Source organism: Sarcophilus harrisii, chromosome 1 (genome assembly GCF_902635505.1).
Source record: "Sarcophilus harrisii chromosome 1, mSarHar1.11, whole genome shotgun sequence".
NCBI classification, from domain to species: domain Eukaryota; kingdom Metazoa; phylum Chordata; class Mammalia; order Dasyuromorphia; family Dasyuridae; genus Sarcophilus; species Sarcophilus harrisii.
In genome coordinates this window covers 228,313,611-228,457,789 of record NC_045426.1, presented here as the reverse complement: position 1 = coordinate 228,457,789, position 144,179 = coordinate 228,313,611, and the positions used below count along the sequence as shown (strand labels likewise).

General features: G+C 35.5%; 3 protein-coding genes and 2 long non-coding RNA genes across 5 annotated transcripts; 2 read left to right on the top strand and 3 right to left on the bottom strand.

The window, feature by feature from the left end:
- Positions 1-21,390: 21,390 nt before the first annotated feature.
- Positions 21,391-28,465, top strand: LOC100933548 (cathepsin L1). Its single transcript, XM_031937780.1, has 8 exons — positions 21,391-21,496; positions 24,948-25,082; positions 25,396-25,518; positions 25,615-25,770; positions 25,960-26,184; positions 26,995-27,160; positions 27,263-27,374; positions 28,107-28,465. The coding sequence occupies exons 2-8, from the start codon at positions 24,957-24,959 to the stop codon at positions 28,204-28,206; spliced, it is 1,008 nt and encodes a 335-aa protein (XP_031793640.1). The 5' UTR covers positions 21,391-21,496; positions 24,948-24,956; the 3' UTR covers positions 28,207-28,465.
- A 16,482-nt stretch (positions 28,466-44,947) lies between these two features.
- On the bottom strand, positions 44,948-50,113 carry LOC105749472. The gene is made up of 3 exons (XR_004229443.1): positions 49,976-50,113; positions 47,566-47,648; positions 44,948-45,038 (listed from the first exon to the last, which is right to left on the bottom strand). It is a non-coding gene; the product is annotated as an uncharacterized LOC105749472 (long non-coding RNA).
- Positions 50,114-54,875: 4,762 nt separating this feature from the next.
- LOC116419196 lies at positions 54,876-82,629 on the bottom strand. Its single transcript, XR_004229442.1, has 3 exons — positions 82,225-82,629; positions 65,086-65,158; positions 54,876-55,059 (listed from the first exon to the last, which is right to left on the bottom strand). It is a non-coding gene; the product is annotated as an uncharacterized LOC116419196 (long non-coding RNA).
- LOC100933802 (cathepsin L1) lies at positions 60,865-66,092 on the top strand. Its single transcript, XM_031937749.1, has 8 exons — positions 60,865-61,101; positions 62,941-63,075; positions 63,390-63,509; positions 63,613-63,768; positions 63,969-64,193; positions 64,688-64,853; positions 64,960-65,068; positions 65,798-66,092. The coding sequence occupies exons 2-8, from the start codon at positions 62,950-62,952 to the stop codon at positions 65,895-65,897; spliced, it is 1,002 nt and encodes a 333-aa protein (XP_031793609.1). The 5' UTR covers positions 60,865-61,101; positions 62,941-62,949; the 3' UTR covers positions 65,898-66,092.
- Positions 82,630-87,887: 5,258 nt separating the features above from the next.
- Positions 87,888-143,026, bottom strand: LOC100932503 (fructose-1,6-bisphosphatase isozyme 2). The gene is made up of 7 exons (XM_003761303.4): positions 142,737-143,026; positions 132,643-132,805; positions 128,681-128,773; positions 113,218-113,358; positions 110,178-110,315; positions 91,754-91,873; positions 87,888-88,339 (listed from the first exon to the last, which is right to left on the bottom strand). The coding sequence occupies exons 1-7, from the start codon at positions 142,904-142,906 to the stop codon at positions 88,133-88,135; spliced, it is 1,032 nt and encodes a 343-aa protein (XP_003761351.1). The 5' UTR covers positions 142,907-143,026; the 3' UTR covers positions 87,888-88,132.
- Between the last annotated feature and the right edge of the window lie 1,153 nt (positions 143,027-144,179).

Sequence of the window (144,179 nt, the reverse complement as noted above, 5' to 3'; positions counted from 1 at the left end):
AACCATTAAAAGTTATATGAATTTTAAGCTTTTATTGTTGTTATTTCATTCATTACCTTTCCAGGCTTATCATATTTTATGGAGAACTCACATAAGGCAAGAGCTCACAAGGTGGTCAGAAAAAGTGATACAAGGACATTCCCAAAGTCAATAGAATTGATTGTATGACATAGGATACACTGGTACAGGACCACTCACCGTGGTGTGCCCTCATCAAAGAAGGTGCTGTGCTCTATTAGCAAAGCAGAATTGAATTAGCTCAGAAAAAACTCGAGATACACAAAGTTCACAGGGACTATTTATGTCTAACCTGTGGCAGAGCATTCCACACTCAGGTTGGTGTGATCAGCCACAGTTGGACACACCGTAACTCCATTCTAACATAGTGATATCATTTTGGTCCTTTTTGAGAAGGAAGGACAACCCAACTCCTCTTTTCATACTCTACTACGTAGGCAAATTGACCTGCATTCCTTGTACACAATGTTACAATTGTCTCCTCAGTCCTTTATGCTGGCACTCCTCCATTTCTAGAATTAATCAATCAACAAGTACTTATTAAGTGTTAATTGACTTTGGCAAATTGCAGATCTTCTTTGGTGACATGAAGCTTCCCATAGAAATGAAAGCTATTTTTTAAAAATATATATGTCAAGATATTCCTAGTGCTATTATATGCAAGTAGCAGAATGTAGAATAAGAGGGTCCAAAGAATTAAAAAGCAGTATCATGTAGAGGACAATGGAGAAGCATAGAGTGGGTTTGAGTAGTCTACTACATATAACTAAGGAGAAACTCTAAAGTAACAGGACTGAAAGAGATCAACAAAGAAATGTATGCTAGGAAGAGAGGAAGGGGTGATCAAAATGGTGAGGGAAAGAATGACAGGTAATCAGAAAGTGAGGAGTTTGATGGATTTTCTATATTAAATCAGTAGGAAGAATCCACAAGATGGGGAGAGATAGGTAGATTGCAATATTCATTGAAGGGAACTCCCAAATGAACAACATTATAGATCCATTTAATTAACTTTTGTTGACCTTCTCCCAGCATCTGACACCATGGAATTTCCTTGGTGTCATGTCCCTTGGCTTCCTTGACACAGTTGGTTGGTTAGTTATTTAGCATTTATTAAGTACATACTACATGCTAGATGCTGTGCCAAGTATTGGAGATATAAAGAGAAAAAAAATCCTTCTTCTCAAGGACCTTACAGTTGAATGACGGAGTATGAATTCCCAAGAGACAGAGAAAGGACACAACAAGCAAACAACTATGTATAAACAATATATGTGCAGAATAAATTTGAGATAGTCTAAAAGGAAAGCACTAAAATTAAGGAGAAATGGGAAAGGCTCTTACAAAAAGTAGGACTGTAGTTGAGACTTGAAGGAATCCAGGGATGTCAGGAGGCAGAGATGAGGAAAGAGAATGTTCCAGGGGTAGGGGATAGCACAATAGTCTTCATGGTTTACTCATACATTTCTGATGGCTCCTTTCTGTCTCTCAGTGATTCATGCTCTTCCCATTCCTTAAATCTGAATGCTTCTCAAAGTTTTATCTGAGGTCTCATTTCCTCTTATTCTTCTCTCCTCTCCTCTCTTCTCTCTCTGTGTGTTTCTTTCTATGTTGTCCTTTCTGTCTCTATGTCTCTTTTGCTTAATGAACAATTATTTCCCATGATTTCAATTTTTATCTCTCTCCCTGTTAGTCCTCTCCTCTCCATTTATATGTATCCCTTTCTATATCTTTCTGTCTTTATGTCTCTTTTGCTTGTTGAACTATTTCCCATGATTTCAATTTTTACCTCTCTATAAGTGTCCCACAGATTTTTATAAAAACACAGAAATATAGAATCTCGAAGTTTGTCTAATCTAATCCATATCTAAATCCTTGGGACATGATGAGAAATTGTATTCCAGGAACAGCAGAATAGACGTTGCAAAGGCATGGAGACATATGAGAGAAATAGAGGAAAGATCATATTGACTGAATCAATACAGGATGGAGAATAATATTCAGTGAGGCTGGAAAGAAGTTTGGGGCCAAGTTTTGAAAAGCTTTAAAAGCTAAACAGAGTAGTTTGTATTTTATTCTACAGGAAATATGGAACCACTGAAGTTATTTATTGTTATTTTTTAATGGGGATGGAGATGGGCTTCATGATTGAACATATATAATCTATATCAAATTGCTTACTGTCTCAGGGAGGGAGAAAGTGAGGGAGGGAGAGAGAAAATTTGGAACTAAAAAGATATTTAAATAATTAAAATTGTCTTTGCATGTAACTGAGGGAAAATAAAATATTACTCAAAATTTAAAAAAAATAAATAGGGAACTGGATTTGAACTCAGGCACATAAGTATACACACACACACACACACACACACACACACACACGAAAAGGATTAAGAAATTTCTCCTTGTTCAATTATGAGATCTTCCTAATACTAAACTCAGCACTAGATCTATTATACTGTATCTTACTATTTTACTAAAGCAATTAATCATCTTGACTACAATTTTTCCTAAAATACTCTCTATAAGCAATCACATTGTGTTTACTTTTTTTTGCTTGATTATGAATATTTGTTACAAGAGAATTTTTTCTTTCCTCTTGGTTAATTAAAGAGGGCACTCAGAAGAGAGGCAGCTCTCTAGGCTACCCCTCTTCTTTCAGTCAATCAGCAATATTCCTGTGGTTCCTCTTGACTCCTCACTCTCATCCACCTATCCAATTGTTACCAAATCTTGTGACTTCTCTCTCCATGACATCTCTCATTTAATCCCCTTCTCTTTATTCACATTTAGGACTCAAACTCACTTGGATTATTGAAATGGTCTTCTCTTTGGTCATTTTCTCTCCAGGAGATAATTTCCCTCCAGGGAAGGGGAAGCTTCCACCTCCTGAGACAAGTCATTTTACTTCTGGTTACTTCTAATCATTAGTAGATTTTTCCTGACATCAAATTGAAAAGTGCTTCTTTGCAACTTTTACTCTGAGCTCTTAAGGCTACTTTCTGGGACCTAAACAGAACAAATAAATTCTTCTTTCACCTTTCAAATACTCAAAGACAGTTGTCACATCTCCTACAGATTTTCTCTTCTCTGAGCTAAGAACTAAAGCATCATCTTAGAACTTTTCTGACATAGCCCACACAGGTACTAATAAGTATGATTTTTATTATATGGGGTGCTCAAATTTTCCTATCTGAAAACAGCATCATAACATTTATATAGAACTTAACTCATTTGATCCTCACAATAATCCTCAGAGGTAGGTACTAGTATTGTTCCCATTTTACAGATGAGGAAATTGAAACAGAGATTGTAACTTGCCCCAGGTCACACATCTAATAGGTATCTGAGACTAGAAACATCTTTGAAACTGTAATTGATGTCAACAGAAAAATGAATTAACATATAACTATCTATTTTACATATAGTTATGCCCATGTAAATCACCAGAAGTGGGCAGCAGGCTTCTGGTTTGACAAGTCTCAGAAAAGTCTCTGTCATATCTTGGATACATGCCCTAAGAAGATAGATGTCCTATTGTTGGTATCAATTTGACCAATATCTGACTCAATGTTCTTTAGAAAGGAATCATTAACTCATTAGACCACTGCTTGCTCATCTGAGAGCACCAAAATTTAATCTCAATTATTAATTTGTTCTCTACCATTTTGTTGAGTATGCAAATCCATAAAATAATAATTCAAGTTCTTATTTGGAGTATTTGTCACTTTTCAAAACAGAAATGTTCATGTTGAAAATTTGACAATCTCTCTCCCAACCCAGTACAAGTTATCACCAGTATATGGCTGCTCTGAGGTAAGTAGCTAAGGTAAGGTAACTCAGAGGCCATCATACTCTTCCATATAGCCTGTATAGGTTTCATTTCATAAATTAAAAAGAAACAATATAATATATATATATATATATATATATATATATATATATATATATATATAATCCCTCCCTGGGAAGGAATTTATCACAGATCCTTGAATACTAGATTGGCAATAATGTCAAAGTGGCTTATCAGTTCCATGTTAAAGTAAGTAATGGTCTAGCATGGACTTGCCTGTATCACAGCCCATACTGGTGGTCCTTCATGCTGTCCATTCTGCCATCTACCTCCATTTGCTATAGTGGGACTTTAGTGCCAGAACCTAATGAAGCCCCCTCAGCCAAAGAAAACTAATATTCTTCTCTAAAATGTAATCTTCTCTGGGAGCAGGTTTCTTGGGGGGCTTCTGGAGGCAGGCTTAGTTTTCAGTTCAGTAATCACCCCAAATGCAGCCACGGATTTAAGTCCAAATCTTTTCCAAGTCTTGTCTCCTTTCCTGCGGCCCAGTTAGCTTTCTTAGAGGCCTTCTGTAGTCTTGGTTCCAAGAGCTTGAGCTCTGGCTTCTGAATTTCCCCAACTGCCTTCTCTGGCTTCTGAATCTCCCAGACTGAATGCTGGTTGAGTCTCCTAGCTTATACATGCTCTCTTAAAGGTGTGAATCTTGTGGAATTGTAGTAAGTACTAAGTACACGGACTGAACTAGAGAACTGTTAAATACGAGGCTAAATAATCATTGTTTCTATCAATTCCACTGACTCAGCACCTTGTTTTAAGTTCTGGCCCATAACAGAAAACCACTGATTCTTGTGGTAGAGCCAATTATTTCCTATGCAAGGGTGTATCAATACCATACTACACTAAGTTTTGGACTTCACAGTTATGTTTATTTCAGGATTATTGTTTATTTACCTATGCTTCCTCTCTCCCTCTCCCCACTCCACAAAAGAAAGGGAGGAAATAAGTATTTATATAGTATATACTATGTGTTAAGCACTGAATAAAATTAGCATTTTATCTTATCACAACAACTTAAGGCAAGTAAATGATATGTTTATCCCCATTTATTATTTATTTACAAACAGAAGTTAAATGACTTGACAAGAGTCACACAGATAGTAAGTGTCTGGTGCCAAATTTGAATTCAGTTCCTCCTGTCTCCAGGCCTAGAATTCACTGTACTAGTGAGCTTTTTCACAGAAGCATAAAGAATTAAGAGATGGCTACCATTCTGAATAAAGAAATAGAAAAGCAATTTTAAAGTCTGAATATCATCAACTAAAATAACTTAATCTAAAAGCTGTTCTACATAAATTTTAAAATAAATTGTTCAGTGTTATACTTTGAATTTCAACAAAGTGGCATATTTGTTTAGTTATTCTGAGTTTCCATCATGAATCTTTTTTTCTATTTATTCTCATTGACTTTTCCTCTTCTTTGATCATATTTAGCATACTTAGTTTTCTGTCTCTCTGTTTCTGCTATTTTTTACTTTGCATTATTCCATGAAAGTTTTTCCATATTCCTCCCCCAAAAATATTTCTTTGTATTCTTTCATATTTGTCATCTTAATTACATTTAGTATTCAATTACATTAACCTACTACAATTTATTTAATTTATTATTGAAGAATTAAACTGCTTCCATTTTTTTGTTATTATAAATAATTACTTAGTATATTTCCAAAGATAATTAGAAAAAAGGAAAAGAACCTCTATGTTCTAAAATGTTTATAGCAGCTCTCTTTGTGACAACAAAGAACTTGAAATTGCAGAGATGCCCATCATTTGGGCAATTAGCTGAACACATTGTGGCAAATGATTGTGATGGAATACTATTCTTATTAAAAAATTATGAGTTCAGTGATGTTAGAAAAACATGTATGTTGTTCTTGCATGAATAATGAAAAATAATGAAAATGAGCAGGACGAAGAGAACACTGTATATAGTAACAACAATATTGTTTTAAGAACTTTGAACAAATAAGGTATTCTAACTGATTTAAACACCCAAATTAACTATAAAGAACATATGAAGAAAGATGCTATCTGTATCCAGAGAAAGAACTGAAAAATACAAGTATGTCTGCAATAATTTTACATACATACATATTCCTATGCATGTATGTAAAGTTATATATATATTATATCTCTGGATGCAGATAGTGTCTTTCTTCATATGTCCTTCACAAATGTCTATGTGTGTTTGTGTGTATATACACTTATGTTTATTTTTGCCTAATCTCTAGAGAGGGCAGCAGAGGGGAAGAGAGGAAAGGAAAGAAAAAGAAAATTACATGATAGTTTTTTGTCTGTTTGAAGGATTCTCCATTGAAATAAAAACTTATCACCATATTCTTGGAAATTACATGTCTACATTAGTGAAGTTTGAAAAATATTCTTTAATGTTAGCTCTGTATTAAATTACAAAAAACACACACACACACACACACACACACACACACACACACAAAAACTTTCTTTAATGGTGTCTGAACTGAAGTTTGTAGGACACATAGGATCATTGTGACCTCACAGAATTCACCAAAAAGAAAAGGAAAGCACAGTTTGTGATACTGAGGTAAAGATTAGAGAAGAAAGAGATGACACATAATATAGCTGAAATAGCAACTTACATCTATGTATTTGCTCTAAAGTTTGCTAAATATCATCTAAACTTTACATAAAATGTAGAATTTTTTAGGTCAAATATTATCCTTAATTTATATATTTGAGACTAAGGTTCAGAGGTATAAAATGAGATTTGTTCAGTCATAGGATTAGAAAGTAATAGAGATACCCAGATTTTTCTTTATTGCATATGTAAGAAAAAATGTTTTATGGAGGAAAGTATTTCTCCATATAAGAAATATATTTCTCTTATTGGACCAAAGGAAAACTATGACAATTTTCCTCTTTTATCAGCCAGATGGTGAATATTAGGAGTCTGGTGTGATGAATGGAAAATAAACTGAGAGTTGAGGATAGAAGGTACAAAGAATGAGGCATGAGGAACCAGAGGGGCAAAATCTGCTGACACTAACAAATCTGACAGATACTTCTGGGTTCTGAGATGACTCCAAAGTCATTGTTTCTCTTCTTTTGTAAACCTTGGAGATTAATCTACTTATTTACGTTTCTTTTTTTTTAAGGTAATTAAGTGACTTATCCAAGACCAAATAGCTAGTAACTGAATAACTAGTAACTGAGTCTTCAAATTGAGTTTGAACTCAGGTCCTCCTGATCCCAGGGCTGATGCTCTATCCACCATGCCTCGTAGCTGTCCCCAATTCTACTTTGGACTAGAGTTTTTAAATGTTCCTACTGTTCTTTTTCACTCTAGAACCACTTTTCTGTTCACATAAATCCCATAAAAAGTATTTCCATGTAGGTAATGCTAGATTACTAAAGAATAGAAATGATTCACTTACATTTCAGCAAAAAAGTAAATTCTGGGAATCTTGAGCATTTTCCACAGGAGATAGGTGGAAGCCGGTGGGGGTAGGGTGGGGACTCTGAGAAAAGAGCATTTTCACTGGAGACTAGGATAAGCCCAGAATTAATCTGAAAATAACAGTAGGGGAGAAAAAAGAAGAGCAGACTTTGAGATATTAGTATCTGGTTTGTTTACTCCTCTTCCACCTCAGCAGCATCAGCACTATGGTCTGAAAACTGACTGGATCAAAGTGAAGATGAGACTTAGGTAACTGTTGGTTAAAGGGGGAGAATGAAAAAATTTCCCAATACAGATGGGGCTTCTTATTGTCCCTAGATCAGTTTTTCTGAGGTAACCACAGGGAGCAAAGGGCACTTCTAAGTCAGTAAAATAAAGGATTTTTACTTTATCTTATATTCCAGCTGATGTTTCTCTGAACCAAAAAGTGACCTGGATGATCAATTTGTTTTGCTTTTAAAAATGCTTAGCACAGAAAGAATCCAGCACATAGAAGACATAGAATAGATACTTTGGATGTTCTCACAGAAAGCACGAATTAATAATGCACACTGAACTCATGGCAAGGTTTCAGCCGTCTAATGCCACTTAATTGTACAACCTATTAGTACAGTTATCCCTTCCACATCACAGAGTTTAGGAGTGTAGCACCCAGGCATCCAGAAAATCCATGTAAAAGTTTTTGGCCTTCCCTTCATATCAGAGAAGAAATCTAAAATAATTATGGTATTAAAAGATAATGTTGATATTATAGAACACTATCCATATATTTCATGCATTTCTGAGCTTCTAAACTTTTTCTGTTATCTGTTGGTCTTTGTGTATTGTCTGCAACTTCTACAAAACTCACTCCAAAATTTCTATTCAATTTCTTATTCCAATTTAAAAGCAATGGGAAAAGTTATATGGAACACTATGTTATTGTTTTAAGTTTTTTTGTAGTTCAGTTAGTATTTCCTTTATGAATTTGGATCCTAAAGTATTTGGAGCATATAAAGTTATTACTGTTAATTGGTTAGTAAGCCAAACAACAGCCTATGGTTTCTTTTGCTTTAATGTAGATTCCCTATTATCCCTTTTATTTTCTGATTCAGCTTTGTCAGAAAGCATGATTGCAAATTCTACTCTTTTGGATTCACTTTATACATAATTATTTTCCCATCCCCATAGTTTTATTTTGTATAAATCTTTGTTGTATAAATGTTTTTTAAAGCAATAGATAATAGGATTGGTTTTTATTTAATAGTTATATTCATATTTAAAATTATTAGCATTATATTTATACTTTCCTCCATTTGTTTTGAAGGTTGAAGATTTTTTTTCAAGGTGTAATTTTTTTACCTTCTGCTGTAAATACAATATTGTGTTCCTTCAGTTATTTTTTGAAGGTGTCCTATTCCCAATGGCTTTTTTCACAGGTGATTCCCCTCTTCCAATTTGTTAACCCTCTCCTTTTGAAGTTTTACTAAATTAGTTCCAATTCCTTTTCTGCTTTTATTTTGATTATTTAACTATTCTCTTTTTTCTCTGGCAGTCAAATAGATTTCCCCTTCCTCTTCTGCTCTTCAATTGGTCCTGTTCATTATTTTTTTATATGTTATTTTTCCAGAAAGGGTTTCTCTCTGCATTATTTATCTTTTCTTTCTTTCTGATGTAAGCCCTTATTTTCTGATTTAGCCTCTATAACTATGTAACTTTTCTCTATTTTCTGTATTCCTTATGAAATCATAAATTCTTAAGGAATCCAGTTCTGGATTTTTCTTGATTGTTTTTCTTGGCAGTTTCTTGGCATTGCCTTACAAAAATTCCCCTTTTCCATTGTGCCTTACTCCAAGAACACAGACAATTTCTACATAGGGCAGATGAAACACTTCGATGTATAGGGAACCTTCCCCCTATAACCACTATTTCTCTGATTTTGCAACCCACCACTGATATATACCTTCTCCTTAGTTACTTTTTTTCTCCATTTGTCTCAAAATCTCCTCCCTGGGTCCATCTCCTCCCTGGAGCCAGTTGCTTCCAAAATATTGAAATTCTTCTGTCCCAAGGAAGAACAAGTGGTCTTTCTAAGTACCAAATCCCCATCTCCCTTCAAAGAAAATCTTTTTTCACTCATAGAAATCTTCATCAGTGAAACCACTTCCCATTACTAAAGTAAGACCTTCTCCTTTCCTTCTCCCTTTTCAATCTTTTTCCTCAACTCCTCTCCCACTCCCCTGCATGTTCCTCCTAAGATAGCCAGTTACCTTCCCCTGGTTGCTAACTCTGGATTTGCACACCACACTTTCCCCTCTTCCCTTTTCATTCATCCTCCCATTTTTTGTTTTTCAGTTGTGTGACTTCATTGGGATTTTCTTGGCAAAGATACTGGAACAGTTTGCCATTTCCTTCTGCAGCTCATGAAGTAACAGGTAAACAGAAGTAACTCACTTATTCAGGGTCATTACCTACTAAGTATCTGAGGCTAAATTTGTCAGTTCACTGTGCCATCTAGCTTTCCATTTTGTAATGTAGTCCCATAAAAAAAAAAAAAAAAAAAGCATTGATTCACCTGTAGTGAAGGTATCACTAAGTTGTGTCTATAATGTCTCTTAGCTGTTACTTCTAGCTGTCTTCTATCTTCACTCCTGTCCCTGTGTATATATAGAAAGAAATCTCTTTTTTTTTTTTAATTTAATAACCTTTTATTTACAGGATATATACATGGGTAACTTTACAGCATTAACAATTGCCAAACCTCTTGTTCCAATTTTTCACCTCTTACCCCCCCACACCCTCCCCTAGATGGCAGGATGACCAGTAGATGTTAAATATATTAAAATATAAATTAGATACACAATAAGTATACCTGACCAAAACGTTATTTTGCTGTACAAAAAGAATCAGACTCTGAAATATTGTACAATTAGCTTGTGAAGGAAAGCAAAAATGCAGGTGGGCATAAATATAGGGATTGGGAATTCAATGTAATGGTTTTTAGTCATCTCCAGAGTTCTTTTCTGGGCATAGCTAGTTCAGTTCATTACTGCTCCATTAAAATGATTTGGTTGATCTCGTTGCTGAGGATGGCCTGATCCATCAGAACTGGTCATCATATAGTATTGTTGTTGAAGTATATAATGATCTCCTGGTCCTGCTCATTTCACTCAGCATCAGTTCATGTAAGTCTCTCCAGGCCTTTCTGAAATTATCCTGTTGGTCATTTCTTACAGAACAGTAATATTCCATAATTTTCATATACCACAATTTATTCAACCATTCTCCAACTGATGGACATCCATTCAGTTTCAGTTTTAGCCACTACAAAAGGGCTGCCACAAACATTCGTGCACATACAGGTCCCTTTCCTTCTTTAAATCTCTTTGGGATATAATCCAGTAGTAATACTGCTGGATCAAAGGGTATGCACAGTTTGATAACTTTTTGAGCATAGTTCCAAACTACTCTCCAAAATGGTTGGATTCGTTCACAACTCCACCAACAATGCATCAATGTCCCAGTTTTCCCGCATCCCCTCAACAATCATCATTATTTTTTCCTGTCATCTTAGCCAATCTGACAGGTGTGTGTAGTATCTTAGAGTTGTCTTAATTTGCATTTCTCTGATTAATAATGACTTGGAGCATCTTTTCATATGACTAGAAATAGTTTCAATTTCTTCATCTGAGAATTGTCTGTTCATATCCTTTGACATTTTTCAATTGGAGAATGGCTTGATTTTTTATAAATTAGAGTTAATTCTCTATATATTTTGGAAATGAGGCCAAAAAGAAATCTCTTATTGATCTCTGCTCGTGCTGTCCTTAACTGATGCACTTATTTGTTCTTCCTGAATTATTATTTGGGATATTTGAGCAGCAAATAATACTTCAGGTCTAATTTCTTTTTTTTTTTAATGTTCCAAATTTTTTTTATTATTGAATGTCTTATCATTTTAAACTCATGGTTGACATTTTGGAGAGCAGTTTGGAACTATGCTCAAAAAGTTATCAAACTGTGCATACCCTTTGATCCAGCAGTGTTACTACTGGGATTATATCCCAAAGAGATTATAAAGAAGGGAAAGGGACCTGTATGTGCACGAATGTTTGTGGCAGCCCTTTTTGTAGTGGCTAGAAACTGGAAACTGAATGGATGTCCATCAGTTGGAGAATGGCTGAATAAATTGTGGTATATGAAAATTATGGAATATTACTGTTCTGTAAGAAATGACCAACAGGATGATTTCAGAAAGGCTTGGAGAGACTTACACGAACTGATGCTGAGTGAAATGAGCAGGACCAGAGATCATTATACTTCAACATCAATATAGATGATGACCAGTTCTGATGGATCAGGCCATCCTCAGCAACAAGATCAATCAAATCATTTCTAATGGAGCAGTAATGAACTGAACTAGCTATACCCAGAAAAGAACTCTGGGAGATGACTAAAACCATTACATTGAATTCCCAATCCCTATATTTATGCACACTCATTTTGATTTCCTTCACAAGCTAATTGTACAATAATTCAGAGTCTGATTCTTTTTGTACAGCAAAATAACGTTTTGGTCATGTATACTTATTGTGTATCTAAGTTATATTTTAATATATTTAACATCTACTGGTCATCCTGCCATTTAGGGGAGGGGGTGGGGGGGTAAGAGGTGAAAAATTGGAACAAGAGGTTTGGCAATTGTTAATGCTGTAAAGTTACCCATGTATATATCCTGTAAATAAAAGGCTATTAAATAAAAAAAATAAAAAATAAAAAATAAACTCATGGTTGAGCTCAGATTTCTAGGTTAAGACACCATGAGCTGTATCCTTAGCTCTCTTGCTTTTGGGGATTCATTATTCCATTTCCTCTTGCAATTTCTAATGGGTGCAAAATAGTTTTGTATCATTTGGGTTTCTTTTCTTTTATATCTGAAGAACCTTTATCTTTTGGCTTTGTTTCTGAATTGAATTACTAAATCTAACCATTATATATCTTGGAGTTTGGAGCCTTAAGGTTTTGTTGTTTTGTTTGTTTGTTTTTCTGGAGGTTTCTTCTTTTTCACTTTTTTCAATTGGCATTTCATTCTCTATGGACAGAAATTTTGACGGCTCTCATATTATTTCCTTCATCATACTGTTAATTTTTCTTTTCTCTTGTCATGTTCTTCTTTGAAATCTGTGATCCTTAGGTTGTCTCTATGTAACCTTTCTTCGAGATTAGTTAGTATGTTTTGCTTACATGGTGAAAATATTTTCTTTCATTGTTATTGCCTTATCTTTTCTTCTTCTGTATTGTCAGTGTTTTTGCATTCCAAGATAATGTTCTCTTTTTTGTTACTTTTGTGAAATTTGCCATTGGAGATTGCAATTTCTCTAGTCTCATCATTTTTGCTACATAGGTCATAAATTCTGCTCTCATAATTCTCATTTCTCTTTTGTTTTGTTTTTGTTTTTTGAGGGGTTTTTTTGTTTTGTTTTGTTTTGTTTTGTTTTGTTTTGTTTTGTTTTTGCTGAGGCAATTGGGATTAAGTGATTTACTCAGGGTCACACAGCTAGGAAGTATTAAGTTTCTGAAATCAAGTTTGAACTCAGGTCGTCCTGACTTCAGGGCCAGTGCTCTGTCCACTGTGCCACCTAACTGTCCCCTCATTTCTCTTTTAAACCATTCAAGAATAATATATTATGTTTCCTTGTTCTCAAATTCCACAGGGTTTTCTGCCTTCTCAAATGTGATCATTTTTCCTTTATTTTGCAGTTTTTATTCATAGATGTTTCAATCACTTTCCTAGGTTTGAAGGCCATATTTCTTTCTACTGTAGTTGTCTTTTTTGTTTTTTTATCTGCTTATATTCAAAGTCTTCAAGTTTTTCTTTTCCTGCTAGATTTGGTAATTTAGTCTTTCCCAATAAACTGGGAAAACATTTTTACAGTTAAAGATTCTGATAAAGGCTTCATTTCCAAAATATATAATGAACTGACTAAAATTTATAAGAAATCAAGCCATTTTCCAATTGATAAATGGTCAAAGAATATATACAATTTTCAGATGAAGCAATTAAAACTATTTCTCCTCATATGAAAAGGTGCTCTAAATCACTATTGATCAGAGAAATGCAAATTAAGACAACTCTGAGATACCACTACACACCTGTCAGATTGGCTAAGATGACAGGAAAAGATAATGATGAATGTTGGAGGAGATATGGGAAAACTGGCACACTGATGCATTGTTGGTGGAATTGTGAACAGATCCAACTTTTCTGGAGAGCAATCAGGAATTATGCCCAAAAGTTATCAAACCATGCATACCCTTTAATCCAGAAGTGTTTCCACTAGGCTTATACCACAAAGAGATATTAAAAAAGGGAAAGGGACCTGTATGTGCCAAAATGTTTGTGGCAGCCCTTTTTGTAGTGGCTAGAAACTGGAAAATGAATGGAAATTGGAGAATGGTTGAATAAGTTGTGGTATATGAATGTTGTGGAATATTATTGTTCTTTAAGAAATGACCATCAGGATGAATAGAAAGAGGCTTGGAGACACTGACATGAACTGATGCTGAGTAATATGAGCAGAACCAAGAAATCATTACACACAACAATAATACTGTATGAGGATCAACTCTGATGGAAGTGGCTCTCTTCAGCAATGAGAAGATCCAAATCAGTTCCAATTGATCAGTGATGAACAGAACCAGCTACACTCAGTAAAAGAACACTGGGAAATGAGTATGGGCCACAACATAGCATTTGCACTCTTTATGTTGTTCTTTGCTGACATTGTTTTCCTTCCTAGGTTATTTTTATCTTCTTTCTCAATCCGATTTTTCTTGTGCAACAAGATAACTGTATAAATATGTACACATTTCTTGCATTTAACTTATACCTTAACATGTTTAACATATATGGGACTGTCTGGAGGGAGTGGAGGAAAGGAGGGGAAAAATTGGAACAGAAGTGTTTGCAAGGGTCAATGTTGAAAAATTACTCATGCATGTTTTGTCAATAAAAAGCAATAATAATTTTAAAAAATAAACCTATGAGAAAGGGGAAAAAAATTCAGTCCTCTCGCCCATTCCCCACTCCCATTCCTCCTGTCCTTATTTTGACTCTCTTTTTCTTATCTGATGATAGGTTCCTTGTGGGATATATCTCAGCCTTTTCCTATACTAGGCAATTCATAATACAGCAACCTAAGTCTGTGCCCCAAATGACTTTTCAATGAACCTAATTGGGCTCAGCTACATATTGAATTCCCTTAGGGTTAATGGAATGGGACTGCAGGGTGGCAGTGGCCACCCACCCACCCACAACCCCACGCACATACAACCTCACGCACATATCCCTCTCCCTCCCACCATACACACACATACTGTGCCCTGTGCAAGTATATTCTCCTGCTCCCTCTGTTCCTCAGTTCTCTGGCCAGGCACTGGCAATTCAGAAGGCTGCCATGCTGATGCTATGGGGTTGATTTTTATCATATTTGTCTCTGGAACTCTAAGAGAAGATAGCATCAGGTAGGGGAAGGGATGTGGTGTTGAGTTCTATTTCAAGCCCAGATATCTGTCCTTTTCTCTATGTTTCTGGTTTTCCTGAAGAATGCTACCTGCTCCAGCACTAGCTGTGTGGCCCCACTGACCTTCCTTTATACAGAGCACTGCAAAAGTTCATTGGCTATCTGTCCAGGCCAGAGTAGGCTTCTCTAACCTAGAACCCAGATCACCATGGTCCTGGAAAGAGAGAGAGAAGATGAGTGGATGGCTGGATTTTGTTAGGAATCCCCGTGGATCAGAAGCACAAGTTGGGTAGGAATGATGAATAAGCTTGGGGTAGACATCAGTTCATAAATTTCTCTGTTACTTTGTTTTTTAATCTTCTTTTGGATTCTAGGTATCCTAAATTATGGAGAAAACTGAAGTTTCTTTATCATTGGCACATAATTTCTGTCCTGGAGAAGTTTGAGAAGTCTAGGGAATCAAAGAAAATATCAAGCCTTCCTTTTATTTATCAATGGAATTCTCTAGTACACAGTTCTCAAAGACTCAGAGTCCATTTATATCTCTCTCTAGTGAATAAATGCCCACAGAAAGACTATTTTTTAATTCCTTTGATTCTCTATATGGTCCTTCTGGTATTCAGTCATATAAGCATGACAGTAGTTCCATGGCTTGAAGCAGTGAAAGGCATTAGGGCATCCATTCACTCAGGGGATCCACATCCTCCATATTGCTTTTCTCCCAATTCAATTTTGATGAGATCAGTCCAATACAATCCATTAAACTAGAGTCAAATGTTCTGGGGCATGCCTGACTCAGGCCAATCTAGTGGCTCAGGAAATGAATCACTCAGACCAACTAACATGTAACAAAAGGTTTACTTAACGATAGTATGTAAAGAATATTCATCAAGGCAGAACATTGATTTATTTGGGTGTGACCTCTTAGCTTCTGATTTTTCCAAGGTGTCATGCAGGTGAGAACTTGTGTCAAGCTTGTCCATCACTGGACTTGTATATTTAAATGATCAGGGGAGAGAGAGAACAAGTTCTTATTAAGCACTTACTGTAAGCCGGGCACTAACAAATAGTAATCTCATTTGCTCCTGACAACAACCCAGGGAGGTAGATTTGATTATAAGCTTTTTACATTTGAGAAAACTTAAGCAGATAAAGATTAAGTGATTTGCCCAAAGTCACACAACTCAGTAACCATCTGAGAGAGGATTTAAACTCAGGTTTTCCTGATACTAAGTCCAAGACTTTATCCACTATGCCACCTAGCTACTTATAGAACAGGATTCTATATCCTCACCCTTTAGACATCAAGGATATTTTGCTATATTTTAAGGAATAACTAGCCTACCTGGTTGGAGTGCCTGTGGATGTTATTCCTGTAACATTTATAGGATAGCAGTAATCAGATCACTATCTTGAGCACAGAAGTTTGCTTGTTTGTTTATTTTGATCCTGAGGTGTGATTTCTTGCGTGTAGGGAGCTTCCTCCCATGCAAAGTTCCTCTACTGATTTAGCTCTTGTGAAGTTGAGTAAATAAGTCCCCAGTGAGCATTCTTAAGCATTTACACATGTCAAACTGTGATAAGCACTGGGGAAAAAAAAACGCAAAAATAAGTCTACTCTCAAGGAGCTCGTAGTCTAATGGGAGACAGAGCATGCCAGATATAAACAAGAGACCTTGTATTGCTGAGTCAGTTATGTCCAATTCATTGTGACTCCACAATTAAGGGGTTTTTTGGCAAAGATACTGGAATTATTTGCCATTTCCTTCTCCAGCTCATGTTTTAGATGAGGAAACGGAGGTAAACAGGGTTAAATGATTTGCTACAGGATCACACAGCTTGTAAGTATCTGAGGTTAGATTTGAACTCATGAAGATGAGTCTTTCTAACCCTAGACCCAATGCTTCTTCATCTATCTGTCCAACAACATATAGTCAAGATCGACTAGAGATATAAGCAGAAGGAAGGCACCAAAATTAAAGGGGATTCATAAAGACTTCTTAGAGAGAGAGCCTTTTAGTTGAGACTTGTAGTCTCCAAAGTCAGGACACTGGGAAAAGGGGGATGAGAGTGCTGAGAGTAGGGCAGCCAGTAAAAACACAAAAGAGATGATATGTGATGCTTGACAAACAAGGGTCCCCATGACACTAGATCACAAGCATACAGAGGGAGTCTGGAATAAAAGGCCTGGAAAGGGAGGAGGAGGCCAAGTTTTGAAGGGTTTTCAAAGCCAAACAGAAGATTTTTTTTTTTTTTTTTTTTTTTTTTTTGATCCTTGGAGTAATAGGGAACCACAGGAGTTGATTGAATAGTGAGGTGATAGTGATATGGTCAGACCCACATTTTAAGAAAATCAGTATGAGTGGAGGATGAATTAGAGCGGGGAGTGCCTTGATGTAGGGAAAACAACCAAAAAGCCATTGAAAAAATGTAAATGAGAGATGGTAAGGGCCTGTATCAGGGTAGTAGCAGTGTCAGACAAGACAATTTAATAGATAAGGAAACTTATCTTTTTCCCCAAAGGGCACAAAAGTTCTGCTTTCAAAGTGATACTATTACACATATGAGCTGAGTCATCAGAGTTCTCAATTTATTGTTTTTTCAATTGGATTCCACTTCATCTAACATTCAAGGCCCTCCACAATCTAAAGGGTACACCAATTTTATCTCTGGTGGGGTAAAGATGAAATGATTGAGGAAACACTGAGGTTTGAGCTTCAACATATGAATGTATTAACCAATGCATGCCAGTTGCTTAACAAATCAGTTCCAGTAATTGCACGTGTTTAATCTATATTGGATTGCTTACTGTCTTGGAAAGAAGGGGAGAGAAGGGAAGAAAAATTTGAAACACAAGATTTTGCAAAGGTGAATATCGAAAACTATCTTTGCATGTATTTGTAAAAATAAAATAATAATTTTTTTATAAATCAGTTCCCAGTCTTTCAGCTTTAGCAATGGATCCCCGAATAAGGGGAGATAGACTTTTAAGAATTAAAAATGATTCATCCAATAAGACCAAATAATTAAAAGAAAATTAGCCAGGATACAAAAATATATGATTTCTAATTGGAGAAAAGATTAGGGACTTTACAAATTAAGAGGGGGAGATCAAACAAACCCAATTCCCTGAAATCAGAACAATAGTTGTCCCACTCGCCCCAAGTGTCTATGATCAATCAAAGGAACATGAAAACATTAACTTATTGACTGGTACAGGGCCAGTATTCAGATAAAACATATGGGGGCTTAAAATATAATTCCAAGAAAACTTTTTTTTCTGTCAGTCTTTGGATCTGCTTTTTCTGGTCAGCAAAACCTTAGATCTTTAGTTAAGGATCTCTAAACAGTAGGTAGAGGTGGTCCAGCTTTCCAGTCACATACACTGAGATTCAAATAATGCAATAAAGTTTTCTCACACTTCTCACAACTGAATAAAATTTTCTCACAAAACAGAAACTGACCTAGTCCCATAATTGAATAGAAAGGGAACTGAGCTAGCTCTTCAATTGGAGCCAGTGTGGTTCACTCAATTGCCATTACCACTTGCTCTTCTAATCCCCTCAATTTCATTTCAAACTACTACTCATATATTCTAAATTCCAGTGAAATTAGTACAATCTCAGTCAGTTAAACATTTAGCCTTTATTAAGCACCTACTATATGCCAAGTGCTATGCTATTCATGGGAAATACAAAGAAAATTAAAATTTAAAAAAATAGTATATGCTGAAAAGGAGCTGGCAGTCTAGTAGAGGGTGGGGTAGTTGTACTAGCATGCCAACAACTATATACAAATTAGATGTTGTTATTCAGTCATGTCCAACTCTTCATGACCTCACCTCCTTGGGGGGTTTTGCCAAAGATGATAGAGTGCTTTGCCATTTCCTTCTTGAGCTCATTTGACAGTTGAGGAAACTGAGGCAAATAGAGTTAAATAACTTGCCTAGGATCACACTGCTAGTAAATATCTGAGTTCAGATTTGAATCCTGGGAGACAAATCTTCTTGACTCCTGATACTCTATCCACTGTAACACCTACCTGCCCCACAAATGAGATATAATTAAGATAAATTGAAGATAATCACATAGAGAAGGAACCATATTTAAAGAAGATAGATTTAGGTTTTAGATTTAGGTTTCTTTCAGAAAGTGGACTTTAAATGAAATTTGAAAGAAGTCAAGAATCAGAGATGAGGAAGAAGAGAATTTCAGGCATGGAAGACAGACAATAAAAGCGCAATAGGATGGGAAATGGGGTGTTGAACTCAAGAAACACTAAGGAGTCCCTGAGCAACAAGAAAACTGTTTGGTTCTGCACACATATATTGTATCCAAGATCTACTATAATCTATTTAACATGTATAGGACTGCTTGCCATCTTTGGGGAGAGGGTGGAGGGAGGGAGGAGAAAAATCGGAACAGAAGTGAGTGCAAGGGATAATGTTGTAAAAAATTACCCTGGCATGGGTTCTGTCAATAAAAAGTTATTTAATTAAAAAATAAAAATTTAAAAAAATTTAAAAAAAGAAACACTAAGGAGGCTACCATTACTGGTTCACAGAATATGTGGAGAGAATTAGATTTAAGAAACCTGGAAAAGGGGGAAGGGCCAGGTTATTAAAACTTTTATAAGACAGGCTTTTATATTTGATCTATGTATAGTGGGAAGTCAGTAGAGTTTATCAAATAATGTGATAATATGGTCAGACCAACATTTTAAGAAAATCAGTCTGGCAGCTTGAATTGAGGATGGATTGAAGTGGGGAAAGACTAAGTAGAGAGACCAACCATTAACCTATTTCAATAGTCTTAGGTTAAGGTGATGGGTACCTAAAGCAATATGGTGGCAGTGTCAGAAGAGAGAAGGGGGCATTTATAAGAAATGTTGTGAAGGCAGAATTGACAGGACTTGATGACTGACTGACTATAAGAGATGAGAGAGAGAAGTTGAGGGTGACACATGGGTTTTAAGCATGGGTGAATGGGAGAATGGTACCCTTGATAGTAGTAAGGAATTTAGGAAGAGGGGAAGGTTTAGGGAGAAAGAAAATGGGTTCAGTTTGGGACACATTAGATTTAACATGTCTAAGGGATCCAGTTTAAAATGTCTACAAGGCAGTTGGAGATGAAAGACTGAAAGTGAAGAGAGAAGTTGGAGCTGGACAAATTGATTTGAGAGATCTACATAGAGAAGAACATTAAAATCATGGGAGGTGATGAGATTATTAAATGAAATGGCAAAGAGAAAAAAAAAGACCAGTTAGGACAAAGTCTCGGGGAATCATCACATAGCAACAAGAGCAAGCCTTGTGTCATGAAAAACTAGAAAGTATCAAGAAGAGAGTAACTGACAGTGTCAAAGGCTACATACACATTGAGGTATCCAGAAGGATAATGACTATGAAAAGGCCGTTCAATTTGATAAGTTTACATCACTGGCAACTCTGGAGAGAACAATTTCAGTTCAATGATGAGGTCTGGTGCAGGCTGTAAAGAGTAAGAATTAATTAAGAGGAAAGAAAATAGAGGCAACCAATTATAGATGGCTTTTTCAAGCTTAACCACAAAAGGGAACCGAAGAGATATTGACGAATAGCTGGCTTTTTCAAGCTTAACCACAAAAGGGAACAGAAGAGATATTGACGAATAGCTGATAGGAATCAGGTAGAGATTTTTGAGGATAAGGGAGACGCCAGCACTTTTGCTGTCAGTAGCCAATAGATAAGGGGCAGCTGAAGATGAGTGAAGGAAGATGGATCTGGAACACTACCACTTAGGCTTCGAATGCCGTCCCAACTATATTGTCGGTTGAAACCCTCTATCCCCCATTAACTCCAATGCCACCTTGTACAAGGAAGTCTGCCTCTGACCCAACGCTATGCCCAACCCCTCACTTCACCACGGGGTCAGTTTGACTATACTTCTCTGGTGCATGTCATTAAGTACAGCGCGTTATATTTTTTCTGCCCACAGCTATCATTTTCCTTCACAGCTAAGTTCCTTAAGGACTCAGATGTGTATCTTGTAAATCTTCTGGCTCACTCTTCATAAAGGGCTTGGATTTGAATCACAGCGCTGCCATTTGCTGCTTGACCTTGGCCATGAGCCCCGGTTTCTTCATAGATAAAACACAGAAGTAGAAGATCACGTCCAGCTTTGGCTCCGTGATTCTCTAAATGTTGAAATGAATAAGCGAACGTACAAGTGGTTTATCCGGGTCACTTTTGCCAAACCATTAAGAGATGACTAGGCTATTTTTCTTTTTTTTTTTAGTTACTCCCACCCATTTCTCCTCTCTGGGTCCAAGCCTAGCAGAGACCATTTCGGAGAAGTCCTGAGTCTCTTTACCTTTCCAAAAGCAAAATAAAACAAACCAGCCTCCCGGGATCGCCCAACCCCTTCCTTCCCCTCCCCCCAAGCCACTGCGTCTCCACCCCTTAGGCAACAGCAAAACGCGACAGGTTGAGACACAGACGCATCACGCGCCACGGAGACTCTGACCCAGAAGTGGCCCCGCCCCTTCATCGCGGCAGAGCCAATGGCTGCGATGGGAGGTGGGACCAGGCAGGCTCGGTCCGGGACACTAGTATAAAGGACAAGGTCCGCGCGATAAGCATTTAGCCTTCGGGACCGACAAGTTTAGGCGGAGGTCCCGATATTCCCGCTCCTGCCGCTGCTGAGACGCTCGGGTGAGGACTCAGGTTTGGGGAGAGGAGAAGCGCCCCCGGGGCTCCGAGAGAGGCAAACTCCTTGGGCTCCGGGGCATCTCCTGGACGGGAAGGAGAACCGAGCCAGGGCTTGGGAAAATGAGTGGCTGGGAAGAGTTGGTTGTTGCTGTTGCAGCTTGCATATGCGATGGGTGGCCAGAGTTGTGGGGGGGAGGAGGAGAGAAGGGGGGGGGAAGGATTCTGCTGAACTGAGGGTGAGTCTTAAGGCGATGTGACCTTACCTAAGCCTCTCCGAAATCGGGACAAATTATAGCATTTTGAAGCTTCAGTGGGAGGAACAACTATAAAAATTCTCTGCAAACCTTAAAAAGCGTTAAAGGAATGTTTGCCTTTATTTTTAATCACTATTATCACGGAAGAGAAGGGAGCTGGGTCCTCAGTTTATGGAGTCTGGGGTGTGTTTTTTGGCCCGCACTTAACGGGGGAGGAGATAGTGAGAAGGAGGGGATGTTGTGGAGGGTCATCTGTTTGGATGGAATTGAGTATGGGGAGTGGCCAGTCCTGGGATGAACTGTGACTCTCTTCCCGGATCTAATCAGGGACTGTTCTTTCTTTCCCGGTTGCAAACTCAGTCCTCGTCCCTTGGGTAGGGATGGAGGGGCTAGGGAAGCGTACCCTTCCCAACCTCTTCCCAGAACTTCTTCCAAGGCCCCCCCTTTGGAATGTTCTGCAAACCCCCCGGAACTGGGGGAGGGGATGCTGCTGGGGAGGGGCGGCTTGTGGCATCCGGCCGAGTCCCCTCCGCCTGGTAGTGTTGGGGGTCCTGGCTCGCATGGATGCCTGCACGTGACCTCCTTTCCCGACTCGGAGAGGTGGGACTTGTTAGGAGAGAGGCGGGCCATAAGTTGTTTTTGGTTGCGGGAGATTTGGATGACCAGTTGTAACCCGCTTCCTTATCCTTCCGAATGTGGGTCTTTAGATCCAAGGCTGGTAGCATCTGAGAGTCTGTAGGTGGCTATTCCTGTTGTAGAAAAGGCTTTCCTCCTCTCCCACTCCATCAGCTTCTGGCTAGCATTTGGAGCTTAGGTTTAGGGAAAGGTTTAAAAAGGTTGTAGTGGCTTTAAGAAAAACATTTATTTAGTACACATTACATACCAGGCATTGTGCCAAGCATCTAGCATTCCCTGCCCTCAGTAAAGCAGTGTCGGTCTGACAGCTGGGGATGGCTGAAGTGGCACAGAACTGGCTTAGAGATCAATATTCAAACAAGTTTAATTTCCAAGTGAGGGAAATGGCTTAGACGGCCGGGGCCTTGCTTTCACGTGACTGGACAATGAGTCAAACCATGTAGTGTAACAGTGAGACAACAGCAGCAGTGTGCCAAAATTGTCTAGTGACAAAAGTCCATTCGTAGAAGGGCTTCGAGGCCGAACCTGTTGATGGTTGCCTGAGCTCCAGGACCATCTGTTCCAAAGTTTATTGCAAAGGATTGTTATTTGCTTGCTGGGCCTCAGCCCGGGAACACAGTCAGGCTCTTAATATCTTGACAGCAGTAATCCACAGACTTTTGCTAGAACACACCTCTATCAGGAAAAACAATTGTGAGCACTCTTGTCCAATATATGTACACATTTCTATAATTTCTCTATGTACTACTGTGCTAATAAACACAAATAAAAGGTTTTTTTTTTAAATATCCAATAAAAACGAAATACAGCCCTAGGGACACTGGAATCACTAGAATATACAGTAAATAAGAGCATTATGGTCACTTTAGAATGAAATTGGCTGCTGTGTGAAGATATGATTTGAATACAGAAAGACTTGGGGCAAGGAGATAAGTTGGAAGACTATATTGCAAAAAAAAAAAAAAGTCCATGGAGAAATGATTAAAGCCTGATTTAGGCTGTTGTGGAGACGAATGCTTTGGCTACTTATTGACTGTGGAGTGAGGGAAAGTTAAAGGTGGTAACTGAGGTCAAGAACTTTGGAAGGACAGTGATGGTATCCTTGACAATAATACCTATCATACTATTGTATGTTTTACTAGCACATGGAAAAGGGATGGATGTGTTGAAGAAGGATAATGTAATAAAATCTGCTTATCTCCTAACACATACCTCATACTATGGAACTCAGAAATGAAAATCTTTTACTGGTCACTGCTCCCCAATAGGGGAAGGTCTCCCTTCCCCTATTTCCCAATGACTGCTGCTTGGCAGTAGTTTCATAGCTTCCTTTACTTAGGAAACATTTATTAGTGCACTAGAAACAAGCCCTCTGGGTTGACAGTCACAGGGAGTGATCTAACCTCAGCCTCTGAGTAGTTTACAATAATGGTAATAATTTTTTTTAAATAGGTAGCATATTAAGATTAGCAAAGCACCTTATTCATTTTATCCTTCCCACAACGTTGTGAGGTAGGTACTATTATCCCCATTTTCCAGATAAAGAAACTGAGACTAAGAGTGTTAACCACTTTTAGGATATGACTATGGCCCCACAATCAGAGAGTCCCATCAGGATTGTAATTCAGTTCTTCCTGACCTTAGGCCAAGCATTATTCATTGTGCCTAACTGACTCTAACCCACTGTGGTCATTCCTTGGCTTTCATTTGGGATTCACTGTCCTAAAATTTTAGTTGTTAAGAACAGTTAGTTCTTTTGAACTAAATGTCAACTTTTTTTATTTTATTTAATAGCCTTTTATTTACAGGTTATATGTATGGGTAACTTTACAGCATTAACAATTGCCAAACCTCTTGTTCCAATTTTTCACCTCTTATCCTCCACCCCCTCCCCCAGATGGCAGGATGACCAGTAGATGTTAAATATATTAAAATATAAATTAGATACACAATAAGTATACATGACCAAACTGTTATTTTACTGTACAAAAAGAATCAGACTCTGAAATATTATACAATTAGCTTGTGAAGGAAATTAAAAATGCAGGTGGGCATAAATATAGGGATTGGGAATTCAATGTAATGGTTTTTAGTCATCTCCCAGAGTTATTTCTCTGGGCATAGCTGGTTCAGTTCATTACTGCTCCATTGGAAATGATTTGGTTGATCTCCTTGCTGAGGATGGCCAGGTCCATCAGAATTGGTCATCATATATAGTATTGTTGTTGAAGTATATAATGATCTCCTGGTCCTGCTCGTTTCACTCAGCATCAGTTCGTGTAAGTCCCTCCAGCCCTTTCTGAAATCATCCTTCAACTTTTATTTTTTTGTACATATGTCTAAACTTCCTGAAACATTCTAGCTCAGCACTATCTTTTGTATTTGCCCTCACTCCACTCCTATCCCACACAAAGTACTTAACACATAAATAAATGTATGAATTTTATTTTTCCTCTGGGAAAATTGTGTTTATTTTTCAAAGAAACAAAGAGCTTGGATTTTTGGTTTGTCTTGGTTATTTTTTAAATCATAATTTGTATCTTTCTTCCTTTTTTCCCTTCAAGGTTTAAAGCATGAATTTCTACCTGTGTTTAGTTTCCCTATGTTTGGGAATAGTAGCTGCTGTTCCAAAACTTGACCGGACTTTAGATGCTCAGTGGTACCAGTGGAAGGCAAAACATAGAAGAACTTATGAAGCGGTAACCTTTAAACTACTCCTCCCCCCTCCACTTTATTGAACAAAACATGTCCAAGGTGCACGAATGAAATGACCTTTTCCCAGAAGCCAACTATTGCCCAGACAAGAGCTTAATTTGCCCAAAATAGCCACTTTTCCCCAGGGGTAAGAATGCCCATAGCATCAGAACTTGGAAACCCTTCTGAGATGGCAATATTTGGATGCGATCACCATCCCAACTGTGTGCTAACTTCTTTACTGACAATGAGGATAGTTGAATTTGTAATAATATGAGCAGAATCTTATTGAACCTTAATTTTTGTATTTGCTTCCAGAATGAAGATGATTGGAGGAGAGCAACATGGGAGAAGAATTTGAGAAGTATTGAAATGCACAATCTGGAGTACAGTGCTGGCAAACACAGTTTCCAGATGGAAATGAACAAGTTTGGTGATATGGTGGGTGTATTGTAACACTCTGATGTTGATACTGAGCAGGTTATTCTCTTTTGCTACCAATATACTTATTTTAGATCGCCTTTCTTTTCATTTTAGACCAATGAAGAATTCAGACAAGTGATGAATGGCTTTTCAACACACAGAGTTCAAAGGAGGACTAAAGGAAGACTGTTTCGTGAACCTCTCTTAGTACAGATCCCTAAATCTGTAGACTGGAGAGACAAAGGCTATGTAACTCCTGTTAAGAATCAGGTATTACCTTTGATCTATAGATAAGTCAGATACAATTCACTGAAGCTTGTGAGTGATAAACAGTCTCTTAAATAGACTTCAGATCACATCTGATTTCCCTTCCATATTCAAAACTGTTTAGATCTGTCTTTAAAAGATAATTAATATTTATCTTGTAAACTAACCAGGATTTCCTTTTGACTTTTTCAGGGTCAATGTGGTTCTTGTTGGGCATTTAGTGCAACTGGTTCCCTTGAAGGCCAATGGTTCCATAAAACGGGAAAACTTGTTTCACTTAGTGAACAGAATTTGGTTGACTGCTCTACAGCACAAGGCAACTCAGGTTGTCAGGGTGGCTTGATGGATAATGCCTTTGAATATGTGAAGAAAAATGGAGGAATTGATACGGAAGAATCCTATCCCTATGTTGGAAAGGTAAACAGTTATTGAATTTCCCCATCATTTTGGTTTAGCTATATTTAAAAGGAGAATTTCAGTTTGGGGAATGGGAGTTGAGGAGGCCTGAAGAGACTGCAAACTTAAACACCAACTTTCCTAATTAAACAAAATTTACCACTGAATCTGAAACATTAACAATTAAAATTATTTGCCTTGACTATATGTACAGTCATTGAGAAGAAATCTTTTTGAATAAGATTCTTAGGAAGTATGTCTACGGTGTTGCCTCCAACATACATGTAGTCAGATATCTTAAATTTACAATGACTTCTTCAATATCACAACTACAGTAATCAGTGGCAATGGCAAAATCTGGATTTGAACCCAGATACCCTGAACCTAAATCCATTCTTTTCTTTGCACCCTACACTCATATGCATTCCTGACATCTAGTTCCCTCAACTGCTTGCTTAGGAATAATTCAGTCCAATATTGCACAATAGCTAGCTGCTGCTGACAAGTGGAAAAGTAGATTCACACCTAGGTCTAATTGAATTAGGCTACAACTAAGCTCTTAATGGTAGAAATGGGGGTCACTGAACCCTGCATTAGCATCTATACAGGATACAGGAAGCATATTGACTTAGGAGTGATGTGTAGGAATGTTACCAGCCCTTGGTTTACTCTCTGCTGCTTTTTAATATGTCTTTTAAATAGTTCTTTACCTACCCACATCTAGCTGATCTTCTTGAGCTGTCTATCTAATAAATGGACTGAGAAAGAGCATTGCCCATGTTCACCACTGATAAAATTAAACTGAAACTTTTGTATGTTTCATTTTAACAGGATGGTACCTGTCACTATAACTCACAGTGTTCTGGTGCTAATGTCACTGGATATGTGGACATCCCAGCTGGGGTGGAACGGGCTCTCGCAAAGGCCGTGGCAACTGTGGGTCCTATCTCTGTTGCTATTGATGCAGGACATTCATCCTTCCAATTCTATCGATCTGGTAATCATTTGTTCTTCATTATTTCTCTAATGATACATTTAAAACCATATTATTGTCATTTCTTTGTTAATCTCAAATTAACATTTCACTTTTTTATCTTAGGTGTCTATTATGAACCAGAATGCAGTAGTGAAGAACTAGATCATGGCGTTCTGGTTGTGGGCTTTGGTGTTGAGGGAAAAAATGGCAAGAAATACTGGATTGTCAAGAACAGGTAAACCTATTTCTTGCCTGCTATGTCATTGACATGCTTGTTGCCAATTTTGGGTTACTTCATTTGAAGGATCATGTGAAATGAGAATGGGATAATTATGGGTGGAAGGGCCTTATTTTTAGGATCCAAGATAGATGGAGAGTTCCCCAGTGGTTCCTCATAGTTTCCATGATCAGTGATGTCTAGACATTCCTGTTGGCTAGTTTGTTTGTTGGACTGTTCTAATACTATTATCAGACTGATCCACAAGATCCTATGAGGAAAATACTTGGAAAACCTTAAAAGCACTTATTATAGGTCTTCCAAGTATAGAGTAAGTACTTGTCATAAATAGGGCATCTGGGTGTCACAATGGATTCACTGCTGGCCCTGGAATCAGAAGGACCTAAGTTCAAATTTGACCTTAGATACTTAATAGCTTTGTGATCCTAGGCAAATCACTTATCGCCATTTGACTCGGTTTCCTTATCTGTAAAATGATCTGAAGAAGAAAATAGCACACCACTCCAGTATTGTTACCAAGAAAACCTCAAATGGGGTCATGAAGAGTCTGACACAGCTATTCAACTAAATGATAACAAAATAATCACCAGCAATTTTCATTGCATTCTAAGAAGTCCATTTCATTTTCTAAATTCAATCATAATAGGTGTCAGAATGCTGTACATCCTTAAAAGAAAAATGTACTTTTAGATGGTGTCCTGAAACTTAATACTTTAACTTCCTTTTCAGCTGGGGTGAGGAGTGGGGAGACCGTGGATACGTTTTAATGACCAGGGACCACAACAACCACTGTGGAATAGCAACAGCAGCCAGCTATCCTGAAGTATAAAGTGATTGAAGAAGGATTGCTTCACAGAGGGATGTGATCTGACCTGTATTGTTGAGTATAAAATACTTGAACCACCCAGGATCCAAGATGTAATTTGAATTTTTTTGGGGTGATATTTTTACATTTGTGAAATGTAAACACTACTTTGTTATAAATAGCTTGTAATATTGCTTAATTCAAAGACTTATAAATTTTCATTTTAAAATTGTATGTATAAAGCTTTACCTTTTTAAATAAACCTTAATTCGTTATATATGAACTTTGAGAGAGCTGATTTCCTTCATCATGTTCAATTTTGGTACAAAAGACAAGAGTTAGATTTCTAGTTTTTTGTTCTAGGTTGGGGAGTTAGTGGCTTCTATGTTTCTCAAGTTGAATCTAATATTTTGTACCTTGCTTATTACAACATACTGTTTTAAGTACAAATCAGTAAGTTTGGATGTGGTTTTGGCATTACTTTAGTCTCTTGAAGAGCAAAATGTGGGAAAAGTTATCCAATTTTCAGGAGCCAATAGTAATCAATGTACAGACTCATTCTCTCAATTCCATCTGTTTCTGATGTAAATAGACATATACAGGACAAGTTCAAAGAATTTTTTCAAGACATAACTTAAAAGTTTTTGTGCAAAATAATTATTTTTATGTTGGAATGAATCTTGGATGGCCACATAATTAATATTTATGTAGTACTTTACAAGGTTGGCAAAGCTCTTTATAGAATATACTCAGTTAATCAATAAACATTAAGAATCGGCTAAGTGCTACAGATACAAAAGTAAAACAAGACAGATACTGCCTTCAGAGAGCTTACAACCTTAATTAGGGAAGACAAGACAAAAATAAAATGAAAATGGTTCCAAGGAAGGTATTCAAGCAGGGTAGAAAAGTCAGAAGCCCCAGTGTATTGCATGTAGATGAAGAATAAAGGAACAGTGTTACCTTATCTGATCCTTACCATCCTGTGAGCAGGCAGTAGGTGATATACCTCGTAAGAGTGGACCTACTGTTGTCAAAAGAACCTGAATTTTAACCCAACCTCAGATAGTAGCTGGATGACCCTCAGCAAGTCACTTAATCCTGTTTGCCTCAGTTTGCCCATGTAAAAATATGAGTTGGAGAAGAAAATGGCAAACCATTCCAGATCTTTGCCAAGAAAACCCCAAATGGGTCACAGAATAGGAGAGGACTAAAATGATTCAACACCCTCAGAGGGAAGTGCTTTTTATTATTCCCATTTTACAAAGGGTTGGTTGTGTGTCCTTGAAGAGGATCAAAATAATATCACTGTTAGTATCAAGTTAGCATGGAGACCTAGAAGGGATAAGTAAATAACAATAAAATTTTTAAAAATTTTATTGTAATGAAAATTATCCATTTTGCATTTCATAATATTCTCTAGTTCTTTGGCTATAAATTCCTCCCTTCTGCACAATTCTGAGAAGTAAAATTATCCCTTGTTCTGATTTACTTATAGTATCACCCTTTATGATATCTAAAATCATGAACCCATTTCCACCTTATCTTTGTAGGTGTTAAGATATTAGTCAATGCTTTGTTTCTGCCATTAGACAAATGATTCTTGCAGGTCTTGGAACTCTGATCTTAATTTCACTCTACCAAACTAGTCATAGTAGTTTGCATAATCAAAAGAGTGATCTGCCAGAAGAAGGGGAAGAGCAAGCAAAGCATCAATTTTAGAGCTCAACTAGACCTTAGAAATGATCATTTCCAACTGGTTCGTTTTTACAGATCTTCAGATTTATTAAAGCCACTACACAAAGTGACTTGTTTGAGATGACAGGGCTTTGTTGAGAAAATCCTACATGTGGAGTCAAAAGTATTGGGCTCTTCTATACAGCCTCTGCTATGCACTAATATGATTTAGACAAGTGATTAAATCTCTGGGATTAGATAGATCTCTAGTTCTAAACTGATTTACGAATAAATGTATCCTTGGTTCTGTCATGGAATGGGCAGAAGTACAGTGGGAGAACTGGAGTCTCAATGACCTGGTTTTCATGTTGGCTCTGGTATGTATGAGACAGCTAAGTGGAAGACCTGAATTCAAATATGGTCTCAGACCCTTAATATCAGTTTACCTAGGCAGCACTTAGCCGCTAAATGTTTAAGCTTTAATTCCTCTGGAGAAGGAAATGGTAAACCAAGGGCACTATTAAATGATAAACCGAGGGCATTATTATATGGGATAACCCAGACCTTTTGATAATGATGTCATATCCAATAACCATATTCTTAGGACTCCAGAGATTCACCTGGAAACATTTATACTGGGTATTCCTTTAAAATATTCACACTCATACAAAACAGTCACATAGAGGATGCCAAATTTCTTACTTTAAAATGGAAAACATTTTATAAAAAATGTAACATTTATATATACATATATATAATGTTATTTATATTGTTAAATCTTTTGATGTTTGTTAATGATGTGAAATTTTATTTTATTCCCCAAGTCTATTAAGTAATTAAACTTTCTACTCCTGAGGGCTTTCATGATGATTGACTTCTTAGAATTTCTTTAATTGACACAATAGACACCTTGACTCCACAAACACACCCAACAACTTCCCCAACTCTCTCCTGCAGCTAAAAACCACCTCACAGAGTGAATGCAACTCGTAAGAGGTCACTTTGCACTATTGCGGTTTTATAAGTTTTTGTTTTTGTTTTTTAATTTCATTGTTCATTTTACAGGGAATCCCAAATGTCTTAGTGCAGTTTTAAGCCATTAGAGCAGTGAATTGCACTAAGATTTTTGGGACACTGTATTTTACCCAAGGTGTATTGGCTTTTAATTTTAGTTTTTTACTCTGTAATTAGTGTACATAATTGTCCTTTTGGCTCTTTCTTCTGTCTGCATCAAGTCTTGACATGATTTGCTGAATTCTTTATACTTTCAAATCTTATGGGACAATAATTCATTACATTTATGTACTGTAATTTGTTCAGAAATTCTCTAATCATTGGACACATACGAGGCCAGTATTTTTGCCAAGAAAGCTCTAAATGAGGTCATAAAGAGTCATATAGGACTGAAAAATGACTGACAATAAAGATTGAGGAGCATTTCAGGCATGCGAAAACCCCATATTAAGACACTGAGGTAGGGATGAAGGTGGTGTGTTTGAGGAACAATTAATTTAGTATATAATTGGGCCATAGAGTATGTGAAAAGGATATGAGAAAATTGGAATGGTAGGAAAGGGCAAGGTTGGAAAGAGCCTTATTTTTTACTTTATTGTTTTTAAAAAATGTTGAGTTTCAAATTCTTTCCCTCCCTTCTGCCCCTTTCTCATCCATTGTGAAGGCCAGAAATGTGTTATCGCTTTTAACATATGCTATTGATGAGGTCCTAGGCAGCTAGTTTGGGAGTTGGCAGAAAATGTCTGAATCACTGAATAAAATCTGGAAACCTAGTTACTCCCTGTGGCAAGCTGGGAGGAGCACCGATTGGTCATCTCAGTCTTAAGTAGGCCTTTTGTTCTACTGGACTTTCCATTACATCTCACTCCTGGTAGAGGTCTTTAGAAACCGCACCTGTACTATATTCAGTCAGAAAGCCAAATTATGTCAAACCTCTGAGGCTATATTTCCCCTATAAAGGATCTGCTCATACTACAGATACTCATTAACTCCTTTTTCGGGTTAGCCTCCTACCTCACGATGCCTTTCTCCTTGTTATAGCTAACTTCTCTATGAATTCAGTCCACCTCCTAGCATCTTCCCTTTAATGGCATCTTCCTGGTTAATTGTGAGTTCCACTAGGGAACTAGTATTTCCCATTGTTAATTGCTAAAACTTTCCTTGCTTACTCCTCTTGGAGTTTAGCCAGCTCTTAGCAGCACAATAAAATCTTTGTCCCTTGATTTGGAAGTCTATGGCTACAAATTCTTTTAGGATGACTTGTGACACCGGCCTGTAACCCCAATATATTTTGGGGGTATCACCTCATACCTCATCATTTACTGACTAACCCCATTATTCTGATAGCCTGGTACAAGAATAATCTGACTGTACTTCATTACCTCAATATTAATGCAAATATTTTTCCATATTAAACATGTTGCAAAAAAAAAAAAGAAGAAGAAGCGGCAAGAAAAACTTAAAGTGAAAATAATTTGCTTTATTTTCTCCTCTTCGACTTCATCAGTTTTCCCTCTGGAGGTGGGTAGTAAGAACTTTAAATAAAGGACTTTATATTTGATCTTGGAATTAATTAAGGAGTCAGTGGAGTTTATAGAGTGAGTTATATTTTTGCATTATAGGTCTTTGCTTTTTGTCATTAACTTCCTTGGAATATAATTCCAATAGAGGAATTTCAGGATCAAAAGAATATGAATAGTAATTTCTTACATAATTCCAAACTGTTTTGATCAATTTTCCATAGAGAAACAAAGTTCCTGTCTTCCCATATCCTTTTTGATATTGAATATTTCAGCCATACCATCTATGCTTTTCATTAGATAGATGTGACTAGGTACTTGAATTGTTTTAATTGATATTTTTCTGATTATTAGGCATTTTGAACAATTTTTCATAGCATCATTCATTTAAATATCCTTTAAAAAACTGTTTTATGTAAATAATTTAACTACTTGTATATTGAGAATGTTTCTTAGCCTTATAAATTTATGGTAAATCTTAAGAGATTTTTCATGATATCAGAAATTAATAACATTCAATGTTGTAATTTTTAATTTGTTATTCTCACCATAAAACATGTTATCACTTCTTTTATTAAAAATTGGGACAGATATGCATCAACTAATAATTGCTTCAGATATCACATTTCACTTTCTTCCTCCCCTTCTAGTTCATATACAAATTGTTAGAACTTGCCTTAAAAAAAAAGTTGTCCTTTTACATTGTTTTAATATTTCTTATTGAATCTATTTTCTTATGTTCTATCTCTGCCAGATTCTTTTTCAAAGTGTCTAACATTTTTATTAAATTTTTTACCCTAAACTTTAGATTTTCATTGTCTTTTAAAAATTCAATCTAAGTGCTCTAATTTCTCTCCTTTTATCTTCCTTTAATTCTTTTGATTAACCTCTCATTCACATCCAGGATTTTGTTTCTCACACATGATCTCTCATCTTCATTTTATTCACTGACTCTTTGACATGCCTGGAATGCATGTCCTCCTTAGCTCCACCTAATAAAGTCCCTTTCCAGGAGACTATTTAAGGTATAGCTCAAGCACTATCTTCTTAGTGATCCTTTCCTGATTGATTCCTTCAAATGCTACTGCCCTTTCATTCAAATTATATTTAACTAGTGTGTGTGTGTGTGTGTGTGTGTGTGCAAAACATAAAACATATATGTGTGTGTGCATACATATTTGGTCATTTTATACTTATGATTCATATATTTTTTATGGTAACCCCCATTTAAATGTTATCTTTTTGTGAACAAAGATTAGTTGATTATTTATACTTACATCCCAGTGCCTAGGACCGTGCCTGACTCAGAGAAAGCACTTAATAAAAATTTGCTAACTAAATAGGTTGATTCTCATTTCTCAGGATCTAATTGTTTTTATTGCAAAATTATTCTAGCCTAGAGATTTTGCCTTGAAACCTAACTCCATATGTGTAGTATTGCTACAATAAATTAAGAACTCTTTTATAGTTATTCTTTTCTTGGATTCGAGATCAGGAAGACCTGAATTCAAAGAGGCCTCAGACACTAGCTTTGGGGCAAGCCATTTAATCTATGTCTACCTTAGTTTCCTCATTTATAAAATTAGAATAACAGCAACTTTATCCCCATGTTATTGTGAGGACTGAATGAGATAATATTTGTAAAGCTTTTTGCTAACCTCAAAATGCTATGTAATTATTATGCTGCTAGTTTTTCTACTGCAAATAACTTAAGAAGATTTTCCTCCTCCTTTTGTTGTTGTTCTTTTATTTTTTTTTAATATATTTCTTGCTATTTTGAGATGATGATGGGGAGCTAGGCTTAGCTATCTTGCCAGAAATCTCTGGGTCTTCTTGATAAGAGAGTTCCTACACAAATGGCTTCTGTTTTGCTCAAAGAGGCATTGTTGGGGAAGCTACATGGCACAATATATAGAACACCAGCCCTGGAGTCAGAAGAACCTGAATTCAAATACAGTCTCAACCACTTACTACCTTGTACAGATCACTTAACCCCAACTGCTTGGGAGGGGGAAAAAAAAACAAGCATCACAGAATCGCACTTACTACATTAAGTTTCCAAGGTAGTTTCTAGGAACTACTAAGAGTAAAAATACTAAATTGAGCTGAAACAAAGGTTCCATGTGCTTATATATTCATATATGTATATGCATATATATATGTACATGCACACACATATATATGTAAATATATGCACATTATAAGCTTTTCTTCCTCTAATTATATAATCTACTCATCCCTTTTCCCTCATTTCTTGGATGACTAGTAAAGGTTAATGTAATTTCATGTAAATCTGGTTATGAAACATCCTTTCTTTCAGTTATGATAAGGATCTCTCATTTTAAGATATTTTTATCATTAGTCACTATTTTAATTTTGTGGGTAGTCAATATGATAGGCAATTAGGTTTTACATTGGATAAAGCACTGGTCCCAGATTCAGGTGAGGAAGACTTGAGTTCAAATGCAACCTCAGACACTTAGTAGCTGTATGATCCTGGGCAAGTCATTTGCCTCAGTTTCCTCATTTGGAAAATGAGGTGGAGAAGGAAATGGCAAACCAGTATCTTTTCCAAGAAAACCCTAAATGGGGTTCCAAAGAGTCAGACATGACTGAACAATAACACATTTAAAACATTTAAATCATCATTGACTATCGTAGTTTGGTGGGTGGGCAGCATGAAACAATGAAAAGAATAGTGTATTTAGTTTCAGTTCAAACCTGGCATATGATTTTGGGGAAATCATTTAGTCTTTCTAGTCTTCAGTTTCCTCATCTGTAAAATGAGAGGGTTGGACCAGATGTTCATTGAGGGTCCTTCCATCTTCTAAAGCTATGATCATATGAATATTATTTCCTTTCAATTTCCCTCTCATTTATATTTGGTAAATGACTCAACAAGTAATTAGGAGGGAGATGATTGGAATATATTATCATGTTTGGCATATTAATGAGGGAGGGAAAAACCACTGACAGTAATTAGGAAAGCAACTACTCATATTTACTTTTTTTTATAAAGGTACAGTTTTATTCTTTTGAAGAAATAAGTAACTCATGCCTGTTTATTAAAATGTTTCAATTCACATAAATAAATATTAATTTACATATCTAAAAATAATAGAAAATAAATTAATTACTTCTATAATTTACTAGAAGAAAGGAAAAAGGAAAGGGACTAAAGCTAGTGCTTTACTATTCAAAAAATATCTTAACATTATGAAATGACTAGCTTACCACTATTCCAGAGAACCCCAAACAAAACCAAAGCAAAACAAGAGAAAAAATCAATATAAATAAAAAAAACAAAGGTCAAATAGTGAAAATAACTGTTCACAAGTCACTAGTTACCAATTATATATAGATACCATTAATATATTATTTTGTTTCCTATCAAGCACATTCCTCTTCCCCACTCTTGTCTTAGAAAGAATGATTTCAGCGTCTGAGAAAAAGGAAAGTAAGTCAGCTTTTCAACCAAATTTCAAGTACATCTGATGTGCTTTTAGATTTTGCAGTCCTTCTGTACAGTTATGGAAACAGAAGATATGGGGATCATAAGCCCTAAGGGCAAGTACTATAGCAGATATGTCAGTTTCTTTAAAATATAAACAAAGCAAAACAAATCATACTCTTGGTATTTGTGTGTGGGAATGACGCTTTTCAGAGTTTTGACTGCAGTAAGAAAAAGGGCATTATACTCTCCCTTTCCCCCAAAGTTTCTGCGTAGTTTTCTTAAATGCCATTATTCCACATTCTTATCTCCTTAAATTTGCCAGAAAGGCAAATCTAAATATTTGTATATCTAAATATACATTTATCTAAATATCTATATATAGATATATCTATTAAATCTAATTATCTAATAAAGTGCTGATTCTCTCTTCTCTGTCAACAGTGTTGGAGGAAGGCCATATTTACTTTATAAATACCACTGTTATCTCCTGTGTTTTGTACTAACTTTTTGACAAAAAGTCAGTTTTGACTCTTCACAATCCCATTTGAGGTTTTCTTGATAAAGATACTGGAGGATGTGATGTTTCCTTTTCCTACTCATTTTCCAGGTGAGGAAACTCAGGTAAACAGGGTTAAATGACTTGCACAGGTACCCATAGCTAGTGTCTGATTTTCTGAACTCAAGAAGATGAGCCTTCCTAACTTTAGATGTGGGCACTTTATCCCCTGTACCACCTAGATGTCCCAATATTTATCTCCCTCCAACACTTAACTTCAGTTTACAAATAAAATCATTTTTCATTCCTAAACACTCAATTTTTCCCCCCTCTCCCAGAGCATGTGATTGGGAAAACCCGGGCTTATATCTTATGATATCCTGCTTAATTTCATGAACCAAATTACAATGTTTTAACATGTTTCCTGATACTAACCACATAATCTTATCAGTTCTATGCTGTCTTGAGGGAATCATCAGGTTTTGGGTTTGAAATCTGGAGGTCGTCTAGTCCTGGGATTCTTAACCTGGGGTCCATGAACTTATGTTTGTATGTATACACATGTATGTATGCATATATAGTGTATGTATATGTTATAATTATTTTATTTTAGGCCTGTTAAAAAATTTTATTCAGAGAAGAGGTTCATAGATTTCACTAGATTGCCAAAGAGGTCTGTCTATGACACACAGAAGGTTAAAACCCCTGATTTTGTCCAATGCTGCCATTTTATAAAGGTGGACACAGATCCATTAAAATAAAATGACTTTTCCAAAGTCATAGAAAGGTAGATGTGGGATTTGAACTCAGGTCTTTTGTTTAAAGAGTCAGTGTTTTTTCTATTGTACTATATTGCATAGTCTCATGAATACATGCTTGGCCTGGGATGGTCAGTGACCACAAGGATAGAATGGTAAGTATTTAGGAATTTGATCACTGAGGAAATCACAAAGAATTTTATGAATCTCTTTTTCTTCCTTTTCTCAAATCTCTTCCCTCCTTCCCAAGAAGAATCCTAGTATGGGATAGTCTATTTCAGAAGACTGGACTAAATGCCATAAAATAGATTTAGAGTTTACATTCCCAAAAAATATTTAGTGCCTACTACATACAGATTCCATTTCAATACAATTCAATAGATATTTGTGAGTGTCTGTGAGTTTCTGTTATATGCAAAACATTATCAATAGTACTATTGGAAAGACCTAATCCCTCCTCTAATGGAGCTCACAATCAGATAGATGAAAATAGAGATATTAGATAATAATAGCTAATGTTAACTATCAATAGAGATATTAGATAGTTGTTAAGAGTCACAGTGTGTAAGTAATTGAACCAAATACTGAGGATACAAAGACAAAAATAAAACAGTCCTTGCCCTCAAGGGGGCTTGCAATCTGCTGAGAGATGCAGCATGTGCACAAGTTAAATAAATAATTAAATGTGAAGATGAGATGACTGGAGGGATCAAGAAAGGCCCTGTAAAGAAGGTAGCATTTGAATGAAAGAAGAATTTCTAAAAAGAGAGGAAAAGAGGGAATTCACTATCAACATGACAGTTAAAATAGGAATTGCCACCATCTTGGTACAAACAAAGTGGGAATTTGCTGCCATCTTGGAACAGGCCCTACTGGTCAATGACTTTCCTTTGAATTATGGTATATATTACCTTGTAAGGAAAAGGAAAAATTATTGTTCCTTTCAAATAAACACAGCTCTGAATTCCTAATCGGGTTATAAAACCTCAATAATTTAGATTTTCTTCTCTTCCAGGTTCATACTCCCTCCTTTCAATTGCTCTGTTCATGTTCAAGCAAATAGAATTAGAACAGATTCAAGAGCTACCTTGTTTTAGTAGTTTTAAACACAATAAGAAAACTCAGTTTGGGGGTAATTCATTCATTTTTTTAGTCATGTCCAACTCTTTGTGACTCTGGAGTTTTCTTGACAAGAATACTGGAGTGGTTTGCCATTTCCTTCTCTAGTTCATTTTATTGATGAAGAAATTGAGGCAAACAGTGACTTTGCCCAGGGTCATACAATTAGTGTCTGAGGCCAGATTTGAATTCTGGTGGCTGACTCCAGGTGTTACATAACCTAACTGCCCTACTACTCAACCTTATGCTGAAAAGGTCCAATATAAGAATTCCAAATAGAATTCTTTCTGTCCTGATCCCCAAATTTTTATTACTAGCATCTCCTTTATCTCCAAGGTCAAATACCCTCTTCTTCCTGTGGAAATCCATCATTTTTTCCCAAACCAAGAGTGACTAGAGGATATACCTGACAAAAGTTCCCTACTTTGCCTTCTTAATAGACAGTGTTCAATGCAGTAATTCTCATTGATCGTGAAAGGAAGGGTATGCTGCAATATTGCAATGCTGCAATATTAACAATATTTCAATAATTAAATAATTAACAATAAGTTATATTATCATATAGTATTTTATTATATTATATTATCAAATAATACTTTATAAAATAAAATTATATAAATTGCATGTAACCCTACCTCAAATCCCATTGATATGTATGGCAACTCCTTATTGTTGGAAATTAATGTCCTGAATTAGTGTGACAGGATAATACTTTAGTTTCTTTGGATTTTCTTCACACTCGGAGTTGCTTGAGATCCCACAATTACTTTGGGCTCTTCTGGCTTCCACTATGTAGAGGAAAGTTTCATCAGGTCAACCTCACTTCAAGCTGCTGAAGAAAAAAAAGAAGACAAGACAGTAGTCAACAGTCTCTATCATGTCTCTTTGCCCACTTTGCTTCACTAGAGATTTCAGGAAACCTCCTTTTCAGCGAAATCCAAAATTTCCTCTCTTGGGTGAACTGAGTTACCTCACTCCCAGTGAGAATTCCTTTATGCTGAATTATCTGGTATATCATTTCATATATATAATTTCTCTGATTTTTGTTTTGCTACCAATTTGGACAAATTAATTTCTATGGCTAAATGTTATATATATTCATTGTGGAACTGGTATCTGAAAACCTGGAAAGACTTACGCGGCTGATGCTGAGTAAAGTGAACAGAACCAGGAGAACATTATACATAGTAACAGCAATATTGTGTGATGATCAACTATGATAGAATTAGATCTTCTCAGCAATACAATGATCCAAGACAATTCCAAAAAGCTTGTGATGGAAAATGCTGTCCCCATCCGGAGAAAGAACACTGGAGACTGAATCCAGATTGAAGCATAATATTTTCACTTTTTTTTCCCTTTTTGTACTTCTTCTTACCTTTGTCCTAATTATTCTTTCACAATGTGACTAATATGGAAATATTTTTAAAAGGGTAAAACCTCTTATCAAGTTGCTTCCTGTTTTGAAGAGTGGGAAGGGAAGGAAGGAAGGAAAGAAGAAAAAAAAAGAAATTCAAATGAATGTTGAAAACACTATCTTTACATGTAATTGGAAAAAATAAAATATTATTAAGTGGAAAAAAAGTTGGGGTCCTCAATAGTGAAAAATTAGATTGATCTTCAAAACCCCATCTCTTAGACTATTAATACTTAAGGGAGCAAATAGACATAATTCTAGCTTGGTATCCTCTTTTTCTGAGCAAAGTGACAATTTCTGGTTCCAACTTCCTAGCAGGAATTAATATCTCTCTTCAAGAAGGGTGGGAGAAGAAAAGGATAGAGATGTCTATTGGAGTCACACAAAGACTACATGCTATATGTGAAGAAACAGTGTTTGTCACATGTCTAAAATATAGTTTCTTGAGCTTTTCAAAGTACTGACACAGATTATCTCATCTGAACCTTATAATAACCCTGGAAGATAAGTGCTCTTATTATCTTTTGCTAATGATGCTCAGAATGGTTATGATTTCCCAAGTCACTTGACAACACAGTTAACAAATGTCAGAGGCAGGATTTTGACCCAGGTTTTTTCTGACTAAGATCACACGATTCACTATAAGCAAACAATTATAATAGACAACATTACCATTCAGAACCTAAATTGCCAAATAGTCATGTTTCTAATTCCTAAGTCAAAATTTTAATTACTTTCCTCTCCCTCCCTTAATGAATTTAATGATTCACTTTGAAAATATGGGGCAAGTCACATAACTACTCTTCAAAACAAGAATGCATGACTATATCCCAGAGATGTAATTAAATATGGCCAAGGGTTTACAGATCATTGAATAAAAAGTATATGAGTATGGAATTTTAGTTTTTTGGTCAAAGAATGATAAACTTTTATCAAGAACCTATGCTTGGTCTTGGTGAGACAAAGGCATAAATGAGAAGCAATCTCTGCCTTCCATGAGCTTACATTTTCTAACAGTGATTTTGTTTTGTTTTCTGAAGCAAAGTCTCCATTAGCTAAATAATATTGATCTTAATCTACAGACTGTGGAAATGAGTTAATCCTATAGCGATAATTCTCTCAAATTTATTTGAGTATATTTTGACATAAGTATAGTTCTTAAGGATATCTTTAAAGTGTTCAGTTTAATTGATTTCTAGTTATTGCTTAGCAAGATATATTCTTTTCCATAGGCAGGCAGCATAAAAATGAACTTATCTTATGCAGGCTGTTACAGGGTGTGCTCTGCAATCTTCCCTCTAGATAGGTAGCACAATGATAATGCAGGAGATGGAAGGGTCAGAAGATTTGAATTCAAATCCCACCTCAAGAGATCAGGTCTGTGAGCCTGAACAAGTCATATATGCTCAACCTCAGGTTCTTCCTCTGTAAAAAGGTCTGATAATATCTACCTCAGAATGTTGTGAAGATTTAGAGTTTTGCAAACCTTAAAGAATTAAGTTCTCTCTAGGTCCTCAATTTCTTTTTTTTATTAAAGTTTTTTGTTTTCAAAACATGCATGGCTAATTTTTCACCAATGACCCTTGCAAAACCTTATGTTCCAATTTTCCTGCTCTTTCCCCCATCCCCTCCCTTAGATGGCAAGTAGTCCAATATATGTTAAACAAGGTAAAAAATATGTTAAATCCAAGATATGCATACATATGTATACAATTATCTTGCTGCATAAGAAAAATCAAATCAAAAAGGAAAAAATGAGAAAGAAAATAAAATGCAAGCAAAAAACAGAGAGAGTGAGAATGCTATACTGTGGTCCACACTCAGTTCCCACAGCCCTCTCTCTGGGAGCAGATGGCTCTCTACGTCACAAGACTATTGGAACTGGTTTGAATCATCTCCTTGTTGGAAAAAACTACGTCCACCAGAATTGATCATCGTATTATAATCTTGTTGTTGTGTACAATATTCTTCTGATTCTACTCACTTCATTTAGCATCAGTTTATATAAGTCTCTCCAGGCCTTTCTGAAATTATCCTGCTGGTCATTTCTTACAGAACAATAATATTCCATAACATTCATATACCATATTTTATTCAGCCATTCTTCAATTGATGAGCATCCACTCAGTTTCCAGTTTCTTGTCACTACAAAGAGGGCTGCCACAAACATTCTTGCACGTACAGGTCCCTTTCCCTTCTTTATAATCTCTTTGGGATATAATCCCAGTAGTAACACTGCTGGGTCAAAGGGGATGCACAGTTTGACAGTCCTTTGTAGCCCTCAGTTTCAAAGAACAGCTTCTTTTTAGCAAGGTTTCTCTGTTCAGGCAATAGTAAAGCACTCCCTCTGGGGGAGGGGATTAGGAGAGGGTCCTAGAGCTCCTAGCCAGAGCTTCTTTGCAGTCACAGGGCAGTTAGATAATGCAGAGAGAATGCTGAACCTTAAATCAAGATGACTCATCCTTTTGAGTTCAAATCTGCCCTCACATACTTTAGCTATGTGACTCTGAATGAGCCACTTAACCCCGTTTGCCTCAGTTTCCTAATCTTTACTGAAGGAGAAAATGATAAATCACTCCAGTATCTTTGCCAAGAAAATCCTAAATGGGATCATAAAGGGTTGGACATAGCTGAAAAGACTGAACAACATTGACAGTAGCAGAAAGGGAAAGGAGGTGCAATTAAGAAACTCAAATAAAAAGAAAAAGAGGGCATTAAGAAAAAGGAATTGAATAGAAAATTTTTCTAGGACTAAATTAATAAAACTGATGATTTTGTATGACTGATAAATTAACCCTAGAATTAATTCCAAAAATGTTTTGAGCATAGTAACAATGGTATTTTTCTATATTGTACATGTATTCTATATTGTGATGTATTATGCATAAATAAAATATGTGCGTATACATGTACACATATTTGTCTACACAAATATGTGTACATGTATACCCACATGTATTCTTTTATTGTGAAGGTAAGAATATTCCTATTTTATAATCATAACTCATGTTTATCTATTTCTCCTTGAAAAATCTCTTCCTTCTAGGTTTTTGTGACTCACTCTCTCATAGCAAATCAAAATTGAATTGATTCTCATTGATTGAAGGCCAATAAATTAAACAGCAATTGAAATATCTTTTTCACACTTTCAAATCAGTCTCTCTTAAGATATGTGAGATAAGCTTTTAATTTGTTCACTAGAAACATTTCTTCATGATCTGCTCTGACATTCTATTTAGAGCATTTCTTTTGATTGGTTTAGTGCATGCATGAACCCTCAGATTCTTTAGAGAAAGAATGTGAAATAGGGAAACATGCGAGGTATGTGTATATATATATATACACATTTTGAATTTGAGATTAGAATCCTAACAATTCTTTTCCACCAGTGTGACCTTAGGCAAATCAATTAACTTCTCTGTGTCTCAGTTTTGTTATCTATAAACTGAAGGGTCTGATTTAGAAGCAGATAATCTCTAATCTCCCCTCAAGCTCTAAATCTGCTTACATTACTTTTCATCTTATTATTTATGAGCATTCAGAACTCAATAATGTGCTTAATTTCTGTGGAGACTATGATATTACATTTGTATATAGCCACTGAGTGTGCCTACTCCACATTTGACTGAGTTAATTCCCAGGAATAAAACAGGCATTGATACAGAGCAGAGATCTATAAAATATAATAAATCAGTAAAGAGGATTTATGTCTCCTCTTATATTTCCTGACAATCCAAGAAAATTATTTTCTGTTAAAATTCTTAGTTTCTGGTGATAGGAAATCTCATTTAAACTATTATAGTAGTGATGTAACTTTTTCCACATGGTTGACATAAATGAACATAAATTTGTTCTGGATAAAGGAAATAATAATAGATCATTGTGAAAAGAAATGTGACCCCATTGTTTTCCTTTGCTTTAAAGTTAACACAAAATGAACATTAATTTTCTGTTTGGAAAATGCTTTGTTTATTAAAGGTTTTTTTTTTAATTTTCAAAACATATGTATAGTTTTCAATGCTTACTCTTTTGTCTGTATCTCCAATGCTTAGTGTAGTGCCTGTAGACACTACTACATAGTATGTATTTAAATAAATGTTTATTGATTATCAGCTGTCAAGTTTTATCAATTCTACCTCAACAAAATTTCTTATCTCCCTCCCCTTTTCTTGACTCATAGGGCCATCACCCTGGTTCAGACCTCCCATATTTCTTACCCAGGCTATTACAATAATTTCCTAACTAATTTCCTCGCCTCCATTCCCTACCCTCTCCAATAAATTCTCCATACAGCTACCAAAGTAATATTCCTTAAATGAAGTCTGACCATAGCTTCCTATTGCCTTCATGTCCATTGTAGTCTAATTAAAATGGTCTACTTCCTGTCTTTCACATTCAATATTCCATCTCCTTCCATGCCTTTGAGTAGGTCTTCCAGTAAACCTGAATGCACTTTCTCCTGAATTTTCCCTATTAGAATTCTTAGTTTTCTTCAAAGCACAGGTCAAATATCATACCTACATAAGTCTTCCCTGATTCCCCCTTCTCCAGGTGTCAGTGCCCCAACTAATTAACTAATTACATATACACTAATTATATCAATCAACTCTAAACATGTGCATGTGTTTATAATTACACACTATAACCATATAACCTATTGTACTAATTAACTAATTATGCATATGTGCACTAATTTAGTGATTATACATTTATGTGTGTGTATATACATACATACATATATATATATATATATATATATATAGTATCTACTTATATTTGCATATAATAATAAATAATTGGTGCTAGGCCCACTTGGGCTGTGTCATAAGCCTTCTCCCTGTCCATTAAGGGTCTTTTGTCAGCTTTGCATTCATGTATATGGACTGAGTTTAAAACTAAGGGATCTTGATTTTCAAAGAAAAGACCCTTTTTTCTTATTATCTCTGGCTCTATATACATTTCCACCCCAGTTCATGTTTAGGAAATCTCCAAAAGGGAAGAGTAGAAAGGTACTCAATTTCTAATGTAGATCAAGTATAGGACAAAAGCAATATTAAACACACACAAGATATACAAGCATACATTTGAAAAAGTTAAAAATAAACAGTAGCAATGATATAATTACTATAACACTCTTCTAGAATGTTGAGACTCAGGAGAATTTGAGATCAGAATACTAATGGTTCTTTTCCACCTGTGTAGAATTGGTCTTTGACATTTTACCTCAGATCTGCTCCATATAAAAAAACTCCTAGGTCACTGTTTTTTGGCAAGGATTGGGCTAATTGTCCTGGTGCTACTCACCTTTTTTGTTTTAGAAACTCACCCTGATGCAAGTCAGCTCACACAAGTTTACCTCTAAGACTGGAAATTGACCATTTCAGGGTCAATGTTTTCTTATCTATGTTCAAAAAAAGAACACACAAAATATAAAAGTCGGGGACTCAAAATCCAAGTTCAACTCATCCATATGACCCCTCTCCTTTAGCTGCTATTTTCTTTTTTTTTTTTAATTTTTTATTAAACTAAATACAAAGTAAGAAAAAACAACAAAAGGAAAAAGACAGAAAAGGAAAATAATAAAACAAAATAGAATATTGTCATGTGCCCAACAGAACATCAAGGAGGATCCAAAATATATATAACAATAAATTTCCTTTTCAAGAAAGCGTGTATAATAATGGAAGAAATTACATTCATGAGAGTCTATCTTTTCTTTGCTTCCTTATAGGTTATACTTTTGTTCTGTGCTGCCTGTTTTTACTTTATTCTTTTCATTCCTCCGATTTCCCCTAAGCAGGCTACAATTGAGCACAGATATATTTATGTATGCATATATTATATATATATATATATGTGTGTGTGTATATGCACATACATATATATATTCACATTCGCCCATAGACCCAAATATACATGTTCACATATACATAGATCTACATGTATATATACCCATACATACTCAGACACATATATCTACATATATATTTACTCATATGTAAACATGCATATAAAGTAATATTAATATGGCTGACAAATAATGTAGATTTCTCTCTTGATCGAATCTTTCAGCATGATTTTGTCTAAGAGCAATGATTACTAGCCCTATTTTTTTTCTAATTAATTCTACTGCTGAGCCTTATTTTAATGTTTGTGTATATCTCTCATTTCGTATCCCTGTTAACTCTTCTATTGTAATTCTGCTTCTTAACTTGCCTTGCTGTTACTTAACTTCCTCCACCCATGGCTCTTTCCCTTATTTTTTCCTTCTCTTTTTATCCCACTCTTATTAATTTACACATCTTATCCCACTCCTGTTAATCTAAATACCCTCTGTACCCCACCTTATCTTACACCACCCTTTTGCTGCTTTTTATCCCTTTCCCATTACTCTAGAAGTGTTGTCCACAACTATTACTCTACATACCCTTCTATTATCCTATTCCCTCCCTCCTTATTTCTTTATAGATTTTGGAGGAAGTTTTATCCTTCATGGTATATGTATTTAATGTTCTCTATTTAACTCATTCTTGATGTGAGTAGGTTTTCAGAACTACTAGCCCTTTTCCCCCCTCTAAAGCCTCTGTATCATTCTTCCTCTGTACATTTGTTTAAAACTATTATTTTTACCTTTTCCTAAACAGATGTCAATCTTAAACATATGGCATACATTTCCATATAAAAAACAAATGATTTGTCTATGGTGAGCAAATTGAAATTAATCTTTGATATTGACTTATATGTTAAATATTCTTTCAACTACAGGTTTGATTGAGAAAAGTCCTGACTACAAGTTTGTTGAATGTCCTTTTTTTTTTCATTTAATGTTATGGATAATTTTGCTGAATATGATATTTTTGGCCGCAGGGTTAGTTCTTTTGATTGCCAGTATATATTATTCTAGGACCTGCCATCTTTTATTGTGGCTGCTGTTGAGTCCTGTACAATTCTAATTGTAGCTCCATCATATTCAAATTGTTATTTTTTGTTTGTTTGGTGTTTCTTGCAAAATATTCTCTTTGTTCTGGGAGTTTCAAAATTTGACAATACTTTTTTCTATTTCTACTTTCTCCTGATATTCTATCACTTCAGGACAATTTTCTTGGATAATTTCTCAAATTATTATGACAAGGTTCTTTTTTTATTACAACTTTGAGGTAGTTATATTTTCTCTCCTTGATCTGTTCTTCAGATATGTTGTTTTTCTTATGTTTCACATTCAATTCTATTTTTTCATTCTTTATATTTTGGTTTGCTGTTTCGTGTTCATTTACTTCACTGGCTTCTTACTTACTACAAGCCTTCTGAGGGCAGGAACTTTTGTTTTTGTCTTTGTACCCACAGTTCTAGGAGCATATTAAGTTCTACTTCTGAAATTACTTTGTATTCATTTAATGATTCCCTCAGTTATATCCCTAAAATTACTTTGCATTTATTTTGCATATATTTTCTATTTTACTTATCTATGAACATATTACTTCTCCCTCTTCCTCACTCCACCTCCCCACCAAATGTGAATTCATTAAGGTAAGGATTGGCTTTTTGTCTTTGTATCTCCAAGACCCAGCACAATTTTTGGTACTTGGCAGGTACTTAATAAATACTTATCCAATTGAATTAAATCATTAGTCCAAATGAGGTCATAGAGAATTAGAAACTACAGAAATGACTAAATAACAGCAACTTTTTTGCAATATTTCCAGACTCTCAGACCAATGCCTTTTTAACAATTATCAGAGCTATCAGAAGAAATCAGTATTGTGGGAGGAAGTGCTAGTAGAAGAGCCCTATATCAATTTGATCAGTTCCCTAATCAGTCCAGTGAGATTATAGGGCATAAATCTTTGTTGGAAGTGCATCTCCCATGAAGACAGACATATGCCCTGGCACCAGGATAGCAGTGTTCAGGGAACCCTCTGGTTAATTACCTGAAATTAAGGATGCCTCCAAAATACCTGGCCACTGATGTTTGGGAATGGAAGGAGATAGCAGGGAACAGAATATTATTGATCTATTTAAAAAAAAAAAAAAAAAAAGAGCTGTGAAATGATTTTGGCCTCCTTTCTATATACTTTTTCTTCTAGATTAGAGTGCAGAAAAAGCACTGGGAGGTAAGGTGGAGAGGGAGAATCTCTTTTCTCCTTCTCTGGAGAAATAATAATGATTTGTAACAGAAACATATGACTAGCCCAAGGGGAAAGTTCATAGCTATTGAGTTTTTTGTTTGGTTGGTTGCTTTTGTTGTTGTTGTTTTGGGGGTTTGGGTTTGGGTTTTGTTTGGTTTGGTTTTTGGCTTTTGTGTTTTCCTTTATGCTCACTCACAAATCAAAGATATTGGTTTTTTCATTTTTTAATTAATTTTTTTCTTTTCTGTTTTTAAAGATTTCTTACTCCATGTTACCACTGAGCAAATAAAAGAACTAATACAACACAAATTAAGCCTTCAATACATAGATACATAGTAGTCTCACAAAACAAATTCCAATATTGGCCATGTTTGAAAATGTATGTTTTTTTTTTTTAACCTTTGTTAGGAGTTAAGTGGCATATTTTAACTTCATTCTTTTGGAATTGTACTTTATCATCACATTTATCACAGCTCTTGAAGTCTTTCAAAATTATTTTTATCTATAACATTATTATAATTATATTATACATTGTTCTGATTTTGCTCAATTTATTCTGTATCAATTCATAGTGGTCTTCCCGATTTCCTCTGAAAACTGTCCATTTTACCATTTCTTATGGATCAATAATATTACATTCATATATTATACTGTATAGTCATTCACCAAAGGGAGGATTTGCACTTAATTTCCAATTTTTGGTTACCATGAAAAGAGTTGTTATATATGTTTTTGTGTATGTATGTATGCATATACACATAGATAAATATTTTTTCCCTCTTTCTTTGATTTTTTTTTAGGATATAGGCTTAGGAATAGTATAATTGGGTCAAAAGACATGCCTATTTTGGTAACTTTCTGAGCATAGTCACAAATTGCTTTCCCGAATTTCTCTATTAATTCTTATTTCCATCAACAGTACATTAGTATATACTACCTAAAAGAGCCCCTCAATATTCATCATTTCCCTCTTTCATCATGCTTGTCAGTCTGGGAGATATGAGGAGGAACCTCAAAGTTGCTTTAATTTGTATTTCTTAATAAGATTTAATGATTATTTCTTAATAATATAGCACAATATATTAAGTTATTAATTACTTAGTGATTTGGAACTTTTTTATGATTATTCATAACTTGGATCACTTTCTTTGAAAACTGCCTAGTCATATTCTTTGACTGAATATCTATTGGTGAATGTCTTAGGAACTTGGCTATCAGATCTTTGAGTTTTGTTGTTGTTTATTAAAAAAGAAATGGAATTGTGAGGAGTATAAGAAGTTGAGTATCCACAGATATTGTCTAAACAGGATGAAGAGGAGGGTGAAATACTATATTAAGATATCTCCAACCAATTATTTTGTGAGTCAACAAACTGGCTAAAAGACAAAGTTCCTGGCAGAGTCCCAGGACTAACCTGGTCCAAACCAGCTAAGGTCAATGACAGGGGACAAACTTTTTGACATGGAATGGGTGAATAGAGGAATGTGACTCCAACCATTTGTAAATCAGATTGTAAATCCAACCAATTGTAAACTCAGATTTAAATCCAACCAACTGTAACTCAGATTATAAATTTGACCAATTATAATTGAAATTATAAATCAGACCAATTGTAACTCCAGATTGTAACTTGGACTAATCAGAACCCTGAAGGGAGGGGAAAAGAAGCAAACTAACAGTATAAAGCTTGCTCTTGCTTCGCGTGTCCCACTCCGGAGCACACCTGCTTCTCGTGAGAATTGCTGAATATAGACTTCTTCTTTTACTCTAAAAGAATAGGGAAGCAGTGGGAGCTACAGCTCATCCTAGGTTTATACCCTGCTGAGTTTCATGGAATCTTTTTGATACCAGACTCCAAAATCATTCTGCTTCTTTTCTTTTTGTGGCATTGGAGAGTAACCTGTTTATTTACATTTCTACTTTTTTTTTTTTTTTTTTTGAGGCAATGAGAATTAAATGATTTGTCCAAGGTCATACAGCTAGTAATTGAATCTAAATTTGAACTCAGGTCCTCCAGATTCCAGTGCTGGTATTCTATTCACCGTGCCACCTAGTTGCCCCCATTTCTACTTTGGACTAGAGTTTTAAAATGTTCCTCCTGTTCTTTTTCTTGAACCCACTTTTATGTTCATATAGATCCCATAAGAAATATTTCCATGTCGGTAATACTAGATTACTTGACTACAGGAAAGAATAGAAGTGATTCACTTACATTTCATTGAAAAAGTAAATTCAGGAAATCTTGAGCATTTTCTGCAGGAGATAGGTGGAAGCCAGTGGGGGTGGGGAGGACTCTGAGGTAAAATGAGAAAAGAGCATTTTCACTGGAGACTAGGATAAGCCCAGAATTAACCCTGGAAACAACAGCAGGGGAGAAAAAGGAAAAACAGACCTTGAGATGTGAGTTTCTGGTTTGTTTACCCCTCTTCCACCTCAGCAGCATCAGCACTATGGTCTGAAAACTGATTTTGGATCAAAGTGAAGATGGGTCTTAGGTTACAGTTGGTTAAAGGGGGAGAATGAAAAAATTTCCCAGTAGAGATAGGCTTCTTAGTGTCCCTAGATCAGTTCTTCTGAGGTAACCACAGGGAACAAAGGGCACTTCTAAGTCAGTGAGATGGCCAAAGAGTTTTACTTTATCTTTATCTTTATCAGTCCAGCTGATGTTTCTCTGAACCAGAGTGCAATTTGCTTTAAAAAATGTTTAACACATGGAAAAAAGAATAGATACTTTGGATATTCTCACAGAAAGCATGAAATAATCATGTACAGTGAACCCGTGGCAAGGATTCAAATTTCTAATGCTACTTAACTGAACAACCTATTTGTAAAAGTTATCTCTTCCACATCACAAGGGTTAGGCGTGTGCCAACCAGGTGATCTGGAAAATCCATGTAAAATTTTTTGACCTTTCTTTTGTAGCAGAGAAAAAGTCTAAATTATTATGGTATTATAAGATAACATGTTAAAGACCACACCTAAGTGTGAAGGGGCAGGTCAATTCTCTGAAAGCTCCCATAGCTGTGAATCATAACACACTTGAAGGAATTACAAATCAGCTTTTACTGACTCAGTTGTTGCTTGTGAATTGGGAATGAAATAAATCAGAGGCAAGAGAAAATAGGAGAGAGGTCAGAGAATGCACCTGCCTCTCAGTCTCCTTGTAGCATTATCATCCTCTCATGAAGGGATCTATTCTGGTGGTCAGAATTAAATCCCCAACTGACAGTAGCAGGTGGCTCCCATAACAAATATATGTTGATATTATGCAATACTATCCATATATTCCATGCATTTGTAAGCTAAACTTTTTTCTATGTCCCCGTTGATCTTTGTTCATTGTCTGCAACTTCTACAAAACTACCCCCAAATTCCCATTTAATGTCTTATGCCAACCTGTAATATATCAAAAAGTGATGGGGGGGAAAGTGATGGAACATTATTATTGTCTAAGTTTTCTTATAGCTCAGTTAATGTTTCCTTTATAAATTTCAATCCTAAGGCATTTGGAGTATATAAATTTATTATTATTATTGGTTAGTGTAGTGTCTGGACTAGCTCTCTGGAGGATCTCTGGAAGAGCCTTGGTCTTAGGTGGAGGAGTGATGAAGACAGGAGAGCCACCAGGAGGATCTCTGTTTCTGTCTTCATCTTTTGTGTCTCCTCTCTGTCTGTGTCTGTATCTGTGTATGAGTCTGAGTCTGAATCTGAGATTAAGCTCAAGCCCTTCTCTCCAGTCCTCTCAGCCCTTAGATACCTCAGTCTGCTTGTATCATTACATCACACTAACTATATGCCAACTAGAGTGATGATATCATTATATCATACTAGAGTGATTACATCATTATATAACACTTAAGTATATGTAAACTAAAGAACCATTATCTCATCAATCACAGTGAGTAAACACCCTCCAGAGTTCCCCCACTATCTGCAGTTCTCTACAGGTTAGTAAACCAAACAACAGTATATAATTCCTTTCACCTTAATGCAGATTGCTGTTTATTATCCTTTTTATTTTCCAAACATTTGATTAAGCTTTGTCAGAGAAAATGATTGCAACTTCTGCTTTTTTTGGATTCACTTGATACATAGTAAATTTTTCCCATCCCCTTAATTTTATTATATATATCTTTGTTATATAAATGTGTTTCTTTTAAGCAACAGATAATAGGAATTTATTTTTATATAATATTTAAATTCATATTTAAATTGCCAGCATTATGTTTATATTTTCCTCCATTTAATTCCAATTCTGAAGTTGTTTTTTTCTTTTTTACTTTCTTCTGTAAACACGGTATTATGTTCCTTCAATTATCTTGGTTTATTCTTTTTTAAGAAGTTCTATTCCCAATGGCTCTTTACCCTTATCCCTCTTCCTATTTGTTATCCCTTTCCCTTTCAGATTTTACAAATTAATTCCCATTTCTTTCCTACTTTATATTTAATTCTTCTCTTTTTTCTCACTCAAGTAGATTCACACTTCCTTTCTTGCTCTTCAATTTGTTCTGTTAATTCTTTTTTACATGTCATTTTTTGGCATCCTTTTCCAGTGAGGATTTCTCTCACTCTCTGTATTATTCATTTTTTCTTTCTATCTGATCTAGGTCCTCATGCTCTGGTTTAGCTTCTACAACTATTTATTTTCTCTCTATTCTCTGTATTTCTTATGAAACTATAAATTCTAAGCAATCCAATTCTGTGCTTTTCCTTTCTTGGCAGTTACTGCCTCTGCTTCATAGAGAGCACCCAGAAGATTCCCCTTTTCCATTGTTCCTTACTCCAAAACCACGTTCAATTTCTATATGAGGCAGGTGAGACACTTCAATGTATAAGGAACCTTCTCCCATACTCACTACTTCTCTGATTATGCAGCCCACCATTGATATATACGTTCTCCATAGTTATTTCCTTTTCTCCATTTATCTCAAAATCTCCTCCCTTGGTCCATCTTCCCCCTGGAGCTGATTACTCCCAAAATATTGAAATCCCTCTGTCCCAAGGCAGAACAAGTGGTCTTTCCAAGCACCAAATGCCATAGTATTTGGTCCCCATCTCTCTTCGTGGAAAATCTCTCTTCACCCATAGAAACCTATCCCACTACTAACCTAAGACCTTTCTCCTTTTCTTCTCCCTTTTCAATCCTGTTCTTCAATTTCTCACTCACTCCCCTGCAGGTTCCTCCTCAGATAGCCAGAGTAATTTTCCCCTGATTGTTGACCCTGGATTTGTCTTATTCACATCACATATTCCCCTCTTCTCTTTTCATTCATTCTCCCTTTTTTTTGTTCTTCAGTTGTGTCCAGTTCTTTGTGAGTCCATTGGGGTTTTCTTGGCAGAGATATTGGAACAATTTGCCATTTCCTTCTGCAGCTCATGAAGAAACTGAGACAAACAGAGGTAACTCAGTTATTCAGGGTCCCACCTAAGTGTCTGAGCCTGGATTTGAATTTGGATCTTCTTGTCGAAGTCCAGCAGTCAGTTCACTGTGTCATCTAGCTTTCTATTTTGTAATATAGTCCCACAAAAAAAAGCATTTTCACTTACAGGGAGGGTATCACCAAGTTGTGTCTATAATGCCTCTTAACTGTAACCTGTCTTCTATATTCACTCCAATCTCTTTGTGTACATTTAGGAAGAAATCTCTTATTGGTCTCTGCTTGGGCTGTCCTTGGCTGCTGCACTTATTCATTCCTCCTGAATTGCTATTATTTGGGATATTTAAGCAGCAAATAATACTTCAGGTCTAGTTTTCTTTTTTTTTTTTTTTTAATGTTACAATTTTTTTTATTATTATTGAATGTCTATCATTTTAAATTCATGGTTGAGCCCAGATTTGTAGGTTAAATCACTCTGGGCTGCATCCTGAGCCCCATTGCTTTTTGGAATGTATTATTCCATTCCCTCTTGTAGCTTCTAATGTGTGCAAAATAATCTTATGTCATTTGGGTTTATTTTCTTTCATATTGGAAGGACTTTCCCTTTTTTGCTTGTGGAACTTGTTTCTGAAATGAATTCTAAATCTAACCATTATATATCTTGGAATTTGGAATTTTAAGGTTTTATTTGTTTTTCTGGAAGTTTCTTCTGTTTCAAATTCTTTTTTTAATTCGTTCAATTGGCATTACATTCTCTATGTACTGAAGTTCTGACTGCTCCCTTATATTATTTCCTGCATTATACTGTTAATTTTTTTGTCCTGTCATGTTCTTCTTAGGAATCTGTGATCCTTAGATGGTCTCTATGTAACCTTTCTTCAAGATTAGTATGTTTTGCTGGCATAGTGAAAATATTTTCTTTAATGTTATTGTTTTATCTTTTCTTCTGTATTGTCCTTCACTTCAGTGTATTTACATTCCTAGTTAAAGTTCTCTTTTTTGTTTCTTTTGTGAGATTTGCCATTGCAAATTCTATTTTCTTTAGTCTCATTATTTTTGTTACACAAATCATAAATTCTGCTCTCATAATTCTCATTTCTCTTTTAAACCACTCAAGATTAGCATATTGTGTTTCCTTGTTCTCAAATTCTATAGGGTTTTCTGCCTTCTCAAATGGGATCATTTTCCCTTTATTTTGCAGCATTTATTCATAGATGACTTAGTCAGTTTTCTAGTTTTAAAAGCCATGTTTTTTTGTACTATATTGTCTTCTCTAATTACTTATCTGCTTATGTTCAAGGTCTTTGGGTTTTCCTCTTCCTAATAGCTTTGGTAATTTGAGTCTCTTTCCCCCTTCCCCCTTTATTGTTAATTTTGTGACTGTCTAACTCACTTTTCTCTATTGGGATGTACCTCTTCCTACGCTATGCAGTTCATAGTGCACTAGCCTAAGTCTCTATCCCAAATGACTTTTCTATGAACCGAACTGGGCCCACCTGTAGGTTAAATACTTTCTTCAAGGTTAATGGAGTGGGACTTGGGGATGGAAGGTAGCCATAACTTCCCCCTCCCTCCCCACCTGACCAGTTGTACTGTCCTGCTCCCTCTGTTCCTCAGTTCTCTGGCCAGACACTGGCAATTCAGAGGGCTGCAGTGCTGCTGCTATGGGATTGATTTTTAGCATATGTGTCTCTGGGTCTCTAGGAGAAGGTAGAATCAGGTAGGGGAAAAGATGCAGTGTTGAGGTCTATTTCAAGCCCAGACATCTGTCCCTTTCTCCTGAAGAATGCTACCTGCTCCCAGCACTAGCTGTGTGGCCCCACTTACCTTCCTTTATATAGAGCACTACCAAGGTTCAGTGGTTATATGTCCAGGCCAGAGCAGGCTTCTCAAACCCAGAACCCAGATCTCCATGGCCCTGGAAAGAGAGAAAGAAGATAGGTGAATGGCTGGGTTTTGTTAAGAGTCCCTGTGGATCAATAGCACAAGTGGAGGAGGTATATTGTGGGAGGTATATTGTGTGAGCTTGGGGTAGAGATATCAGTTCATGGATTTATTTGTTGGTTTGTTTTTTAATCTTCTTTTGCATTCTAGGTATCCTAAATTATGGAGAAAACTGAAGTTTCTTTATCATTGGCACATAATTTCTGTTCTGGAGAAGTTTGAAAAATATAGGGAATCAAAGAAAATATCAAGCTCTTTATCCTGTTTATCAATGGAATTCTTTAGTTCATGGTTCTCAAAGACTCAGAGCCCATTTACCTTTCCTTCTAGTGAATATATGGCTACAGATAGAGTATTATCTAATCCCTTTTTCTGGGGTTCTTCTGGTATTCAGCCATAAAAAGCTTGGCTTGAGGCAGTAAAAGGCATTGGCCCAAGCAAGTGGGGATTCACTTCATGTTATCTTTCCCCAAATTCAGTCATGATGGGATCAATCCATTCCAATCCCATAAACTATCTGGCAGGCTAGTACAACCACCCCACCCTCTACTAGACTGCCAGCCCCTTTTCAACAGGTACTATTTATTATTTTAATTTTCTTTTTATCCTCAATGAATAGCATAGCACTTGGCGTCTAGTAGGTGCTTAATAAAGGCTAGTTGGTTAACTGATTTAAACTATACTAATTTCACTGGAATTTAGAACATATGAGTAGTAGTTTGAGATGAGGAAATTGAAGGCATTAGAAAAGCAAGTGGTAATAACAATTGAATGAACCACACTGATTCCATTTGTGGAACTAGCTCAGTTCCCTTTCTATTCAATTATGGAACCAATTCAGTTTCTGTTTTGTGAGAAAACTTTATTCAGTTGTGAGAATTTGGGGGAAACTTCATTGCATTATTTGAACCTCAGCCTGTATGACTGGGAAGCTGGACTACCTTTAATTACTGCTTAGAGATCCTTAAATAAGAACTAGATTTTGCTAACTAGAAAACACAGCAGATTCAAAGATTGACAGAAAAAAGTTTTCTCAGAATTATACTTTTTTCTATTCTTTTTTTTTTTTTTTTTTTTTTTTTTTTTGCTGAGACAATTGAGGTTAAGTGACTTGCCCAGGGTCTCATAGCTAGGAAGTGTCTGAGATCAAATTTGAACTCAGGTCCTCCTAACTTCAGGGCTGGTACTCTATCCACTGCGCCACTTAGCTGCCCTCAGAATTATACATCTTAAACTCTCCATATGTTTTATTTGAAAATCAGTCAGTCACAAATTAATGTTTTCATGTTCCTTTAATTGAATATAGACACTTAGGAGAAGTAAGACAATTCTTTTTCTGATTTCAGGGAACTTCATCTGTTTGATTTCTCCCTCTTAATTTGCAAAGCCCCCAATCTTCTCCAATTAGAAATCAAATTATCTAATTTTGTATCTTAGTTAATTTTCTTTTAGTTATTTGGTATTATTGGATGAACCATTTTTAATGCATAAAAGTCTGTCTCCCCCTATATTCAAGAGTCCAAGGCTACAGCTGGGGGACTGACAACTGATTTGTTAAGCAATTGGGATGCATTGGTTAATAAATTCATATGGTTGAAGTTCAAACCTCATATTTCCTCAGTCATTTCATCCTTCACCTACCACAGAGATAAGACCTCCCATTAAATTGTAGGGACCTTAAATGCCAGATAAAATGGAATCGAATTGAAAAAAATAATAAATTGAGAGACTGATGAATCAGCTCATATACAGAATAGTATCAACTTGAGCATGTCAATTGTGCTCTCTGGGGAAGAAAATGTTTCCTTATCAAATAAAGAGGTTGGAATTGATCATCTTTAAAGTTTCTTTTAGACTAAAAAAATTTTATAAGAAATAGTATTTCTTAAGTAATTGGGAATGAACAAAATTTGAGCAGAGAAATCTATGACTAGAGCAGAGGGGAAATTATTGAATAATGACAATGGGACCAGTAAAGAAAGAATAATGGGGAAATATTGCAGATACCATTAATAGGATTAAATTGACAAGATGTTGAAGATGAGAGGAAAAAAATAAAAGATTATATTTTATACTCAGATTTTGGATATAAAATGATGAGTTAATGACAATGACAGAAATAATGAAGTCAGAAGGGACAGAGTTTTGAAGAAGTGTTTTGAACAAGAATTTGAAGTGGTTTTAGATACAATGAGAGATACACAGACAGAGATAATGTAATTGCCTCCTAACTGGTACAATTGTTTCCAATTTCTTTTTTCTATCTTTATTATTCTTGAAAGTTTTTTCTATTTTTTTTTATTTTTTTTTTTTATCTATCTGCCACATAGCTGCCAATCTGATATTTCTAAAGTACATATTTACCCGTGTCAAAGAAGTTAATATTATGGCATTATTTTAATAACTAATAATTAATGTATGAATACCCTTTCCTTTCTTTTTCTGTTGAGAACCAATTCCTGGAAAGATCAGTTACAGTGTCTGAAGGGCTGAGATTACTACTAGACCCCAAGACACATGCTTGTTAACTAGTTGGGTTGAACTCACCTCTCCTTCTTAGAATCCCATATTCCCTTCAATGTTGATCTCAAGTGCCATCTACTACCTGATCCTGATCTCCCTATTGTTAGTGTTTTCTATGCTAATATACCCCGACATTCTTTCAAAATTGCTTTGCATGCATTAACTTTGTATATATTTTGAACTTATCTTCCCACATGTCCACACCTCCCCCCCTAAATCCCATCCCATTAAATGTCAATTCTTTCAAGTCAAAGAAAACCTAATTTTTGTCTATGAATCCCCAGCACATGATAGGGGGTTATTGGTCATAGGTTTCCCAATCCCTCTTAATGCTAGTGCCTGTGCTTTGTTGATTATTTTCAATTTATCCTACATATAGCTTGAAGAACATAACTGCATGTTGTTTCTATCATCATAAGAAAAACTCCCTAAAAGCAGGAACTGTCTCTTATCTTTGTATCCTCAGCTTTTATGATGACTTATATAGTATACTTAATGAATGTTAGATGACTTGATTTGCTCAAGAGTCCTTTGATCTCCAAAAAATCTTTATTTGACCTGTCCATTCCTGCTAGCTATTGTCCTATTATAATCTTATTATTTATCCAAGATTATCCAATATTATCCAAGATTATAATCTTGACCCTTTCAGGGCTAAACTTGAAAAGTCCACCTGTAATTGCTGCCTCTACTTCCTTTCCTTTTACTCTCTTCATTCTTTGCAATTTAGAATCTGACATGATCATTCAACTGAAATTGTTCTCTCTAAAACTGATGGGCTGAACAGCCTTTAGCAAAAGGTTCATGATTTGTTCGATCTTATCAAAATTACTAATGAATTGTTAATTACTAAATTTTTAAAGCTATTTTTCTTAGTTCTTTTCTTCCTTATCCTATCTGCAGCCTTTGCCATTCTTGATTACTATCATCATTCATACTCTTTTCTCTTAGGTTTTAGTGTCATATCCTTCTCCTCATTTTTTGCTTACTTGTTTGACCATTTTTTGCCAGTCTTCTTTGTTGGTCACTTATTAAGAGTATCCCCCCAAATTCTGTCATGGACCCTTTACTCTTCTCTCAATATATATAATTTCACTTGGGGATTTCATCACCTCCCATGATTTCAATTATCATCTCTCTGCTGATTCTCATATCTACTTATTTCGGCAATAGCATATGCTTGGGGAAAAGACATAAGGCTGCAAGTGCTAGGAAAATCAGACCACCACCACCACAAATTTTTCTCCCTCTATGTCCCCCCTCTCTCCTCCCCAAAGCAAGAAGCAATCCAATATAGGTTAAACATGTGCAATTCCTAGAACTGATTTGTTAAGCAATTGGCATGTATTGGCTAATAGTTCATATGGTTGAAGCACAAACCTGTTCTTCAGTCATTTCGTCTTCCACCCACCATAGAGATAAAATTGATGAACTTGTTAAATTGGCCTTGAATGCCAGAGGAAGTGGAATCCAATTGAAAAATCAATACATAGAAAGACTTAGAAGACTTAGCTCTTATGTAGAATAGTATAACCTTGAGAGAGTAAGTTATTTGTGCCCTCTGGGGAAGAAGATACGTTTCCTTATCTATTAAAATTTTCTTCTCTGACTGCCACCACCCTGATACAGATCCTTAACATTTCACATTTAGATTTTTTCAATGGCTTTTTGGTTGCTTTTCCTGCCTCAAGGCTCTCCCCACTCTAATCCATTCTCCACTCAAATAGATTTTCTTAAAATGTGGGTCTGACCATTTAATTCGTTGATTCCCTATTATTCCAAAAAGTAAAAATAAAACACTTCAAAATTTGGCCTCTTTCTCCCTTTTCGGATCAAACTCCCTCCATATGCTTGAGATACACTGGGACCCTTGTTATTTCTCAAATATCACATTCCATCTCCTTTGCATTTTTACTGGCTGTCTGATGAGTCTGATGATAAGTCTGGTGCCAGGCTGCAAAAAGATAAGAAATAATTGAGAAGAAAGAAAATAGATGGCCTTCTTAAGGAGTTTAGCTGCAAAGGGGAAAAAAGATATTGAAGAATAGCTAGCAGGAATTATATGGAAATTTTTTGAAGATAAAGGAGACACGGGCACTTAAGGTAGTCAGTAGAAGAAGCAGCCAATAGATAGGGAGCACCTGAAGATTAGTGAGAGAAGAGAGATCTGTGTGGTCTATGTATAGCTCCCAGTACAAAAATGTGGTTTTCTCACCTCCAAGTTTTTGCATTCTTTTTCTTATGCTTAGAATACTGTTCCATTTATATCTTCAGTTGGAACGTGGTCTACTCCATTGACCCAATGTCATCTCTACAAGGAAGCCTGCCTCTGACTCAACCCTAAACCCAAACCCCACATCACCAAGTGGCCAATTTTGCTATACCTATAGCACATATTTTTTCTGTCCCTATTTAATCATGTCCCTTCACAGTTAAGTTCCTTGGTAATCAGATCTGTACCTTGTGAATCTCCTGGCTCAGCCTTCATACTCAAAAGCTCAGAATTTAGAATGAAAGCGCCTGGATTTGAATCATAGTGCTGCCATTTGCTGCTTGACCTTGGACATAAGTCCCGATTTTTTTGTATCTAAAATTCAAAGCTGGAAGATCACATCCAGCTTTAACTCTAAGATTCTCTAAATGTTGAAATGAATTAGCAAAGATATAAAAATGTTTTATCCAGGTCACTTCTGCCAAGCCATTTATCTAAGTCGTGTATAGTAACTAGGCTGTTTTTCCCTTACTCCCACCCATTCCTCAACTCAAAATCCAAGCCCAATAAAGGCCATTCCAGAAAAGTTCTGATCCTTTTCACCTTTGCACGAGGAAAATAAACCAGCCTCCTTAACGCCAAATTCCTTCCTCATCTTTTCCCCCGGCGCCCCCCCCTCTCCTCCCCCGGTCCCATTTCGTCTCCATTTTTAAGGCAACATCAAAGTCCGACAGGTTGGGCCTGTTGGGAGGAATCACTACACCTTTGTTTTTATCGATCTATCTATAGAACGAAAATCTATTTTTGGTGAGGTCTTTGGATTCCCTCATAAATTCCCTTGAAGTGAGGCAGAGTTGCCCTAATTTAACCTACTCTCTCTTCCAGTCACCACAGTCCAGAAGACTGGTGATGGCAGGAGACACAGAGGATGACTTTGGTGTCTAGGTTGTCTAAGCGTTCCACACTCCAGCTTTACATGCCTTCAGGGCCTTTGAACAAATTATTCTCATCCGCGCATTCCGGGGGATAAGTCTTTTCACAAGCTTGCGGTAGACACTCCCCTAATCCACTAAGACGGAGAAGTCGCAGCTCTAGCCACCGAGGCTCCGACCTACTAGTGGTCCCTTCATCCCGACAGAGCCAATGGCTGAGATGGGAGGTGGGACGGGGCAGGCTTAGCCCGGGACCCTGTTATAAAGGAATTGGAGACCTGGGACGATCCTGCAGCCCACGGGGACCTTCAAGCTTCCTTTGAGGTCGCGGTCTTCCTGAGACGCCTAGGTGAGGAGTCTTTTAGCCGCAGTTCCCTGGAAGGGAGAACTACGTGCAGGGACTGAAAGCGGCAAACTTCTTTGGCTCGGGATACGTCCTGATCGGGAAGGAGATTGGAAGGAAGGAAGCAGCGAGGCTGGGCTTGGGAAGAGGGGTGGCTGGAAAGGGTTTATTATTGCGGTTTCTGCTGGCATTTATGGTTGGGTGGGCAGAGCTTAGTCCAGGGTGTATGTGTGTGTGGTGGGTTCTGCCTGAACAAGGGGATGCGGGGGTGCGGTTGAGTCTTAAGGCTTAAGATTTACCCGAATCTCGGTAAAATAAGGACAAATTAATAGCTTCTGCTTTCTGGGAAGGTTATGGGGAAAATTCCAATTCCAATGGAGGGAACATCTATAAACCTCAGCAGACTTCTACTAGGACACGTCTCCACCGGGGAAAAAATTTGTGAGCACTCTTGGCCGATATATCTTTTATTTCTATCAATTCTATAATATACTACTGTGCTAATAAACACAAATAGAAGGGTTGTTGGGTTTTGTTTTGTTTTTTAGGTATCCGATAAAAATGAAACACAATACTAGGGGGAAATAGAATCGATTGAATATACTGGAGATGATAAGAGCAAACTAGTAGCTTTAGAATGATTTTGGCTGCTGTGTGAGGATTTGATAGAATGGAGGAAGACTTGGGGCAGGGAGATCTGTTGGAAGGCTATACTGCAAAAGTTCATTGGAGGAGCGATTGTGGGGAACTAGGTTGTTATGGAGACAAATGAGAAAAATGCTTTGGTTACTGATTGAATGTGGAGTGAGAAGTTGAAGATGACTGAGATTAAGAGCTTTGGAAGGGTGGTGGGTATCCTTGACAATAATAACATACTATTGTATGTTATACTAGCACATGGAAAAGGGATGGATGGGTTGGAGAAGAAAAATAATATAATAAAATCTGCGTATCCTATACACAGTTGCCTTATCCTGTGGGACTCCCAAAAAAAGAGATGGGAGTTTTACTAGTCACTACTCAAGCTACAATTCCCTCTTTTATTTTCACAATGGCTGCTGCTTGGTAGCATATATATATAAATAGCTAAAACTATAGTTACCTTTAATTAGGGGAGATTGGAATATGAGGGAGAAAGCTAAGTAGTAGATTATTGTATATGAGACAAGTTTCCTAGGTTGACTGTCAGAGAGAGGGATGTGGTCTAACCTCAGCCTCTTGAGTGGTTAACAAAAATGATAATTTTAACAAAATAAGTAGCATATTAAGATTTGCAAAGAACTTTCTCATTTTATCCTTACCACAACCTTGTGAAATAGTATTATTTTCGCAATTTTCCAGCCTCAACTGAGGCTAAGAATGGTTAAAGAATTTGCTTAAGAGTCCCAACAGGATGTTGTTCCTCAGGTCTTAAACCTAGCATTATTCATTCTGCCATCTAATTGTCTCTAACCCACTATGGTCAAACCTTGACTTCCATTTGGGATTCACTGTCCTAAAATTTTAGTTTTTAAAAACAATTACCGCTTTTGAACTGGGTGTCAGTTTTTATTATTTGTACCCATTAATGTTGGCAATTGTGGTTTCATATGTGTCTAAACTTCCTGAAAAATTCTAGATCTGCATTAAATCTCTTGTATTTGCCCTCACTCTACCCCATCTCACATAATGTGTGTAACATAAATAAATATTGTATTAACATTTGGTGAAATGAATTTTATTTTTCCACTGGGAAAATTGTATTTATTTCTCAAAGAAACAAGAGTTTGGATTTTTGGTTTGGGTTGGTCATTTTTTTTTAAATTACACACAATTTGTCTCTTTCTTCCTTTTTTCCCCTTGAAGGTTTGAAGCATGAATTACTACCTATGTTTAGTTTCCCTATGCTTGGGATTAGTAGCTGCTATTCCAAAACTTGACCGGACTTTAGATGCTCAGTGGTACCAGTGGAAGGCACAGCATAGAAGGGATTATGGAGAGGTAACTTTTGAACTACTCTCTTGCCCGTCCCTAACTTTATTGAGTACATGTCCAAGGTGCACTAATGAAATGGCCTTTTCCCAGAAGCCAACTATTGCCCAGACAAGAGCTTAATTTGCCCAAGATGGTCACTTTTCCCCGGGGGTAAGAATGCCCATAGCATCAGAACTTGGAAACCCTTCTGAGATGGCAATATTTGAATGTGTTCACGATCCCAACTATGTGCTAACTTCTTTACTGACAGTGAGGATAGCTGAATTTGTAATAATATGAGCAGAATCTTATTGGACCTTAATTTTTGTATTTGCTTCCAGAATGAAGATTGGAGGAGAGCAATATGGGAGAAGAATTTGAGAAGTATTGAAATGCACAATCTGGAGTACAGTGCTGGCAAACACAGTTTCCAGATGGAAATGAACAAGTTTGGTGATATGGTGGGTGTGTTGTAATACTCTGATGTTGATACTGAACAGGTTATTATCTTTGCTACCATTATACTTATTTTAGATCACCTTTTTTTTTTTTTTTCCATTTTAGACCAATGAAGAATTCAGACAAGTGATGACTTGCTTTTCAACAAACAGAGTTCAAAGGAGGACTAAAGGAAGACTGTTTCTTGAACCTCTCTTAGTACAGATCCCTAAATCTGTAGACTGGAGAGACAAAGGCTATGTAACTCCTGTTAAGAATCAGGTATTAAAAGTTGCTTACCTTTGATCTATAGATAAGTCAGATACAATTCACTGAAGCTTGTGAGTGATAAACAGTCTCTTAAATAGACTTCAGATCACATCTGATTTCCCTTCCATATTCAAAACTGTTTAGATCTGTCTTTAAAAGATAATTAATATTTATCTTGTAAACTAACCAGGATTTCCTTTTGACTTTTTCAGGGTCAATGTGGTTCTTGTTGGGCATTTAGTGCAACTGGTTCCCTTGAAGGCCAATGGTTCCGTAAAACGGGAAAACTTGTTTCACTTAGTGAACAGAATTTGGTTGACTGCTCTACAGCACAAGGCAACTCAGGCTGTCAGGGTGGCTTGATGGATAATGCCTTTGAATATGTGAAGGAAAATGGAGGAATTGATACGGAAGAATCCTATCCCTATATTGCAGCGGTAAATATAATTTTTAAATTTCCCCATCATTTTTGTTTAGTTATATTTAAAAGGAGAATCTCAGTTTGGGGGATGGGAGTTGAGGAGACCTACCACTGAATCTGAAACATTAAAAATTAAAATTAGATACCTTGACTGTGCATACAATCATTAAGAAGAAATCTTTTTGAATAAGAGCCTTGGGAAATATGTCTACTGTGTGGCAACAGTGGTAGAAATGGGGGTCACTGAACCATACATTAGAATTCATACAGGATACAGGAAACATATTGACTGGGGAGTGATGTGTAGGAATGTTACCACTCCTTGGTTCACTCTCTGCTGCTTTTCAATATGTACTTTCAGATAATTCTTTACTCACCCATATCCAGCTGGTCTTCTTGAGTTCTTTATCTAATAAATGGGCTGTTAAAACATTGCCCATAGATTTTATAAATTTCGTGTTCACCACTGAAAATTAAACCAAACTTTTTTTATATGTTTCATTTTAACAGGATGATACCTGTCAGTATAAGCCACAATATTCTGGTGCTAATATCACTGGATACGTGGACATCCCTTCTCGGATGGAAAAGGCTCTTGAAAAGGCCGTGGCAACTGTGGGTCCAATCTCTGTTGCTATTGATGCAGGACATTCATCCTTCCAGTTCTATCGATCTGGTAAGCAATTTGTTCTTCATTATTTCATTATTTCTCTAACGATACACTTAAAACCATATTATCTTCATTTGTTAATCTCAAATTAACATTTCACTTTTTATCTTAGGTGTCTATTATGAACCAGAATGCAGTAGTGAAGACCTAGATCATGGCGTTCTGGCTGTGGGCTATGGTGTTCAGGGAAAAAATGGCAAATACTGGATTGTCAAGAACAGGTAAACCTATTTCTTACCTACAATGTCATTGACGTGCTTGTTGCTGATTTTGGGTTACTTCATTTTGAAGAGGGTGGAATTCCTGGGTTCCTGTGAAACAGAGAAGGGATAATTATGTGTGGAAAGGTCCTATTTTTAGGATCCCAAGTAGATAAGAGTTTCCCAGTGGTTCGTACTTTCCATGATCACTGATGAATAGATAATATAAAAGATTGCCTGTTGGCTAGCTTGTTGGACTATCCTAATACTATTATTATCTGACTGACCCACAAGATCCTGTGGAAAAAATGCCTGGAAAACCTTAAAAGTACTTATAGAGTAAGTACTTGTCATAAATAGGGCATCTGGTTGTCACAGTGAATTCACTGCTGGACCTGGAATCAGAAGGACCTGAGTTCAAATTTGACCTCAGACTCCTAATAGCTGTGTAACCCTGGGCAAGTCAGTTAATCTCCCATTCGACTCAGTTTCCTCATCTATATGAGCAGGAGAAGAAAAATGGCAAACTACTTCAGTATTGTTACCAAGAAAACCTCAAATGGGATCATGAAGAGTTTGACACAGCTATTCAACTAAAATGATAACAAAATAATCACCAAATTGCATTCTAAGAGGTCCAATTCATTGTCTAAATTCAATCATAATAGATGTCAGAATGCTGTACATCCCTAAAAGAAAAATGTACTTTTAGATGGTGTTCTGAAACTTAATACTTATCTTTATTTTCAGCTGGGGTGAGGAGTGGGGAGACAGTGGATACATTTTAATGGCCAGGGACCACAACAACCACTGTGGAATAGCAACAGCAGCCAGCTATCCTGAAGTGTAAGATGATTGAAGGAGGATTGCTTCACAGAGGGATGTGATCTGACCTGTATCATTGAATATAAAACACTTGAATCACCCAGGATTCAAGACATAATTTAATTTTTTGGTGACATTTTTATATTTGTGAAATGTAAACACTACTTTTTTATAAATAAGCTTCTATTCAAAGACTTAATAAATTTTCATTTTACAATTACATGTGTAAAATTTTACTTTTTTAAATAAACTTCAGTTCATTATACATGAACTCTGGAAAAGCCAATTTCCTTCAACATGTTCAATTTTGGAATAGGGGACAAAAGAGTTGGATTTCTGGTTTTTGTCAGTTTAGTTGGTCAGTAGCTACAAATAGTTTCTCAGACTGAATCCAATATTGCAACATATTGTTTTAAATGTAAATCATTTAAGTTTAAGTAGCTCTGGTATTGCTTTAGAATCTTGAAAAGCAAAACGTGAAATTATCCAATTTTTCAGGAGCCATTAGCAATCAATGGGTAGTTTTTGTTCTGGATCTGGAGTCAGGAGAACCTGAATTCCAATCCAACCTCAGATAGTAGCTGTGTGTCCCTCAGCAAGTCACTTAACCCTGCTTGCCTCAGTTTCTCCATGCAGGAAAAGCTGGAGAAGGAAATGGCAAACCACTCCAGTACCTTTGCCAAGAAAACCCCAAATGGGTCACAGAATAAATGGGACAGGACTAAAATGACTCGACACCCTATGAACTAAGTGCTATTATCCCCATTATATAAAAGGTTGATTGGTTGTCCTTGAAGAGGACCAGAATGACATTACCATATTAGAATCAAGTTAGATTTTTCATTTCATAATGTTCTCTAGTTCTTTGGCCATAAATTCCTCCCTTCTGCACAGATTTGAGAAGTATAATACTTCTCCTGATTTATAGTATCACCCCTTACGTCTGAATCATGAACCCATTTCTACCTTATTTTCGTAAAAGGTGTTTAGCTGTTGATCAATTTCTGCTGTTAAGTAAATGATTATTGCAAAATTTGAACAGAAAATTATTGGAATAGCCATGATCTAAAAAGAGCCGCGAAGTGATTTGGCTTCTTTTCATATGCTTTTTCTCTCTTGGACTTCTAGATAGAATGAAGAAAAAATACTGGGAGGCAGAATGGGGAGGGAGAATTATCCTTTCTCCTGGAGAAATGATGTTTTGTTGCAGAAGCATATAACGACCTAAGGGAAAAGTTCCTAGCTGCTGGGTTTTTTTTTTGTTGTTGTTTGCTTTTTTGTTTGTTTTTTGTTTGGCTTTTATATTTCCTTTTATGCTCACCCACAAATCAAAGATAATGGCATTTTTCTCTTTTTAAAAAAATCACTTGTTTCAACAAAAGTACTAATGCAACACAAATTAAAACCTTCAGTATATAGCTGCATGGTAGCCTCACAAAGCAAATTCCAACATTGGCCATGTCTGAAATTATGTTTTTTCACCTGTTAGGAGTTAAGTGGCATGTTTTAACTTCATACTTTTGGAATAGTGGTTTACCATCACAACAGAGTGCTTGAAGTCTTTCAAAGTTATTTTTCTCCATAATATTGTTATTTAATTTTTAAAATAAAAATAAAAAATAAACTGGAGAGGAAATGGAAAGCCAGTATCTTTGCCAAGAAAACTCCAAATGAGAATTGGACATGACTGAAGATTTTCACTTTTTTCATAATTACTCCTGAAACTCTTCTTCTGCTTTGCTATCTGGAGGAAACTAAAAAATATAACTACCTTCTTTTACAGCTACACATACTGGCTTTCCATTTCCTCTCCAGTTTACTTTAGAGATAAGGACACAGGGTTAAATGACTTGTCCAGGGTCACATCTAATAAATGATATGCTGTCACAGGAATACTTATTAAGTGTCTAGTCTATTCAAGATTTAAAATCTTGAATTTTCCTGACTTCAGGTCCAGTCTATCTCCTATACTATCTTGTAGTCTCTTGTACCAAATGTCAAATTATACTGCAAATCAATAATCATAAAAAATTATTTTAAAAAATACTTATTCTGTTGGCCACTGTACTAAGTTTTGGGGACACCAAAATATAACCCCTCCTCTCAAAAATCTCACATTCTAATGAGGAAGAAAACATGCACATATTGCTTGTACATTCTGAAAATTGAATAGACTCGAGAATTGGGAAGGCAGTGTATTTGAGGGAGGTTCTATGTATGTTGAAATTCCCATTATGAGAGCAGGAGCTGAGGTAAAAAAGATTATGAGCCAGGTAAAAACCCAAGGTAGGAAGAATATCCTAGCTAGGGGTCCTCAAACTTTTTAAATAGGGGGCCAGTTCACTGTCCCTCAGACTGTTGGAGGGCCAGATTATAGTAAAAACAAAAACTTTGTTTGTGGGCCTTTAAATAAAGAAACTTCATAGTCCTAGGTGAGGGGGATAATGGTCTTCAACTGCCGCATCTGGCCTGCAGGCCATAGTTTGAGGACCCCTGTACCTAGAGGATCAATAGATAGTGGACATCTGGGTTTGAGTGAATGACAAATTTGAATACCATGAATCTCAAAGGAGAGGATGCTAAATGGTGGTGGTAGAGGGAGAATCTGGAAACAGCAATGGAGTACAAAGAATATTCCAACTTCCTCATCACTACCAGTGAGTCAGAAGGTACCATTGAATTTGTCACTAGTACTGCAAAGGGTAGCCAGGGAGGCAATTACCTCAGGACAAATTGAATACTAATGATGACAGAAAGGAAAAGTTTAAAGATGAAAGCAAATATGTTGTCTTTCGGGCAGGTTTTTATTTTTAGAGTACAGCGGAAAGGATGGGTAAATCTGGAGCAAGACACCATGATGGCAAAGTTAAGATGGAAGAGAGAGTATCTGGTTAGAGAGCTCTAAGGAGGGAGGGAAGTGATTAGACTGTTCAATATCCATCTAAGCTCATGGTGAGGGGGAAAGGAATAACACATGGAAATTGAATGGCTGGAGATAGGCAAGACTATAGATTTAATGAAGACTATTACATATAGGATATAATACATGCAGTCACAGCAGTACATTCATATCCATAACATCAACTAGCTCCTATATAGTGGCAGACAAGTCAAAAAGTCACAGAATATTTAGCATTATTTATCCAATGATCAGACAATGATGTCCCAGAGGAATCTGGAGAAGTACTTATACATGTAATTAGATGATATTGCTCATGCTTACCCATGTAATGTGTGCCTTTAATATAATTAGATAATTTTAGATTAATTATTAATATATTATAATAATAATTAGATTAATTTATGTGTAATTCCTATATATATTAAGTGTGCTCTTGTTTTATTTTTTAATGCTTATTTGCTTTTAATCTGTATTGTAGCTAATTATTCTGTTGGCTATGAATAGTTTTGCTATTATACATATAAATATATAAAATTATATACCTTGTTATTTCTTAATATTTTATTTAATAGATACAGTGATATTCTTTTAATTTTGCTTGAGATTATATGTTTCCTAGTGTTATATGGATATACAAGTCCCATTGGGACTTGTGCATGTTTTATATCCCATATGTAATTTAGACTTTTAGTCACTGAATCAGCCTATCAAATAATGCTTTGCATAGTGCTATGTCTATTGCATGTAACACACACACACACACATACATGCACATATGATTTGCTCTGGATAGAATGCTAAAATGCCAGAGACCAGGAACACAAGTTAAATCATCCTTGTTCTATTAAGTACTGATGTTTGTTTTGAGGCAGTGTTATGTTAATTCCAAGTTCCAAGTGTCTCACAGCTGATTTTGCACAGAACTGCGAAATTCTAAACCCCAGAGAGAAATATTATTCTTTGAGGCAGGCTGCTCCTTTGCAAACAGAGAAAAGCTTCCAGAGCATGACTACGTGGACATCTGAGAAGTAATAATGAGATATCCTTTAGTCTGAAAGGTAAGGTTGGCAAGATTTTAGTGAAAGAAAAGTTCAAATCAGGTCTGGAGAGGAGTAAGGAAGTGCTTTGAAAGGGCACTAATGCTAGTGGGTATTGATAAGTCTAGAGCTCTGTCCTGCTACTAACACTTTACAGAAGAGGGTGTTTAATTGGAATGGGCTTGCTGCCCTTGCTGGTCACTTTTTTCTTTTTTAAATTTTCCCTAGTTACTCATAAAAATAATTTTTTTTTTTGGTTATACATATATGTTTGTTTGTTTGTTTTTTTCATTTTCCTTCTGAATCATGTTGGGAAAGAACAATTAGAATAAAAGGGAAAACCATGAGAGAGAGAAAAAAAAACAGAAGAAAAAGAAAAAAAAGTGAACATAGCATGTATTGATTTACAGTTAGTTTCCATAGTTCTCTGTCTGGATGTGGATAGCATTTTCCACCCAAAATTTATTGGGATTACCTTGGAATACTAAACTGCTGAGAAGAACCAAGTCTTTCATAGTTGATCATCACACAATCTTGCTGTTATTGTGTATAATGTATCCCTGGTTCTACTCGTTACATACATCAGTTCATGTAAATCTTTCCAGGTCTTTCTAAAATCAGCTTGTTCATCATTTTTTATAGAATAATATTCCATTACTTTCATATAATGATTCAGCCATTCCCTAGCTGATGGACATCTGCTCATTTTCCAGTTCTTTGCCACCACAAAAAGAGCTGCTACAAACATTTTTGCCCATGTAGGACCTTTTTCCTCTTTTATGATTTCTTTGGGATAAAGACTCAGTGATGGCCCTGCTGCTGCACAGTTTTATAGTCCTTTGGGCACAGTTCCAAATTGCTTTCCAGAATGGTTGGATCTGGTCACTTCTTGAAATTAGCAGAGAGATAACAAGTGTTTCATTCCCTCCCTGTTTACCTTAAGTCTGCAGCTGACAAACACTTTTTTACCTGATTTATTTCTTTATATTATTTCTAATTCTTGATTTGATCATTATAAATATGATGACTCATCTTTTTATTAATTGTTTATAGAACATTGCAATAAAGGAAGTCAGTGAATAGTTTGGAATAAACAGACTTCTCCCTTGATCTAAAATAACTAAAATAATGCTGGCTAAGGAGATTATGAGTTGTCATAATGATACTACAACTTGGGGGATTTTAAAGAATAAATAACTCTTAAAAGCACCTAAGTTTCATATATAGAAAAACCACAATTTTGGACTATTTCCACCCAAACTTCTGGATTATAAGTAAGTAAGACTCATCTGATGTAGAAAAGCAAACATTTCAGTGGAGCTTTTGGACTCTGGAGTGAGGAGTGGAGAGAGAGGAAGGAAAGGGGATAAACATTTATATAGTAGATATTATGTACTAGTAACTATGGTAGGCACTTTTACAAATATTACTTCATTTGATCTTCAAATTGACTTGTAAAGGTACCATTATTATCTCCTTTTACAGTTGAGAAAACTGAGGTAAAAAAGAGGTTAAATGACTTGCCCAGGATTATACAACTAGTCAATGTCTAAGACCAGATTCAAATATAGGTCTTTCTTACTCCAAGTCAAGTGTTCTATCTACTGGATCACCATTATTAGTTCTCTAACATTAAAGTGGGGCTGCTAAGTGGCACCCTGCATAAAGTACTGAGCTTGGAACTAGGAAGATTCATCTTCTTGAATTTTAACCTGGTTTCAGGAAGTTATTAGCTGTGTAACCCCAAGCAAGTCATTTAACCCTGTTCATCTTAATTTACTCAAGATGGAGAAGAAAATGGCAAACCACTTCAGTCCCTTTGTCAAGAAAGCCCCAAAATGGGGTCACAAAGAGTTGGAGATGACTGAAACAACCAAATAACATTAAGGATGGTTTTCTAGGAGGAAAATAGGGATATATGTAGGTGATATAAAAATGAAATAAAATCAATAAATATTCATTTTTAAAAACATACACATACTCAGTGACCCCAATTTAAAGATGAGAAAAGGTGAGAATGATGAAAAATATATCAGAAAACATATATGGAAAAAGGATTGAGAGAGGTTAAATAGCTGTAGACTGTACAAAAGTTTCCTAGGCTTATATAATAAATACCTTCTGTAAGAAAAGAATTGGTTTGCCTTAGACATAACTAACAGCAAATAACATTACAAAAAAGTGAAAGTGTCAAAGAGAGTGGTGGTCAAAGTGGTTGAGAATATAAATTCATTTACCAAATGTTATGAAAAAAGATGATGAATTGGGTAATATCTGAAAACATTGTGGTATATGATTGTGATGGAATACCGTTGTGCTATAAGAAATTATGAACTCAATGATTTTTAAAAATCATGGAAAGACTTGCACAAAATAACGAAGAGAAAATGAGCAGAACCAAGAGAACATTATGTACAATAAGAACAGTATTGTTTTAAGAATGACTTTGAGCAAATAACTTATTTTAACTATGATAAATATCCAAATGAAATAAAAAGGATCTATGTAGAAAGATATTATCTACATTCAGAAAAAGGACTGATAATTTGAAATACATACAGGATAATTTTATGTAAATATGACTCTTTGTGTCTAATGGTAGCCATCTATAAGGTAGGGGTAGGGAGAGAGAAAAAAAAAGAAATTTACATGATAATTTTCTTATTTGCAGTTTTATGTGCAATCATCTTTTTATTGTACTCTTGTGGAAATGATTGTTTTATTCTATAAATTAAAAATGAATTAAAAAAAGAAAAAGGATGATGGCATGAATAATATTGTTACACAAAGGAAAAAGAAGTAGAAGGTAAAATTAGTTTGTTCGTATGTTTTAATATCATCCCAAGAGCTTTATAGAAATGAAAGGACAAGAAAGAGAAGAAAAATGAAATAATCTTTAAATATTTTTATAAAATTATTTTCACCATCAAGGGAAGTGGGACCACTACACAAACTTTAATATCATAGTTCTAGCTGCTAATAGGATAGGAAGAAATATATTAAAGGAAACAAAAAAAAGGGGGGGGGGGGAAGCAGACAGATTAGACCAAGAATATTCAGAGGGAAAACTGTGCTTGAAGGAATATAATTATGAGGATGATAAAGATACAGGGTATTGAAGGAAGAAAACATGCTGAAGACATGGAAACAATCTTGGATAGTATTAATCCTTAAAAGAGCAACCAAGAAAACATCAGCAATTACTAACTTACATCATTACTCTCTAACTTATGCAAAATTTATATTCACAAACATGGAGCACCCTCAATGAGTAAACAATCATCAGACTTTGCAAGTGATATTCAATAATATATCACATCTTTACCAATTTGCAACTGATTGAAAGGCATAGTGATAATTAGATGGCACAGTGGATAGAGTCCTAAGCCTGGAGACAGGTCAGGAAGATCTAAGTTCTAAACTATCCTTAGACATTTACTAGCTGAGTGATCATGGGAAAGTCATTTAACTTCTATTTGCCTTAATCCACTAAAAAAGGAAATAACAAACCACTCCAATATCTTTGCCTAGAAAACCCCAAATGGTTTCAAAGAGAATTCCAATTCCAACTGAAACAACTGAATAACAATGACCTGTTGATCAATGAGATCACAGGTCCAAAGACAAGAGAAATACGAGGGCATTTAGGTGGCACGAGTAAGTAGAGTGCTGGGCTTGGAGTCAGGAACCTGTGTTCAAATCTGGCCTCAAACATTTAGTAGCTGTGTGACCCTGAGGAAGATACTTAACCCTCTTTGCCTCAATTTCCTCAACTATAATATAAGCTGGAGAAGAAAATAGCAAACCATTCTAATATCTTTGCCAGGAAAACCCCAAATGGGTTCATAGAAAGTCAGAAGTGACTGAAAATCAATTGAACAAGTGAAAAGATTCCATTTTGCTTAGTATTTGCTAGGGAAAAAACCACTTGATTCAGTAGAGAAAAAATGTTGCTTTGAAAATCTCTTTTTCCAATAATATGTCTTCTAATTATTCGTAAAATAACCCAAGCCTCTTTGAATGACATAAAAACAGAAATAACCCCATTCAACAAATCTCCGGTCATGGGGTGAGAAACAGAAGAGACAAATATTTGCCAGAAGAGATCTGTCATGAAGGAGATCCCACTCCATGCCCAAATTGGAGGGAAACTGTTTATGAAAATAGAGATTGACTTATGCACATTGGAAAGCTTATTTTTGTACCAAGTTTCCTAATAAGGAGTGGGGGAAAGCCTCTTTTTTTTTTTTTTTTTTTTAAATATCAACATTCTACTAATATTGCTGTATAATTGCAAGGAATAATTTACAACAATCTTCAAAAAATTCAAAATGAACATCACACAGAGGGCAATGGTGAGATAGGCAGTCAGAGTACTTTGCTAGTATTTTCACAATATCTGGAGAAAGTGAGAAAGGCCTTCGGCATTTTTTAGTGTACCTTCTATGTTGAATATATTTGATGATATGGACAAGAGCCATATGGGATAGGCAATCCTAGATGCTTATCTTTGGACTGAATTCCCAAAACAATGAGTTGACAGCTCCATTTGAGAATCCTTTCTTGACTTTTCACCAACATTTGATACCACAAACTACCCTCTCCTTCACTAGTTTCTTGATCAGCACCTACATCTCTAGATGGCTTTATTTAGCTTTATGTTCCTCCTACCCTTTATATGTGGATTTTCCTCAAGATTTTATTTGAGTTCCATTTATTTTCTGAGGGTTATGCCATAATATGCTACAACCTATCACTCAAAGCCCAAGGATTCAAATTTTTTTTTAAAAAATCATTTAATAAAAACATATACAAATTTATAAAATATATATAAATGGCAAAAATACATACAAAAAACAAGCAAGTAAAAGCAATCCAAAGGATAAAATTCATAATCAAGGAGGTTAAAGCAATCAGAAAAGAGATTTCCTGGACTTCAGAGAACTTCTTGTACAAAGAGCCCACAGTTGTGTCCCAAGTCAATTTATCTGGAACAAAGTTAACTCAAACTTACTCAGTTCCTCTTAGACAGGCCTAGAATTAGAAAGAATCATTTTTCTGAATTCAAATCTGGCCTCAGATATTTACTAGTTGTATGATTTGGGGCAAGTCACTTAACCCTATGTGACTCAGTTTCCTCATCTGTAAAATAATCTGGAGAAGGAAATGGTACATCACTCTAGTACTTGTGCCAAGAAAATCCCAAAAGAAGTCAACATGACTCAACAACACAGGACAGTAGCCCTGGTTCAGGTGAGACAAGGGTAAGAAGTTATGATGGATGGGTGGATGGGGGCACAAAAAGGAAGTGACTAGTTTCCTCAAGCCTCTCCACTTCCTGGTATACAACTTCTCTAAGCGTTCTTTTGCTTGGTGAGAGCATATGTTCCCACAGCTTTAATTTCTACTTTTCTTTAATGGATCCCAAATCTATACATTTCTGTGGGAGCTACAGAAACATGGAATCTTAAAATTGGAAGAGACCCCAGAAGTCACCTAATTCAACTCCTATCTCATGACACCTCTTCTATAATAATCTTAGAATTTTCTCTGGACTGAATTCCCAAAGCAATGAGTTGACAGTTCCATTTGAGTAGCCTTTCTTGACTTTTTCAGCAGCATTTGATATCGCAAACCACTGTCTCTTCCATTAGCTTCTTGATTAACACCTACATCTCTAAATGGCTTCTTTTTGGTTTTATGTTCCTCCTACCCTTTATATGTGGATTTTGCTCAAGATTATTTTATCCAGGCTCTCCTTGAAGACCTATAGTGGCAGGGAACTCACTGACTCTTCTACTAGTCCATTCTATGAGGATAGCCCTAAAGCAAATGTTTTTATTTATATTAAGTTGAAATCTGCCTCTCTAAACTTCCATTCACTATAATTTGTTTTATCTTATGGGATGGGGTGAAATTATTCTGATCCTTCATATGACAATCTTTGCAATACTTGAAAACCACCAACATATCTCCCTTAAACCAATCAAGAATTTATTAAGCATCTACTATGTACCAGACACTAGGCTAGTCATCAGGGATACAAATACAAAGAATGAAACACTATCATTTCACAAGGAGCTTACATTTAAATGTTGATGACAACAAAAAGCTATTATTGTTGTTTTGTAGTTCTTCCAGTCATGTCTAACTCTTGGTGAGCTCATTTGGGATTTTCTTGGCAAAGAAATTGTAGCAGATTTTTATTTCCTTCTCCAGCTCATTTTACAAATGAGGAAACTGAGGCAAACAGGATTGACTTGCCCAGAATCACACAGTTACTTCAAATGATCTTCATATATCTTTAAAGTTTGATTGATTCTTTTTGCTTCTACATCACAATCATTTCCTTCCTCCCCATTCCTCTCAGTGCTTTCCCCTTTTTTTTTTTAATCTTCATTTTATTTTTATTTTGTTTTGTTTTTAGTGCTTTCTTTTTTAAGAGACAAAAACAGTTCAATAAAACTCACTGCAATTATCATATGTATTTGACAATGTGGGTGACTTTGCTGTTATTTGTGATTCCCTCACTTTCCTGGTTATCTTAGTTTGTCAAAATCTCATTTAAATGTGAGTTTCAGAACTGAATTCTACATCCCAATACTCCAAATATGACCTGACTGCTATACTTTTGTTAATGCAATCTCAGATTACATTTGCTTCTATTGATTGCCACATGGCAAGCTTGATTCCCATCCTCTTTATGCACAGGTATTATTGTCCAGACATGTCTTTCCATGTTGTACTTGCACATTTAGTTCTGTGAGCCTAAGTACTGAAGTTATATTTGTCCCTATTAAATTCTTGTTTCTACCTCCAAAATGGCTCTTAAATCTATCTCCTTTCTCTCCATTTATACAGCCAACACCCTAGTTCAGACCTCATGATCTCTTGACTCAACTATTACAATAGTCTTCTAATTGTTCTTTCTTGAAGTCTTTCCTCAGTCTAATCCACTTTGCACACTTAAGCCTAAGGGATTTTCCTGAAGTACATGTCTATGTCACTCCCATTATTTGACATTTAAAGCTCTTCACAACTTGGTCCTAACTTGCCTTTCCAGGTTTATTACACCTTATTCCCCTTCATATACTCTGTGCTCCAGTCAATTTGATCTTCTTACTTCACATACACTTCATCTATCTCCTCTGTGGCTCTGCATCGGCTGGTCTAAATTTCTGGAAATCATTCCCTCCTCAAATCAGATCTTAACATCTCTAATGTCCTTCAAGACTCGGTTTAAGGAATATCTTAATGAGTTTTTCCTTGATTCTCCAGCTCCTAGCCTCTTGCTCTCTACTAAATTACTTTGTATTTATTTTTGTATGTAAAGTGAGGAGGGGAATTGATAAAAATGCCTCCTAATTATTTATTTCCACTTGCTTCAGTTAAGGAATTCACAGAAGATAAAGGATAGGTAATAAACCATAGGATAATAAGGTCTCAAAATACAGATGTATTCACACAGTCATCCTTTTATTTTATTAAGAGTGAAGAAATTCTCTGATCAAAGTTAATTGAATTAGAAGGCAACTAGCTAGTTATTCAATGGCCAAAGATTGACTTTGTTCCTAGTAGTCCTTTAAAAACCAAGATTCACTTGCTACCTACAAAGATAATCAAAGGAGCCCAGGACTTGGGGGAGCCATGATTCCTTGTAATTATCTCTGGCATCCCTGGAGAGTTACTGAGGTCAGGGCAATATTCTGTGTTCAAACATTCTAGTCACGTGAAGTTGGATTTAAACAAACAATTATTAATAAGTTTTCTGAATAATATAATGAATGATAAAGAATAACCTTCACAGTAAATGCTTTTGCCTTGGCTTAATAATGTCAGCTGGCTATTAAAAATAAGCATAGTAAAAAGAGTTCACAAATTATAGAGTTAGGATTTTATATTCAATAAATATCTTGAGCACTAAGGTAGTTGTCCCTCTAGGAACTCAACCTGTGAGTTAGTTCTAGTTAAAGGTACAGCTTAGAAATGTTGCTACATATGTTTATATATACATACATTATATATTTTATAGATAAAAAACTGGTAGATAAATATGTCTATGCTGTATGTGTATATACATATGTATATGTGTGTGTTAACTCCCCTAGTAGAACATAATTTCCTTGAGGGCAAGTACTGTTTCACTTTTTGTCTTTATATCTCTAGAGCTTTTCTCTGGGCTCTCACTCTGGCTACCCTATTTTAGTCCCTTCAAAGCTAGATAATTGTAATAGCCTCCCAAATGATTTTCCTAGATTCAGTCTCTTCCCTAGCCTTTCTCCAATCCATCTTCCACCCACTGCTTAAGTAGTCTTCTTAACTTAATACAACTATGATTATGCCAGTCCTCTATTTAAAAACCTTCAGTATTTTCACATTTCTTACCTGTAAGTTCCAGATTGGAATCCAATAATTTCATAATCTAGTAATAATTTATCTATCTAGTCTTCTCTTACTATTTTTATTTCAAATATTCTGCATTACTTTCCATCTTTCATCTTCATTCTGGTCATTTGCATCTCCATCTCCATACCATTTTCATATTATATGAGATAGGAATAAAATTTCCTACCATCAAGGCGGGGCTAGCTTAAAGTTTTAACCCCATGTGGGTGACACTAATTTTTTTCCTCAAGGGATATTGAAATTTTCCTTAAGAAGGCAAGTTCAATAGATATGTGATAGAAAGAACCATTCACATCCAGAGAGAGCTCTATGGAGATTTAATGTGGATCAAAGCATAGTTTTTTCACCTTTTTTGTTGTTTGTTTGCTTTCTTCTTTCTGGTGTTTTTTTTTTCCCCTTTTGATCTTACTTCTCTAGCACAGCATGATGAATATAGAAATATGTTCAGAAGAATTACAAATTTAACCTATATTGGATCACTTGCTGTCTGGGGGCTGTGGGGGGAAGTAATACCAGAACTTATTTTGATTCTTTGGTCACTCAGAAGTATACATTTTAATCCTACCAGGCTTCAGAATTATCTCTCACATTGTCACATTCTGGAAAACAAGGTTTCAGGCGAATTTTGAAAACTAATTTTGCATGTATTTGGGAAAATAAAAAGCTATTATAAAATAAATAAATATTTTTTAAGTTAAAAAAATTTCCTTGAGAACTAATTGGCTAAGGGAGCTGGTTTACTTTGTTGTTGTGGCTTCCTGGTCACCTGAGTACAAAAAGCTATGAGGAGCTGCCATTCTCTCAGGCTTCTGAACTAGACTGACAGTATTATCAAAAACAGGAAGTAATCTTAAGGTGAATCAGTATGACGTTCTTGCTGAATAGACTTCCTCTGCTTTTGCTAAATCAACCTCCTCTTGTTAACTGTTGAATGATTTTGCTGTTACTGTTCCGTTGTGTCTGAGTCTGCACGACCCCATGCATTTTGTCCTTGGGGTTTTCTTGGCAAAAATACTGGAGTGGTTTGTCATTTCCTTCTCCATTGTGTACCCATTTTGCAGATGGGGAATTGAGGCAACCAGGGATTAAGTGATTTTTCCAGTCACATTGATGTTCTATTACCGTACCACCAATTGGATCACGACTTTGTTTTTGTTTGTTGCTCAGTCAGTCATTTCTGACTCTTTGTCAAGTTTTCTCGGCAAAGATACTAGAATGGTTTGCCATTTTCTTCTCCAGGTCATTTTACAGATTAGGAAATGAAAGTAAACAGGGTCAAATGCCTTGGCTGGGATCACAGAGCTAGTAAATGTCAAAAGCCAGATTTGAACTCAGAAAAATGAGTTTTCATGACTTAAGGTCCAGCATTCTGTGCATTGTACCATGTAGCTTGAAAGACTTACTAGTATCTTATTTCATTTTAATACTAGACCTAAACTGCCAGGTTACCAACGTGAGTCCAATTTATCCCACAGCACCATCTTTTATACTTAAAACTGACTATTCCTATCATCCTATTCCCAGTTTGTTTTTTTTCTATTGAATGTTATGCTTTTCCTAAAGCCCAACTGAGATGCTAGGTCCTCAGTGAAACCTTCCTGATTTCCTCTTCCTCATCTCCTGGAGGGAAATGATCTCTCCCTTTTCAAATTTCTCATAACAGTTTATCTGATCTTCTTTGCTCTTATTTAACTCTTACCATCCATTAAAAGTATATATATAGTTGTCATTTCCATCATAATACTATAAATTACTTGAAATTAGGGCCTACATCTTTTGTTTCCCAAGAGCTGGCACATAGTAGAGCCTTAAACCCTAGTTAAATGGGTTAGAATAACTACTTTGTGTCATTATTAGCAAATGATAATCAAACTCCCTAAGCATATAGAATGGAAGAATCAAGAATGCACAGGGTTTGTTGTCTATTGGAATCCCCATATTGATTTGTTTTCCCTTTAGGAGTAAATAAAAAGGGAACAATTGCTACTTCAATTGTATCTGCATTCAAAGAAAGAACTGATAAGTAGAAATATGTATAGAATAATTTTACATACATATACATATGGACATATGTATACATATATATGTATATATACTTATACATATGTATACACACATATACATATCTATTTATATCTCAATCTATATGCTCATTGGTAGTCATCTCAAGGATAGAGGGAGTGAGGAAGGGAATAAAAAAGAGAAAAAAAGAAATTTACATGATAATTTTGTGATCTATTTAAAAGGAATAGCAAACACCCAAAGAAAGAACACTAGGAAATGAATGTAAACTGCTTGCATTTTTGTTCTTCTTCCCAGGTTATTTATACCTTCTAAATCCAATTCTCCCTGAGCAACAAGAAAACTGTTCGGTTCTGCACACATATATTGTATCCAAGATCTACTGTAACCTAGTTAACATGTATAGGGCAGCTTGCCATCTTGGGGAGAGGGTGGAAGGAGGGAGGGGAAAAATCGGAACAGAAGTGAGTGCAAGGGATAATGTTGTAAAAAATTACCTTGGCATGGGTTCTGTCAATAAAAAGTTGTTTAATAAAAAAAAAAAATAATAAATTAAAATAAAAGGAATAGCAAGTTGTACATAGTAGATTTGCAGTTTCATATGCAATCATCTTTTTATTGTACTATTATGAAAATGCTTATTTTATTCCACAAATTAAAAATAAATTAAATTAATTTCTTAGGAGCATACAATGTCATTCTTAATTACACAACATAGCCATTTTTGCTAATTAATTTCTTGCTCAGAAATTTGTCATCTTGCACCTGGATGCAACTGTCACTCCAATTTTGCTCCTTCTGCCCTCTATAAGCTGCTTTATTTACCAGACCCCAAATAATTTGTCATGCCTGTCACTTTGACCATGTCACTCCAACACTTTCCACTGAATAAAAATCATATGCATCTATACAGTCCAGTTTTGCTGTCCTGGTTGTTTGTCTGGTCTCCCCACTGAGAATATAACATCTTTCAAAGTTAAAACCCTGACCAATCAGAGCATCTCTCTCCTTACCCAAGGCCATCTTGGATTGTGTTTTGGTTTCCTTTGGGCATTCAGGAAGTCCTTGGTTAGTTAACTAACTGACCTACTGACTGAAAACATTTATGTTGATATTTTGTAGGTGACAAAGAAGAATGGAAAGTAATTGGAAGCATAAAACTGATGAGTCAGAAGCCCTTGTTTCTAAAAAAAAAAATAATATGGTTGAGGAAGGCAGATAATGGGTATAGAGAAGGTTTATGGGTTGTTGTTTTTTTTTTTTTTTTCAACTGATCTAAGTTCAAATTCCAGTTCTGTTTCTTACTCCCTAGGTGACCTCAAACAAGTTAGATAACCATTATGAACTTCGGGTTATTCATCTGCAAAATGAAAATACTAGTTCAGCTATCTCACTAGCCCCTTTCAGCTTTAAATTCTAGAAATCTTAGCCCTAGTGACGAAATCCCTGGAGTCACTAAAAAAAAGAACTATGGTGTCCTTTTTATCTTCAAGTGTCCCAAAGTTGAAAGTACAAAATGAGTTTAGGCACTGAACTGAATAAGACACCAGAGACTTTGCCTCCAGCTAGAATCTATGCCTGAACATATAACCCTTCAAATCAAGTCCTGGCTCAGTAATTGGGTGGGAGGTGATTGTTTCCTTAGTGACTGATTTACAATTCTCTGAACCTGAAAGATAAGGTCTTTTCTCCGAGAAACATCTGAGAGGACTGAGGGGCCCCCCGTAGGGCCAGTCATTTCCCTAAAAGGTTTTGTTCACCTGGCCCCACAGAAACCACCCACCTTTCTCAAAACTGCTTCTATTTCCTTTACTTTTTTTGTTTCTTATATTAACTTTATTCCTCCCTCTCAGGGCCTCCCACTGTTAAAATAGAAAGAAAAAAAAGGAAAAAAAAATACAGCTTAGAAATGATGTGTTTTTGACAGGAGATAGAGTCTAACTTGAGTTGGTAAGAGAACAGCTGTAGAGCTAGATTTCACTCACCAATCTCTGGAGGAAGGGTTCTTTTCTTTTAGTCTTGCCAGCGAATGAGTGAGGAAGAATCACCAACTTCAAAGGTTTACTTACTGCAATTGAATTCTCCCAGTGCAGATCGAGGCTATCAGGAGGGAATTTCCATATTTTAAAAATTACAAATATATCTCAATAAAGCCATATGGGTCCCTTGGAAGGCAGGACTTTTTTTTTTTTTTTTTTTTTAATTCTCCTCTTAGCTCTAGAAACGCTGGAGTGTGTTGACTTCATGCTCCATGCTAAGGGTTTCAGGTTTCATCTGTGCAGCTTCAAGAAACAAAACAAGCTAAGCACTGAAGTAGAAATGTGATGCTTGGGGCCTGCCAGTTGGCAGACGAATGAACGCAATCAGGACACTGTAGGTTTATGAGATGTGACAAGTGTGCAGAGGCTGAAAGTTCAGAACCCAGTCTTAATTTATTAGCAAATATTCACGCACTCCACTTGAACTAATAAGATTGTCATTTAGATATTTTTTTTAATCTTCAGAGAATTACAGAATTTTAGTCTGAAAGGGACAGAATAACTCATCTATTCCAAACTCCCTCATTTTACAAATGAAGCCCTGAGGGGTTATCTGAGTTACTTTGGATGATATAATCAAATTAGCGCCTGAGGCAGGACTCAAATTTATGTCTCCTCCTTAAACTGGTTAATCCTGAACTCTAGAGGTTCTGAGGATCATAGAGCTGGAAAGAGTTTTAAAGGGCATCTCTTGTCTACCTCTGCACTTTAAAAGTAATGAAAATGATACATTAAGACTTGTAAATGAACTTTATCCACCCAGTCAGGATTAGATTCCAAGACCTGTGACTCCAAACTGAATGTTCTTTCCATATTATCACATTAAAGAACATGTTGTAATGTTAATTATCCCCACACACATATCTTTAAAAAAAATTGTGAATAATTAGTTTATCATGTATGTTCCCCCCCTGCAAACTGTATACTGCTTCTTGAGAACAGTTACTTTATCAATTACAAATCCATGATAAAACATAATACTTTGCATATAGTATAAAATATAATACTTTGCCTCACAGACAAGGATTAAATAAATGGAGCTTTTAATTCCAATTCTGCAGCTGCTTAGGTAGACTAACTTCTCAGAATCTCTGACAAATAATCCTCTTCTGGAAGAATGAGTATCAGATTTGTTATTTTTCAGAGTTGTTTCTCATTGTGACCCAATTTAGGGTTTTGTTGGCAGAGATATTGGAATGATTTGCCATTTCCTTCCCCAGCTTCTTTTACAGATGAGGAAACTGAGGCAAACAACAGATGAGGAAACTGAGGGTGAAGAGGCTACACAGGCTAGTAAGTGTTGGGGACTCAGAAAGATAAGCTTTCCTAACTCCAGACCTGGCTCTCTATACACTGCAGCACCTAGTTAACTCTTCTCACTGGCTACTTCATATCCAAGATTCCTTCTTGGCTTTGAAATTTTAGTTTGCTGGCTAGTGCTGTAGCCTACAGCAGGGCCTTATCTTTCAGAATCCATTTTAAGGTTTGGTTCAGATCCCAGGAGCTTTCCCTAATTCTTCCAACTAAAAATATTCTCTCCTACTTCAAATTTTCCTAGGATGCTTTGTCTGGATGTCTGATTTCCATCTTACTCTGCCTTGTACTATATTTATCTGTATACTGCTTCTTGAGAACATCATGGATTCAAATCCATGATAAAACATAATATTTTCCATATAGTAGGCACTTAATATATTTCTATTGAATTAAACAAGATTAAGTCCACACAGAAAAAGACCAGAAATATTGGGGAAAATCAAGTTTAATGAGAAAGTAATGGTTTTGTAATGGTAGGCAGAATTTCTTGTCTTTTTCTTTCAGTGGAAGAGAATCATTTCATTTGGAGACTCAGGAATCTATATAGAGTTCTGTCTGAATTGGGCGTGCATCTACAAGTTTTAGATTTCTACCCACTTGACTGTTTATTCCAAATCCCTCCAACAAAAAACTCCGAGGAACAATGAGGTGTATGTAAGAGGGAATTAAGCACGACACCCAGAGGCATTAAAAGACCATATATAAACTCAAATGTGTAAATATATTAGCTGATTCACAGGAGACATTTTACAGCCGATTTTCTAATATTGGTGATGAGGTTAGGGAACCAAATGATGCGGTTCAGGGAACCAAAATGATGCAGTCAGTGGCAAGGCAGAGTACTAAGAACGCCTCTTTGGTCAGCGCAGGTCCAATGTGAAAGACTTCACGAACCCAAAATGTTAGACTGGCAAAAGGAACTTTATTGTTGGCCCTACAGACTGAGACATATTTAGAGAAATAGGTCAATGGAGCAATTTGTTTTTCTTGATAGTTTATTTTTGTAACAAAGTTTTCATGGGGGATTTTTTTTCTATTTCATAATAGAGAAGGAGGAGGTCAGAGGGAGAGAATGGCAGATTTTTATTAATTGAAAAAAAATTGAATTAGAAAACAATGGAACAGATTCCTGGATTTTGGAGCTGCGTAAAAATTTCTTTTCATTTTCCTATTATCTGTGGGACTTTGAAGTTATTTCACTGCTGGGTTTTAGTTTTCTCCCCTTTGAAATGAGATTGGATTAAAAATATTATTTGGACTACAGCTGACTATTGTCAGGTTTTGCTAGGAATACCAACTTCCAAGTAACAAAGTCCTGGAAGAGAGATAAAAGTCCTAGCAGAGAAATCCTGGAAGAGAGATAAACAGAGGTGTTAACATTGGGAAGAGAAAGTCTTCACAGTGGGCAGCAGTCCTGACAGGCAGCTATGCCAAGGAAAGAGGTTCCTTGAAAAGGAATAATCCTGCTTTGGGCCTCTGCAAAGAAATGAGTTTAAAATTGCCCTTTAATAGGAAATCTGAGAATGAAGTTTTAATTCAATAAAATTACTTCAATGTTGTTATTGCCTCTAGGCCTAGATTCAGCTCAATAAAGGGTGCAGTTACTCAATTGAAATATCAGGTCCAGATCTCCAGCTAAGTTTGAGCTAAGTAGGGAGTGGTTCTGGGCCAATGAAACCACTTAACCGCCCCAAAGGATGGGTCTTTATCAGGAGAGTTTCAGGGCTCATCCTAAAAGTCAAGGACAGTTTCAGGGTTCACCCCCATCATTTGTTTCTTCTTCTACACTAATTGTATCTCTTTAATGAAATTAAATGCCATTCATCCTCCCTTCCATGACATTTTTTCCCTTCAAAGGTATAGAAAGAAGAAGCACTTTTTTACAGTTGAGGAAATGAGTTGAATGATTTGCCTAGTTTAAATAACAGTTTATAAAGGTATTATAAAAGAAATAGATGGCAAGCAAATTAATTAGTATTGATTATGACACAATACAAGTATTTCTATGTGGCCAAACTTAGAATTTAAAAATAAAAACATTTTAAAATATTAATGATCTTATTTAATAATAAAAATAAGGACATAGATTATAAACCACCAATTTAAAGAAATATTTGCAATGAATTCTTATATATCCTGATGTTTGTTCCCTGTTATTTTTCTAAGTAGCTTTTGTAATATGACTATACCACAAGATCCTGTCATGTGGTTTTAGTTTAGCTTCCAAGAAATAGTTTATGAACATATTATCAGTCTTCCAAGAAAGAAGTCTTATGATTAAAGATAGCACAGCATAATTAGTTAGATTTGATTTCTCACTAGCTCACTGGGATGTTGTTATTATAAAGTGACTTGACTCAAGTATTCTTTATTTTTCTCAATTTATGAACTGAAGATGATAATGAACCTTTTCCCCCTTCTGAGATATTTTTCCAATAAAAATCAGAAACTCATCTGAAGAATGACTGAACAAGTCATGGCATATGAGTGTAAAAATAACAGATATCCTTCATATAGTGCCTATTATATACCACTTTACAAAGCATTTTCACAGCAATCCTGAGAATTAGGCACTATTTTACAGTTGAGGAAATGGAGGCAAATGAGTTAAATGATTTGTTCATGTTTAAATAACAGGGTCTAAGACCAGCTATCAGTTCAGGTCTTGCTGACCACAGTGCTCTATCTACTAAGCCATTTAATTATCTTCTGAATGTGATATATTGTGCTCTAGAAATAATGGAAGGGGATGATTTCAGAAAAACCGGAAATGACTTCTATGAACAGATAGTAAAGTAGGTAGAACCAAGAAATAAAATACAATAATATTTTAAAGATAAACAATTCTGAAAAACTTGGAAAAGCTCAGAATGCCACTCAACCAGAGTACAGACTGAGACATGTTTGGGGAAATAGGTCAATGGAGCAATTTGTTTTGCTTGATGGTTTATTTTTGTAGCAAGGTTTTCGGTGGGGGATTTTTTTTTTTTTTTCTATTTCATAATAGAGAGGGAGAAGGTCAGAGGGAGAGAATGGTATATTTTTATTAATTGAAAAAAAATTGAATTAGAAAACAACGGAAGAGATTCCTGGATTTGGAGCTGCAAGGCCTGACAAAAAATTTCTTTTCATTTTCTTATTATCTATGTGACTTTGAAGGAAGTTATTTCATTGCGGGGTTTTAGTTTTCTCCTCTTTGATATGAGATTGGATTGAAAATATGCTTTGGAATCAAATCCTGTCTTTGCTACTTAACTGTCTTTGTAATTGTAGGAATACTTCCCTATTCCTTAGTTTTCTACTTTGTAAATAGTTGGATTAGAGAACTCTTAAGCATCTTCCAGCTCAGTCTTGCACTGAGGTTCAGATGATTTCTGTGCATTCGAAGCTCTCACTTCTATGAAATCATGATCAAGCAAACCATAGTTTCAGGAGTCACAGCTTCTTTGTTTCAAGTCTAGTACTCCTCAAAATTTGAGTGGAAGTTCATCTTGAACAATTCATAGAATCAGATTCAAATAAAAGGGATCTTGGGGCATCCAATCCAACCCCTCATCCTGCAGATGAGGAAAGTGAAATTTAGCAAAGTTAATTGACTTGTCCAGGATCCCATAAATGGCAAGGGGGAGGGGGAGGCTTTGAACAAAGGTCTTTGCTTCTAATTCTGACCTCTTTTACATTGCACCACGAAGACATTTTGTCCAAGTCCCTCATAAAGAGCATAAAAGAGAGGGCAAAAGGCAGTGAAAAAGAGGCACTTGTTTTTAAATGACTAAGCAACTCTTGCTTCAAGCAAGGTTTTATTGATTACTCAAGGCCAATAGTGTTTGTTATTTAGTAATTTTTTAGTCGTTTCTGACGTGACTCTCTTTGTAATTTTCTACTCTATCCATTGTACCACCTAGTTGTCCCTCAAAATTTACATCAAAGACTTCAGAACTGCTCAAAAGGAAAACCTTCTAGGAGGTTTTCTATTAGAACAGAAATGATTTCCAAGAAAATGAATGCATGTGTGTATACATATGTGCATTTGTACCACACATATGTAAATATATGTTCATATATCTATATCTATATCTACAAGTAGATATATATAGATATACACATATACTTTATCACATAAAAAAAAAAATTGAACCACTATAGAGTAGGTCAGATTCAAATTTCAAAATCAATAGTGGTGAAATCTAAGAGCACTTTCATCCCTGTCAGAATTTGAATAACTGCCAATTTTGTGTGTGTGTGTGTGTGTGTGTGTGTGTGTGTTAACAAATGCATTCCAAGACTCTTTATTTCACTGGCATGCCAGGAAGCAAGACAAAGCCATCTTGTTTTATTTTGTTTTTAACCACCTTTCATTGAGCCATTTCCTGTTTCAGGACCTGGCTTCAGGAGTTCATTTTTTTTGCCTTTCTGTTCCAATGTACATAACAAGTTACCCTTGTTATCTTCAAAAGAGAATTTCCATTCAGGACAGGGAGTGCTGGACACAGGGTAATTTGTAGGGTTTGAGAACAGAAGAGGAATCAAAATAGAGTTAGTGTCCATCTTGGCCACTTTGCTGATGTTTTTGAACACAAGCCAAGTACTCCTGTACATCATCTGGAGACCCAAGAATGAGAGGGACTCTCTGGTGAATGGCTTCTGGCTTCACTTCCAACACTGGCTGGGTGCCTGTGGTAGCTATACCTCCAGCCTGTTCAATGATGAAGGCCATTGGGTTGCACTCATAAAGGAGCCGGAGCTGCAGGGAAACACATTCAAACATGTATGTAAAATAACTCTGAAATCCCAATTTTTCTTTTTATAATTCTTTTTTGGAGGTAAATAGTATTTTATTTTTTCCAATTTCATGTAAAGATGGTTTTCAACATTCATTTGTAATAAGATTTTTGAGTTTCAAACTTTTCCTCTCTCCCTCCTTTCCATCCCCCCTTCCCCAAGATAGCCGAGTCATCTGATACAGGTTATACATATGCAATCATATAAACATTTCCACATTAGTCATGTTGTAAAAGAAGAGATAAAACAAAAGGGAAAAGCCACTAAAAAACAAAAACAAAGAAAAAAAGTGAAAAAAGTGTGCACTGATATGCATTCAGATTCTATAGTTATTTCTCTGGATATGGATTGTATTTTCCATCTTGAATTTTTTATTCCAATATTTCTTAAAATACACAGTAGGATTAAAATTATCCCACCCCCTTTGTCTCTTTAGCATTTTTATGAGAACTACATGGAACAGGACCTCTAGGGAGAGATGGAGCTGCCAATTGGCACTCATTTCAATTGTCTTTAGATTTCCCTCTAGGCCAATGGCCAATCAGCCTGGGAAGAAATTATAATAATCAAGATTTTTGCTCTTTATGCTTTGGGGGATATCTGTCTTCTAATTAGGAAGCAAAGGTGAGCAACAAGCTCTCTCTTGAAATAGAAGCTCCTCTTCTGGGCCTAAAGACTGACTGAAAAATTCTCCTCTGCTATAAGTAAAATATCATCTTAATCAATGCAGCAAGATTATATTGTAAGAAATCATAACTCCCAAGGCATCAAAATAATCATTTTCTGGGAAGAAAGATAGATCCCTGTGAAGAGTAATTGGTTTAAAAAGCTAACTTCTTTGTTTTCAGTCTTTATTTTATTGTGATACTATAGATGATATGTTTCTCCTTCAGTCTGATTTAGTTTTATGGTAAAGTCATCTTAAAATTGTAGGTTGAATGCCTAGAAAGTTTTGAGAATAGCCATTATGTATGGATTAAAGGCAGAATTTAGAGACAACTAAGTGGTACAGTGGATATAGTACCAGGCTTGGAGTCAGGAAGACTCATCCTTGTGAATACAAATCTGGCCTCAGACACTTAATAACTATGTGTGACCCTAATTTGTTTAACCAGTTTGCTTCATTTTCCTCATCTGTAAAATGGGGATAATAATAGCATTTATTTCCCAGGGTTGTTGTGAGGATTAAATGAGATAATATTTCTCAAAATACTTAACGCAATGCATGGCATTTAGTAAGCCCTATATAAATATTATTAAATCTGGGACAAAAGACTGGGGTAGACAGGGGTACCTTCCCAGAAATAGTTCATTCTAAGAAGTTTTATTTCCACTTCCCAACCACCCCCACCCAAAATTATTTTTATGGCTGACCAAAAGGAATCTTGGAAACAAACCAGAAATGCTAAAAACCCAGATGGTCCTTGATGACTTGTTAAAAGAAAAATCTAAAAAAAAAAAAAAATCATGCCAAATGGGTGCATTAACTATATTAGGTAGGGAGTTAAAATAATTTTTTGATCTTAAATCATAGAGACACTTTGAATAGATTCTGCTGTTGGTGAAAAGGAAGTTCAGACTTAAAGCCTGTAGGCATCGCTTAGCTGGCTGGCTAGCTATTCTAATAATCATCAAGTTGAAGTAGATGAATCTACTTTTGAAAAGGAAAATTTCTATTATATCCAAGGCGCTAAGAACTAAGAGATTGTCCTTGTAGGTGAGAAAAGTTCCTAAAAGTTTTCCCACAGTCCAATGACTGATTGTGAAGGTCTTGCCTTTATAAAATGTCTACAGCTTAAGATTCAGGATTTTGAACTAAAAGTAGGCAGATCATATTTTTCTTTCATAGAAGAAGCAATACCTTAACTAAGGACTCCAGGCTAAGCAAGATGCTAGAGAAACTGAGAGAAGCTTCACAGATTTGTGTCCAGGAGAGGGGATTACCTGGATGGAAACATTAGTACCTATGAAATCAACCAAACTGTTGTTCATTCTTCAAAAACTGATATATCATGAAGGAAAAGTCTTGACTTGCATATAAATTTGGATATGAGGAGGGCAGAGCAGTGCAAAATCATGAACCTTACTTTCTCCTCCAGAGTCATCCAAGTCCAGTAGCAAAACAAAAGTCAAGATGATTAGTCCAGAATATAGTGGCTAACCTTGGTTATACTAAGTTGAGTTCTTTATCAGGTCTCAGTTTGTCTGAGACCATACCCATTTAACTACTGAGGGCTGAGTAAGAATTAAGACCAAAAAAAAAAAAAAAAAAAAAAAGGTTCAATTTACTATCAGAGGAGAAAGCATTATTAGAAGCTGGGGAGACCAGCAAAGGAATTTTGCAGAAGGTGGGATTTGAGCCGAATTGTGAAAGAAGCAGAAATAAGAAAGGAGAACACTATGTATAGGGGGACAGACATGCAGTAAAAAGACATAGAAATGAGAATTGGCATGTGCAAGAAATGGTAAGACATCTTAGCTAGGACTATGAAATGCATGAAAGTAAATAAAATGTGAAGGGTAAAAAGATCAGTGGTGATAAATACTAATACATTATTATTAGAATGAAAACTACTTGAAAAAAATCAGTGATTTCATTCTTTGTATTTGTATTCCCAATGCCTTCTCAATAAAAAATATTAGAATAATTTTATATAATTAAGCAAATATAGTGACCAAAGAATAAATCTTACAAATGATACAGAAGGGAACAGAGATTTAAGAGTGAGCATAAGCAGACTACTGCATTATTTAATAATGATTTATGCAAAAAAGTGATATATAGAATACTATTTATAAAATACATGATTAGAAAAAAAGACAAATAGTCATGTAAAAAGAGTAAAGCTTCCAAAAATATAGACATCTTTTAAATGTTGCACTGGTATCCACAAAATAGAAAAAGACTTAGGGGAAGGCCACCATCGTCTTAACTAGATTAAGATCTAAGGGAGATAGGAATCACATAAAATGAAAAAAAATGTGGCTAGATAGTAATCTGTGCCAAGAGGGCTCTGTCTGGTACAACCCTGTGAGACCTGCAGGAGAAAACATCTGTCAGAGTATACACATGTCAAAGATTGAATGCCATACTTTTTATTGGTAGGGATCAATGGAAGCAAAAGCTTATTTCCCTCCCAAAGAAGCATTTGAGCTGAGCCCTGAAACATAGGATTTCTTAAGCTATATGTAGGTAGATGAGAAAGACATTCTAAGTACAGAATTTTTTTCTTCTCTAGAATCTCAGCATTTATCATTGAGTTTTAACTATTTTCATTTCCATCTGATTGTTCTTTGGTAGAGATGCAAACAAGCACTGGCGTTACCAAAAAGCAGGGAAAAACTGAAAAAGGGATACAAAGACCCTGGGTTTTACCTTTCCTTTTGGACTTTTCTGGTTAGCTGGGTACATGAAGATTCCTCCATAGACCAGGGTACGGTGAACATCAGCTACCATGGATCCCACATACCTGGCCCCATAGGGAGCACTGCCATCCTAAGAGATGCAGAAAGAAGTAGACAGCACTGTTAGTAGTGAGCCTGGCAATTAACAGAAGCCAAGCCCTTCTTAGGAAAACTCAGATCCCAAATAAGAGTTAAGCCTTAGCTTTCCTAAACTTGGGACTTCTACCTTCTCTTCATTCCACTTTGCCTTCTTTCTTATACCTCCAGACTATTTAATAATAATAGTTTACAGTTATCTATATAATAATAATTATAGTTTATATTACATATAATAGGATACATTGCATATCATATAAACAATAATAGTTTTATTCATTCATATCCATTTGTAGTACTTTTATGATTTCTAAAACACTTTTACCTACATTATTTCCATTTATCCTCTCTACAACTCTTGTGAAGAAGGTAGCACAAGTATCACTATCCTCATTTTACAGATGAGAAAGCTAAAACTCAGAGATAAGGTCACAGTTACATATGGCAGAGCCAAGATTCAAAATTAAGCCTTCTGATTCCAAGTGCTGTTTCCATTTTTCACAACTGAAATAAATTAAATTAAAATCAATTGATATAAAGTAATGTTAATAAAATCTTGAGATGAGCATGGAAATAGTTATGGCATCTTGCTACCAATCTAAAGAAATAACCCGTTGCCATTGTGAGCAGAGTGTAAGCTTTTAGGGCAGGGAGACTGCTTATCATTATGCCTTTTGTATCAGCAATGACATATTATGCACAATAAATTGCTAGTTGTACTGTATAAAGTTGGTTTTGCAAAAGTTGCTATGTTGTTCACAGTAAAGCTTCTTAAACTGTAGATGGCAAATCCTATCTTGGGTGACTTAATTGAATGTAGAGGTCATGAAAAATTTAGCAACAATAAAAAATATCAAATATTCCACAAGGTTTAATTCTTTATGTAAAAATACAAGCACATCTATCTCAGTGTGCAAATTTGCTTTCATTTCTAATAAATGGTAAAATTATATGTATATCAAAGTGCTATTTTAGAATAGTGTTTTAAAATAAAATTAGAATAAATTTGATTAGTATACCCATTTTATTTACCTTTATACGCAGGGTCATGGAAAAAATTTCTCAGGCAAAAAGAAGGCATGAGAAAAAGTAAGAAGCCCTGATTCACAGTACCTGTCTCTCCTTTGCCCAATTCCCTAAGTACCTAGGTAAATGTTAGCATAAAAACTTGAATAAAAATGTTTCTATCCTTGCTTATTTTGTTTGTGTAAAAAAGTAATAGAATACAATGAAGTATCTTCCTAAAATTCTTAACTAGGGATCCATGAATTTATTTTAAAATATATTTTGATAAATTGGTTTCCTCTGTACTCTTATGTAAGTTTATTTTGTACATCATTCTGAAAGTATTTTGAAAAATATTCTGAAAAGAGTTCATTGACTTCACTAGACTGATCAGGGGGTCCATGGCCCCCCAAAAGTTAACAGCCTTATAACAATTGCCCAGCTCCAGTAGCAAATTGTTGCCATATCAAAGTGAATCTGGAGGAAAAAAAGTCAAGTATATTCATGCTTGCATAATTTTTATACAGTATTTTCTTTGTACTTAATTAAGAATAATTGTTAAAAGATACATTTTTTTTAAGTTGGGTTGCAAAGTCCCACCATATGCCTTGACTTGTCTTGTTTTCAGATTTTCTCAGATCTCTGAGAACAAGAAAAACTTTTGCTTGAACTTCAAGTAGTGTTCGACCTTCAATTCAATAGAGCAATGATTATTATTTTTTTTTTAGGAAATGAAATAGGGTGACTTCTTGGAAACATTGAAACAATAGAAACTTTGACTTCTGTCTATCATGAAATAAGAGTTAGAACATGGATATTGAGAGAAAAATATGTCTAAGGACAACTAATCCTATAATATTTTTTTAAAGCCTGTTGTACCAATTATAAAAGAAAAAAAATTCTGAGGTTTTACCTCACACAAAGAAAATTGACAAAAAATGACAATGTCAGAAGGGTTATGAAAGATAGACAAACTAATACCGACATTAGTGGAACTGTGCCTGGATAAAACTATTTAGGAAAGCTATTCAGAATTATGCAAGTGACTAAATTTCTTTACTCTTTGATGTAGAAATTCTATTATTCAGTATATACCTAAAAGGTCAGCAATAAGAAAAAAGTCCCCCATATACACCAAAACATTTGTAGTAGCACTTTTTATGATAACAAAGAATTGAAACAATGAAGATGACCATCAATTGGAATTATGCCAATAAAGTGATTAAACTTTCCATATCCTTTATTGGGCTTACACTCTAAGGAGCCATTGATCAGAACAAAAGATCCTCATGTACTCCAACATATTTATAGCAGCATTTTTCATGATGGCAAAGAACTGGAAACAAAATAGATCTATCATTTAAGAAATGACTAAACATTGTGTAGTACATGGATGTAAGAGGATATTACTGGAATATTACCGACAGGAAAGCATGGAAAGATCTCTAAGAACTCCTGCAGAGTGAAGTAAGCAGAGTCAAGAAAATAATATACACAATGATTACAACAGTGTCAATGAAAAAGAACACACAGAGATCCCAAGTGAACATTACATAAAGAACAAACTTGGCTAGAAAGAAGAGAAAGGAAAAGATGCTCCCACCCTCCTCTCACCCTTCGTAGAGGTAAGTCCACAAATATTATACATTGCATACATTTTCAGAGATTTTTGGTATATTGATCTGATTTATAGATTCTTTTTGTCTTAAAAATGCTATTTGTTATATAGGACAGTTAGGTGAAAATAGTGAATAAAGTAGGAGGACCTAAGTTCAAATCTGACTTCTGATGCTAGCTGTGTGACCCTAGATAAGTCACTTCACTCTACATGTCTCAGTTCTTCATCTGTAAAATAAGCTGGAGAAGGAAATGGCAAACCACTTTAGCATTTTTGCCAAAAAAAACTCAAAGGCAGTTTTGGAAAGTTGGATATGACTGAAAAGACTCACAACAAATTTGTTAAATAGGATAACTCTTTTTAGGAGAGGAGGAAGGACACTAGAGGAAATTATAGTGATGTTAAAAAAAAATCATCAATAAAAAGTCATTGTACCTTAAATGAATTCTGTCTATAATAATGATGAGAATAATAGCTAGCACATTTACAATGCCTACTGTACAGAGCACTTAAAATCATTTCATTTGATACAACAATCCTAGGTATGTAGGTTCTATTATTATCACCATTTAACAGTTGAGGAAACTGAGCCAGAAAGAAGTTAAGTGACTTTCCTAAGATCATACAACTATCTTTTTAAAGGTATGAGGAAGTATTTGAACTCAAGACTTTCTAATTTCAGATTTAACCTCCTATCTACAATGCTGACTAGCTGCTTCATTTTACAGATGATTTTTTCCCCCTATTCTGCTGCCCACTTATGATTTTTCCCCCCACTCTCCAGCAACCCCTAGAAAGGTGGTTTTGTTGGGGGTTTTTTTGTTTTGTTTTGTTTATAAATTCTGTGTTTTGTTGTTTATAAAAAGCTTAGAAATAATTCAAATATAGCAAAGGTTAGGCTGGAAGACTTCTCTTATACTCTATATGAGTATATATACTCGGCATATACTCTATCTCACCTTCTGGTAAAACATATGCTCTAGAAACTTGATAAAGATAGTCAGTGCAATTTGTTGATGCCTTGGTACACTGACTGCAGGAACTCTGTCAAGATGATTGGCAACTGAACCACAAAGAAATAGAAATGCTATAGAAGCACTTGAGTTTGAAAAGTCAAAATTTTCCAATTTGGTGCATATTGCCAAAGATATTTAAACTCTGTTCTGGAAACTATCACTTATTACCTAGCGAGCATGTCTTCTTTAAGGTTAATTTATATCTACTCTGTAAGTATCTCTTATAACCCCTTTTATGTATTACTTTATGGATATAATGTCCTAACTATTAGAACATAGGTCCCTTGAGGTAAAGAGTGGTTTTTGCTTTTCCTTTCAATCACAAGCACTTAGGACACTGCCTTTTGACTGATTGATTGACTAAAAGGATGGATTAATGTGTCATTTTTGGCTGGCCAGAAAATTTGGACATAATTATATCCTATTCCTTAGATCTATTTTGTCCATCAAGTACTTTTTTTTTTTTTTTAGAGGGAATTCCATTAATCATTTCTAGGAAAGTCATACCTAAACTTTGATTAAAAAATTTTCCTCAAAATTCTCTGATGGGGATATAATTAGCAAGATAAATGTTTATAAAAGTCTGATCCTCTCTTTTTTGGGGGGAATAAGACTTCCTCAAGATTAATTCCAGTTTCTGTGATTCTAGAGTAAATAATAAGCTATGACAATTTTCAGAGAAAAGACTGAATTTAATACAGAGAATGAGCACAGCAGACTTTGATGTTTTGTATTCAGGAACATACTCAATATATTTAGAGAACAATTACAAGACAAAGTTGAATTAGAACCTATACATGGTGATTTAGGAATATGAAACCAAAAATGGATTATTTTTGATGAAATCTAGAATAGCACCAAAGGGAGATAATTTTAATAATGAGGCAAGAAAAATCCAATCAATAATTTTTAAAGGTAAAGCAAATTCTAGCTGAGGAACTAAGGAAAAGGGCTGGGATTTAAAAGGTTTTCTGTATATTTTTATATTAAATGGAAATTATATGCCAATTTATGCCTATTCTTCTTAAGGTGACAACTTGAATACAAAAGCATAATACTATCTGGAATTGCGATGAGATATTGTTAATGGAAACTAAATCTTGGATTATTAATAGCATTTCATCACAGCACTAAATACTATAAACAAAGTATACTATAATACACTATTACTATTTTATACTATATATAGTATACTGTCTTCTGAAGTTTGACATTTCAGTACTTGCTTTCTTATAAAAGTATGTCTGTTATACAGACTTATAAAAGTATGTCTGTTATACAGACATACTATATATAGTATATGCTTATATATTATTACTACTTTATGCTACATATGTTATAGTATACATTGTTATATGTGATATAGGTGATAATATATGTAATATAAAATAGTAATAGTATTGCATGGTATATAGTATAGCAAACTTTGAATACTATAGTATAATACTATGCTATAGTATTGTAAGTTGGTGAAAACTCCAGGATATTAGGCCTCTCAATTTTCCAATGGCCAATTTCTTCCCAGTTTCCTAGATCTTTATTATTTTGATTTGTTTTAATGAATGGAGAAGAGTTTAATTCTTTTTGTTTCTGTGGGTAGTGAGTAGGATACCTCCTATTGGTTTAATAGAGTTAAAGCTAGAAATAATCTTAGAAGTCATCTAGCCTACACACACAAATTAAGGTAATAAAACTCAAAGTTAAATGACTTGCCCAAGATTACATGAGTTATTACTTCCCATGGAGAGAATGATTATCTGTAGGACATACAAACATATGAAAGGCCAGGAAAGTATTTAGTCAAGAAAGACATTGATCTTAAGGGTAGTAAGTCTGAATTATATTTGTTGGGTTTTTTCCCAGTCATGTCCAACTTTTCATGGAATTTTCTTGGCGGAGATACTAGAGTGGTTTGCCATTTTCTTCTCCAGCTCATATTATAGATGAGGAAACTAAGACAAATAGGACTAAATGACTTGCCCAGTGTCATACAAGTAGAGGAGTATTCCTGATTCTAAGCCCAGTACTCTACTTCACCACCTAGTTGCCCTTAAATTAAATATTAATAGATTAGAGATAAGGTTCTTTAAAACACAGGATTATCATCATTAGGAAGTGCTGGAAATAGGTCAAATTGGTTTGAAAGAACTGACTGTTAAATTTGTGGTTTATACGTTGGAAATTGGCAAACACCATAAATTAGGACTTGATTTATTGTTTTATTAACCATGTAGACTTAAGAAAGTGTAGGAGAATATGTTAATAATGCAGGTTAAACTTTAAAAGTATTTTACATATACATTCCCCATCCTCATTCCCCCAAAGAACGAATTGTTAAATATTTGCTGAATAACACTTTCCTTAATTATTCTAAAGGGGAGAGTAATACCTTCCTTACTATTCCCAGATTATCTCCTTCCCACCAAATGCTGGTTACATAAAAAACTATCATGAATAAACAGTATACCTCTTTTATTGAAGTAAATAATGGAGATGGTGAAGTTATTCAGATTAGAATCAACTAAATAAGACTCCAGTAAATAATCTAATCACCTGGGAATCGATAAGATCTCTGGTCAATCAAGAAAACAAAACGATATTACCAAAATAGGTTGGGGAAGGTGATCCACCCTTAGTAGTTTCTGAAGAACAGGTGATGTTTGGGGACAGAACAGAGTGTCACTAGTTCTGGGGAGATCTCCAGTGAGCCATTCAAAAGTCTGTGCCTGCCAATTTCAATTGCTTCTTTTGAAGCCATCCAAACTCCTGAAGTCACCTCTCCCTCACATAAGCTTACACAGTTTCAGTGATCTCTTAGCCATTCAGAATTCTTATTTCATTACATATTCACAGCACAACATAGTACATAGCATTGCTGGACTGTCTGTTGGGACTTAGACCCAGCCAAGTAAATGAAGATATTTTATCTTGAATGCTTTTCCTACTCAATTCCACTTCTAGAATTCAAATTTCTAGTTTCCTTTAAGATTCAACTCAAGTATTATTTTCTACATGGAGCTTTTCCTGGTTATCCCCGACTTCTGAGGCCTTCTCTACTAAGATTTATTTTTCATGAACTTTGTACTTATACATGGACATGTTATCTTCCCTATTGGCTTATAGGTTCCTTGAGAACAGGAACCGTTTTGGTTTGTTTGTTTGTTTTTTGTTTTTTGTTTTTATATATTCCCCAATGCCAAAGACATGTTTTAGACTATGTACCTAAAAAAAAGTCTGCTGATTGATTATGCAATTGTTGCATTTTTCTGAACCTGTGACATGTGATGAAAAGAGCAGGGATAAGTTTCAAGACTAAAAAAAGTTTTCCTAAGACCTACCTTTTTTTTTTCATTTATAAAACACTATGAGATAAAAATAATAACAGTAATAGCAGCAACAACTAACATTTATATAGTACTATGTGCCAGACAGTAAGCAAAAGGCTTTAAAATTATTACCTCATTTGAGGTTTTAATATTATCCTTATTTCACAGATAAAGAAACTGATGAAAACAGAGGGTAAGGGATTTCTCTCCTCTTATCTGAATATCTAAGGCTGGATTTGGACTGAGATTTTCCTGAACACCAGACCCAGCACTCTATCCACTGTGTACTAAATTGGTCAGTTTTCCTTTGCATTTCAATATCTAAGTTATGCTGCCTTTTATATGTCACAAATTCTATTTCTTTACCTATTGTCATCTCTAGGTCTCACCTCTCCTTTAATATTTTCAAGCTGCTTTTCCATGTTTCTCATGTGTACCAATCTCCCCAGATACTCCTCCTCAAAAGGTAGCCTTATCTAGTTGGCTTTAGAGATCATAGGGTTTGGAATATTAGAGATGGAAGAAACAATAGAAATCATATTTTCCTATACCCTTATTTTACAGGGGCAAAAACTACTAGGACAGAAATTTAGTAATTAGGAGGCCACATGCTTAGATAATTGCACCAATAAGACAAACTCAAGTTCTTTCTTCCTATTCAGAATTTTGTTTTGAGAGAGAGACAGACAGAGACAGAGAGGGAAAGAGAAAAAGAAGAGGAGGAAGAGGAGGAGAAAGGAAAGAAGGAAGAAGAAAAAACAGGAAGTTTTTATTGGTGCATTTTTAAAAAGCTCTGTCATTTCCCCCTCCAAACTCTCCCTTGTCTGAAAATATCTTGAAAACTTTCATTCTGTACTTAATTCTCAGAAGTCATGATTCCTCAATGCATTTGTCAGAGTTCTGAAGTTTTTGTTTTTGTTTTTTAATGTTTAAGTCACTGTATCCTTCATGCAAATTATACTTCTGGTTAAATCTGTCTTCTGAAGTTTGACATTTCAGTACTTGCTTTCTTATAATTCACTTTTTAAAGATGTTTAGCTTACTTAGCCACTACCCAATTTTCCAATCAATGGGTACCAATTTTTTCCCCCATAATTTTTAAAAATTTTTTATTAAAGCTTTTTTATATTCAAAACATATGCATGGATAATTTTTCAACATTGACCCTTGCAAAACCTTGTGTTACAATTTTCTTGCTTCCCCTCCATCCCCTCCCCTAGATAGCAAGTAATTCAATGTATGTTAAATATAGTAAAAATATATATATGTTAAATTCAATATATACATATTTATACAATTATCTTGCTGCACAAGAAAAATCAGATCAAAAAGGAAAAAAAAGAGAAAGAAAATAAAATGCAAGCAAGCAAACAACAAAAAAAAGCATGAAAATGCTATGTTGTGATCCACACTCAGCTCCCAGAGTCCTCTCTCTGGTATATAAATGGCTCTCTTCATCACAAGATCACTGGAACTGGCCTGAATCATTTCATTGTTGAAAAGAGCCACGTCCATCAGAATTGATCATTGTATAGTCTTGTTGTTGCTATGTATAATAATCTCCTTGTTCTGCTCACTTCACTCAGCATCAGTTTATATAGCTCTCTCCAGGCCTCTCTGAAATCATCTTGCTGTTTGTTTCTTACAGAACAACAATATTCCATAGCATTCATATACCATAACTTATTCAGCCATTCTCCAAATGATGGGCATCCACTCAGTTTTCAGTTTCTTGCCACTACAAAGAAACCTGCCACAAACAATTTTGCACATGTGGGTCCCCTTCCTTCCTTTATGATTTCTTTGGGATACAGGCCTGGTAGAGACATGCGCTGAATATGTACAATTTGATAGCCCTTTGGGCATAGTTCCAAATTGCTCTCCAGAATGGCTGGATGTATTTACAACTCCACCAACAATTCATCAGTGTCCCAGTTTCCTATATCCCCTTCAACATTCGTCATTATTTTTTCCTATCATCTTAGCCAATCTGAGAGGTGAAATAGTGGTTGGGTACCAAATTTCCTTTCAGTTTTTTACTATTACAAAAGAGCTGCTATACATAATTATGTGGGACATACCTTTTCCCTGCCCCATCTTTGACTTCTCTTCCTATTTCACTGCAGCTGCCAAGCCTTGGTTTCTTCTCATCAAAAACTTAAGAGTCCCCAGCTTTCATTCACTACCCTAAATCTCCACAAGTGTCTGTATTCTGGGTTTTGCTTTAAGAAAAACTGAAACTTAGACAGAAGACCTTTTACTCTTCATAATACCGTTGTGTCTCTGTAAGAACAATCAGTAATAATGTCTTATCTTTGACACTGTCCAAAGTATAATGTGCTTAAGGTTAGCCAAACTAGAGTAACAAAAAGTTCATTTTCAACACTTTGTGCAATTACGACAGAAGCTAGTTGCTAGTCAGCTAATCAGAAAAGAACAGAGAAGGATGGGTGTAGTTTCAATTCTGCTCACCCAGGAATCCACAGTTTCAGCTATTTATCTAAATTATACAGAGCTCTGGGGCCCATGACATCCAGGCTGAAGTTAAATGATAAGCTGATGTTCCCCCAAATGTTTCCACCTCTTATTTCACTTTTATTAGTCAACAAATGAAGAAACTGGTATTTACAGTTTCTGGAGGAAAGAAGTCAATAGGAAACATTGACTTCTTTCCTATTCAGTGAAATGGCTGAGTGGAGATTTTTCTTAATGGTGAGAAGCTTGAGTGGGAAGGATAAGGAAAACAGCTGATGTGGTAAATTCTTTGAAGCGGTTGTTACAATGATATATAGTTTGAACTAGAACCTAGTCCTCTTAATACAAGTCCACCGTTATAGCTATTTCAGCAAAAATGGCTATGTCCCTTTATTCTAGAAATAACATTTCAAAGTATTTTTTAATACAAATATAGGACTTTATGTGAGCAGCTAGGTGACACAATGGAAAAAGTGTTGGACCTGGAAGACTGAACTTCCTAAGTTCAAATCTCACTTCAGACACTTATTATGTGATTCTGAGCAAGTCATTTAAGCCTGTCTGCCTCATTTTCTTCATCTGTAAAATTGACTGAAAAAGAAATGACAAACCATTCCAGTGTCTTTGCCAAGAAAACCCCAAATGGCATTACAAAGAGTCATATACAACTGAAAAATGACCAAACAACAAGAATAGCTTTATATCTATCTTTAATAAATTTCACCTACTGGATTCAGCCCATTGATCTAAATTGTCAAGATAGTTTTGGTTCCTGATTCTAATCCTCTAATCATATTAGCTATCCTTTCCAGCTTTGTTTTGTTTTTTGGTTTGGATAAACGATTTCAGTGTATTGGGCTTCCTTTGAGGAAGCTTTTTTTTTTTAATCAATGGCAACCCTTATAGTATTAGAAAGTTTTCCAAGAAGGGCAACTAGTTGGTACAGTAGATAGAGCACCAGCCCTGAAGTCAGGAGGACCTGAGTTCAAATCTGACCTCAGACATTTAACACTTCCTAGCTGTGTGACCTTGGGCAAGTCATTGAACCCCAATTGCCTCAGCAAAAAAAAAAAAAAAAAGTTGCCCAAGGGGCACTGAGAATTTTAATAGCTTGCTCAACATCACAGAGTCAATATGAGTCAAAAGTCAAACGAGTTCAGGTCTTTATTGACTTCAAGGTCTGTGAAGACCATGTATTTTAAAATCAGCCATAGTCAGGAATTCAGGTTAGGGGAAAATCATCAGTCTTTATTCTCAGTGAAGAAAGATCGGAGGTGGAAGAGAATGGGCAATAGCAATGTGTGTAGCTGAGTCAAGAAGCTAGCTAGACGAGAAGCCACAAGACCAGCAGCTACCAGAATAGAACCCAGGACCAGTCTCCCCCAGCCTCTCTACCTGTCTCTCTGCCTCCACCCACCAAAGTCGTCATTTCCTATACAACACATCAGGACTTGCACAGAGAGTGGGCAGGGGCCATTCTTTATCCAATCATTTATATTAATAGGATATAGTCCAATTACTATTTAGCCTCAAGTGCTTGGGACCTCAGTGCATCAACTCAAGCCTCAGCCCATTCATTACAAAGGTCCTGTCAAGATATCATACTATCTTCATTTCAACTTCACATAATTTGAAAATGTGAAAAGTAGAACTTCTATATCTTCATTCAAATCACTGATAAATACTTTGAATGGAACAAAGTTAATGACAGAGCCCTAGGTTACTCCACTGGAGACTTCCCTCTAAGTCGATATCAAAATATGAATGTTTCTTTGAACCTGGATATTCAGCCAGTACAAAATCCATCTAACAATGTTGTAATCTAGCCCATATTTTTCCATCTTTTCTACAAAGGTTATATGAAAGACTGTCAGATGTTTTGGTAAAATCTAGATATGCTATATGTATGCATTTTCCTGATCTAACAGCCCATTATACTTCTAGCAATGAAAAGAATAAGATTAGTAATCTGTTGAATTATGAATCCATGCTGGCTTTCAATAATCTGTACTTCTCTTTTTAAATGCTTATAAGTAAGCCTTTGAATAATAATTTTCAAAAGTCAGATCCAGAGGCCTAAAGTTTGACAATTTTATCCCCTCTTCTTTTTTATTAATCTGGATAATATATTTCTTACTGGACCACTCCTAGTCTTCACAATACAGGATCTCTCATAAGTCTTAGTGCAGATTCATCTCTAATTGCTTTTGGAGTATCCCATATTAAACATAACTCAACCATTATATCACTATTTCCTAAGTATCCTGGGATATATAATTCATAAAAATCTGAAGACTTGAACTCTCTGAGGGAATTTAAGTGCTCTCTTACTATTTTAGGTTTCAGCTCCTTTAGTTTTGTTTAAATCCTTTCCCTTTCCACATCCCTTCCATCTAAAGATTGTTTGTCTTAGCAGGGAAAAAAAGCAAAATAAAGGCTAGTTAATTATACTTTCTCCTCATAGGCAGTTAGATGGCTCAGTGGATAGACTGTAGGCCTGGAGTTGGGAAGACTCATCTTTGGGAATTCAAATATGGCCTCAGCCCCCTTCCTAGCTGTGTGACTCTGAGCAAAGTCTTTTAACCCTGTTTGCCTCAGTTCTTTATCTATAAAAAATAAATGAAGAAAATGCCAAACCATTCTACTATCTTTGCCAAGAAAATCCCAAATGGGGTCATAAAAAGTCTGAAACAATGTGTACCAATAACAACAACAAAAAACCCAAACCCAACATTTTTTATTATCATGTAGGCTAAGAAGGAGTTCTACCTACATGACATCTCATATCCATTTCCTTCTAATTATTCATATAACTTCCATTCTAGTTCAGGCTTTCATAACTTCTTGTTATGCCAAAGTTCCCTTTTAATGAGGTGACCCAGTTCCTCCAATAGTCTTTGAGATAAAGGTTTTATAGACATTCCTTAATGTCTGACAAGATAAAGGTTTATCCATTTCAGATGTCATTTGAATATCAGTAATGTCATTGTTCTTGTTATTCCATAAAAAGCTCACTGCCCCAATACTCTAGATTCTTTGAGATGATAGTCTTGTCTAGCCCTGGGATCAACATGGATCCATTCATTGGTCCCAGTATTTCTCTCCATTTAATTATTGAATTGGTCTCTAATCTCTGTCTTGCTCAATTTCTTAGGCATTACATTCTTTCCTGGATAATAGCCTCATAATTACTTTTTCTTTTTCAAATTTTTCCCTTCTCTAATCCATCCCCTAAACAAGCTGCCAAACTGATATGCCTAAAATACAGATCCAACCATTTCAGTCCTTTACTCAAAAATTTTAGTGGTTTCCCTATTACTTCTAGGTTAAGAGACAAACTTCTCATTTTGGTATGTAAAACCCTTTGTAACATGGTTCCCATCTTCTATTCTAGTCTTAATTTTATATTATTTCCCTTTCCACACTTTCAATTCCAATGGGACTGATATGCATATATGAATTTTCCTCTTTCACCTACATACCTTTGCACTAGAGATAATCAAAGTCCAGAATGCATTTCCCCACCCTCTCCCTACCTCTCTACTCCTAATTTGTTGCTTCCTTCAAGATGACATAATCAGGTTTTTCCTGATTTGCCCAGTTGTTAGATCTCTTACACTCTTGATTTTGTACATGCTCTTGTATTTATTTTCTTGCACAGATAATGAATTCACTCACATAAACAAATGTTTGTTTTGTCTTTGTAGTTCTAGTTCAGAACCACAGAGCCTACGTATGAAAGATTTTATGAATAGACATGGGCAAGAATTTCATCGTATGAGATAGAAAAATTGCCATTTTTGTCATAGATCCATTAAAATAGTAAAGTTAAATGTATGTGTAAAGTGGAGAGTAAGATTGGGGAAAAGATTAAGGCGAAAGAGGAAAAGTGTGAAGTTAGAGCCCAGTGCCTGATGATATTAAGGAGATTGTGTTCAGATTCCATTTCTCCTGGAAACTGAGTGCATGTCCATCTATTGGGAAATGGCTGAACAAGTTTTGCTATATGAATGTACTAGAATATTATTGTTCTAGAAGAGATGATGAACAGGCTGTCAGAAAAGTCTGGAAAGATATATATATAAACTGATGCTAAGTGAAGCAGCAGAACCAAGAGAACACTGCACACTGTACTAACAAGATTATGTGATCAACTGTGATAGATTTGGCTCTTCTCAATAACACGGTGATTCAAGGCAATTCCATTAGATTTGGGATAGAAAATGCCATCTGCATCCAGAGAGAAAACTATGGAAACTGAATATGGATTGAAGCATCTTTTCACTTTTTTTATTTATTTGTTTTTTGTTTGTTTTCTTTCTCATGTTTGTTTTCCCCTTTTGGTCTGATTTTTCTTGGACATGGAAATATGTTCAAATATGGAAATTACAAATATGGAAATATGTTCAAAAAATTGCACATATTTAACCTATATCAAATTGCTTACTGTCTTGGGTAGAGGGAAAATAAGACAGGGAGGGAGAAAATTTGATGAATGTTGAAAACTATCTTTACATATATTTGGAAAATAAAATACTATTGAAATTTTTAAAGAGAGAAATTGGTTTTCTCCATATTTTTCCACATAGGTCTGAAAATTGGATTTTAAGTTCTGCATTTCTCACCTCTGACCCTGACAGAGATCTCACCTTTCATAATTTTGTTATAATGCTTTGAGTCAAATCATAGTTATTTGAATACTGCCTTATCCCTCCTTCTCCTCTCCCCCATTAAATCATAAACTCTTTGAGGATAGCTCTTTTGAATTTACATTCCTAGTGCCCGGCACAGTGCTCTGTACATAACCTGTATTTAAGCTGATATAACATTTGTAAAAGATTTTGCAGACCTTAAAACACTATATACATGATAGTTATTATTTACTGTTTTCATTGTTAAAAGGAATCTGTTAAATAAATGACTAAATTCATGTAATAAAATTAATGTTAATTTTTTATTAATATGGTTCACTAATATGCTAATAATAAAAACAAATATATTGTACTTTAAAGTTTTCAAAGTAATTTACAGCTCATATGCATCTTGTAACACAACCATCTGAGATAGGTACTATTGGTATTATTATCCATGCATGGGAGATGAAAAAAATTAGATTTAGACAGATTAAATGATTTGTTCATGATCTCATAACCATCCTGTGGTTACAGAGATTTAATGTTCTTGTTATTCTCAAAATATAAACAGAATGTGAATTTAAATCTAAGTAGGCTGGCTCATTTGCTCATTATTATTATGAAAATTGCTATAGTATGTAATTCCTATTATCTAGTTTTCTCGAGCAAAATATCTTTCAATTGCCAAGAATATTCTGTTTTTTCTTATATAAAAATGATACTGTTGTTAAGACTACATACTGTGCACAATTCAATTCTTCAATAACTACTTCCTCAAATAGTTTATTACATAAAGGAATGAGGTCACATAACAGGTTTATTTACACAAAGGAACAGCTCCTTGTGTGCCAAGTCCATTTTTTCCCATGATCCTAATGTAACAGACTTAGATAAAGTGGAATTAAGAAAGAAGGAAAAGAGAGAATATTGCTAAAGACAGAATCTTGGGCAAGAAAGTGAAGAGTTCTATGATCACGGGTTGTGTTTTTATCATTGCTCTTAGTTTATTTAAGGGCACAAGTCATAAAAGAAAGAAAAAGTAAACAGCAAATTAGAGATGATATTTGAAAATGAGATTTTGATTTTTCAATTATCATTTAAATTTTGGAATGAAAGAAGATGTAATGCACCTAACAGGCTGATAAGAGTACATTTGCCAAGAATCTTGCAAATCTTATCAATGAATGAAAAGGAAGAAGGAGAAACTGTTTATTAGATACCATAGAGTTATCATAATAAAGGAAGAACAACTATAAAGAAATCTCTTAAGTTCATAATAAAGTTCAAAATAAAAATAAAGAAAATCCTTTTAAAAATTAATATTAATGCTTTAAAAAAAAAAGTTTGAATATGAAAATCAGGAGCCAGGATGATGGACCAGCAGAGAGTAAAGTAATATTCATCCCATCCCCTAAACCAACCAAAAAACCTCTAAACAGATCAAGAAAATACACTAGACACTAGACTAAATCGTGATGGGGAAATCCAAGGAACTGTCAAAACAAGCCACTTTTTCCAGCTCAGAAATTCATAGAAAATAAAAAAGCCCTATAGAAACTAGGATGGGAGTCTGTCCATAGTCCACATCACAAGAGAATTCTAGTCCTCTGGAACTGAAAAAGGATTCTGAAGCTGTGTAGAGTAGGAAGGTTCCAGACCCATTCCAGAATATTTCATCCATGTTCAGGATTCAAGAAAATGTGTCCACAGTCAGTTTTGTCATCCAACACTCAGTTCTATGTCACAAATCTAGGGTGGATTGAAGAGTAAACCTGCGGCTAGGATTGAACTTTTAGCCTATTTTGAATCTTGCAGAGAAATAACTTTGCAAGGATCACAGACCAAAGAAAATAGCAGTTCTATCACTCTGAACCAGCAGGATTTTCCATTTTACTGATTGTGGCTGATAGAAGCAGCAATTTCCTAAAAGTCCAAAGGAACCAGGCACCAAGGAACCACAATAAGGATCATACATGATTTAGCAAAAGGAAGAGATCTTGGAATATAATGTTCCAGAAGGAAAATTATAGACTTAAAATCAAGAATAACTTACCTAGCAAAACTGAATATAGTCTTATAGGGAGAAAAAAGGATCTTTAATGAAACGAAGGTCTTCTAAGCATTCATGATGAAAACACCAGAACTACTCAGAAACTTTGAAGTGCAAACACAAAAGTCAAGACAAATATGAAAAGTAAACAATCATATGGAACTAAAGGATAGGGACTTGATACATTTGTCCTCTTTGAACACTATCCTCATTGGGGGTCATGGAGGGAATCTAATTAGACTGCAGGTCTGGAAGGTCATTAAGTCTTTTTTCTTCCCTTTTCTTTCTAAGGCAATTAGAAATTGCTCAGAGTCACACAGCTAAAGTGTCAGTGCCTGAGGCTGAATTTGATTCTAGGACTGGTGCTCTATCCCCGGCACCACCTAGTTGCCTTTGTTTTGTCTTGAAGATCTTAAGAGAAGAATAGAAAGGGAAGGGAAGAGTAATATATTGGGCAGGGGTCTGGGAAGAAAGAGGATGGTTAGGGGAAATTATCTCACATAATTAGTGCACAGAAATAAAAAGAAAGAGTAGAAGGAGCTTACAAGATTCGAGTCTTCATCAAAGTGAATAAAGGCATTAATGCTTATCCAATTTGCATATGAAAATACTTATGAAAAACTGCATACCATGCTTCACAAATTTGTATTTGAAAAAAAATTTGGGAGAGGCACCACAGGCCCTAAAGTTGATTCAGTGTCCCAAGCCTCTGTCAAATGTATCTATTCAAGCAAAGAGCAATAGTCCCATATTCTAGTCTGCTATTCTCACAACAGTAACAGTACTGCTTCCTCATTCTGGTCCATAGCTTACCTCATTTCTTTATTTTCTTAGAATGGTACCAGCAGTATTCAGTAATCACCTTTATGTCTCATCAGCAGCATCAGCAATAGTTGGCTTCCTATATGTGACCTTGACTTTACCATCCCATGCAGAAGGGAGAAGATTTGCCTCAATTCATATTATTTTCTTGGTAATATTCTCCCCTCACTTAAAAAGACTGTTAGTTTCTTCATATTACCTTGATTTTATACTTATAGATATGTGTAGATTTATAAACATAAATTATAAATATCCATGTTAATATTACATGCAAAATAAAATTATATATAGGTTCCCACAGGCATGTATTATCCAACTCCAATGGGTCACATCCAACTGAGTCACTAGTAGAACACATCAGAATCATAAGTCATATGAAAGCACATATTATTCTGTTACCTAATGGAATTATAGATAATAAATCTTATAAGCACTGTGTAATTTAAATCCCTAAATGTGATATGGCAAACCTATTTCACACCTCTGAATCTTTGCACTAGTTGTCCCCCATCCCTGGAATAGTTGCTCTTCAATTTCTCTGGCTTCCTCCAAGCCTCAGTAAAAGCCACATTTTTTTATTTCTACTCCCAGTCTTCCCCTCTGAGATCTTATATATAACTGATTATAGCTAGGTCCCATCAGTGAGAACAACCTTTGTCAATTGCTCAGTTATGCTTTCTTCTTGTATGTGATTATTATTGTGAATAAACCTGTTTTTTTCTTTAGTGTTTTTGTTAGCCTAAGGGTTAAGGGGTTGCAGCAGTTATAACAGCAATTCATATCTGGCAACTTCTCCCCATCCCTGAGGAATCTGTTTGGTTCCAGAGAGGTCCAGCAGCTCCTTCAACCTGGTCGATCACACCACTGATGATCAGATGTGACTTCTTCACTTTAGTCTATGACTGGCTTTACTTTCACACGGTTGGCATGATAACTATAGTCTATACTGGGTACTTAGCTGCTTGGGAAACCTCTGGATTCCCTCTAACTTGTACCTTGGCTCCAAACCCTATTGGTATACATATACCTGCTTCAGACAGATAAATGCAAAGATATTTTTGAAGTTATCACAACTCCCTTTCCCAACCTCCTACCTAAGGACTCTTTTTTTTTTTTTTTTTTCCCAGTGAGAAGCTAATAAAAGCTAGACTTTAGCAGGTGCTTTTTAATTAGAACATTTTTTTCCTTGTTTAATAAGTAGTACAGTGATAGTACATCACTATCATACCAAAGATGATAGATCCAACATACAGTGCTGAATTTTACTCATCTAAAAAGGTCTCTCTAAGCAAGATTCCAACAATCCTCACTGCAAAACCATAGACTTCTAGTTGTCACGTAGGTCTTTCTCACCTCAGGAAATTTCTTTTTCTGCACATATTCAGTCGTGGCAGGGTCAAAGTACTTGGCATAGCCTTCATTAAGACTATAGATCTTCCCTTTCTTTTTAATTTTCACATCTTTATCCACCAGGATAAATTCACCAAGAGCCTAAAAAGAAAAATAAGATACTAAGAAACATAATCTAATAAAACAGTTGAAAAATATTCTCTAATGTAGGGGTTCTGAACTTGGTCTCAAAAAATAGATTTCAGGGGCTCATGAACATGGAAGGAAAAATGTCATTATCATCAAATTCTAACTGAAATTCAATATTCTCTCCAATCATGATTTTTAAAAATACAATTCTGGCAAGAGGTTCTTAAGATTTACTGGATTACCAAAGGGATTCATGACACACACACAGCAAAAGTTAAGAACCCCTGCTCTGCTAGAAGGTACCAGATATCAACATAGTTACTGGACTTGAGAGCATGATTTGCTTTCAGTAATAGCATAGCATCACTTGCTTTCAGTAATGATGGGACCATACTACCAATAGCATCATTAATATATGTACAAAATAGATGACACTGAACATCTTGAAGATAATATCTTCATTCACTAAATGACAATACAGAAATAAAACCCAGGACTGGCTAATCTAATCACCTTGTAGAAGTGTGGCTACTCTGTGGGAAGTTTTTTATAGTAAATATGGATGAACTCTTTTGTTATTACCTTATTTGCCTCAAAAAGAAACCTGTATATGGACCATTTAGTGCTTTAAAAAAAATCAGAATCAAGACTTTGGGTTCTTATGTTGGAAACTAAAAAAAAATTTCTATTTGGAAATTTTTATCTTCCCTTTCTTCCCCCACTCCCTTGATCCAGCAGCTTGAGCTATTTTAACACAAACTGTGCCATCTATTCCCTATATAACAAATTAGTTTCAGAAAAAAATTGTCTATTTTAGGCCTACTTAAGATATAACATGGCAGAGCCACTGCCTCCCTGGCAGTGTCTACCTGCATTCAATACTTGTATTTCACAAAGTTAAAAAGATACCAAGTCACATGCCTCTCCTCCCCATTCATATAGCCTATGAATCATCTATAGCTTATCCATTAATTCTGGTTACTCATCACAAAGGCTCCTGTGTATAAGAAAGGAGTTGTTTTTAAGTTTATCCCTCTGACAAAAGTTTCTGGTAGATTTTTTTAATTGGATTGTGGGGAGGGAGGATGTTCACCACTGTTTTTCTTACTGGAAAATCTAACTTGATATATATTTCCATAGTACTTGGATAGTTTGGATATTTTCCCAGAAGAGCAGTATTATTGAGTAGGAAGAGTATTAGACTTCATTGGGCTTTAATCCCTTCTTCCACCACTCTTTAACTTTGTGCCCTTAGGCAAATAAATCCTAACCTCTCTGAGCTTTGCCTATAAAATGGGTAATAACATCTGTACTAGCTATGTCACAAGGTGGTGAGGAAAGGGATACAAACGCTAAATGGTACCCAGTTTCCCAGAGCAAAGTTTGGTATTCTCCTGCTTCCAGTGGAGTAATGTACTTTAGCAAAAATTTGTAATTGTGTATCTTTCATCGTTACAAATGAGTTTTTTTGGTGGATATTAAAGAAACCTATTTTCTATGGTGGGTATTAAGACTTCCCCAGTTTATATAGATTTTGATTCAAGATTTTTTGAATCTTTTTCAACCCTGCCTAAAGATGTTTCAGTTGAAGACAAAATTAATAGTTTAATATGGATAATGTAAAAATGTCCTAAATGATAGAGTTTAGTTATACTTATTCCTGTTATTCCACCAACTTGACTCCTAAATACATTTCACTAGCTGTCCCCTATGCCTGGGTAACTTTCCCTCTTATCTAGGAACCTTGGATTCCCTGGTTTCCTTCAAGACTCAGCAAAAATCCTTCCTTCTATAAGAAGTGTTTTTCAGTCTCTCCTAGTACTAATGTTTTCCCTCTAAAATTATTTCCAATTTATCCTGTTTATATCTTGTTTGTACATTGTGGTTTTCAAGTTTACTTTACCATTTAATTGTGAGCACCTTTTAGGGATTAGATTTTTTCTTCGTATTCTGTGTTTAGCATAGTAACTGGCAGATAGTACATGGCTCAAAGGATAAATTACTGGACCTGAGTCAGGAAAATCTGGATTCAAATTCAACTTGACATAGTAAATGTCAAATATAGCTAAGTGACTTTGGGCAAATCATATAACCATGTTTACCTGTTTCCCCATCTGTAAATTGAGCTGAAGAAGAAAATGGCAACCCAAAAGGGGGCATGACTAAAAGTGACTAAACAACAAAAGGTACTTAATAAATGCTTGGTCATTCTCAACTCTTCATTCCCTCCTTAAAGTTAATTTCCCTCCTAAAGTTCCCTCCTAAAGTTAATTAGTTGCCAAATTTTCTTCATTCTACTTCCTCAAAATCCCTCACTTCTTTTTATTCTTACTACAGCAGCTCTTTTCAAGTTCTTATCAGCTTTTACCTAGATAGACTACAACAAATACTTCCTAATTGTATTTTCTAAATCCAGTCTTAGTCCCCTTTAATCTAATCTGTCTGGAGCCACCAAATTAATATTCTTGGAGTCCAGATCTGTATTCTGTGTTTTATTCCATATTTTAAGAAATTTCAGTGGTTCCCCATTATCTCTAAGATAAAATTCCAGGCATCTTTGTTTTTGTTGTTTATATGCCAGACCCTTCTATCCTTCATTATCTCTCAAAGTCTGCCCAAGTTCATGTTCATTGCTTTTGCTTCTATGGCACTATCCATCCCCCTTTCCTTTTGCCTTAGTCTTTCCCAAAATACTGATGTTGACCATGGCCTTTTTCCAGTGAGTCCTGTCTTCGCATCACGTGACCAAAGTATTTAAGCTTCAGCTTCCGTATTTGTCCTTCCAAGGAATAGTCCAAATTAATTTAAGTATTGACTGAATGTCTCCTACTTAGCATTTAAAGCACTTCACAATCTGACTCCAGCCTAACCTGCATACAAAAAATATGTGAGACATGGATAAAATGACACCTACAGGGTCCAGCATGAAGAGGTCCACTCCTTGTCCAGTGGAAAGAGCTACCAGAGTAGCACTCCCATAGAGAGCATAGCCAGCAGCCACAATATTGCATCCTGGCTGAAGGGCATCTTTTTCCGAAGGCTCATCATCTGTGGTCTGGGCAAGAGAAGAGAGTAATATGTGGATTATGTTTTGTTTTAAATAGAAAAACAATAACCTTTACCCAAGCATGCCTGTTAGTCTAGAAACTCAAAACACCAATAAATGAATGTGTAATAAACAAAGTTTTCAGAAACTCAGAGGAATCTTGAAATGACTTCAGTTCTTTTTAAATAGCTTTTTATTTACAAGACATATGCATGGATAATTTTTCAGCACTGACCCTTACAAAACCCTCTTTTTCAACTTTTCTCCTCCTTCTCCCCCCTCTCTCCCCCAGATGGCAGGAAGACCCATACATGCTAATTATGTTAAAGTATATGTTGAATACAATATATGTATACATATCCATACAGTTATTTTGCCGCACAAGAAAAATCAGACTTAGACATAAGGTAAAAATAACCTGAGAAGGAAATAAAAAATGCAAGCAGACAAAAACAGAGGGAGTGGAAATGCAATGTTGTGGTTCATATCCATTTCCCAGAGTTCTTTCACTGGGTGTAGCTGGTTCTCTTAATTGTTGAATAAATGGAACTGATTTGGTTCATTTCATTGTTGAAGAGAGCCAGGAATGACTTCAGTCTTATCAGTTATTAATAGACATTTACAGCTGAGTCCTTTCCCAGAAAATTTTTGGAATTCCCCTTTGAGATCATTCTCTTCATTTTTGTGGCTACACACACATGTGTGTGTATTTTTATTCTTTTTTTTTTTGTTTCCAAACTTATTTTAAAGAAGTGCAAATGAAAAAAAAAAAGAAACATTGCCATGTACATAGCAGAAGATAAAAGAGGATTCAATATAAAGCAATACATTTCCATTTCAAGAAAACCTATTTAATATAATACTATTGTTTTTGAAGATGTTCAGGTTTTCTTTGCTTCCTTGTAGGTTTTCTTTTGTTTTTTGCTTTGTACTACTTTGTTTTTCTCACTAAGCATGGAGATATATAGACATAAATGGATATATAAATTTATGTTTTATGTATATGTATGTGAGTGTATATATTTATGTGTATGTTTTATATATATATAAAATATCAAGATATTTGGAGACACCCTATTACATCCCAGAGGTAAAGCTCAAGTAAGCAGGCTGTTTCCTGACCTTGGTATAACAACAGTCCTTTGCAGTCTAAATGATCTCATCTTCTGGCAAAATGTATTATTTTCACCAGCACTGTGAATTGTTCACTAAGGAATTTCATACTACTCAATAACTGCTTAGATTTGTTGCAGTTCCCCCTATTTTTTAGGGACCTCAGAGCCAAGCCATTCATTACACCTGCCAACACCTGTGCCTATGAAACTGCCACATGAACTAAATCAGATGCTGCCTTCCTGTTCCTACCATGCTACAACTTAGGACTGTTCTCCCAGGACCCAGGAATGCCTGTATTGTCCAAGCATGAGCCCGCTGTGGGAACTGCTAATCCAGATCTCAGAATGATTGTGTCACGGTCCGGCCCACTTGTATTGTTTTATGTATGTACATAAGCCCTGCCTTTGCCTCAGTAGGCTAAGCCCGCCTCCTTGGGTGTGGGCTTCTACTCACAATCATTTCCCTCATTCTGAAGTTAATTAAACTTCTATTTGATCCCTGATTCTCCTGTCTCTAGTCTGCTCCGTTCAGCTGCAGCTGTTCACAGGTTGGAGGTCGATTCTGGTCTAATTGACATTAATTGGTGTTAGAAGAGGAACTAGATGGAACTGGGCCAAGTGGACCTTCCAATACCAGGGGGAATCCTCCAGAGTCTGAGAGCCCCTCCACTCTCCTTATCCACCTTCACTCCTCTCTTTGTTGAGTCAGAGGACTTTTTCTTGCTCCAATACCAGTCTCACCCTTTGACTGAGCTTGCCTTTTTTTTTTGTGAGGAAAACTCCAGGGCTCCTCCCTTGACCTGTTTCTGGTAAGGATATCCTATGCACACCTCAATTCCTCCCTGCATGCCTCTGTAAATTTGTTGTTGTGTGCCTCGGTTTTTTTTTTCTCTGCACACCTTTGTTAATTGGTCCTTCCGTGTTCCTCTGATTTATGAGTGCCTTTTTTTGTTTTATTTTTTCCTGCATGTCAGTAGCTCTGTGTACCTCACATCAACTGGCTAAACTGATTTGTTTGCTTTGCTGTTTGTACTTGTCATTTTTTCTGTGTCCGCGTCTTTGTATGTTTCAGAATGTTTTTTTTTTTTCTATTTTGAGCTAGATTTGTTAACTTGAAAGATTTAAAATTCAGTCAGTCCAAAAAATGTCTAAGGCCTACAATCAGAAAATTTGAACACTGGGATAGATAAATGAGTTTTCATAGCTGAATCATTTGCCCCAGTAATCAGAACTAACTCCCACTTTAGGTTTTCTACAGATTAGGTTAAAACCCCTAAAACACTTTTTTCCTGTCATCCCAACATTAGCCAAGTTGGATTTATGGAAATAAAATCAAATAACCAAAGTTTGTAGTACCACTAAAAACATCTTAGCAGACTCTGGTAGTGTGGAGATTAATCATTTTAACATAGGAAGAGAGAACACCTGAGACTCTGGAATAATTCCAGGAACTTGCTCCCTTTTGAAACATGAGTTTTAGTAAGTTTTGTGGTACTACTCTGTAAAATTTGTTCTAAATCTTATCAACCTTTAAAAAAAAAAATGTGGCAAGATTAATAGCTTTGTTGCTTTAGGACAATGAAGGCTTGTTAGTAATATCAGAGTGAAGTAAAGAAAAAAAATAGGTAAATGGTTTATACTTCATAGCAACCTTAACCTTTCCTTGACTTTTTAAAATCTTTTAAAAATAATCTTCACTGGCCCATCTCTAAACAAATAAAGCTATTTCTAATTGGCAGCATTCTGACATTGGGTTCCTCCTTGACACTGCAGCTAGAGGAAGAAAATGAAACTAGTCATAAGTCCCTTCTGTACCATTAGAAAAGGAAAGTATGGTTCCTTGAATCAACAAAAGATACAAGCTAAGAATTTGGTTTTGCTGTAAGATACCTGGTCAGTGGAAAACTGAATGTAGAATGAAGGATAGAATGTATTTTGTTCTGGTAAAAAAGGGAAAGCCTGCCCCACTCCAAAAAGTATTGAGGGACCCTATCTAAACCTGATAACTCACCATGATGCAACTCTAGGGAGAGATGACAAGATGACAACTCCTCTACCTTCCCCCAGAGTCATGAATATATCTCAGTTCTGGGGATTGTGAACAAGACTATTGCAACCCCTGTCTCTCTGTTAACCCTTTTCAACTCAGATTAGCTTAATAAAAAAGAATGCTGGAGAACTGTAGTGAAAATTGAATCACATGCTGTCTAACCTAGTGAAAGGGGGAGAGATGTGGACAGCTCCCATGACTAGTATTCACTACACCCTATATATAACCCAGGAGGCTCCTGGCTCCAGCCATTCCCGCTCCTAGATGGTACCCTCTGACATAACCCCAAAGCCAATCCAAAGTGGGTTTAGCCTTTGATAGGCTACCTGGAAAAGCCTGGGTATCATTCACTGGCAGTACCAATTTGGCAGTATGAAGTGGCGGGGGGAAAGGGGAGTCAGCCAGCCTCTACCCTTGTTGAGCCCACCCTTTTCTGATCTGGTTGCATAAATGCATTAGCTGTGCAATGTCAGGCAAGTTATTTTATCTCTTTGCCCGAGTTTCCTGATTTGTAAAGAAAAAAATAATAATGGCACCCACCTCTCAGAATTGTGGTTATGAGCTCAAAATGATGATTGTAAAATACTTAACACAGTGATTGGCATATACTAAGTATATATCATTCTTTAATTGAATTTAATTGTTCCATACCTAACAACTCTAACGTGATTTTTAAAGTGCCAAAAATAATAAGATTGATGATTTTTATATGGGCTAATTTGGAAATGTAATTGATATCATTTGAAGTTTACTGTTTGTGTTATTATTGTATTTTTAAACTACATCATTTCCAAATCTATGTTGTAAAATTTGAGAGTATTACAAATCAGAAATGCAATTAGAAAAGACTTCCCATTAATCCATATGTTATATTATGATTTTGACTTTTGAAAGAATGTGATTTTTTAAAAAACTGGATAACAGAAAACTGTTAAAAATGTAGTGAGGTGGAACAGCTAGATGGTGCAGTGGATAGAACACCAGCCCTAAAGTTGGGAGGACCTGAGTTCAAATGTGACCTCAGATGCTTAACACGTCCTAGATGTGTGACCCTGGGCAAGTCACTTAACTCCAATTGCCTCAGCAAAAAAAAAAAAAAAAAAAAAAAAAAAAATGTAGTGAGGTATAATTTGTTATAAAGGTTACTAACACTTCTATTAATTGTAATAGCACATTTACATTTCCATTTACTGTAATAGCACATTTCCAAATGTAATGAGGTATATTTTGTTATAAAACAGTTACTATTACTACTACTACTACTATTACTATTTACTATAACACATTTCCATTTGGCTATCATGAAAGTGTTTAAGTAGTTTAAAGATGTAGCTTCAGCATATTAATGATGAGTCAACTATCAGATATTTACTGTATCTGAAGTCCCAGAATAAGGGCAGTTTTAATTTATAATTAAATGACTAATAAAAATGTTAATCGTTAGGGAAATATCAGGAAAGCTATTAAAGCTCTAAGTTGTAGAAATTTTATTATTAAAGGTAAAAATTTCTGGGATTGTAATTTACTTTGTTTTGAGCTTTGATTATAGAAATAGTTGTCTGAATTGTCATGAAGACGATAGTGGAAAATGGCATGTGCTGAACTCTAGGAATTGCTAAAAATAGATGTCTGCGCTTGGGAAAGATTTGGGGGATGACTTAGGCATGGCCTACATAGGATCCTCCTGATTCTATTTCCTTTCTAAAAAGAAAAATTCTCATATGGTTAATCTGAAATTTCGGTCTGTGCCTACATGATTATTTACCAGATATGACTTATGCCTCAATCAAACAGAGCTAAGGGAGTTCTCTCCAGTCATAATAGAACATTGTTGTAACTATATCCCTTTCTTTCATTTTTTAACATATTTTTCCATAATGAAGAAATTTTGTAAGTACAACACTAAATCTATATTAAATACTAAATAATACATTGATACTAGAACATCTCTGAATTACTATAACAGGATTCAGATATAAACATCTTACAATTTTAACCCACATTTGTGGATAAATTATAATACAGCAAATATATCCTAAAAAGGAAATGATTAGACAAGATAATAACAGAATTAGACTGTTTTCTCTAAAATCTATGTTTAGATATATATGACTGGCTTCTAAAAAATTTTGTTTGTCATGGAAAGTTAAGCTTTGAATATGTTTTAGTAATAAGTTCTCAAAATTGGATTAAGGATTTATTAAGAATTAGTTGGATTTTACACATAAATTGTATTGATAATGGTAAAGAAAATGAAATTTTTTTCCTACTTTTTAAAGTATCTGTCTGATTATTTTAAAAGGCAGAGTAGACCATAAATGAGCTTCTTAAGAAAAAGCACTAAAACAAAAAAAAATTTATAAATGAATTCTATCATACATTATGTCAGTTACAAGAATTAGGTTAGGATAGAAATAGCAAATGAAATATAAATTTAAATTCTCTTAAGTTTCAAAATTAGAAAACCAAATTTAAATTATTTTAGATTTGGAACCAGAGAAGCAGAGTCCCCTTTTAATGCTCTCCTGAAAATAAAGTATATTATCCAAGAAAAGTATCTAGAGACCAGATAACTATATAAAATATCAAGGACTATCCCTCTTTGTTCCCTTCACCAATTGTTCCTGCCTGATGTATTTGGCTCCAACCTTCACAGACCAGGAGGTTCTTACCTGCTCTATTCTGGCTTCGGTGCCTGTCCCCCTCCACCCCACCTCAGGCTAAGAGGGTGTTTAATTAGCTTTGTGCCTCTGTTAGATGGAACTTGATGTTAATGTTTACATTTTCTTGGTTACCTTGGTGACATGTAAATCTCCCTTCTCAGAACTAGTCCATTGTGAGCCCTATGAGTAGCTTGATCTGTCCCTGACAATGTAATTATGAAATTAGGGGAACCATGTGAAAAACTTGTAACCCAGCCCTGCATCCCTAGAAGACCGGACTATCTTTTACGTGTTAGAAACTCTTAACTTCGGATTTATATTATGCTGACCAGAATCTCAGGTCCAAATTTAACGCAAGGAGTTTTCTCACCACTGTCCATATCAAGAAAACTACGTATCTATTGGAAAATTGGTAATCAATCATTGTTTTTAAAGGCCTCTATCAGGTCCTTCTGACTACTCCTACAGCTGCCAAACTTGTGGGCGTGTAGTTAGTTATGTGCCCAACAACCAAAGCCCTGATTCAAACTTGATGGTATTTTCCCCTTCTACATTCTTGATTCCCCTACTCTTTTCTATTTGCAAACAAGCAATGACTAGCAATGATTCTTGGGAAACACTTTCCCAGTAGTTCTCCTTAAGGGTAAAATCTTTTCTTGGCCCAAGTGGTATCTCATATATGTACACATACACACACACACATACACATATATATGTCCTTTGTTGGAAATAAGGGTAGGAGTTCTTTCAGACCCCTTCCCTTTAGCCAAAGAGGGAAAATGTCAATTGGAGACACCTTGTTTCCCAGAGGTAAGGTCCAGCAAGCAGGCTGTTCTCTGAGCTTTGTATAACAACAATCCTTTGCAGAATGGATGATCACACCCTCTGGCAAACTTTCATCAGCACCAGATGTTTCATACTAATCAATAACTGCTTAGATTTGCTGCAGCTCCCCCTGTTTCCCAGGAACCTCAGAGCCAAGCCATCCATCACATCTCCTGACACCTGTGCCTATAAAACTGACAAGTGAACTGCACTCCTGTTCCTGCCATACTACAGCTTAGGACTGTTCTCAAAGGACCCAGCAAGGCCTGCATTGTCCATGCATGAGCCTGCTGTGAGAACTGCTACTCAAGACCTAAGAATGACCATGACATGGTCCATTCCGCTTGTAGTTTTTTATGTATATAAATCCTACTTTTGTCCCATCATGTTAAGCTCTTCTTCTCATGAGGGAGGGAAGGAGTTCTGCTTGCAAACATTTTCCTCACTTTGAAATTAATTAAACTTGTGTTTAATCTCTGACTCTCCTATGACTAGTCTGCTCCGTTCAACTCCAGCCATTCACAGATAAGAGGCTGGTTCCAGTCCAGTTGAACAGATGATAAATAGATAGATAATAGATAGACAAATAGATAGATAGAATTGATATGACTATTTGTGGGACCAAGCTATTGAGTTAATTATTGAAACTGAATCAGAAATATCTTCAGTTTAGTTTGAATAAGAAAATTTTTAGTATGATCAGTTTTCATGGAGAGGAGTAACTTAGGAAATATTTTGTGTTACAGAAATGGAAAAGTCAAATTTATTCAAGTTTATTACTAATATGGAAATTATATCTGTTTGTAAGGCATGTTCTATGATACAAACATTTTATTATTAAAAAAAAACTTATTTGATAGGCACTGTTGAACTTGATTATTTAAGGGTCATTTCATGTCTTTTGCTTTAATTGAAGTTAATTTGCTTTCTGTGACTTCATTTGTGTATCACAGATCATCTTGTAAAACTGTTTTATGAAGGGAAAAGAAAAAGAGTAATAAGGGAAGGAAGGGTAAAACTGTTTTATGACCTATGTTTTTCTGAGGGTTAAAATCCTTAACTCTTTCTGCTCTTCTTACGAGGGTGGGGTTGGAGAGAGATTGGATATTTGAATTAATTTAAATTGAATGGTGTTTGACTTTGGAGTTTTAAAATAATTAACAATGGTTAATTGGTAAATATTGTGAAGTTAATATTTTAGTAGAAATTTTGAGGAACAATAAGATCAAATTTATACACACACAGGAATGTTTTGAGAGTTCTTCATTCATTATTTAAAATGTTTAGGTTGTTACTGGATGTCTTACACACATCAACATATCAGTAAACTTTTAACTTGTAAACAATGTTTATGTCAGATATTGAGTTTAGATTAAGTTAGAAACAGTAAGGTGTATTTGCAAATGAAATTTTCAGGTAAACTCTGGGTTCCTACTTTGGTTTCCCCCTTTCAATTCTGTTATTGATTAGATTAGGACTACAAAGTTTGAACTGGTTTTAACAACATGAACTAGTTATTGGAGAAGTAAATTTTGTGAGGTTATGACAACTTGTATTGAGTTCTTTTTTGTAAGAGATTCTAGCAAGAACATCTAAGGAGCTTCTGCAGCTTGGAACCAGAATGAAAAATCCAATGAGAACACTGTTTTTGTCCAGATTGCCACAAAGAAAGATGTGCCAAGTTTCAAAAGACTGCATTAGGGTTGTCTGAGATCCAGGATGAATTGTGTTGACTAAATGGATATTGGAAAGGAGTACTATGTTGCAGGAAAACTTAATGTCTTATAATTTATGTCCATTATTATACCCCCTTTGACTTTTACTTTCTGTATCTGCATACTGTCCTGGTGTATCCATGGTAATATTTTACCCACTGTATGCTCCCTGTAGTCATTGGCAGAGAGAAAAGGGGGGAGGGGGGAAGGAGAAAATAGGGGGAGGGAAAAATAGAATAGATAGATATAGATAGTATTGATAAAAGTATTTCTGGGACCAAGCTGTTACTCTATTAATTATTGAAACTGATTTGGAAATATCTTCAGTTTGTTTGAATAAGAGAATTTTTAGTGTGATTAATTTTCTTGGAGAGAAGTAACTTAGGAAATATTTTGTGTTACAGAAGTGGAAAAGTTCAACAAGTAGGGAGGGCTGTTTAAGGGTTGTTAAGGAGTCTCTTGAACTTGTCTTTTTGAGTTACTATATTTTTTCAGAAAGACTGGACTCAAAGAATGCAGGAGACCCTGAATGTGTCAAGGAGAAAATATCCTTCACCCCTGGCTGACATAATTTGTTGTTTACTCCCCAAGCTGGATTCCCTGTGTATCCTTGAGAGGAAAGACAAGAGGTCGGTCTGTTCCAGACAGGAAAATTGCTTGTGCATTTGAAACCCTACAGATATGTAGACCATTTTATCTTCATAGTCTAGCAGTTCCCAAGGGAATAGAATGAGACTTTGCCATTGCCTTGCTCCTCCCTTCCGAAGGGGTTTTGTTCTTTTCCTACCTTAACTACACTCCCCCCATCCATGCCATGCTTGGATAGCTTTTCTGCTATTTCCTTCTTCCTTTAGTTTGCTGTCAAAAATACACAAACTTCTTTATGAATTGTGAACTTGTTGGGCTTTACATTCATGTTCAGTTCTCTCATAATAAATCTGGTTTTCATATATAAGTTTCATGATATTGTGATTGCTGCTGAGATCAGCTACATCGTATTTTTGTTGTAATAACAAGCCTCCTCTTTTTTGCACTAGCAGTATTTTTATCTGAAGGATTACTCCATTTGTCTATTTGATTAAGAGCTCCTGTAACTATTGGTAATATATATAACTGCATATCACAGCTATAAGAATATTGAGATCATAATGGCTTGTTAAAACTCTGCACTTATTGTTCAGTCGTTTAGGTGGTGTAAAACTCTTTGTACACCTATTTTGGATTTTCTTGACAAAGACACTAAAGTAATTTTCTATTTCCTTCTTTAACAGATGAGGAATTGAGGCAAACAGGATAAAGTAATTTGCCTTGGGTCATATAGCTAGTAAGTATTAAAAGATTAGATTTAAATGCAGGAAGAACAGTCTGACTTTAGGCCCAGAACTCCATTTACTTTATGACTTAGCTGCCACCAAACCCTCAACTAGCTCACACTAAATGTGATCTGGTTTCATTTTTAAAATTCATGCTAAATTAAGTTTTACATAAGTTTTACATAAATCACAATTTAACTGTATTCTATCACAGCTTATTCTGCTATTTAACTTGACATATTTTATTCTTCATGTATCTCTCCACTTTTGAATAATATCCCTATTTGGCAGAAAATTTAGAGAAAACTTATGGCAATAGAAATAGATTTAAAATTTTTTAAAACTAAAATGTATGCATATTCATCATATTCATATGCAGTACGGAAAATAACTGTTGTAACATAGTTTGTAAATGTGTTAAACTCTGTCCCTTAAAACAATACTGAAAATAAAAATAACAGAATTTTCTCTTTGAATTTATGTAATCTTTTATTATTTGTCAAGACCATTTGCATGTACCATAATTCATGTAAGGTCAATAGGATAAGTATGAATAACTTCATTTGATAGATTTGAAGAAGTAGTATGGTCTAGTAATGGAAGGAAGGAGAGTTGTTTTGTTGATGAGGAAAGCTATTTCTCCTCCTTTTTGATCCCACTTTCATGAGGATGGCACTACTCTTTCCTGGATCTTCTCATTGGGCATGACTGTCCATTCTCTCCCTCAGCTCTGTCCCTGTGAAGGCCTGGTTTTCTTTTCAAATTAAAGTTCATGAAGACAGTGGAGAAGAAAAAAGACTAACCTGCTATATCTCATGCCAGCTCCATTTTGAAAACAACTGACCACTTCTTGCCTATAGTTATAGTTTTCCCCCTCATCCCCTCCCCCCAAAAAGGAGAGAAAAAGTGAAGATTCACTAACCTTGGGTCTTTCTCTTTAGGTGAGTGCAGAAAATAGGATCCTAGAAGTGTTAAGATCCTTATACTGGTGATCTCATCTTTTCCATTCTACTCCATTCCTGCTCAAATAGTGACTTTTCTGTTCTGTCTCCTACTTGTCAAAGCTGCTTCCTGGGGCACATCCCCTTCTCTTAACTTTGATGCTTATCAAGCAGCTATCTTGTAACCATGTCTCCTTCCCACCCTCTCCCCCCAATTCAATTAACTTAAGTGGACATCTATCACTTCCAGTGTCAAATATAAAATTCTCTGCCATTCAAAGCCTTTTAAAACCTGGCCTCCTCCTACCTTTTTCAGTCTTCTTGCTACTCCTTGCATATAACATTCATGCCTTAAATTGTAAAATGGAGATAGGAACATCCCCTACCTCAGAAGCAGATGAAATAATATTTGTAAAAAAAGAACTTAGCTTAGTGCCTGCGCATAGTAGATGCTCTTTCCTTTCCTCTAACTCTGAACATTTTTACTGCCTGTCTTCATGTCTGGAATTTGCTCCTTCACATCTCTTGTTTCCTTCAATTCCCAGATAAAACATCATCTTCTACAAAGAGCATTTTTTGATTCTTCTTAAAGAAAAGTCCTTCTCTCTAAGATTGCCTTTAATCTATCCTATATATCAAAGCTTCTTAAACTGTGGTTTTGTAACCCTATTTGGGTTTGTGTAAGTAAATGTGGATCACAAAAAATTTGGCCACAGTAGAAGATTTTTGAATGTAATAACCAAAAATTAATTCAAAATCAAATGCATAATGAATCCAAGGTGTTTCAGGCAGCACTTGCTTGTGTTGCATCACATTACTTCACTGAAGCCTTGGTTCTGAACACACAACATGCACACTTTGCAATATGAGTGCATAAATGCTGCCAGAAACACTTCTGGATGTGTAAAGGATCCTGTAAAAATTTCTCAGGCAAAAAGGGTTCACAAGTGAAAAAGCTTAAGAAGCCTTGCTATCTATAGCTCATTTGAATTGTTTGCAAGTTGTTTCTATATTAGACTGCGAGCTGCTTGAGAGCAGAATCTAGCTTTTTTTTTTTTAAACCTTACATTATATCCCTAGTTACTGTACATATCCCTTGACTCAGAAGTGTATCTCCTGAGTCTGTATCCCAAAGACATAAAAAAGTAGAAAGAACCCACATGTACAAAAATGTTTATGGCAGCCCTTTTTGTATTGGCAAGGAACTGGAAACCGAGGGGATGCCCATCAGTTGGGAAATGGCTGAATAAGTTATGGTATATGAATGTTATGAAATATTATTTGTAAAGGGTTGAAACTCTGAGCAGATGCACTTGGACAACCAAACACTTAAGGCTAATTACTTATTGGACAATACTCTATTAGCATATGCTTGGAAAATGGCCCACCCCACTATTCTGTGCTGGCTCAATCTGTTGGCATATACAGAGAATTGTAGGAGGGATTATGGGGTGGAGTAAGATAAGCCAGAGTTACTGTTTGGGGGGAGAAGAAGAGAAAGAAGGCTTGGAGAGTTCTGTGTCCATTCCCTTCAATTCTATCCCTAAGACAAGAATAAAGACCAAGGACTTTTGCTTATCCTGATTGTAGTAGTATCTCAGACTTGGCTTAATTTGCATTTTCTCTGATCAATAGTGATTTAGAGCACCTTTCCATATGACTAGAAATGGTTTCAATTTCTTCATCTGAAAATTGTCTGTTCATATCCTTTGATCACTTATCATTTGGAGAATGGCTTGAATTCTTATAAATTTGAGTCAATTCTATATTTTAGAAAAGAAGCCTTTATCAGAACCCTTGAATGTAAAAAAATTTTTTTCCCAGTTTATTGCTTCCCTTCTAATCTTGTCTGCATTGGTTTTGTTTGTACAAAAACTTTATAACTTAATATAATCAAAATTATCTATTTTATGTTTAATAATGTACTCCAGGAGTTCTTCTTTGGCCACAAATTCCTTCCTTCTCCACAGATATGAGAGGTAAACTATCCTTTGTTCTTTTAATTTGCTTGTAATATCACTCTTTATGTCTAAAGCCTTGTATGTATTTTGAAAATAAAAAGCTACTATTTAAAAAAAAAGAACTCATTAAAAAATAGTCTTGCTATGCTTTCATCAAAAATAAATAAATAAAGTGTTTGTTGACTGACTGCCAGATCGTTGAAATTTACTATATACAAGTAGAAAGACAAAGTTATAAAAGTGATGAGAAAGCCAAGGCTGGACAGATGAAATCCTCACAATTGTGTAAGGGGTTTATCAGTGGCTTCAACAGGTAGATGGGTGAGTCTAGCTTATGGTGGATGGGAGAGGGGGTTTCTTCAGAATGCTGATGACTTACAAAGTGTTGGTGAACCCCCAAAAAGAGGGATCCTATTGGTTCAGCTCCTTGACTTTCTCCAATGTGGAGAAGGCCAACGTTCCAGGGCTGCCTTATGTCACTCCTTTGATAGCAATAAGATGAAGTTCAAGTGTGACCAGGAAGGACTCTGACCACCCTGGTACCCATGGTGGTGAAGAAGCTATTTGTCGGATATTTAAGACAATAGTAATTGACAATGACCTGGAGCCGTCCCCCATCACTTTTTCACAAGAAACCTCTTTGTTAGTTCAAGAAGGGAGATTCTATCACAAACAGGACATGTTGTTGATGCAGGGGTCCTCAAACTTTTTAAATAGGGGGCCAGTTCACTGTCCCTCAGACTGTTGGAGGGCCGGACTATAGTAAAAACAAAAACTTTGTTTTGTGGGCTTTTAAATAAAGAAACTTCATAGCCCTGGGTGAGGGGGATAAACGTCCTCAGCTGCCTCATCTGGCCCGCGGGCTGTAGTTGGAGGACCCCTGTGAGTTTTGCCCTATCCAGAGGCACTGTGTAAAGCTGAAAAAGATTAGATGTTGTCCAAAGAAAATATACATCTTGGTGGTAAGGATAGCGCCTATGTAAAGTATATGCTAGGATGGCCATGGCAGGGGCTAAGGCAAAAAAGAATTGGCAATTAACAATTATGGTGACTAAAATAACAAAGTAGTTACGGAAGTTACCAAAGCTTCAGTAGTAACTCTAAGCAATAGGTACAGAGGCTTTAACAGCTACAGGCAGTTCTAATCTTTCACAAGACCATGAAAAGAAGGGGCTACAACAACAAAAGGGATGGCTGCAATGGTCAGAGTTATAGCCAAGTGATGGCTATAGTGGTGGGGGGCAGCTGCTTCTAGATAAGAGTTCTCAGAAGGGACAGGGATGCCATGGATTCAGATCCTCCTTAAAAGCCATGCCCAAGTTTCAGTTCCCCAAAGCCATCATTGTTCCTTTTGTCTTAGGATAGCATCTTCTCCAAGCTTCTTGGAGAAAAAAATTTTGTTTTCTTTCTTAAGAAAATGAACTTGGCCTCACATACACATTTTAATGTGATAATCATTGCTAGCCTCCATTTTTAAAATTATTACTTGGAATTTTAGTTACTTTTATACTAGCAGAATATTTTGTTTTTCTTTGTTTTTTGGGGGGTGGGTTTTCTTTTTTGGAGCTGGAGTTGGATGCTGCTGATTCCTTAGCAACATCTTGGAAGAGTGGAGTTGTATAGGTTGCTAAAATTACTCGACACTAGACAATTGCATGTTCTAGTAAATTTACTTGAATCCCAAGACTAAAATTTGAAAGTATTATGATTTTTTAAATTATATTTTTCATAAATCCCTGTTTGATCATAAGGAGAAGAAATTAAGCTCCATTATTGTCTGAGACTCTGTCACTCAGTTTATATGTCAGAAAGTTACATAACACATTCCATAAACAAATGGGAAACAAGTGGGAGCTCCTTGTTACAGAGGGTGAACCTTGACCCACTCTTGACTTTACTGTAAATTTTTCTTGTACCCAATTAGGTGGGTTGATGACCTATATGAACAATTCACCAAATGGAAGACTGGCTTTAAAAAATTTTACAAAGTAAGAACAGATTGAAAATAGTACAAAAAATGTGAGTACAAACACTAGAAAGTAACAGAACTGATGCTTCTAATATGAAATCTTTCACATTACCAATAAAAAAATAATAAAACCAGATCTGACAAGAAGTCCCTTAAAAAATCAAAATTATTAGGATTATTGGAAATATAGATTTATATCCAATGTCATACATGATGAACTTCACCCTAGGTATATATTGTGCTTTGAGATATTAGCTAACAATAGTAGGAAGTTATGAGCAATGCTTTTTTAAAAAACTCTAAGCTGTTTTTGCCCAAAATGCTGTCTACTGCTGATTCTTATCTACATACACAGAAAACCTAGAAACAGAAACTAAATGTTTCAGTGAGTTTCGAAACCATTTGTTAAAAATATAAAAATGCAATACCTAATTCATTTACAAGAACAACAGATATCAAGGAAGATGGTTATTGATTAGCTGAATTTTAATTGCACAATTGGCAAATAATGAGCATCATGACTTAGCAAGTACAACACTTCTTCCATTAGGAAGGAGCTAAGCATCTTTTTTTTTTTTTAATGATGAGAGTCATTAAAATCAAGTATTAAAGTAAACTGAACTTCAAACCAGTCTTTTTTCCCTTTCAAATAAGACAATTTCCACTTAGAAAGAGTTGATCCGGAACAAGAATGTAAGTTTCCTAATGTAGTTGCAGATATTTCCTACTAGATCTCAAAGATATGGAAATCTTAAGTATAAAAACATACAGATACATACCTTTCTATAGATTGCAAATATAGTTCCTATAGATGCCAAGCAGTCAATGTTGGAAGAACCATCTAGTGGATCAAAGCAGACCACATATTTACCCTGAATGAGAGGACATAAAAACATTAAATTAAACATATACAAAGACTACATCACTTATATTTTTAGTAGCATCATAGACTAGAATCCCAGATGTCACTTAGTCTACTCTACCCACATAAAAATCTCCTCTTTAACATTCCTGATAAAGTGATCGTTCAACTTCTGTTTGAACACCTATGGAGAGTTTTTAGAAGGGATTCTTAAGTTTCTACTTAGAAATCTGCCTGCTAAATTTCCACTTGTTTTTAACTCCACCAGATAATCTTCCTTACAAAAAAAAAAAAAATGACTTAAATGAAAAGGATTTCATTATCAAAGATGTCCAATTACGTAAGGAGGATGTCAAGCCAATGAATTTGAATCTTGATAACCCAGGGCCAGCTCAAATTATAAGCAGTGTAGGTGGCTGCCTACAAAGGGGCAAGGCCCTTTCTGCATCAAAATATCTATCCCTACCAGTCTGTTGCACCATCCTTCCTCCTCCTACCTTTAGAGTCACTCCTTTGGGTCAGATATAAAGAAGAGGGTATATTATACCTAGAAGGCCATGACTACTATATATATGTGTAAGCATCTAAAATTTCTAGTTCTTCTGATGCTGAGTGAAATGAGCAGGACCAGGAGATCATTATATACTTCAACAACAATACTGTATGATGACCAGTTCTGATGGACCAGGCCATCCTCAGCAACGAGATCAATCAAATCATTTCCAAAGGAGCAGTAATGAACTGAACCAGCTATGCCCAGAGAAAGAACTCTGGGAGATGACTAAAAACCATTACATTGAATTCCCAATCCCTATATTTATGCCCACCTGCATTTTTGATTTCCTTCACAAGCTAATTGTACAATATTTCAGAGTCTGATTCTTTTTGTACAGCAAAATAACGTTTTGGTCATGTATACTTATTGTGTATCTAATTTATATTTTAATGTATTTAACATCTACTGGTCATCCTACCATCTAGGGGAGGGGGTGGGGGGGTAAGAGGTGAAAAATTGGAACAAGAGGTTTGGCAATTGTTAATGCTGTAAAGTTACCCATGTATATATCCTGTAAATAAAAGGCTATTAAATTAAAAAAAATAAAATAAAATAAAAATAAAATAAATAAAATAAAATTTCTAGTTCTTTCTTATTAGCATGGGATCATAGATTGGGTTTTTTTTTTCCCCCAGATTAATTAACTATTACCTGGGAAGGACTGACAGACTTGGACTTAAGGATGAGTTACTAGGCAAGAGGTTTTTAATAGAGGAGTAGAACATAGTAACAACTGAATTATAGATTTCCAGAATTCAGGACCCTTTGATTGGAGTAGATCAACCAGAACCGGGAACTAGAAAGGTGGGTTTGCAGCATTGGGTCAAATGAAGATGAATAGTCCTTACACAGGATAGATGAAATGGGTCTAGGGGAGTATATGTGAAGGGGAAGGGGAACAATATAGGAAAAGGTTGCCAAAGAAAAACTTTGTCTATTTTACCATTATACCCAGAGACCATCCTTCTTGTATGGATATGAGTCTCAAATTTCAGATCCAGTGCTCCTTCCATTACACTGACAAAAGTTGCAGAATCTCAGAGTTGGAGAGTACTCTAGATCAGAGCTTCTTAAAATTTTCCCACTCACCACCCCTTTTCAGCTAAGATATTTTTACATAACCCTAGGTGTATAGTTATATAAAAGAGGGATACAAATTAAACATTTACTGATAATAAATCATCAAGAAAGTTATTTTAAAACAATTCTTTGATATACATAAAATTGTCCTATTTATTAAAGATGAAAGCAAATTTACATACTAGTAAAATGGATGTTTATTTTTGCATAAAGCATTAAATCTTGGTGGAATACTTGATACCTTTTACAGTTGCCAAGTTTTTTGCCGCCACCCCCCCCCTACATTCAGTTACATGACTCCATGACCCACAATTTAAGAAGTTTTAGCCTAGAGATTGCCTAGTACCAATTAATATCCCACTTAACAATCCTTCAACAGTTATACCCAACATTTTTGGGTCTTTGAATCCCCTCACTCTCAGAAAACCTTCCCATAACCCCAATACAAAGAAACAAATTCTAGAGCTCACCAAGCATATACATATAAAGAATCAGAGATTCATCAACTTTTCTTAAAAATATGCCTATTGAAGGCATAACAAGATTTTTAATAAACCAAAGTTGTTTTATGTCTATTGAAACAGTTAAATAAAGTGAGACGTGTAATTCCTTTTTTTTTTTTTTTTTTTTTTTTAACAATTTTAGTGACAGTTCTCCTAAATCCTAGTGCTTTCCACCCAAGGTTGCTCCCCAGTTTATTCTATCTTATTGTATATGATTGTTTGTACATCATCTCCCCTAATAGACAATGAGTTCTTTGAGAACAGGAGTTATCGTTTGCTTTTCTTTGTATCCCCAATACTTAGCATGGTGCTTTGCACATAGCAGGTACTTAATAAATGCTTGTTAACTTGACATGACATTTTCTTGTTGCTTTTTTTGTACAGAGATGTACATATCTTCAAGTTTGTTTTCCTGCACTGGATGTGATTGAATCATGTTTCATGGAAGTAACTTGTTAATAGAAACAGAATTAATATCCTAATAGTCTAGGAGTTTAGCAAGAACAAGATGTGCTTCTCCAAAGTTAAGGAAGACAAAGTATCCAAAGTGGAACACAATACAGCAGATATGGGCCAGGGCAGAGAACAGTAGAACAATCACCTTCCGTTTGCAGGACAATACAACCTAAGGTTAAATTAGCTTTTTTAGCTATCATAAGACTCTTTTGTCATGTCATACTAGCACTTACCTCATAGGGTTATTGTGAAGATAAAATGAGATAATATTTTAAAAACAATTTTAAAACAACTTAGCAAAGTGTCTGACATAACATAGTTAAGCTTCTTCTTCTCTTTCCTCCCTAAGTGACTCTTACTGAGGCTGTGGTCAACTAACCCCAGCCCAATTTTTTCATGTATACTCTTTTGTGCATTCAAAGTTGATTTTTTAAAATCCAGCTATAGGGATTTATTTTTTTTTCTATGAAATTTCATCATCATAGATTTAGCCCATTCAGAGGCCCATTTTCAATTGGACACTGTCATCCACTTGTTAACCACCCCTTCCTTTATTCCAGCCTAAATTCTTAACTGGAACATGAAAAGTGAATGCTTAACTAGCAATAAAAGGGTCAAAGGCCAGAAGAAGAAACAGGAAAGAATGTAAAATGAACCTCTGATCACTTGCCGTGGTGAGGAAAAAAAATCCATCTTTATTTTCACTGGTCTCTACTGGAATTTGGTATTTCCTCCAGTTTTGAATTTAAACAACAAATCATTATTCTGAGAAGGGAACCATAGGATTCAGCACACTACCAGAGGTGGTCTATGACATAGGGACCTCCTTCACCCCTTACTCCAACTCCCAAGCCTTGGAAAACACTTCATTGTAGTGTGTTTTATTTGTAAATTGCAGAGAATACGGAGAAGGTAACTAAACTTTCCCATATGTTCCCATATTCCACCACCTCTCCCTAATTCCAACCGATCTGCCCCAATGTCCCCAAATGACTGTCCATGATGGGGCCACTAAGCCATACAGAGTCCTGCTTTACTGGTTATCTTGTCATTCAGTGAGTAATGAGAGTTTCAGTAAATCACCCCCATATCATTCCTGGATGAGTTGTTTCCCAACTATGTTTTAATCCAGTTACTCAACACTACAGACTCATTGGTAAAGAACCAATTAAAAAACAGAAAACGATTCAAAAACCAAAGTTACTACACCATCTGCTGGTAGACTGAAGAACACCATTCCCAACCCAGACAAGGAGAGATTTAAGGGCATTTGAATATACACACCCTCTTCTCTTTATTTGTAATAATCGCATCTTTATTCTCTTCTGAGACTAGGACACAGGTACTATAGGAGGACTGGAGCATGTTAATAACCAAGGAATTGGATAATACGTCTAACTTCTTGACTTCATCACCAGTCACATTGAGAGTTCCTGCAATTCCATACCTAAGATTGAAAACAAAAATGTAATATAAGGATTCAGTATGTAGCATCACAAAAAAGCATTGGTTCTAAGGAAATCCCAATAAACTTTGGATAGAAAACGTCATCTGCATCCAGAAAGATAACTATGGAGATTAAACGTAAATCAAAATCTGCTATGTTCATTTTTTGTTTGTTTGTTTCTTTTTCTCCTGTCGTGGTTTTCTCCTTTTGTTTTGATTTTTCTTTCCCAATATGATTTATAAAGAAATGTGATATTGGGCTTATACCCCAAAGAGATTTTAAAGGAAGGAAAGGGACCCACATGTGCAAAAATGTTCGTGGCAGCCCTGTTTGTAGTGGCCAGAAACTGGAAATTGAATGGATGCCTATCAATTGGAGAATGGCTGAATAAGTCATGGTATATGAATGTGATGGAATATTATTGTTCTATAAGAAATGATCAGGAGGATGATTTTAGAAAGACCTGGAGAGACTTACATGAACTGATGCTAAGTGAAATGACCAGAACCAGGAGATCATTATATACAACAACATAAATTTTATATGACGATCAATTCTAATGAATGTGATTTTTTTCCAACAATGAGATGATTGATACCAGTTCTAATAATCTTGTGATAAAGAGAGCCATTTACACCCAGAGAGAAGACTGTAGAAACTGAATGTGGATCACAATATAACATTCTCATTCTTTTTGTTGTTGTTCGCTTGCATTTTGTTTTCTTATTCATTTACTTTCTTTTTTTGATCTGACTTCTCTTGTGGAGCAAGAGAATTGTATTAATATGTTTATATTATATATGTATATATATTTATATTGGATTTAGCATATATTTTAACATATTTAACATATATTTAATTGCTTTCATCTAGGGGAAGGGGTGGGGAGGAGGAGAAAATCTGAAACACAAAGCTATGCAAGGGTCAATGTCACATTATCTCTGTATATGTTTTGAAAATAAAAAGGTTTATAAAAAATACATACATTTAAAAAACAATTGATTCAGTAAAATTGCAACTGCACACAGGACACTATATTGACATACTACAAAAATAAATGTTTATAGAGTCAAATGTTTTTTTTTTTTTTTTTTTAATTTAATAGCCTTTTATTTACAGGATATATACATGGGTAACTTTACAGCATTAACAATTACCAAACCTCTTGTTCCAATTTTTAACCTCTTACCCCCCCACCCCCTCCCCTAAATGGCAGGATGACCAGTAGATGTTAAATATATTAAAATATAACTTAGATACACAATAAGTATACATGACCAAAACATTATTTTGCTGTACAAAAAGAATCAGACTTATAGAGTCAAAAGTATTCAGAAATGCTCAGAGGGAAAATTACATATACATATATGTGCTACATATATAAATGTTTACATATCTATATCTTCATACATTTATAATACATAAATAGCAATTGCATATGATGGTAAACTGGCTAATGAGAGTCCAGTTCTGAAAGCATGTGCAAGTTTCTGCTTGTGGCCAATCTATATTGTGGTTTTGCCTGCTTCTCTGAGTTTTGATGATGTATAATATAAGTCTTTATATCTAAGGTGGTTGTTCTTTTCCCTACTAATCTTAATTTCAGATTTTGATTCATCCAGTCTGGCATAATGTAAGTTAAATAAGGTGACAATATACATCCCTGTCTTACTCCTTTTCCAATCTTAAACCAACCAATTGGTGCATGTTCAGTTCTAACTGTTGCCCATTTACAAGTTCCTCAGGAGACAAATAAGATGGTCTGATACTGTCATCTCTGAGGACTTGGCACAATTGGTTGTGATCCATATAGTGTAGTCAATGAAACAAAAGTAAATGTTTTTCTAGAACTCCCTTGCTTTTTCTATGATTCAACAAATCAATGGTAATTTGATCTCTGGTTCCTCTACCTCTTCAAAAACTTTCTACTCTTCTTCTAATTCTTAATTCACATATTGCTAAAGCGTAGCTTTTAGAATCTTAAGCATAACCTTGCTGGTGTATGAAATGAGTGCAATTATTTGATAATTTGAACATTCCTTGGCATGTACTCTCCCTTTTTTTTTTTCAAGAATTGGCACATAAATGGATCTGTTCCAAATCCAATGGAATTAAGATCACCAGGAAAGATATCAACATTTTCAGATATGCAGATGGTACTACTGGTAACAGAAAGTGAAAAGGTATTAAGAAGCCTCTTGATAAGGGTGAAAGAAGAAAGTATAAAAAATTGGCTTGACTAATTGTACAATATTTCAGAGTCTGATTCTTTTTGTACAGCAAAATAACGTTTTGGTCATGTATACTTATTGTGTATCTAATTTATATTTTAATATATTTAACATCTACTGGTCATCCTGCCATCTAGGGGAGGAGGTGGGGGGGTAAGAGGTGAAAAATTGGAACAAGAGGTTTGGCAATTGTTAATGCTGTAAAGTTACCCATGTATATATCCTGTAAATAAAAGGCTATTAAATTAAAAAAAAAAAATTGGCTTGAAACTTACCATAAAAAAAAAAAAAAAAAACACAACTTATATCTTGAAAGTGGTCCTATCACTTCCTGGTAAATAGAGGGAAAAGAAATTGAAGCAGTGCCAGATTTTATATTCTTGGGCTGAAAGATTACTTCAGATGGCAACTGAACTATGAAATTAAAATACTCCTTAGAAGGAAAACTACGGTAGATCTGGACAACATACCTAAAAGCAGAGATATTACCTTGCTGATGAAGACCTGTGTAATCAAAACTGTGCTTTTTTTTTTTTTTTCAGTAGAAATATATAACTGTGAAACTTAAGACTATCAGAAAAGTTGAACAATGTAGAATTCATACCTTTCAATTGTAGTGCTGGAGAAGGCTTCTGAGAGTACCTTGGACAGGAAGGAGGCCAAATCAATCAATTTTTAAAGAAATTAATTTAGGCAATTAATTCAAATACTGAAACTTCAGCTTAAATACTTTGGCCACATAATGAAAAGCCAGGACTCGCTGGAAGGGTTGAGAAAGATTGAAGATAAAAGAAAAGGAGGATAGCAGAGGAGGATATGGATTGATAAGATAATGGAAACAACAAACATGAACTTGGACAGATTTTGAGAGATACTGGAGGATAGAAGGACCTGGGGTGCTTTGATCTATAAAAAGTGTGGGTCATGAAAAGTTGGACTTGACTGAACAATTAAACAGCAACATAATACAGATCTTGCTTTTGGTTCAGAGCCTGAACAAGTATTTTGTTAGTGACTTGCTGTTTCATTTCTACTTATTAAGTGCTGAAGAAAAATATTTTGACTGATTGTTGAACCAGAACTGAGTGTCAATGTCAAAAAGAAAAGCACAAAACAAGACTATACGATGATCAATTCTGATGGACGTGGCTCTCTTCAACAATGAGATGATTCAAACCTGTTCTAACTGTTCAGTGATGAAGAGAGCCATCTACATCCAGAGAGAGGCCTGTGGGAACTGAGTGTGGAATACAATATAGCATTTTCATGCTTTCTATTGATATTTTGCTTGTTTTCCTTCTCAGTTTTTTTTTCCCTATAGATCTAATTTTTCTTGAGCAGCAAAATAACTATAAATATGCATATATATTGCATTTAACATATACTTTAACATATTTAACATATATTGGGCTATCTGCCATCTAAGGGAGGGGGTGAGGGGGGAAGAGGGAAAAATTTGGAAGATTAAGTTTTGCAAGGGTCAATGTTGAAAAATTACCCATGCATATGTTTTGTGAATAAAAAGCTTTAATAAAAAAAAAAAAAAAGAAAGAAAAGCACAAAGCAGCAGGGTCAAGATCCCTTTTCATGGTGGCAATTATGGGGAAATATGTAAGCCTTCTAGTAAACCTTATCTCCCAACCCAGATTTTTAGCTATATTTGAACACAAAGTATTGGTTTTTCTGACTCTGTTGTGTTTGATCATTTTTCCTACTCTTAGGTAATGAATTTAGGAGACAGAATGGACCAAGCTATCTTTAAATTTTAAAAGTTAAGAAGAATTACCAGAGGTGCAAGAATACAACTCCATAATAGAGTTTGCACCATGGAATATAGTGCAATGAAAGGAATATAGCACCAAGGAATGATCTGTGGGATCTATTCCAGAAGTGGAATAAGCTGGCAGTCAAGATCTCTGAGTCCTTCTGTCTCAGGAGTGACTTATTCATAGCTATACCTGGAAGTGAACTTGATGGTAAAAAATGTTTACAATAATGGCTTTAAATATGACCCACCTCTCACTTGGAGAGATCTACATGAACTGATGCAAAGTGAAATGAGCAGAGCCAGGAGATCATTACACACTTCAACAATAATACTATATGAGGATCTATTCTGATGGACGTGGCTTTCTTCAACATTGAGATGATCTGGACCAATTCCACTTGTGCAGTGATGAAGAGAGCCATCTACACCCAGAGAGAAGCATGGGAACAGAATATGGAACATAACATAACATAACATAACTCACTCTCTCTGTTGTTATTTGCTTGCATTTTGTTTTCTTTCTCAGTTTTTCCTTTTCTTCCTTCTTGATCTGATTTTTCTTGCATAACAAGATAACTGTATAAATATGTATACATATATTGGATCTAACATGTATGTCAACATATTTAACATGTATTGGACTACCTGCTAGCTAGGGAAGCGATGGGGGGAAGGAAGGGAAAATTTTCAACAAAAGGTTATGCAAGGGTCAATATTGGGAAAATTACCCATACATATGCTTTGTAAATAAAAAGCTTTAATTTAAAAATATATATATATATGAGTCAACTCTCCCCAGAGAACAACACAATGTGCCTTGACTCAGAAGGAATGTTTTTATACTCTGGTTCTTGCTATATCTTTTCAGTAAATATCTTTGTAAAAGTTAATTGATGTTAATAAACATCAGTTATATTAAGTATATAGTTTCACTGGGCTGTGGATTTTATGATCTAGTTCTAAGTTTCCATGACCTGCAAATTTTACTTTAAATAATAATAAACACATACATTAACAAAAATGCTATATTTTATTTTTTAAAAAACCCTACATTTACTAAAACAAAAATATTTAGTGAGAAATAACATTGTCTTACATAAGTTTTACAAATCTCTCATGTCTGGTATAATAGGAGATAATCAACTTTTATATCTGCTTCTATATTAAATCTGTTACTATATATTGTTTTGTTTGATGTACATGAAGAAAATTTGCCCTTACCCTGTTCCAATGATCTTTTGTTGATGAGAGCCATCTATATCCAAAAAGAGGTCTATGGGAACTGAGTGTGAATCACAACAGCATCTTCACTTCTTTTGTTGTTATTTGCTTGAATTTTATTTTCTTTCTCATTTTTTTTCCTTTTTGATCTGATTTTTCTTGTGCAGCAAGATAATTGTATAAATATTAGATTTAACATTTTTTTTAACATTTTAGCATATTGGATTACTTGCCATCTAGGGGAGAGGGTGGGGGTAAGGGTGGGAAAATTTGGAACACAGTGTTTTTCTTTTTTTTTTTTTTTAAGCTTTTTAAAATTTTCTTTCTTTTTTTATTATAATAATTTTTTATTGACAGAACCCATGCCAGGATAATTTTTTACATTATTCCTTCCACTCACTTCTGTTCCGATTTTTCCCCTCTCTCCCTCCACCCCCTCCCCTAGATGGCAAGCAGTCCTATATATGTTGAATATGTCGCAGTATATCCTAGAACACAATGTTTTTCAAAGGTCAGTGTTGGAAAATTATCCGTGTATATGTTTTGAAAATAAAAAGCTTTAAAAACAAAAACAAAAAACAAACAAACAAAAAAAAAAAACGTCCCTGCCCTTTTCAAACTACATATCTGTGCAAGGTCAAATTTTCTTTCTTTCTTTCTTTCTTTTTTTAATTGAAGCTTTTTATTTTCAAAACATATGCAAGGATATTTTTCAACATTGACCCTTGCAAAATCTTGTGTCCCAATTTGCTCTCCTTCCCCCCACTCCCTCCCCTAGATAGCTACAGATGGCTCTCTTCATCACAAGATCATTGGAACTGGCCTGAATCATCTTGCTATTGAAAAGAGTCACGTCCATCAGAATTGATCATAATATAATCTTGTTACCATGTCCAATGATCTCCTGATTCTGCTCATTTCATTCAGCATCAGTTCATATAAATTTCTCCAGGTTTCTCTAAAACCATCCTGCTGATGATTTCTCATAGAACAATAATATTCCATAACTTATTCAATCATTCTCCAACTGATGAGCATCCACTCAGTTTCCAGTTTCTTGTCACTGCAAAAAGGGCTGCCACAAACATTGGGTCCCTTTCAAGAGGGGGTATTTTAATAGACAAATAACATATTAGCATGATTATAAAAATAGTTTTAACCTTTTAGTCCTCCTGACAGGATCTGGGAAACTTAGGAGATCATCAGATCACGCATTGGGACCAGCTGCTCTTTTCATTGTTTACTCAATTCACTGGGAACCTTCTTCTAATTCTAGTTCTCTCTAATGGGATACTGACTTTCTGCCAAAAGATGGGGAATATGGTTATTCATCAGTCTTCAAGAGCAGTGATGGTCATTGCATTGACCACTGTTCTTAAGACTTGCCAAAAAATGTTTTCCTTTACAAAATTGCACCACTCATTTTCTCTTCCTCTTCCAATCCCTCCTCTTTCCCTAAAGAGCTGTCTATATTTTTTATGAAACATTTTCAGTTTCTCAAAGATCTGTAATTTCTTCCATGTGGGCAGTACCTATACTAATTCAGATTGAAATCTCACTAAAATACGTTATAATCTTCATGAATTTTTATGGTAGAAAAAAATCCCTTCCTTTGCTGTTTACCTCATGATCACCCTTTGCAACTATCACCATCACTGCACATCAACTTGAAACCTTTTCAGTGATCAGAGTTTATAGAGATAAAAGATTTTGAAAACCCAAGTGACCTCCTCACTATGGCAAAGCACTAAAATAGGACATATATGTATATACAGATTATAAATATACATATATATGTTTTATTGCTGCCTTTTGATAATATTAAGTATATATTTTCATTGGGCTGTGGATTTTATGGACAGATTTCCTTCTTATTTATATATATTTTATTTATACATTTAAAAACATTATTCTGAGAAGGGATTCTTCTCACCAGACCACCAATGGGACCTATGATAGATTAAGATTAAGATCTCCTGCTTTAAGAGAATATTAAATTTAACATGACATCAATAAAATTATTTTGCTTTCTTGTGTTAAATGATTTTTCCTCTTCTTTGTATTTTTACTGTTTCGTTGACACTTCTTTTCTTAAAATTATTATAACTATCCACTAACCAAATATACTCTCCAAATTGAAGCTCTTCCTTGTCACAATAAGTGTAACTGCACAAATCAAATCCATCATTGGCTATGTTTGAAAATATATGTCCCATTATGTACCTGCAGTATATCATCTTTCTGCCAAAAGATGGGGAGTATGGTTATCCATCAGTCTTCAAGAGCAGTGATTACATTAACCAGTGTTCTTAAGACTTGCAAAAATGTTTTCCTTTACAGAATTTCAGCACTCATTTTCTCTCCCTCTTCCAATCCCTTCTCTTTCCCTAATTTTCCTATTATTCCATAAAGCACCACGATTCTCCTAGTCACCCAGGCTTACAATCTACACCCTCAACTCCTCATTCTCATTCACTTTGCATGTAAAATCTCTTGACAACTCCATTTCCTTCTTTTTTCTGCCATAGTAGCATTTCTAATATAGTCTCTTCACCTAAAGTTTGGATTATTATAATAGATTTCTAGTTGGTCTCTATAATTCAGGTCTCTTCCCACCCTAGTCTATCTTCCACTCAGCTGTCAAAGTGTTCTTACTAAAGTTCAAGTCTGACTATGACACTCCTAAGTGACACTTATATCCTGGGCAGCTAGATTAGTGGATAGAGTTCAGGGGCTGGAGTCAGGAAAACCTGAATTCAAATGTGATCTCAGACACCGTGAGCAAATCATTTAAGGCTATTTGTCTCAACTTAATCATCTTAAAAATCAACTTAATTTTAATTAATTAAAATGAGCTGGAGAAGAAAATGGCAAACTTCTCCAATATCTTTACCAAGAAAACTCCAAATGGGATCACAAAGAGTCGGACACAACGGAATAACAACAACAATATTACATCAGGCTCAATTATAAAATTATCTGTTTGATTTTTAAAATCCTTAACATGTCTTCTTTCCATCTATCCAGTTTTCTAATACTTTTCTTCCTACCATATACTTTACAATCCTTGTTGCTTCTCATATATGGTACTCTTATCTTTCAGCTCCATAACCTTTCACTTAATCCTTGAAATAACTCTCCCTCCACACCTGCTCCTCTTGATTTCCTTCATGACTTAACTGTCTTTCTACAAGAAGGCTCTTCGGGTCGCCCCTCTCATCCCATCTCCCCAATCCCACGAATGGTTGCCTTTTGAGTTTACTTCCAATTTACAGATCTTACATGTACATAGTTTGTTTTTTCCCCTTTAGAAGATGAGCTCGTCAAGAATACTGATTGTTTTCAACCTTTCTTTGTATTCCCCGTACTTAATACAGTATCTGGCACATTGGAAATACCTAATAAAGCTAAGAGCTGCTGGGTGATAGCAGTGATTAGAGACCTGAGTTCAAATCCAACCACAGATGCTTACTAACATCTTGTCTTGGACAAGTCATTTAGCCCTGTTTGCCTCAGTTTCCTCATTTGTAAAATTAACTGAAGAAGGAAATGGCAAACTACTCCAGTATCTTTGCCAAGAAACCCCAAACAGGGTCATGAAGAGTCAGATACAACTGAATAACATCAAATAAATGAAGCCTGATTTGACTTATCTTTTTGATTGCCGCTTAGATCTAAAAATCAAATATTAATCTGAAATTAGAGATAGTTATTTTAAACCAGGATATACTGACATGCTTTGGAGTTAAAAGTGACATGAAAAACAGAAGATACCCTCATAAGTAGTAAACTTATATAGCAAATACATGAATAGTAAACAAAACTCTTGAGAAAACTCAAGGCTAGTTTCCATAGGTTATGCCTGCCATCTGCTGGTTGAATAGATTAATTGATAGCAGATTTATTTAATTCTAGATGAGATTTAATGTTTGCACTTTAATACCCTCAGTCTCAAACTCCAATTCAACTCCTTCCAAACAAATAAGAAAGGCTATTTTGTTGGAAGCCTTTTGTTGGGACCCAAAAGACAGTGCCTAATATGGCACTTTATACAAAGTGGATCCTGAACAAAAATAATAATTAATTAATTAATTAAAAGAAGTAGTCACCAAGGCAAAAGGCAAAAATATAAGAAATCATTCATTCCTATTCTTTATGAATGTTTTTTTCCTCATTAAAATTCTATGACTTTAGCTGTATGACCCTGGGCAAGTCACTTAACCCCAATTGCCTGAGCAAAAAAAAAAAAGAAGAAGAAGAAGAAAAAGAAAAGGAAAAAAAAAAAGCTATTATTAAAGAAAGAAAGAAAGAAAAAGAAATTCTCAGCCAATATGTGTAAGGAGAAATGAGATTCTGGTCTTCCTTATACTTCTATACAGTGCAATCCTAAAAGTCTTTAGAGTCTAAAGGTTCTCAAACCTTTGTTCTCAGTATCTTCATGTTGTTAAAAAAAAACTATCAAGGATCTGTTCAAAGAGTTTTTGTTCACATGGGTTATATTTATAGCTATTTACTATATTAGAAATAAAAAATAATTTTGAATTTGTAGACCCTCTGAAAGGGTTTCAGAGACCCCAACAATTCTTTGGACTACATTTTGAGGACCACTAAAGTTTAAACCCTTCCCCCCTCCTCCCTTTACTTTATCATCTGGTCAGAGTCTAAGCCCACCCAAGCCCAGCCTAGCCTTCCCTTTCTCCTCAGTACTCACAGATGTGCGAGGCCGGCCTTCCTCACAGCAGAAGAGATGGCCTTGATAGCTGTCAGCATGGAGTTCAGCAGCTGCGTGAGCTCTCCCGTGCCTTTAGCTTGTCGACCCTTTTCCATAACAAACCTGGTGAGGGTGTTCATGTCTGTTTCAAAGGGGCTTCTATCCGACATTTTGACCAAGAGATCTCAAATGATTTTCCTCTCCAGGCAAGAAATCTTTCTATTCTTTCAAGGGCTGAGGCTCCCAGTTCACTATATTAAAGCTAAGGGAGAACCATCTAATGTTCATGTCACTGTTTTTAAGAGAAGCCACGTGATGCTGATGCCTTGGAACAGACCTGGGGAAATGCCGTTTGGAATCTCTCATCCTGGATGTCTTCCAAAGCTACACAAGCCAAGTAGCAAGGGCTGCTATCCAAGCTCCTTCTCTGTCCCTGTCCCTCTCTTTCTACCCACCCCCATCAAGAAGGGGGAGAGTTCTCTCTTTGTGCTCTTTCCCTCAATCCTACAGTCACCCAATGTATGAATATTGAGTATGGGACAGTCTTTATTTCTCTCCATAGAGATTATATGATATTCAAAAGATTCAAAGAACAAACACAGACTCTTAAACCTTCAAATCAACTCCTATCCATAACTATCAACTCTTTCCATAATGGAACTGAACTCAGCATTTTTGTTGGGACAAACTTCTGTCATTACTAGGATTACATAAGCGGCTAAATGGTACGGTTTGATAGAGACTTAGAGTCAAGGACAGACCTGAATTTGAATCCTGTCTCAAATACTTATTAGCTGTGTTAACCCTAGGCAAGTCACTTAAGCTTCTCCCAGCCTCAGTTTTCCCATCTGTAAAATGGGGATGACCTTAGCACCTGCCTCACATTGTTGCTCTGAGGATCAACTGAGTTAACATATGTTAAGTGCTTTATAAACCTTAAAATCCTATATAAATGCTAACTATTTTATTATTATTATAAGTCTCCCCAAGAATTTTAATACTACTTTGTGGTTTAGATCCAGGAAAGTAACCAGATCTTAAGAGTTTGATGAACAAAAAGACCCTGTCCCATCAGACTATCTAAGCAGCTGGTACCCCAATGTCCAAGTAGTCCAAGTATTGATTTTGCTTCCCAAATAGGACACTGCCCTGGAATCATATGGACTGCTCACTTCTTTTTCCAAGGAGCATGTTATATCAGGAAATCTCTCTCTGACGTAAGATGTTTAAACTTTCAAATTTAGAAACTACTGGGGCTTGGAGTTACTTGTGAAATAATTACCAAAACTGAGACTGTCCAGGAGAATTCTACTCCAGTCAAATTCCAGGGTGATCCTGCCTAGGGAATTCAAAATTCCTCCCTCCTCTTCCATAGGTTATTGTGGTTCAGATACTTGTGACTGAGAGCTCCCCTCTTAGACTATGTCCAAGCACACTGCCATG

Coding starts and splice junctions, on each gene's coding strand:
- LOC100933548 (XM_031937780.1), top strand. CDS start 24,957: ATGAATTTCTACCTGTGTTTAGTTTCCCTATGTTTGGGAATAGTAGCT. Junction 26,185..26,994: donor CCTATCCCTATGTTGGAAAG/GTAAACAGTTAT, acceptor TCATTTTAACAG/GATGGTACCTGTCACTATAA. Junction 27,161..27,262: donor CTTCCAATTCTATCGATCTG/GTAATCATTTGT, acceptor TTTTTATCTTAG/GTGTCTATTATGAACCAGAA.
- LOC100933802 (XM_031937749.1), top strand. CDS start 62,950: ATGAATTACTACCTATGTTTAGTTTCCCTATGCTTGGGATTAGTAGCT. Junction 64,194..64,687: donor CCTATCCCTATATTGCAGCG/GTAAATATAATT, acceptor TCATTTTAACAG/GATGATACCTGTCAGTATAA. Junction 65,069..65,797: donor TACTGGATTGTCAAGAACAG/GTAAACCTATTT, acceptor CTTTATTTTCAG/CTGGGGTGAGGAGTGGGGAG.
- LOC100932503 (XM_003761303.4), bottom strand. CDS start 142,906: ATGTCGGATAGAAGCCCCTTTGAAACAGACATGAACACCCTCACCAGG. Junction 132,806..142,736: donor AAGGCCGGCCTCGCACATCT/GTGAGTACTGAG, acceptor TTTCAATCTTAG/GTATGGAATTGCAGGAACTC. Junction 128,774..132,642: donor TTACAAATAAAGAGAAGAGG/GTGTGTATATTC, acceptor CCTCTCATTCAG/GGTAAATATGTGGTCTGCTT.